This window comes from Rhinolophus sinicus, chromosome 1 (assembly GCF_057876585.1).
Source record: "Rhinolophus sinicus isolate RSI-liver-muscle chromosome 1, RSI-T2T, whole genome shotgun sequence".
Lineage (NCBI taxonomy): Eukaryota > Metazoa > Chordata > Mammalia > Chiroptera > Rhinolophidae > Rhinolophus > Rhinolophus sinicus.
In genome coordinates this window covers 51,908,886-52,048,879 of record NC_142501.1, presented here as the reverse complement: position 1 = coordinate 52,048,879, position 139,994 = coordinate 51,908,886, and the positions used below count along the sequence as shown (strand labels likewise).

Here is a 139,994-nt window from a genome sequence, read left to right as displayed (position 1 = left end):
AATAAATATGTTGTCCTGCTCCTCCAAAGAGCTGTTGTTCCCATGATCCAATTTTGAGGTCTGAAAAGATTAGGGGTAGGGAATGGGTAAATAGAAAAATGACTTCCCCTAGCTCTACCTTCCCCAAACAAAGCAAAACAAAAATTGCCGGACCCGCTATGCTTTCCTCTGCTGCAGTTCTGGGGGTTGGGAGGCAGGGTTCTGGGTTCCCGGTCTGTGCTGTGCTGGCTGGATCCGACTGGAATGCACTTGGCTTCAGGATGTATGGCTTGGCATCTGCTGTACCTTGCCCACCTTTCAGTCTTCCCAGAATCTTACTGCAGCTCATCTCTTCTCACAACCTCCGCCCCAAAGTGCCACTCCCCCCCACCCTCTTCCCGCTGCTTCTACCCTCCTCCCATAGTCAGAACGCAGCCTTTCAATCCCAATCCAGATAATGGAAAATCAGCAAGGTGGTCTCTGTTTCTTGTGTTGCATTCCCACCCTCCAGTTTCCAAAAGGATGCAGGCTATCAGTCATCCTCAAACTCCCTCTTTCAAATGAGGTGCCCATAAGGAAGGAGGAAGTGGCAGCCCAATGGGGACGGGGCTTCCCAACACGGGCCAGGGTTGAACCTGCTCCTGTTATTTACTCGCTGGTTTTGCTTAGATCCAGAATGGAGGCCTCCTCCCCTCCCCCTTCCCAGTGCTGCAGTGCTTCCTTTGCTCAGTGCTGCGGTGATAAGACCCCACCTCAGAGAGGGGATGGGGTGGATTGCTGAAGGAGCAGGCAGCTATCCCAACTCCCCTTTACTCTCTTTTAAACAACCAACCCCCTCCCCACTTGGATTCCCCCCAGTTTCCATGGCGATTGTGGTGCAGGGAGAGGGGCTGCTTGCTATTCTGAGCACGGATTGTCTGGGTTCCAAATCTGCTACTGTTCCTTCCCCAGGGTGGAGGGGGGCAGGCTCAGCCCCTAGCATTCTCCCTTATTGGACACCTGGGTCTGCATTGCCTCCTGCCTTCCCAGTGAAGGACCCTTACTTGAGCCTCTACCTCCCTAGCTATTGCTGCTGCTGGCTTTGAGACTGCCTCCCTGAGATTTGGAAGGATAGGGGCTGCAGCTTTCTTTTTCCCCGTTTCAGTGTAAACTGATTTGCGTAGAGGAGGAGCAGGACCCTGAATCCCTGCCAGCCTCCTAGAGTTCTGACCCCATGGCAAAGAAGCAGGGCAGCCAGTTATATAACACGCAAGTTTGTTTCTTCATTGGGGAGGCCCTGGAGCAGAAGAAGGGAGCAGAGGTTGGGTAGCAGGCAGGCTCTAGAAAAGAGGAGACACTAAACTAGCCCTGGTCCCACAGGAGTTGGGAGAACTGTCCTCTGGGACTCTGAGAACGGGCAGGCCTGAAATTAAGCCCTTTGTAGGAGACCCAGACAGGGTCAAATTATGTTCCACTCCTCTTTTATTTTGCCCCCTTCCCGTTTTTCAGTGCTAAGGAAGATGATATTCTTGCATTGCCTTCTGGCAGGTAGTCAGGTCCCAAGTTTCCAGGCTGTAGCAGGTTCCCATGGGAGATGGGTGGGGCCAACTAATAAGGGACAAAGAATGGTATTCCCAGGGCTCTTTGGGCTGAGGTCTGTAGGGGAGGGAAAATGCCGTGACTCACCATCAGCTCTTTCTCCTCTCCACCAGGATCGCCCTACTATGATAATGTCCGTCCACTCTGCTACAGTGACTCGGACGCAGTATTACTATGCTTTGATATCAGCCGTCCAGAGACGGTGGATAGTGCCCTCAAGAAGGTAAGTTTGGATAAACTTTACAATCTCTAGTTCAGCTTGAGAACAAAAAGGAATCTTGGGGACCTTGTCGTCGAATCCCCTCTTATGTAACGTGAAAAAACTGAGGCCAGGGAAGGAAGAGATTTGCCCAAGGCCACACCATTAGCTAAGCTCTGGGATTAGAACCCAGATCTCCTGCCCCTGCCACTGCTCTATACAGCTCTGCCAGAGGCCCTGCAAGAGAGGGCGGTGTTAAGGACTCAGGAAGTGAAGGATTGGAAGTCGGAGAACCTTTTGTGCTATGGTTTGAGGGTCAAGGAAGGGGTCTTTTGGAGGCAGCTTCTATAAACTTTGATCCCAGACTCACTGGGACTGGGCAAGCCAGGCAGGCCTGAGCAGAACTGCTCGTAGGGAATACCTAGGTCTGGATGGCAAGATTTGTCCATCCTGAGGAGTCCCAGGACACCTTGTAGAACTAGCCTAGTTTCTGAGAAGAATCTAGGACTGCCTCCTTCCCTTGGGAAGAGACTGGTTGGTCTCTTCATGGCTTTCTGGACTTGGGGAGCCCTTTGACTGGTTTGAGGGGGCAGATCCAGGCCCGTATGCTTGGCAGAAGGTGGGGAAAGATTTGCCTCTGTGCTCTCTGTGGGCTGGGCTGTGGAATGAAGGGACAGGCTCTTGGGTCAGCACTCCTGTGGCCCCAAACGCCTCATGGGCTAGAAGATGATGTAATTAGTGCAGTGGCAATGCTGTGACTCGGAGGGCAGGACTGGTGATAAGCTGCGTGGTGTATGTGGTGTTGCCAACTGGGCTTCTCCGGTGGTCTGTCAGGCACTGACTCTCCTTCCTTTCTGTTTCTCTCAACTTTCTTGCCTGGCTCATCAGTGGAGGACGGAAATCCTAGATTATTGTCCCAGCACCCGTGTTTTGCTTATTGGCTGCAAGACAGACCTGCGAACAGACCTGAGTACTTTGATGGAGCTGTCCCACCAGAAGCAGGCACCCATCTCCTATGAGCAGGTGTGTGTGTGTGTGTGTGTGTGTGTGTGTTGGGGGAGTGATGGGGAAGGCGACAGGCTGAGGACTTGAAATGTCCCCGTTGCACAAACTCTCTCACTATGGCAAGAGAGAATTGGTATTTTTGGGGGGTCATCTATAATTAGCAATCTAGTCACCTGGATAGAGGTGGTAAGTACCTGTTTTCCCAGATTTATGCTACAGGTTGGCAGGTGAGCCATTCCTGCGCGTGCCAGTGTTTCTCAGATTGCTTTTGTGGATCACCTGCATTAGACTAACCAGAATTTCTTATGCCTATTGAAGTGTAAGGTTCATTTCTCTTAAACCAATATTTCACGTTAGACGCATCTGGGGAGCTCTTACAAATATCAATGCCTAGGCCCTACCCCCAGAAATTCTGATTTACTTGCTCTGGTATCAGTATGGTTTTAAAAGTGTCCCAGGTGATTCTAACGTGCTGTCAAGATCACCTTCAGAAAATAATTAGCAGAGGGTGGTGGTGGTGGGAGACTGGCAGTTGGGTCCCATCTGGAGTAGCGCTGGGGAGTACCACTCAGCATAGGAGGCAGTGTTTCAGAACCATTTTGGAACACTGCATCGGTGACCTCACTCCTCCCTCCCCCTGCAGGGCTGTGCCATAGCCAAGCAGCTGGGTGCGGAAATCTACCTGGAAGGCTCGGCTTTCACCTCAGAGAAGAGCATTCACAGCATCTTCCGGACAGCATCCATGGTGTGTCTGAACAAGCCCAGCCCGACACCCCCGAAGAGCCCTGTCCGAAGCCTCTCCAAGCGACTGCTCCACCTCCCCAGTCGTTCCGAACTCATCTCTTCTACCTTCAAGAAGGAAAAGGCCAAAAGCTGTTCCATTATGTGAAGTGGGGGTTGGAGAGGGGAGACAACCTCCCACTTCCTCCCTTGGGTTGCAGAGGCACAGGGAGAGGGAGGATGAGACAATTTAGGACACTGGACACGAGTTTTTCAGACGGCCACGGTGAGGGCTTGGAAGGAGACAGGGATGGGACCAGGAAAGAGCCAGGCCCGGCTTGAGGACCTGAAGCTGAGAAAGAACCATCACACCCCAAGCCAGGCACTAGGTGGTGGAGGGGGTGGCTGCCGCAGTACCCCCCACTCCAGACGAAGGAAAGGTGGGGGTGTGGGGGGCATGCTGGCCTCATGGGCTCAGGGGCCTAAAGGAGCCTCACCTTCAGCATCATGCCTCTTCCACCCAGCGTTTTCATGCAGGCCAGGGGATGGGAGGGATCCCTGAGCCCTTCCTTTCCCCTCTGAGGAGGTCGCAGAAGAGTGGAGACTGGGGAAGCCATGAGGCAGCGCTCTTGGGAGCTGAGCCCAGGTGCTTCCTAACAGAAATCAGAAGGGCAGGAGCTGGTCAGAGCCAATGAGAAGGAAACCTCATCTTTGCATAGCCCATGCCTCATGGAGAGGTGACGTCATACATTCACATGCTTCTCACCTAAGTCCCCAGGGTCCAAGGGAGAAGCCCCAGACCCCCTTCTCTTGCAGTGTGGGGGTGGTGGTGCTGCAGGGGGCAGGGCGGGGTGGGGGTCACCAGACTTTTTCTGCCCTTAGGGCAGTACAGCTGGCATTTGTTTTATAGACTCTTGTCTTTGGAATTGGGGGGAGGGGGGAGTGTTTCAATCCGTTATATGTCTGTTTAAAGAAGAAAACCTATTTATTAATGAAAATATATAACATGTACAAAGAAGTTGGCTCCATTTTCGTAGTTTTTTTCTGTTTCCTCTGGTCATTGATAATGAGAAAAAAGCTGTCCTGGGACCCTTTCTGTGGGTTGCAGAGTAGCTGCCTCCACTGCTCCCTGGCACCTCCAACAAGGATCTCCTTCCTCTCCCCCCCATCCCGTCCCCAAGCCCATCCAATCCTTCTAAGCCAATGAAGATCTCCTTAGCCCCAGAGCAGGGTTTTTCAACCTTGGAACAAATGACATTTTGGACTAGATGGTGCTTTGTTGTGGGGGCTGTCCTGTGCATTGGAGGTTTAGCATCATCTCTGGCTTCTACTCACTAGATGTCAACAGCACCCCCCCTCCAGTTGTCACAACCAAATATGTTTCCAGATACTGCTAAATGTCCCCTGGGATAAAATTCCTCCTGGTTGAGAACCATTGACCTAGAGTCTAGAGGAAAGAGACAAGGTTTGGGGAAATCAGAGGACCCAAGCTGCTGAGATCCCAACTGCTGCAGAAGGTGGACAGACTGAAGCCAAGGATGGGAGTTTCCTGGGGTTCTGGTCTCCTCTGAGTTCAGAGAGGTGACGTCTTCTGCTTTCTTGATCTTTCAATCCCATTGCCTGTTGATGGCAGCTCAAAGGCCTTAACTTTCCTTCTCTTCAGTGACTTTCAAGTTTCGTAGTGTGCTGGAAATAAAGAGTACTTACTAGGTATTGAGTACTTACTATGTACCCAGCACTGTGCAAATAGCTTTACCTACATTAACACATCCAACTGCACAAATAATATAGTTAAATGCTTACTATGGGTGAGAGATGCTTATGAGTTCTTTATGTGTTATTTATTTCTGTGATAACCCTATGGAGTGCTATCTGCCTCATTTTACAGACAAGGAAACAGGTTCAGAGAGATCAGTTAATGTGCCCAAGGTCACACAGCCAGAAAGTGGTAGAACCTGGATGCAAATCCAGGCAACCTGGCTCCATAACATGCACTTTTCACTGCTCTGCTCTCCTACCCTGTGAGACAAGTTGTATTATTATCCCTATTTTATAAATGAGAAATAGAAAATCCAGAGTTGCCATATAATTTGCAAGAGATCATACTGTTTGTACGTAATGGAGTCATGATTCAAACCGGGGATTAATGTTAATTATAATCCCTGGACCCCTTACTGCTAGCCATGTTGTACCTAAATAGGAGACTATCTGTGGTCCTTACTAGAACACAGTCCCCCTGTCTTCATCTCCAAAGATGTATGTTTGTAAAAGACCTAGCAGGGTAAGAAACAAACAACGAGTACCCTTTAAGCTCAATGTCTTACATGTGTCATTCCTAAGAGTGTGCACAAGTACGAGGGGAACTCTGCCACTGTGAACTTGCACACGCTTCATCACCTGTCCGGGTCTCAATTTACTCATCTTTCAGGATGCCGACAAATGGTAATCTGGAAATTGGGAAAGAGCATGGACTCTCAAGTTGACGCCTGGTTCCATGCTTTTAACTATGTGGCCCTTGAAGGCATAATTAAGTTTTCTGAGCCACAGTCTCCTTGTCAGTAAAATGGAAATAATACCCACCTCATACAGTTATGAGGCCGAAGTAAAAAATAAGTAAGGTAAGCTAAGTGTCGAGCACTTAGAAGATTCTCAGTAAATACTAACTGCAGCTCTTCAAGATTCCAGTCTACAGCTTTGATCTAATTGTTAGCTGGGGTTGCATTCTGTGAGTGTAGAGCCCTCCAGTGTTCACCGGGTGGATTACACTTAATAGATCTCATTACGTTCCCTGCAGTTCTGTCTCTGGTGGAGGTGGCAGGTAAAAAGGCTGCAGAGCTCGAAGAGCAGAAGTGTAACTCGAGGGTTACTTTGGGCCATTGTGTGTGATGCTGAGGGCTTTCGGGTTATTTGGGTCTATCCTGAGACTGCTTGAAGAGAATTGAACATACAGAGAGAAAAGCCAGACCTGCAGCCATGTGGGATTGAAACCAACTGATGATGGCAAAATGGGAAGGAAGGAGGCATTAGGTACTTCCTAGTATCTATTTGAACCCATCCTGGAAGTTGCAAGGTTTTTGTTTTGGCGGGGGATTATGAATGATAAGACCAAAGAGAAACAAAGTGAACAATAAAATTTGGGGTAAAAAAGCTCAGTGGAGGACTGAAAAGGGCGAAATATAAGGCAGAAAGAAGCAAAAATACAAAGATAGCCCAACATTGGCCATATTCCAAACAGCAAGAAAATGGGGAAGCCAGGGTCCTGTCTGGAATGTTGAGAAAACAGATGCCACAGCCCAGGCCAGGTGATACCGTCCTTCCCAGAGGCCTTTGGAATCCGTTGCGTGGGCTCATTTTGAGTCGTCACAATAACTGGGTATTGTTATCGTGGGTTGCTAAAATATCCTGCTAAATCTGGGATAGTCCCGCATAATGAATTGTCCCACTTACATTGTGAAATACTCGCTACTCCTGCAACCTAAACTTTAGTTTGTCCACCTATAAAATTGGGCTAATAATTTGTCTCACAGATTTTTGTAAAATTGCTTTTCCACGAAAGGTTGTATGCCACGAGCCATGATAGTTTTTAAACGCAGTTTCTAGGAAGACCAGCATATTCCAGGAAGACTGCACAGGGAGAGAACCTTTTGCGCAAAACCTACCCACGGAAAACTCTTCCTCTAGCCAACTCAAATGTTTGGCGAACCACATTGCCCAGCAGACCCCGCGGCCCAGGGCGGGCGCTCGCGCCGTGCATTCTGGGATTGGTAGTTCTCGCTCCCTCGTTGTCGGCCACCACCGCCCAATATCAGGAACTCGTCTTCCCAGCTTGCCGCGCGGCCGGAGGGGGCGGGGATGCTTCTTGGAGACCAGGAAACGGGAAAGATGGCGACTGCTCTGCGACGTTGAGGCCGCGTTGGGCGGTTCAGATTCTGAGTGGTGAGTCCCGGGCGATGGAGGCACTTTCTAATGAGCTTACAGAGAGGGCGAGAGTGGGTCACGGCAGTGGCCCCTGCCTCCGGGACCAGGCGGGAAAGAACGCCTCAGGGAAGGGGCACGAGCCCAGAAAGCTCTGGCCGGCCGGAGCGAAGGGGCGCGGGCCCCGGGAGGTAGTGTTGTCTCCTGGGTGCACAGGCCAGGTACCTGGATGATGTTACAGGCCAGACCTTTGTCCACTGGTACAGCAATCTGTGATACCCCCAATCTGACCTTATTCCTTCATGTGTTGAGTAGTCTTTGCTTCAGCCAAATTGGAACTGTGGCTTTTCTCCCAGAACCAGTCATGCTTTCCCGCCTCTGCGCCCCTTGTATTATTTCTTTTGCCGGGAATGACTTCCCTTTCCGCACCCTCAATTACACATCTTTAAATTCTACCTGTACTTAAATACTCAAGAGTCACTTCCTCTACAGATCATTCCAGATCTTTTACAAATTTAAGGAAACTTCTTTGAACTCCTTTCACACTTTATCTGAGCCTTCCTTCTGGTATGTGTCTCATAGCTTTTGTACAGGAGCTTCCTAATTGCCTTTTGTAAGTTTCACAGCACCTACCACGGTGCCTTCCATTTAGTGGGTGTTTCACAAACATTTCACTGAATGAAACAGAATCTGCCCCTGCCCTACAACAACTGAGAAACTCAAATCTGGAGATTTGCAAGGAAGGCTGCTGAGAAGCAATGGCTAGGGTTGGCCTGTGATAGGTAGAACTTATAATAAAAGTTGCCTATGTTTACTGTCTTCTCTCACTTCTCATTCTCCTAAACTCACTCCACTTAGGCTTCTACCCCACCCCCGACCCCCACCCGGTGCCATCGGAAACAGCTCTGGTCAAAGTCACTAACAGTCTCTGTTTTTCCAAATGCAAGTCACTGCTTTTATCTTCTAGTCTTACTCCACTTGACACAATTCACCCTTCCCTCCTTGAAATGTGTTTTGGCTTCTGTGGTTTCCAGGTCATGGAAATCACTTTTTTCACCTCCTTTCTCACTGGCTGTAGCTACTTTCCAGGTTTTCGTCTGGCTCCTCCTGTGCTTGCCCTCTAAATGTTACAGTGGTCCAGAGCTCAGTCATGGGTCCTCTTTTATTTTCTTCTTTATTCAGACTGTCTACTTAAGTAATATCACTTAGTGTCCCATGGCTTTAAAAGCCATCTGTATATTGATGACTCAAATTTTTATCTCCTGGGTCTCTCTCCTGAGTTCCAGAATTGCATTAACTGCCTTCCTGCAATCTCCACTTGGTTTTCTTACTGACATCTTACACTCAACATGGCCAAAGGACACTTGATTTCCTCCTAAATCTGTTTTTCCCCCAGTCTTCCCCGGTCATTAAATGCACCGTGAGCCATTACCATAAATTCAGGAGCTATTTTTGTGTCCTCTCTTCCTTTCTCTCTTCATTAGTAAGTCCCATCAGCTCTGCCTCTAAAATATACCCTGAAGCTGTCTACTTTCCATTTCCACTGCCGTTTTCCTAGAACAAGCCACTGTCATCTCTTGCCTACTGTAATTGCATTCTCAGTGGTTCTGTTTCCACTCTTGCCTCCCTACTATATAGTTTTCTTGCAAGTCACCAAAGTAATTCTTTAAAAATGTAAAATTAGATCACATCACTTCCAGTTTAACACTCTTCTAAGGTTCCCATTGCAGTTGGATTAAAACCCAAGTTCCTTTATTTACCTCGGCATAGAACATATTTCTATGATCTGACTCCTGCCTACCTCCCTGAACTCCCTGAGTCTGCTACTCAGCCACACAAGTCTTTTTTCTTTTTCTTTTTTTAAAGATTTTATTGGGGAAGGGGAACAGGACTTTATTGGGGAACAGTGTGTACTTCCAGGACTTTTTTCCAAGTCAAGTTGTCCTTTCAATCTTAGTTGAGGGCGCAGCTCAGCTCCAGGTCCAGTTGCTGTTTTCTAGTTGCAGGGGGCGCGCAGCCCACTATTCCTTGCAGGAGTCGAAACTGGCAACCTTGTGGTTGAGAGGATGCGCTCCAACCAACTGAGCCATCCGGGAGCTCAGCGGCAGCTCAGTGGCAGCTCAGTGGCAGCTCAGCTCAAGGTGCTGTGTTCAATCTTAGTTGCAGGGGCCACTGCCCACCATCCCTTGCGGGACTCGAGGAATTGAACTGGCAACCTTGTGGTTGAGAGCCCACCACTGGCCCATGTGGGAATCGAACCGGCAGCCTTCGGAGTTAGGAGCATGGAGCTCTAACCGCCTGAGCCACCGGGCTGGCCCTACACAAGTCTGTTTTAAATCAGCAAATGTGCTAAGCTAGTTCCTTCCCTACTGCCTTAATACTTGCTTCTAACCAGTAAGTTCCTTTCCCTGATCCTTGCAGGCTCTCTCTCATCAGTCAAGGCTCAGTGTATATGTCCAAAAAATTCTTTTGTGAGCCCTCTATCTCTTGTTCATATCCCTCCCCATCATATAACCCTGGTTTATTTTCTTCATTAGTGCTCATTACTATTTGAAATTTTCTTGTCTTTCTGCTTTACTGTTGTCTGCTTCGCCGGAATTTAAATGTTAGAGAGCTGAGACTTTGTTTTGTTTACAGGTATATCTCCAGGACACAGAACAGTTTCTGGTACCTATCACGTGCTGAATGAGTATTTGTTGAAAGAATGATGTCCGGGATGCTTTATAGAGAAAATAGCATTCTGTGGTGTTTTGTTAGGGCTATAAATGGAAGAAAAAAGTATAATTTCCTTGTGATAATGCACGATGCACTGATATAGAACATTCGATTGTTTCTCATACAATTGTGAGATAAAATGGGTTTCCATCTTTTGAAAATGCTATTTGTTTATTTCTCTTTACACATTCTCCCTTCTTAAAGATATATGGCAGGAAGTGACATGGGAAAGGGGGATTGTAAGCTAAAACTTAGGGAACTGATATTCTAGTTGAACTATTTGGCAATAAAATAAGTTCTGAGAAATGTATCCCAAGTGTCAGGAATGGTGGTGGTGGCAGCGGTGATGATGACGATAGGCTAGAGGCAGATTCAGACTTGCTGTCGTTTTAGCAAATGACGTTGAAGGAGATTTTGTAGTCTGAAAGACAGTTGACAGTGTGGCATGGTGTTCAGTGTTTTCCAGGCAACAGGTAACAGGACAAATTCTTGCTCAAACCTTTCATGGGACTGGGCAACGATCGAGGCTGTGAAAATCTGAGTAGGCAATATCAGTCAGAATGTCTGTGACCTGTAGTTTTTCCCTCCCTCCCTCCCTCCCTCCCTCCCTCCCTCCCTCCCTCCCTCCCTCCCTTCCTTTCTTCCTTCCTTTTTTTCTTTCCTCTCCCTTCCCCTTCTCTGCCCTCCCTCCCCTCCCCTTCTCCCTTCCTTTCCCTTCCCTTCCCTTTCTTTCATTCATAGGAAGTGGCAAAAGTGCGTGGAGGTTAGTGTACCCTTCACCAAATTTTTCCCATTGCATAACTAGAAGTACATTTCTATTTCTCCATTTAAATTTAGTTTTTCTTTGGAGTGCTGAGTATAATTACAAATCTCAAAATTAAACTTTATTTTCCCTCTTTTGAGCTTTCTTTATATAGCTCAAGGGAACTTATCTCCCTTAGATGTTTATGTGTTAACTGATCTGATGGGCTGACAGACCTAAGACTCCTAAGGTACACAATACAGGATGTCCCTAGAGACGGCTAGTACACTATTCATTTATTAAAATTTCTTTCAATGCTCTTGTCTAATTTTTCATGTGGTACATTCATTATATACCTTTAGAAATGAATATATACAATGACTCACAGAGAGACAGTATAATGTAACGAATAAAAGTGGGCCTCTGGAGCCAGACTGCCTGGAACTCTGCCACTTACCACCTGTGTGTCCTTGGGGAGGTTACTTTATATACCTGAGCTGCAGTTTCCTCATCTATAAAGTAGGCATACTAATATATCTACCTCATAGGGTTGTTTTGAGATTAAGTACATTATATATAAACAATTTAGAGCCGTACCTAGTACATACGAAGTACTCCTCGTACCCGTGACAGATGGCAGGAGAGCTGGCTGACAAGAAGGACCGTGATGCCTCACCTTCCAAAGAGGAAAGGAAGCGATCCCGGACTCCTGACAGAGAGCGGGACAGGGACCGGGACCGGAAGGCTTCCCCATCTAAAGACAGGAAGCGGCATCGTTCAAGGGATAGGCGTCGAGGAGGCAGCCGTTCTCGCTCCCGTTCCCGATCCAAGTCTACAGAAAGGTAGAGTAACTGTATGTCTGCGTGTGAAAAGGGAGAGTACTTTCAGACTTCTTCATTCTTGGTTCCTCCGATGCCTCCAGGATTAGGACAGTAGTGTTTCACACATTTCTCTACACCTAGTGACCCATTAGCTCATAAAGGTTAAGAGGGAACTTGTAAGATGAAGGTCCAGATGACCAAGGGAGATAGTTCATCTGTTCACATAGTCCGTGATCTATCATTGCCTTTAATACTTAGTAGTATAGCTCTGAGCTATAAGACCTCTTTAGAATGCCCTCATAACTTCCCTGGGAAACACATTCCCCAATTTATAAAATTCTGCTTTGGGGAGACAAGATCATGGGAACTTTTAAGGCTGCAGTGGAGAAGGATACTCTGGAAATATCAAGTGATTTCTTAAATTTGCTTTTCTTCAGAGAACGACGGCACAAAGAACGAGAACGAGATAAGGAGCGGGATCGGAATAAGAAAGACCGAGATCGGGATAAGGATGGGCACAGAAGGGACAAAGACCGGAAACGATCCAGGTACGTGAGGGAGTGGGAGGGAGCTTCAGGGGAATGCCCCTCCATCTCTTCCTTCCTGTGTCTGAGCTCGCTCAGCTTCATGGGAAAGTCTGTTTTTCTTAGTGGATCCTATTGGTACTTACTGCAGAGCAGTTTGTTTTTTTAAAAGGCATGTTTCTTTAGAAAGAATAACTAGTTAGTGAAGTCACAACCCTTTGAGGGTCAACTTGTTCTTAGAAATTAGTTTGAAAAGGTTACCAGCCTACAAAACATTCCTTTAGCTCTATCGGACCGTTCAGTTTTCTACCCAGAATATATAACATATACAGAGGGTGCCCCAAAAAATGTATACACATTTTAAGAAAGGAAAAAACTGTATTAAAATTATGCTGATGGTAACCACTTTGAGCACCTCTTGTAATTGCAGAAGTCAAACGTGACTTGTATTCATCTTTTGTTATTGGTATATATTGAGTGTTACAATTTTAATATGGTTTTTTTCTTTCTTAAAATGTGTATACATCTTTTTGGCACCCCCGGTATTTGATGGGATAATTGAGTGCCCCAGTTTCTTTATCTCTTTCTTCAGGAAACTTTCTGTGCAAAGTTTTTATTTGGCTCTGAGTGAGTGGTTAGAATTCAAGGGAAGGTACAGAATTCTCATAACACAGTCGAGTTGTTTGAGATGTCTTGTAGATTAAGCTTATAGCAGGTGTAGGGAAAGGATTGCTGCAACTGGTAGGAAGGAAAAATGCAGATGGGACATATATAGCAGTATCTAGAAAGGGTGTATGTGGGTGGCCGTGTAGGCTAAATTTATTTTGTATTATAAAACAGAACTTTTTCCTTCAACGTGCAACTGCTGCTGTTTGGAGGAAATATTTTTGATGTCAGTAGTGAAGTCCCACTTTCCAGAAGAAATGAGTCTCAGAAAAGGAGATTCGGGGAGATTGGGGCCAAGACAGGGCCATTACTAGGTTTTAGAATAGGCAGAGTGACCAGGCCTGCCAAGGGAGCTTCCAGACCGATAGGTGACCATGGGCCAGTCTTGCTGAGTTATGGAGAAACTTCCATCCTCTTTTTGGGGTTCAGCCTGAATCATCCAGGGGCTGGGGTAAGGCAGCAATATGGACCTTTCCTGTTCCTTTTCCTTAAAGTTTATCTCCTGGCCGAGGAAAAGATTTTAAATCTCGCAAAGACAGAGACTCGAAGAAGGACGAAGAGGATGAGCATGGTGACAAGAAGCCTAAGGTAAAGGAGAGGAAGCGTTTTCCCATCTTCGTCTTCAATTCCAGCCAACTTTGTGATCTTCAAAGGGAGAGAACCTTTATGGACTGAAGTCCTGTGTTTTATTTTCAGGCCCAGCCATTATCCCTGGAGGAGCTTCTGGCCAAGAAAAAGGCTGAGGAAGAAGCTGAGGCTAAGGCAAGAATCTGAAGGTCTCTATTAGTTGGCTCGGGCCACCATAACGAAACACCACAGATGGGGTGACTTAAACCACAGACATTTATTTTTTCACCATTCTGGAGGCTGGAAAGTCTGAGATCAAGGTGTTAGTAGGGTTGTTTCTTCTGAGGTCTTTCTCCTTGGTTTATAGGTGGATGACTTCTCCGTCTTCACGTGGTCTTCCCTTTGTGATTGCATATTCCTGGTATATCTTGCGTGTCCTAATTTTCTCTTCTTATAAGGACACTGGTCAGACTGGATTAGGGTAGGAGCCTCATTTTACTTTAAAGATCTCTTTAAAGGCCCTATCTCCAAAAATAGTCACATTCTGAGGTACTGGGGTTTAGGGCTTCAGCATAATGCATCGTGAGGAGGCACAAGTCAGCCCATAACAGGATCCTAGACCTGTTTGTATTTACCTTAACAGGTTTAATACCTGAGCAAATATTTTTGGGCTCCTTGCCATCTCCCATCAGTGATATGATTATACTTTGCTCCTAGATCCTTTGTTTACAGTTCCAATCTATTTTGTAGCCCAAGTTCCTCTCCAAAGCAGAACGAGAGGCTGAAGCCCTAAAGCGACGGCAGCAGGAGGTGGAAGAGCGGCAGAGGATGCTTGAAGAAGAAAGGAAGAAAAGGAAACAGTTTCAGGACTTGGGCAGGAAAATGTTGGGTTCGTTTTCCCACCCCCTGTAGCCCCCAGATGGGATAGGGAAGGGTCGGATGTGATGATGGTGTCATTCAGGAGCTAGGAACCTGTTTGCTCTGGAGTTTGGAAGAGGAAAGGATGGGGGATGTTCATGAGAAAAGTTTCTGTGACGTCTCCATTTCCTTTGTATCATAAATCTCTCACCTTTTTTCTCATTTGGTGCCCTTGGCTTGGCTCCCCCATGCCCTCTTTTCCTCCACTGAGCTCTTCTGCAGCTTTGCTTTCTTTGGTCTGCAGAAGACCCTCAGGAACGGGAACGTCGGGAACGCAGGGAGAGGATGGAGCGGGAGACCAATGGAAATGAGGACGAGGAAGGGCGGCAGAAGATCCGGGAGGAGAAGGACAAGAGCAAGGAGCTGCATGCCATCAAGGTGCAGCCTTGGGCTTTGCCACCCCCCCCCACACACACACACACACGAATGAAGTGTAGTTATTTGGCCATTCTGATCTCTGTGTGCAAGGTTTGGGCCTTGAGCTTGATGGACTCTGTTCTGTCACTGGGCAGGAGCGTTACCTGGGTGGCATTAAGAAGCGGCGCCGAACGAGGCACCTCAATGATCGCAAATTTGTCTTTGAGTGGGATGCATCTGAGGACACATCCATAGACTACAACCCACTGTGAGTAGCTTTAGGCCTGAACTAGGTCTTGTTTTTTTTTGTTTTTTTTTTTCAATTACAGTTGACATTCAATATTACATTCATTTCAGGTGTACAGCATAGTGGTTAGACATTTATATAACTTACAAAGTGATCCCCCTGATAAGTGTAGTACCCACCTGACACCACACCTGGTTATTACAATATTATTGATTATATCCCCTATGCTGTACTTTACATCCCGTGACTGTTTTGTAACTGCCAATTTGTATTTCATCCAGCCCCCTAACCGCTCTCCCACCTGGCAATCATCAGTTTGTTCTCTGTATCTGTGAGTCTGTTTCTGTTATGTTTGTTCATTTATTTTGTTTTTTAGACTCCACGTGTAAGTGAAATCGTACGGTATTTGTCTTTCTTTGTCTGACTTATTTCACTTAGCATAGGTACCCTCTAGGGCCATTCATGTTGTTGCAAATGGTAAGATTTCATTCTTTTTTATGGCCCAGTAATATTCCATCGTATATCTATACCACATCTTCTTTATCCAGTCATCTATCGATAGGCAATTAGGTTGCTTCCATATCTTGGCTATTGTAAATAATGCTGCAATGAACATAGGGGTTCATATATCTTGAATTAGTGTTCTGGATGTTTTTGGGTAAATACCCAGAAGTGGGATTGCTGGGTCATATTTTTAATTTTTTGAGGAAACTCCTATGGTTTTCCATGTGGCTGCACTCATTTGTAATCCTACCAACAATACACGTGGGTTCCTTTTCTCCACATCCTTGCCAACGCTTGTTTGTGCAGGTATGAGGTGATATCTCATTGTGGTTTTAATTTGCATTTCTCTCATGATTAGTGACATTGAGCATCTTTTCATATGTCTATTGGCCATCTGTATGTCCTCTTTGGGGAAATGTCTATCCAGGTCTTCTGCCCATTTTTTTTACTCGATTGTCTTTTTGGTATTAAGTGGCATGAGTTCTTTATATTTTTTGTTTATTAACTCCTTATAGGATATATCGTTGGTGAATATCTTTAGAAAACCCAGAAACAGACTCACAGATACAGATCTCAGTAGGTTTTCTAAACTAGGTCTTTTAAACCAGGCAGTTCCTAGAGAGAACTAGGGACTACAGAGATAGCTAAGCTGGATGGGGATGTTGGTAAACTAGTAGTAGTCAGCCAGCCAGCCCTCTGGGTGAAGAAAGACCCTGGCTGGGAAGGGGAAGTGGTACTTATTGGTAGCCTGCCCTTCCCTCTGCTGCTGTATCAGCTCCTTCTCTTTTTTCTTCCTCTCTCAATCCCAGGTACAAAGAACGGCACCAGGTGCAGTTGTTGGGGCGAGGCTTCATTGCAGGCATTGACCTAAAGCAGCAGAAACGAGAGCAGTCCCGTTTCTATGGAGACCTAATGGAGAAGAGGCGGACCCTGGAAGAAAAGGAACAGGAGGAGTGAGTGGTCCGGGCTGGGGTGGTTGGGCAGAGCCCCGAGTCTACAGAAAAGAGATGGGGGATACTGATCCCACTTTTTCCTCATGATTCGGCTCCAGGGCAAGACTCCGCAAACTTCGTAAGAAGGAAGCCAAGCAGCGCTGGGATGATCGGCATTGGTCCCAGAAGAAGTTGGACGAGATGACGGACAGGGACTGGCGGATCTTCCGTGAGGACTACAGCATCACCACTAAAGGTGGCAAGATCCCCAATCCCATCCGATCCTGGAAAGACTCTTCTCTGCCCCCACACATCTTGGAGGTCATCGATAAGTGTGGCTACAAGGTAAGAAGGGGCAGAGCGGTCCAGAAGTCCTGACATGTTCCTATATTCTAGTGCATATAAACTTTGTCCTTGGCTATTTGGTGCCTTCTCTGCCAGTGGGCACCAAGGTGACAGTGTCTGTAACTTTCTGGTGGAAGTATTGGCCTTCTGTGATTGTGTTTCTTTTCTGGTCCCTATTCCTGTACTTGGTGTCCTTCCATATGTGCTAGCATATGTGCCCATTCTTTCAACAGTAGCCCAGGTAATATAATTCTGCCTGTGCCCATTACTCTGTCTGGGTCACTGCAGGAACCAACACCTATCCAGCGACAGGCGATTCCCATTGGGCTACAGAATCGTGACATCATTGGTGTGGCTGAGACTGGCAGTGGCAAGACAGCAGCCTTCCTCATTCCATTGCTGGTCTGGATCACCACTCTTCCCAAAATTGACAGGTGGGGTCAGCTGATACCAGTTGGAGTGCATGTGACTGGGTAGGAATGGTGAAAGTGACAAATGGGTGTTTTGTTTTCTTTTAAGTCTATAATCAGAAGCCCCTTCTTTAGTCTGTGTCGGACATTAGAGAATAACTGGCTCGTGATATCAAAGAAGTGTCTGATTTTATTGCTGGCAAGGACCACTCCCTGGAGAACTTGGCTATCCTGGAGTCTGGTTTTTTAGGGAGATCATTGCATCCTCTTCCCACCACCTTCCGTATTCCCGTAGCTTCCCTTAAGTGTGACTTTCTCTTGTTCCTGTTTGTGGTTGGATGAGAACGAAAGCTCATGAAACTGTGGGATGCCCCTTTTACCACAGGATCGAAGAGTCAGACCAGGGCCCTTATGCCATCATCCTGGCCCCCACCCGTGAGCTGGCTCAGCAGATTGAGGAAGAGACCATCAAGTTTGGGAAGCCACTAGGCATCCGCACTGTGGCTGTCATTGGCGGCATCTCCAGAGAAGACCAGGGCTTCAGGCTGCGCATGGGTTGTGAGGTTTGTTCACCTGGCCAGCAGCCAGCCTGCTGTTTGGGCTGTGCGGTTTTGGGGCTCTCGTTCTAGTTTCTGCCATAGATGATAAGTCCAGTGAAGGAAAGAGCTGGTTTCTATAGACGTGCATTATTATTGAGAGCGTACGCGCCAGGGATTGTACTGTGCACAGCATTAGTTCTCACAGCCATATCAGAGTAGGTAGGGGTATCTCCATTTTACAGGGGAAGCTGAGGCTCAAGTTAGTAACTTGTCCAGAGTCACACACAGCTGCCAGTGTGCAGAGCTGAGATTCATCTCCAAAGCCCGTGCTCTTAATCGCTGCCAGGCCAAGTCATTGACTCTGAGTTGCCTTCCTCTCAGGATAGGAGAGGAAAGCTTTTTATAAGAAATCTGCTGTAGGAATTGAGTTTTCTATAGACTTCTTATCGTAATCCCTTTATATAATCTCCACAGTATCCTTTAGTCTCTCTTCCATCTAAGCAAGTTCCTTCTGATTTTGCCTCCTCTGTCTATCCCCTGGATTTTATTCAGAGACCCGATTCATTCCTGAAAAAACTCCAAGATAGCAGTAAGTGATTTTATGCCAGTTCTCAAGAAACTTCAGTGCCAAACATAACTGGAGGTTAGGGTCCAAGTTCCTTAGCACTGGGGGTCTGTTGTCCAAGTGGGTGGATAGTTCACAGGAAGGAGAAGAAAGGGGTACCTGCTGGGGCTGCATATGATTCCACTGTACCCCCTAGATTGTGATCGCTACCCCAGGACGTCTGATTGATGTGCTGGAGAACCGCTACTTGGTGCTGAGCCGTTGTACCTACGTGGTTCTGGATGAGGCAGACAGAATGATCGACATGGGCTTTGAGCCAGACGTCCAGAAGATCCTGGAACACATGCCTGTCACCAACCAGAAGCCTGACACGGATGAGGCTGAGGACCCCGAGAAAATGTTGGCCAATTTTGAGTCAGGAAAACATAAATACCGCCAAGTAAGTCTGCTTCCCTGGGCTGGGAAAAGGGTGGCAAGTTGCCAAACCTGCTCTAGAGCCTTTCTTGCCTTAGGTGGGCCCAGAGAACATGTTTCCAAAATATACAGTCCTCTGACAGTTGTAGCAGTGTAGCCATTTAGCTTCACCCTGGAAAAATGATTCCAGAGAGTCATTCTGCTGCCCACCGTAGGTGCTAGCAAATGCTCTCAGCCCTTCCTGTCATAAGATGTTAATTAAGTACAGGTACTGAAGAAAGAAGTAAGAAGGCAAAAGACACTATTTCCGAAGGTGGTGGCTATCAGAGCATACACCGTGGCTCATTTTAGATTCTTCAGCCTGGGCTGAGCTGCCTGTGGTTGTGGTAGGATATGTGATTGTGTCTGCCTGGGCCCAAGGCTGAGCCTCTTGCTTTCCTAGACAGTCATGTTCACGGCCACCATGCCGCCAGCGGTGGAGCGTCTGGCCCGGAGCTATCTCCGGCGACCTGCTGTGGTGTACATTGGCTCTGCAGGCAAGCCCCACGAACGTGTGGAACAGAAGGTCTTCCTCATGTCAGAATCAGAAAAGAGGTACGGGGGCAGCTGAACCGGAGGAAACGGGATGGAGAAAGGACTTTTTTCAGTGCGGGTGGTGGCTGGACGGAGGACGATTGTTCTGCCGTGCTGAAGTGCTTCTGTTTTCTTACTCAGCATGCCACAGGCACTGAAGAGCCTGGAATTGGTGTCATAGATCAGGGTTGAGCGTTTCACTTGGAGTGGAGGCTAGTATGCATCTCATTTTTCTCTTCCTCTTCTCCCCAGGAAAAAGCTGCTGGCAATCTTGGAGCAAGGCTTTGATCCACCCATCATCATTTTTGTCAACCAGAAGAAGGGCTGTGATGTTTTGGCCAAATCCCTGGAGAAGATGGGGGTGTGTCTGGCAGGGGAGGGCAAAGTCCGGTTTCTTTGGTGCTGTTTTCTGAACCTCTCCGGGACTCAACAAGTCAGGGCCAGAAGGAAAAGGGAGCTTGGATAGGGATAAGGCGGTCTGGGGCAATTGCTCTGACCCTTGTCCATCCCAGCGGTGCCATCTGGAGCTCCCTTCGGGCTTCCTCTAAGTGGGCCGGGGCCAGTGGGAGGTTTGAGACATGTATCCTGGCAGGATCTGAGGATGTGGACTAGCCTGGGTCAGAGTTGGTTGTGTTTATGTTTGGGAGAGGGGACGGGGTCACCAGGAGGGAGATGTGGATCAGTGTTTTTTCCTCCTGATACTGCTGTTTGAGGGGAAGGGTGTGTCCTCTCCCGTCCGTGCTTAAACTGCCTTCAATTTCTTGGTGCCTGCTTTCCACCCTCATTTCCCACCCTCATTCTCTCTTTGATTACTCATCTGTCTGGCTCTACATCTCACCCAATTTGACCTTTGACCTTGCCCTGGCTCTCCCTGCCGTGGCACCCCTGGTCTCTCCCATCCTTTCTTCAGTTCACTTGTTCTCTCCTTAACTTGCAATTGCACTCTTTTTTTCCCTCCTGTTTCCTTCCCCTTCCCCTCCTCCTGTGCTGCTCTCTGCAACCCTCCCCCTCTGTCCCCACTCTCTTATTGTCTGTGTCTTTCCATGTTCCCATTGCTCTTTCTTTACCTCCCCGTTCTCCCAACAGTACAATGCTTGTACGCTACATGGTGGAAAAGGCCAGGAACAGCGAGAGTTTGCACTGTCCAACCTCAAGGCTGGGGCCAAGGATATTTTGGTGGCCACAGATGTGGCAGGTCGTGGTATTGACATCCAAGATGTGTCTATGGTGGTCAACTATGATATGGCCAAAAATATTGAAGGTAAGTGCAGGGAAAGCAGCTTCCGTCTGGGTAAAGGGAGATCCTTGTCTCTTTCCACTCCAAGTCGGGGCGCTGCGCTGAGGAGGCTGCTGCCACCGTCTCTCATAGCTCCAAGTCTAGGATTGCTGGTCCCAGGGAGAAGAGCTACTCTCTATCTCATGTGGGTGTGTTCTCACAGCACCTGGGACAGCATTCTGTTTTGGGGGAAGAGTGGAGCTGGGCCCCTCCGTCTTAGTGCGGTAGGATGACCCCATCAATAGCGGTCTTGGGGAGAGCACTGTGGGCACTGAAGGGGTAGGGTAGGCAGCACAAACTGTTTACTGCCTGTGGAGGTGCGGGGAGGGTGATGCATTGAAAAGTGAAAGCTTCAGACACTGCTCACCAGGGCATGTGGCCTGGCGTCCTAAGTGACATTAACCCCCCAATCCCTCCCCAGATTACATCCACCGAATTGGCCGTACGGGTCGAGCAGGCAAGAGTGGTGTGGCCATCACCTTCCTCACCAAAGAGGACTCTGCTGTGTTCTATGAGCTGAAGCAGGCCATCCTGGAGAGCCCGGTGTCCTCCTGCCCCCCTGAGCTAGCCAACCACCCAGATGCCCAGCACAAGCCTGGCACCATCCTCACCAAGAAGCGCAGGGAAGAGACCATCTTTGCCTGACACAGCACTCTTCCACGGGTTTAAGGGCAGGCTCTGAAGCCTGTTCTTCAGGACTCTTCCATCTCCTCACTCTATGGGGCCTTAGGAAACAATCAGACTCCGTGACCTAGACCCTCAGGTTTGAGGGCCTGAGTGGGCGGCTCCAAAAGGAGGAAGCTGCTGCCGGAGGCAGGGAGAACCAATTACCACAGATTTTGGCCCAGCTCTGCCCCCTGGTGGGCTCTGGAATTGCACTGGGCCATCAGCTCTTGCCAGTTCAGGGAGTAGCCAGTTGGCGTTGCCTTCCAGGCTGAACAGAAACCCAGCTGCGGGGAGGGGACTTCTTAGGCCGAGACTTACCTGCGTGAGCTGCAGCACATCACGGCCCTGGGTGACCCAGGGGATCGCGCTGTGAGGACTGGACCTTGGACTCTTAATGTCATTTTGATAGTGTTTGCCCTTTTGGATTATAAAACAAGTGAAAGCCTTGTTTAGAGCTGTGAACGGCCCCTGTACCAAGGGGTGCGGTGCGCTCGAGGCATCCCTCATCTGGGCAATTTTTTTAGTTGATGTGGGACAGGGTGAGCTGGCTGTGTCCATCTTGAAGTTCCTGAGTGAAATTTCTATTCTCTGAAAAGATGAGTTTGTATGTTCTAAGAATAAACACATGAACATGAAGGCTGTGTGTAGTTCTAGCTAAACCCATCTCCCAGGTTCTTCTGGTGCCACAAAAATCAGACTTGGGAGGTGAAGGAAAGTCACATCCGGAGCAGAGCCTGGGATCTCAGTTGATAATCTAAGTACAGCAGGCACTTGAGGAGAGCAGGACCATGGCCTGTCTTCCCTCCCTGCTCCAGCCTCACGTGACATGTCGCTCTGACCTGGACACCCTCTAGGGAGCTTTGCAAAGGGTGAGGAAGGAAAGCACTTGTGAAACTGCCAAGTGATGCACGGTCGGGACCTCGCACCCTGATGCTATGTGCCTGACACTGTCTTCGTCCCTTTGCTCCTGGCTCCCCAGCCGCTGAGGTCACTGCTCAGGGGAGAGGATGGAGATGGGCACAGAAGCATTACGGAGTGATGAGCTGGGCCGGCTGAGTTAGGTTTGGGGAGAGGGCTGCAGGGCCTGGGTCCTCCCCAGGCCTGCTATGCATCGTGTGTTCTCCGTGCTCCTCAAGTTCCTGGGCTAGTACATGGAGTTCGCGTTGCAGCTACTTCTAGGGCCTTTGGCCTGAGGCAGGGACAGTTGAAGGCTGTGACAAAGCCTCTTCCGTCTCCTTCCCCAGGAAGTCCTTTCTGAGCTGCTGAACATTTCCCTCCAGGCACCTCGGCATGAGGGGGTGGGTTTGGGGTTCCTGGGAATATGGTTCCTCCCCCAGCTCGGTCCTTTTGCCCTTTCCGCTCAGTGGGTCCTTTGTGAGAAAGGAGGTCAGGATACTTCTTGGCCTCCTCCAGACCTGGGCCTCACAGTGAGGAACCAGCCACCTGAGCAGACAGAACAGGAGCCTGAGGGACTGTGCATGGTGTTTATTAGTGATGACAGAGGTGGGACAGGGTCTTGTGGAGCATGCTCTGTAGGTCACACACTAGAGCCATAAGGCAAGGGCAGACGGGGCCTCTGGGGGCTGTCCACTGGGTCCTGTCTCTCCATCTAACCCTAACTTAACAAGCAGCAGCTATGAATCAGGGAGTCAAGTTGGGGGCCCATATTTCCCAGGAGGCATGAGGCCCAAGAACAGGAATGACAGATGCAAGAGCAAAAGGATGAGGGGAGCAAAGAGGCCCCCAAAGCTGTTCCGTACGTTCTCTGCTATACAATGCCCGCCCTTCCCAAACCCCCAATCCAGGTTGGCTCCCATCCAGTTTGGCTTGGCCGTACTCCTGGTCGCTGGTCCTGTCAGGTATGAGGAAGCGTCCCGGCAGGGTGAGGAGAGCCCTTTCTAGAGCATCAGCTGTGAGGCTTCTGGCCCTAGCCTAGTTGGCCTGCTGCTCCAGTCTTGTATGTGGATGCCCCACCCAGCTGAAGGATGGCAATGCCACCCACCCTCGGGCTTTGATTGTCTCATTCCTAGTGTGGCAGTGAGGTGAGTGGCAGCTCTCGGACCCCAGTGCACAACCTGAGTCCCTTAATTATTAGGACTTTGTCTGCTCAGGGACCTTGTTTCTTCCTCATACCATGTTGCTCACACCCCACCCTCATCACTTTGAGGGGGCATCCCTTCCCTGAGTGGTGGGAAGGCCCCTGCTGAGGGGGTCCTGGCCTGAGGGCACTGCCCAGTGGGGCAGCTTCTTGTGCAGGAGGGGAAGGTGCCAGGGGTGCAGCACATAGCTAGTACCTGGAATGGGAGCCTAGGGGAGGGTCACTGCCCAGGAGGTGAGGGGGCCCCCTGCTTCTCCCAGAACTTTGGGACCATAGGCAGCCCTGGAGCTGGGGCTGGGCAGGGAGTTGCGGGGGCTGAGCCTAGTGCCAGCCTAATGCCAGTCTAACGCCAACCTGCCTGGAGTGGGTGCCCCAGCCAGCTGTGCCGGTGCCTGCCAGGGCAGGGCAGCAGGAGACGTTCAGTAGCTCTCTTTAGGCCACGGCCGGTTGCGCTGCCAGTTCCGCTCATTGTGGTTGTGCTCCGAGTCCTGGGCAAGGAGTCGGTCTTGGGGGTCGTGCCCATTGGCACTAGGCAGCCCCGAGGTGTGTTGGCGGTGAGGCTGGTACAGGTCCTGGTAGGCATCTGTATAGTCCTGCTCCAGGTGGTGGGAGCTGCGCTGCGAGGATCCGGTCCAGGCTTGGCGGGAGCTCTCGCTGGCTTCGTCTGAGGGCATCAAGCTGTCCCGCTCGAGGGGTGAGTGCTCCTCACCACGCTCCCCCAGTAGCTGCTGGTTCTGGGGGCAACACACAGCTCTAAGTGAGGCAGTGCAGACGCCCCCTTGGCCTCCTCCCACCTCTAGCAGGAAGCGGGATTCTTCCCCCTCAACAATCAGTTCCTGGGTAGAGGAAATCGTGCAAGGAAGGGAAGCATACTGGAGCATCTTTTCTTTTCAGATATGGAAAACTGGAGCGTTTGACTCTTGCAACATTCAGGCTCTGCCTTCAAGACAGACCCGAGAAAGCTTTGAGAGTGTGTTTCTAGAAAAGTAACCTCTGGTTAACCAGTTCATTGATTTATTCCCTCTCGCATCAGGAAGTTCCTTCGTCCATCTGCCCTAGCACAGCTGAGTTCTCTGATCCTTTGGCCTTCAAACTGTAGGCCAAGGACGATCCTCTGGGTGGGCAGGGGGCACTGCTTTGGCTGCCTTAGCCTGCACATCAGTGCCCGTTGGAAATGGTTACCTGAAGTCCGGGGATGGCGCTGGGAGGGCCCAGAAGTCCAGGGCCGGGGGCGGGGTGGTGTGTGGCCCGCCAGTACACCTCCAGGTACTCAGCCAGGTGCTCACAGGCATCCTCCAGCTGGTTCTCATCCAGAATCACATCAAATGACTCCTGGGCGGGAAAGGAAAGGGGGCATACTGGTTTCCTTTCAGCAGCAGCCCCCACCATCTCCATCACTCCTCCAACCCCAAGGAAAACAACTGGAGAAGGCACAGGAGTAGCTTTCCCAAGCACTCACCGGTGGGCACTGAACCAGTTTATCATATGCCATCATCTGTACAGTTAGGTGCTTCATCTGTGACTTCCCGCGGGAGCGGATGAGCCGCTGCAGTACCTGAGGGGAAAGAGCAGCGCGAGGCCTGGGGATCCTGGGCAGAGCTGGGCCTAGAGAGAACTGGGCATGTCCCCCACTTGCGATCTGGCATCAGGAAAAGGGAATTCAGGAGCCCTGGGGCAGGGACCAAGCTGAGTTACAGCCCATTCTCGGAGGACAACCCTGGGGGCCTCCTGCATCTCCACTGCTCACCTTCGGTGAGGAGACTTTGACAAAGACGATGATGGGGGCCAGTGAGGTCTTGGCCAGCTGTGCTGGGTGGTTGATGGTGTCGGCATCCAACACTACCAGCTGCAGGGATTTGGCCAGCTCGAATATGCGCTCAATCTCACTCTGCACTTCAGCTAAAGAGGGAGGAGCCACAACGTTCACTGGCTGCTCCACCCACTTCCTCCAATGAGGCTTGGGGTTCTCCCCAATGGTGAAAGGGAAGGAATTGCAGGGAGAAGGTGTTCGTCAAGGCCTGGGCAGGCAGAGCCCAGGCAATTGAAGACACCAGGGGCGTTCTTGTCAATCCTGGGGCAGGTGGAGAAAGAGCTTTGGAAGAGAGGTAGGAAGAGGGTTCTCGGTGAGGCCTGCGTGGGCCGCAAAGCGGGCGCCTGGGACTCCTCACCGATGCTGGAGCGGGCGGAGGAGCGCTCAATGATGGTCCTCTTGCCGGGATTGTTGAGCACGGACCGCTTTGCCAGGGAGAGGTCAGCTGTGACTCGGGTGATGGAAATCCTGGGGCAGGGGTGGAGAATTCCAGCTCACTTCTAAATGTCACGCCCTGGGCCCGACTTACCCGGGACCTCTTTACTCCTAACTGTCCCTCGAGAGCAGACCTTGCTGCAGACACCTGGAAGGAGGCAGTGACAGTCTGCCTGGTTCTCACACCACTCCGGCCCAGGGCAGCTTACCTGCCATCAAACCTATGTTTGAGGAAGTCGAAGAGAGCCTTCTGCATCATGTCTGTGACCTGGTGGGCGAGGTTGGGAGGGGGGAAGGCATGGAATGGACTGAGGGTCCTCTTGGAGAGGGGCAGCATCCCCAAGCATGGCCCTGGAGCCCACCCCTTCCACCCAGACCTGGGGGATGGCGGGTGGGGAGAAACAACACACCCTCCCACTGTCCCTCGGAGCCTTCGCATGGCAGGGTTGGTACAGGTAACTCTTTGGGGTCTCACCTCATAACCTTTCAGAGAGGGTCCCACCAACACCACAGGCCGCATGGAGGGCACCACATCATAAGGGGGAACATGTTCTGCCTGCAGAAGTGACCTGAGGTCAGGCAAAGCCACGGCCCTGTGGTCTGCCCTCTGCCTGACTGGAGTGGGGAGATTCAGAAGTGCTGGGCTCCCTCCCCTGTCTGTCCTGCTGCCCCTCAATGACTGCCCAGAAGCCTGTCCCCACAGCCACAAGCCATGAGCCCCCCAGCCCAGGTCCCTTCCTTGACTCACCTGCTTTTGCTTCTGCTTGGCTTTTTGGAAAAGGGAAATAAAAGATTTAAGTTGGTGAAGGGGGGAAAGGCCCTGGGGGCATGTATTCCCTTCCCCAGGGGAGACACTGGGCTTCTCCCAGCTATTTTGACCCCTCCACCAACCCTTTCTCACACAGTTCACCTGGGGAGAATCTCCTTGTCCCCCTGTGTCCTAACAACCCACCTACCCAAGACAGGTGAGTTGGGGGGAGGCTACCTAGAGACGGAGGAGGGGAGCGCCGGTTGCCAATGTCACTCAGGCTGGAGGGGTTCCCAGATCTCCTGAGAGCAGCAAGAGAGGTCAGTAAGCATCTTGGTATGTATATGCTCTACACATTATTTAACAGTTGTAAATATTTCCTTATATTTTAGCTAGGGAGGAAGGTGTGTGTGACGTGCATCTGTGTGTATGTATGTATATTTGTGTGGTGTAAATGTGTATAGCTGGGTCTGAGTGTATGGGGGGATATGCATGCATGTACAGTGAAGCAGGCTTCAAGTAAAGTGCACACGTGTGGGGGGTGTTATGAGTCACAGCCCTGTTCTCACCTGGCCTTCTGCTCCTGCTTGAGCCGGATGCTCTCCAGGCGCTGGGGGCTGGGGATGAAGGCAATGTCCCCGCCCTCTTTCACTAGCCGCCCGATCCACCAGTCATTGCTGTACTTCTGGGGGCAGGGTGCAGCGGGAAGAGGCAGTGAGAAGAGGTGGCCCAGGCCACAGCCCTAGCTGTGGAGGAGCCAGGGAGGCATTCACAGGGCTGGTTTGATACAGCAGCACAAGGAGAAGGGGCAGCCAGGTTTGAGCCTCCCAAAATTTCCACATGAGGCATCACAGCTGTCATAGAGGACCTAAGAACAGCTAATCTAACTGCTCACTTTCCACTTATGGAGACTGAGGTCCAAGCCAGGTCTCAGATGGAGACCATGGGGATTGCATCTTGGATATGAGAGGTGTACGGGTGTGTGTTAAGGGCAAGAGTTGAGTTCAGGGACTTGTTTATAGGACTAAAAAGTAAGAGGCATGGAGACTGAGGCAAGAGCAGGGAAATTATGTGACTACTATCTGGAAGGAAGGGGGTTGGTTACCTCTTTAATGTGCAGAAAATCTTTGGCCTCAAAGTTGACTCCAGAGCCCTGGACTGGGCACTCCTCGTCCAGTACGCCACAGTAGCTGACATTGGTCCTCACAGCAAATGCCACGGGTTTGTGCTAGAGAATTTGGTCATCAGTGCCAATGAGGGGAGCCTCAGAGCACCCCTTCTAGTTTCAGTGTCCCATCAGCAGAGGGTGGGGAGGGGAAGGCATCATCTGCCCATCACACACACGCACAATCTTTCACACTCACATACATCCTGCCCAGTGACCCTTTGGCTCTTAGGACAGAGCACAGATTCTATCCAGCCTGGCTTGTTTTGCCTCCAGTCCACAAGCAAGAGGATACCTTGGCCCTCTCAAGCTGCTGCTGAGCCTGGCTTTCCACTTCACGCCGGGCGCTCTCCCGGTCCTCCTCTAGGGAGACGTCTGAGTCCAGAGATGGGCGGCTGGTATAGGAGTCGGCTGAACCCTGCCACGGGGAAGAGGCTGTGACCCCTGGGCTCAGGTGGGAAGGGAATATAGAAGCACTCTCTGACCCCTATAGTAGTGCCTCCATGAACCCCAGCCACTCCATGTCCATAGGGGTGGCCACACCCCAATGGTCCCTCCAATTTCCCTGAGAAGGACCATAGTTCCTCTAGCGCTGTAGGAAAGCCCCCCAATCCACGTGATAAGATCTGGGCCCCTCCCCCCAAGACTATTAATACTGCAGCTTTGAATAGAGCCTTCACTTCCCTCCTTCCTCCCTTTTCTTCCCTCTACCACATCCTCCCAGGCGGAGGGAAGGGAGATGTACTGAAGATGATATATTGAAGATGATTCCGAATCCAGGCGACCCAGTGAGCTCTTTTTTTCACATCAGCCTGAAAAGCAGCCTAGACTTTATCCCTTTAAAATGCCTGGCAGGAATACAGCCAGCTGGGAACAGTCAAGAGATGCTGGTTGGCATGGCCCTGGTCCTGAGTGTCAGGATACAGCCATCCACCTCTTAGGTCTCATCTTCCCCAGTCCCTACCTTTCCAGGTTGAAGGGGACACAGAGCTACCAACTCCTGGAAGTTACTTCCTCTATACTCGTCCGCCCCATCCCCACCCCCCACCTTCTTTCCTCTCACACCTGCTGGGGCAACTGGCCAGGTGTGGGCAGCAAAGGACACCGACTAAGAGGGCAACACAAAGCTATCTCCCTGGGTGTGTGAGGCTGGGCCACACCCACCACCTGGCCCATATTTCCCCACCCCTCCCCCAAGAGGCCTATCCTGGAGGAAGGCCATGTTGGTGCCGGGCAACCCAGCCAGAGGAGCAGTACCCTGAGGACGTAGGGGCGGGGGTCTTTGGTAACCTTAGCCAGGAAGAGTGTCTGAGTCCTGCCCATTGGCAGGGTCTTTGGGCAACGAGGGTGCATTTGGAGGGTTGCAGAGCTCACCTTCAAGGCTGTGAGAAAGACGTACAATTGAGTAAAGGAAGCTGGATCTTAGGACAGGAGGGTAGAAGTCAGGATGTCTGGGTGTCCCTCTCAGTCTAGGGAAAAGGGAAGCTTTTGTTTTCTGCCTCAGTTTCCCCTCTTTATGATCAGAGGCCTGAAGTGGTACTTCCATCAATTCTGAGGTCCAAGTGGCAGAGATAAATAGGAGCCTAGTTCGGGTCCATGCGGGAATGTGTGTGTATTAACAGAAGCGGTTTTAGGATATTCTCAACCTGAAGAACATTCCTTCAAGCCCGCGGTGCATGAGCACCTACAGAAGGCAGCAGAGGCCAGACTCTCAGTGGGGAAGACAGACTCAAACACCTGCTGTCTCCACGCCCTCTGCCCCAGTCCCACCACAGGCAAGAGGGCAGGTCAGCTCGATATCTGCCCAGGCTCTAGAATGTAAGCTAAAGTCAATGTCTGGGGTAGACGGAAGACATGAAGACAGCACAGGTGGGAAAGTCTCATTTTACAGAGGAGTAGATTCTGCCTGCTGTTCCTCATCTCTCTTGAGAACAAAATAAGGCTGGCTTAGCAGTAGGATAAAAGGTGCTGAGCCCCAGAAAGAACCTTTGCACTGTTAGTAGAGTGTGGGATCTCCTTCTAGGGGTCTTAGATGTACGAGGGGTCTTAGATGTGGGAGACAGCTGAATGAAGGGGATACGGGCCAACAGGCCAGGAGGCAGGAGGTAAGGCAGGATGGTCATTCACTTGGTAAATATCCATCAGATGCCTCTTAGATGCCCTGACCTGTGCTGGAAGAGGAGTCTGGCCTTTATCTCTGCTCTCCAGGCTCTCAGCCTAATTTAGTCATCTTAATGTCCCTACCTGGGGTATCTGTGTTACCTGGCCTCTCATTCTAGGATGGGAATGATAGAATCTCTCCCTAAATGTTTAATGAGTCGGGCTCAGAATGGAACCCCCTCTCTATTATTCCCAAGTCCTCAGAGTTCACCCATCTTTCATACTCTGGTATCACTTGGGGAAGCCAGGGCTGCCCTTCCAGGCCTACTCTGGGGTCTTGCCTTCCCTACCCCATTATGCCACAGCGGCCAGAGGCTCAGTACTTTGGAGCTGCCAGGAGTTGGCACAGTGCCCTAGTGGTGCCCCCCTTGCTTGGTGAGTGTGTGGGCAGGCTGCAGCTCCACTCTTGCCTGGCACGGGGGAAGGAGAGGAGGGAGATGAGCCAGTGGATTTATTTAGAGCCTGATCTCCCTCCTACTGCTTCAGAGGGGGCCTCAGGGAGAGCAAGGAGCCAGGCAAGAGAAAGGGAAGTGGGGGAGGGTGATCCAGGGCCCAGAGAGGGGTGGGGAGTGAGCAATGGGTTAGCAGGCTGCCCCCAACGCCATCCACATGTCAATTTTTCCCTTGCAACAGCTCTTGCCTTAAAACCAGCGATGGGAAGAATCTTCTAGGGCCCTCCAGCCAAGCAGGAAGGTTTGTTCTTAAGCTCACCTTGGCACCCTGGGCCATACCAGCTGTCTCTTCAACTGTCACAAAGAGGTGTCCACCAGAGCCTTGAAAATTATCTGCTCTAGCTGCCATGTAATTAGGCCCAGAGGCCCAATGGGGAATTGGCCCAGCAGGAGCCCAAGAAAGGACTGATAGCTGCCTATTCTGAGCCCTAGAACTCATCTATCCTGGTCTGGGCAGCAAGAGCTGGGAGAAGACTCAAACACTCCACTTTCAATCCTGGAGTGCTCTACCCTCCACACCTATCAAGGACCCCTTCCAAGCCATCTAGTGGTCCTCTTCTAAGGAGGCCTTCTTGCAGGATGTTTGAGAGAAGGCACTGAGAAGCTGCTCCCCATCTGTGCTCCATCCTTCCAGGCACTCTCCATGCTTCCTGAGCTCCGGGAATCACTGCCTAATGAGCTGATTTGTCTCAGTGGGTCAGGAGATAAAAGCAAAAAGGAGAATTAAATATTTATCGGTTGCCTGGTTCTCTGAGCAAAGAGCTTCCTCTCCATCCCCAGGCCCTCAGCTCCTCTGGCTTCAGCTCCAGGTCCTCCATGCTGAGAGGAGCTCAGGGTGCCTGCTGTTCTGAGGATGCCTCAGCAGGAGGCACGGACTGGATGGGGCTCAGTCAGCTGGCCCACCCATGTGCTGGGTGCCCACTTTCCAGCCTGGGAGAGAAGCTGGGCTAGAGGTAGGGTGAAGAGATGAGGCAAGCTCAGGATGGACGGGGGAAGGAATAATGCAGGTCTTCAAGTTTTGTGATCTTTCAGGCTCCCTAAATTTGTCCTGTATTTGAGTCATAGGAGGTCTGGATTGTCCCCCTCCCCAAGAAATTCAGCTTCTCCTCTGAACGCGGTTGTGTTCAGACCCGATCAATCCACCTGTGGGAACTTGAGACATGTCATGTGCCCTTTCTAAAGCCCCTGTTCCCTCAGTCTCTAGCCCTTCCTCCCCCTACCCTTCTGTTCTGGGCTTTGGAGCCACTTGCTCGAGCCTTCCCCTCACACTACTCCCTCCCTGCACACACCCCGTGCTCCTTGGTCTAGGTTTGGGGTACCGCGGAGCCCGCGGCACGGAAATCCATCGCCCCACTTTCCTGGAGCGCCCCCAGCCCCCCGCAACGCTCTTCCCCGCCACGTTTTTTCAAAGTCCTGGACTGGGAGAAGGGTCCAAGGGAGAGGAAGTGTCACCCCAACTTCCCCACCCCCACCCTCATCGTGGGCACTCACCGCCTCCGAGTCCTCAAACCCGGGCACGTAGGAGTCGTCATACATGGGGGAGTCCGGGTGGGGGGAAGCGAGCGGCGCCGGGGGCGGGAGCGGCCTGGAGGCAGGGGCGAGGACAGCGGGCCGCGCCCGATAGATGCCACCGAGCCCCGCAGCCCTGCGGGCGGCGGCGCAGAACGAGAGAGCGCGAAGGAGGGAGCGAGCCGCGAAGACCAGCTGCTCGGAGCTCAAATCACCGCTTACCCCCACCCCACCCCCCAAACCCAGCCAGTCCCACCCCGAGCGCGGCTGAGGAATCTGGCGCTGGCTCCTACAACAATAGTGCCCGCCCACCTGACCCCCCTCCCCGGGAGCAGGCGGGGGCGGCGACTGGGGCGCCCGCCACCCGGGGAGCCCGAGACCCGGCTGGGAGAGGGTAGCGGACGGGAGCTGGGTAGAAGGTGGGTCCCCCAGCACCTACGGACCCGAGGGGCGGCGGGGAGGAAGGGGAGGAGAGACTGAGGGCGGGCGGATCCAGGCTGGGAGAAGGCGGGGCGAGGAGAGATGCAGAGACTGAGACGCTCGGCAACCCAGGAAATACTCCGCCGGGAAACAAAGGGCTGGAGCGGTGGAGGGGAGGGGGAGCGGAGAGGCGGAGGGAAAGGAGACCCGGGCCGAGAAAGAAGCGGGCGCAGGTTATTGGGAGGCAGGAGAGGGAGAAAGGAGAGATAGAGGCAGGAGGAAGGCGGGGGAGACAGGAAAATGGGGAGACAGAAGAGGCGGGGCTGGGGCAGGCGCAGACGGGGGAGGGGCCCCAGGTGAGCGGGAGGCGTGTCTGGGCCCTGGCGGTCCCTGAGACTCCAAAAGCGAACCCCGTAATGGCACTGGGGAGGAATGGGTTTGGCGACTCCACGTCAATACCATGAAAGCAGCTCCTGCCACACCAGGTGCTCGGCCCTCTCATTGCGCCCTGCAGCACGGGGCCGTGTCGCCCAACCCGTGCAAAAGGGCAGGTTTTAGGTCCGGCCGCCCTATACCTGGTGCGCAGGCAGATTTCATCCTAGTCTGGCCAGGATGGGGGGGTTCCCTTACTCACTTCCTCGCCGAGGACTGTGCCAGGCATTGCCAAGGCACCCGTGGGAATTGGGACAGGGAGGGGCTGTTTTAGGTGAGCCTAAGGGACCGGGAAAGAAACCAGAAGGTGGAGGTGGGGGGATTGTGGCTGTGACAGAAGATGGGGTCCTGGACAGACTGGGGTAGGGAGGGGGAAGGGCAAATCTGGCCAGAGTCATTAGCTTAAGGCCAGATTTCCTCCTTAGCAAAAGGATGGGGTTGGAGTGGCCGGTATCCCCGTTGGAGCCACATGTACCACTCTGCACCAGTCAGTCTCCTTAAAGGAGCACTGAGACTTGAGGTTAGAGACAGAGCAGCAGCAGTCCTTATTTCGAGCCAACTTCCCCAAAGATCCACCTGTTTGAGCTCCCTCCTTTTTTTTTCCATCTCCTGAGCAAAAGTATTCCTTTGAATTTTGACTGCCTATCAGCCCCCGTCGCACCCACCACCTAGAGGGGGATGTGAGATGACAGGTTACCACCTGGAGGGCTTTGGAGCTCAGTCCTTCTCCATTCCCAGTTTTTCACCCCGAGGAAGGTGAATCAAGAATCTACTCATCCCTTTACATTCCTGAGCTACAGTGGAATTAGAAAACCAAAACTGACAGGGTTTGATGAGACCTATGGGAGAAAGCACTGTTTATGGAAGAGAAAGACCACCCAAACCAACTGGCTTCCTACTTATGTCACTTGTTCTGTTGGCAAGAAAAAGAGAGAAGGGGCCTACTCTTAAGACCGCCTTTAGTCTGCCTTCAGTCTGTCTAACCCTGTGAGTGGTGTAGTCCAGCCCTGCACAGCCTCTTCCTGCTGGATCTGGAAAACAATTTTGTTGGAGCCCCAGTGGCTGAGGGGACCAATCACTACTGGAGAGGCAGTCCGCTTTCCCAGTTCCCTCTCCTGAGTCCGGCATCATTTGGAGGTTGGTCATATATTGGACTCTTCTGTCTTGGAAGTTCCCAGACACTCTGTCTTCTCACTTTTGTGCCCTTTCCCAGTTCCTCAGAATCCCTATATGCTCCTCTTTTATTCTCTGCCTCTTCAATTCCTTCTGTTCTTCCAGAGGGGCAAAAAGAAGGCATGAGGTGTAAGAGAATGTGACCCTCAAGGTGCTCTCTCCTGGGAGATAACTCTAATGAAGAAGACAGCTGCTGAGGCATCTGCTTCTCTCCCCATCTTTGAATCTACTCTCCTGGCCTCTCCTTTTGGGAATCCCCACCACCAGGGGGTCCCAGGGACTGTAGGTAACAGTGGATCTGCCATGAGCTTCATTCCTTCCTCACACAACTTGTTGTAAAGACAACATCCCTATACAGGACAATGGTGTCTAAGTCTCCTTTGGTCTCCCTCCTGAAGCATCTGAAGCATGAGTTGCTATGCCAACCACCCCCAGGAGATAGCTTCAAGTTCCTCTTACCTGGGCCCATCCCCTGGGTCTTGCAGGGCTTCAGAGACTCTCTCTCTCTTTCCTTTATCTCTGAGTTGCTACTCAATACCCCCTTCCACTTCTCACCTCACCCACACCTGCCTACTCCAGTTTTCATGCCAACCTAGTGACTTTCTGTCCTGTAACAAGACATGTGCCTGTCAGTGTCTTGTGGCCCCTAACCCCTTTTCTTTCCCATGACTGAACATAATGGAAGAGAGCTGAGGACAAAACAAACAAACAAACAAACAAACAAAGGATTTCAGGAGAAGATTCCTCCTTCCCTCTTATTAGGAGAGAGCTGTTAGACTGGCAGCTAGCAGGTACCCAAGGCAAGGAAGCAGGACATAGGAGGAAAGCCTGAATAACCAGGTTTGGGAGTTGGAGTTCTTGGGAACCTCTAGCATACTTTCTAGCTTCTATAAGTGTACCAGGAAGCGGAGCAGATCCCAGTCCCTGATCATTAAATGGGGAAACTGAGGCAGGAGCTAGGACCTCTGGGAAGTCCTCCACAGCAGTCTTTAAGATCTGGACCAAACCAAATATCCCAGTGTTCTAGCTGCTAGGCTGCCCCCAGGGAACCTGGGGAGGGTTGGGTGGGGGGAGTTTGGCAGAGCCCTCCTCTCTCTGTCCTCTTTTCTAGCTCCCATTCAGTCCTCTCCTTCTATCCCAGTCCCAGTGCTTGGAGGCTGCCAGCTCTGTCAACTCCTTTTTTTCTTACCCCCTCATTCACCCTTAGCCTTACCTTTGGTTTCCCTCCCTCTCCATCACTGCAGTCTCCCCCGAACACGGCCCTTTTCCTAGCTTGGAGTGGGGCTTTCCTCCCACCCCTGGGGAGGGCCCCCCGCCCCCCGTTTACCTCATTCAGCAGGAAGGTTGCACTGGAGTCAGAAAAAGACATAGACCGGACTAGCGGCCTCTCCCCCTCCCCGGGGCCAGGGGCTCCGAGGCGGGAGCAGGACCCGGCCGCAGCTCTGCACAAGGGCTGCTGCCTGCACGCCTGGCCTCGCCCCACGCCTGCCTGGCTCCGCCGCCTGCTCCCTTCCCTCTCTCCAGGTTCCCTCCCCCTTTCCTCTTCCCTCCCTTCCTCCCTCTCTCCCTTTCTCGCCTTCTCTGTCACTCTCGCCCTCTCCCGTCGCCTTTCAGTCCTGCTCTCTCCATTTCCGTCTCATCTTCTTCCTCTCTACTGTTCCTGTTCAATGTTTATCGGGTTGCCTCCCACTGTCCTTCCATCCATGAAGCTCTCATCCCTTTTCTGCCTGCCCACCCTCACTTCTTCCTCTATCCCCTCCCCAGAAAAGGGACTCTGGAATTCCCATCGCCGCAGGCAGAAGGGCGGGAGTAGCTCAAGGGCTGCCCGACTCTGGAGCTTCGGGCAGAAGGTTCTGATCCCTTAACCCCAGCTCGGTGCTCCCCCGCCCAGCCTCCAGCGCCCGAGAAAGGAAAGCACCGTGGTCCCCGTGGCGGCTCCGACCGACCTCAGCAGAGGAACGGATCGAAAAAGAACGCTCATGTACTGCTAGCTAGCCCCAACGTCAAGGCGCCCCCTCTGGATTTCGGGGAAGCCACGTCCATCCGCCGTCCCAGGCCCAAACCCGGTGGCTCCTGCGGGATCGAATTGGAGACAGTCTAACCGGGACGCGCCCGGCGCCTGGGAAATCTCTACCGTCACTGTTCTCTCCTAGGTGCAACCGCCGCGGGGCTCAGCCTGTGAAGGCGAAGAGTGAGGCGTGGCGGCTCCTCCCCCACCGGCTGCAGCGCCCCCTGGACTCACTAGCGGGGTGGCGGCACAAGCCCTCCAGGTGGCGGCACCGGCCTGGGGGTCCCTTCTGTCCGCAGGCAGGAGTTCGGCCCTCCCAGTAGGAGGCGCTGCCCTGGCCGGAGCAGAGGGGGCGCAGCTCCAAGCCCGACCCCCACCGAAGCCCAGGATAAACCTCTCTCCCTCCCATCTTTCCAGGAGCTGCGGTCCCATCTCCAGACCCCTAGTATGGAGACTCCAGGCTGCACTCTATTCCCACCCCTGTGGGGCTCTTTTTAGATACTTGGTCCCCCTGGAGCTCTAGAGCCCTCCTACCTCCATCCTGGTCTCCAGAGGCGACCACGCTGAGCCTGGCAGCGACCCGGTAGGGACTGGGTGGCAGGGAGTAGAGTCCTGGGACCGCTCCTCGGGTCGGTACCCCTCCCGCCCCCTTCGGCGGGCACGTCAAACAGGACAAGCCCAAGTTCTGGCGGGGGAAGGGGGGAGCAGGGGTGTATCCCCAGCCAGCTCTCTCCCTGCACCCTCTGAACGGATCAGCCTCTCATTGGTTCCTCCACACCCCCAGCACCCCGTTGCTGGACGCTTCTCCATACCAAAGAGGACGGCTAGGGGGCCGGGAGGGTGTCGTAGGTCCCCTTGTGGAAACGGACACACCCTGAAGCTGAATGACCCGAGTCCCCAACTTCTCCTTGGCACCAGCTAGAACTCTTTCCTTTCAGGTCCAGGGCGCTTCACTGCCCTCCTAGCCCTTTTTTAAACTCCCTTGCCCGGGTGGTTCCTGGTATCCCTCCCCTCAACCCTCCTATCCCCTGGGGATCTTGGAAGACATCCCTCCCTCTGTGTTTAGCTGATCCTCCAATTGCCCTCATTCCAGAGGGAGCTAAATTGGGGGAGAATTAATTCTCCTCTCCACCCCCAGCTCCTCCTCAAGCTGAACTTAACCGGGGAAAGCGCTTTGGGAAGTCACTTCCCTCCCTCTGTGGTGAAGTCCAGTGAGTCGGAGGATTCCCCTATCAGCTACCTCCCCCCAAGACACTCAGCTTCAACTATTCAGACGAGATATAGAGGTTGTGTATGTTTTTTTAAAAATGTGCATAGAGGTTTTTATGTTTGTTTTTTGTTGTTTGCTTTTTTGGGTGGGGGGGCTCTAATAGAGGGAGCAGAAGCGTTGCCTTTCATTTGGCGTTAAGTCCTGAAAGGAGAGAGCCCCCCCTCCCCCATACTCCCCCGCTGACCACAGCTAATGGACTAGCTCTTCTGGGCCTTGGGGCAGCTTTAGTTTCCATAGGAGAAAGGGGGTGGGGTGTGGGGGGGTGCTGGCCAAGTCAAGCAATTGTCCCTGGCTTCTCCCTCCCTCCCTCCTTCCTTCCCTCCACTCTTCGAGAACCTACAGCTTAGAACACCATCTCTCTCCACTCCTTTCTTTAAAATAGAAATATCAATGACTTCTCTCTGAACCTATCAGAGGGAATCTGAGGTGAATAGAGGCAGCTCTGCAACCTTCACTTTTTCTCATTTTCACTCCAGCTGCTGGATCACACACCCCTCTCCCTTCTGCCAGGAAGAGAAGGTAGGAACCTCAGAGCTAGAGCTGGGAGCCCTGCCCCCAGGTCCCCAGAACTGTCCTCTCTTAGCTGCCCCCCCCAAAAACCCCCCCCCCCAGATGATTGGCAAAACCAACCCTCCTTGGGCCCTGTCTGGGACCCACACCCTCTTCCTCCCTGCGTTTTCTCACTCAGGTCTCCATCTCCCGCTGACCTCACAGTATCTGTCACCCGGCTAAGAGGGGCCTCTAGCCTGCACACACTCCTGGGAGCCATACATTAGTGTGGCCCCTTCAGGTCCTTAAGCCAGCTATAGCCCCCAGAGCTTCCCAGGAAGCCTTCATCCCTTCTCTCTGGGGTCAGCTCACCCTATTCTCTGACCTCCCAGACCCCAGGTTGTCAGGACCTCAGGATATTTGGCAGGGCCTCTGCTCACGCTTTTGGCGAGTCTTTGTGTAGACCCAGCTCTGCACCAGCTCTACAGTTAGGTTTCAATCCCCGCTTAACCTCCTCAGCAAGGCATAACCTGCACGATTGTACTTAGTGGCTTAGCATTTGAAAATCTGTATACCACAAGGACAGAGAAAAAAAATTACCATGTCCATTCTTTGTATCTATTCCACTGAGACCACATAAGTTCTCCCCGGCTCTTCTGAGCAAGCTTGGGAATAGCTTCCACAGGGAATCCCCATTGCCAACTCCAGATATTATTCTGGGGAAGTTCCTCCAACATCAAACCTCAATCTCTCCTGCTGCGATCTCTCTCTCTCTCTCTCTCTCTCTCTCTCTCTCTCTCTCTCTCTCTCTCTCTCTCTCTCTCTCTCTTTTGGGCTCTGCCTCTGGGCCCATGGTGATATTTGATCCTTCTAGGCACTTTCAGGCTCTATCCCCTGACGCAGCATTTGCTATAAATATGCCTGAAGAGTTTCTTGCTGACAATGCCCCACAAGATTGTACCTTCCTTCCCACACCAGGCCTCTCTGGAGGCACTGGGCTCTCAGTTATGGTTTCAAGACCCATCTCTTGCCCACTCTGGGGCAGGCAGTGTCACTGCTCTGTGGATTGGGGGTTCTCTGGTACCTGGGAAAGAGGGAAGGTGAGAAGGCTGAGATGCTTGGCTCTCATTCTCTTGCTGCCCAGAGTTTGGCTCAGCCTGGCACTTAGTAGGTGCTTGATACATGTTTACTTCAGTCTTAGATCTCGGTTTCCCCTCCTGGTCCATTACATGGGATCAGTGATTTCAATTGCACAGGATGGATTGGAGTGAGGAATGAGGCTGGAACTGGACCAGAACTCTAGGGCTGCCCCAGGTGGAGGGAGGGGTATTAGCAGCAGGATCCCGAGAAGGGCCTGGGGGAGGGGAGCTGGCCTAGACTTGACTGCCTTTTCTCCTTCACTCTTGCCAAATTCTTAACACTTTTGGACTCAGAATCACAGAATTGCCCAAGGGGTCAGTCAGTTCCAGTCCTTCCTGCACCCCCACATGTTTACAAGCCAGGGAAGCTGGGTTTGAAAAGAGGTGGGGAATGGGGCAAATGCAGGGGGTGGGGGTGGGTGAGGGAAGATTCTGAGATGTTTGACTCAGATTACAGGCCTATGGGTGGTGAGTGGCTCTCTTTGGGGAAATCAGTCCCTTAGCAGGGGCAGTTAAAGCATCCAGGGCTTCTAGAAGTCTGGGACAGAAGGGACTTGGGTTTCCTTTAGGAAACTAACAAGAAGCTGAGGGTGGCCTGAGAAAGCTCATCTGACCTTGGATGTACAGCTGGAGTGAGTGGGGGTGAGGCTCTGTGTTTTCTGTTTGAGGTCCTTCCTCATGCTCACTGCAGTGCCTGGGCTCCCTCATCTCTCACCGGATCCCGGATTTCTGCCCAAATCAAAGCCCTTAGAAAAGAGTAGGGCGAATGATGCTGCGAGGGTGTTAGAGGCTGGGTACCCTTCTGCTTGCTCTAACTAGCCCCCTGGCCCACTCGGACTCCCACCACTCTCAATTTAAGGATCTGAGCTGTGGGAGTGTCTCCAGCTCAGAATGAGGGCATAGTGCCTAGAGCCTCCCTGGCAATGAATTATTGAAGAGAACGTAGTGCGAACTGCGCACAGCTGCTGCCCCTTGGGTCCACCATTGCCTCTAGCTCTGCTTCTCATTGTTCCTTCACCAGCTGTGAGCGCCTGTCAGGGAGAGGCAGGACCTGGATAGGAAGTGAGGACCTGGGCCTTGGGGAGAAACCTCCTGGGGAGGAGAGAAGAGGGTTGGTGAAGTATGTGGCTTCTTGTCATGGGTCAGGAGGGCAGACGGAGCTGGCAGTCACCTGGAGCCAGGTTGGGAAGTGAGACTGAAAGACCCTTGACCCGAGTGACTGCCCAGCATTGGACATCTGGATTCCTCTATGCCTCTGGGGTTACACAGAGCCAGATGGAGTCTGGGTCCTGGAGTCAGCACCGTAAGGCACCAGGGATGCTCTGTGCAGAGCCCTCGCCTCCCAGGAGACGGCGTCCTGCGGTGAATGGAGAACGGCAGAGCTGCTGGGAGCAGGTGCAGGCTGAGGAGGGCTCAGTTAAGTGTTCTGGATAGGCTGCCTGGCCTGGTGGAAAGAGTGCAGCATTTGGAGTCTGAAAACCAGAAGGCAAGTCCTATTTCTGTCACTTACTAGTGGGCAAGTCATTTATTTCAGCAACTGAGTGTTATTACTTTTAACAAAGGGGAAGAACAGAGTTTGCTTAACAAGAGGTTCTGTGAGAATCCAACAGGAACATCTGCGTTTCAGAAAATGGAAATGGCTGTGTAATAGTTGTTTTTATTGGGGGTAGGAACCTCATAAACAGGGAAGCAGCACGTGGTAGACAGAACCCGTGCAGTGTTATGACCTTGGTTTTAACCCACGCAGTGTGACTAACCCTTAGTCCTTCCACTTCTGAGGTTAAATAACTTTTCAAAGGCCATAGTCAGTCCACGGTGGGATCTGGATTCAGACCCAGATCTCTGGATTCTCCTTCCTGGGTTCTTTCCATTACACGAGGTGGGCTGGATACTGTGGTCTACTCTGACCTTCCACGTGGTCTACTCTGACCTTCCACGTGCTCAGCACTGAGAACTTTAAGTCCCCACACCCGGATGCCGGATTCCGTAGCAGATACCATAGCGATTAGTATTTCATTCCTGCCTATTATGCGTGGCCACACCCCTTTCTCCTTCAAAAATAATGCAGCAAGTACATTTTGTGACTCTCCTCCAAGGCAGCAGGGATAATATTATCGAGTCTTGGAATGCAGTTTAAGAAATAATCTTTTATTATAGAAGCTGTACTTATGGATTGTAGAAAATTAGAAAACACAGATAAGCAACAAGATAAAACAAATTAAACGTAGTATTCCCACCACCCAGAAATTACCACCATTAACACTTGGGGTATAATTTTTCTGGATGTTTTTTCTTAAAATTAAAAAAAAATTTGAGATATAACTCAATCATATGAAGTACACAAATATTAAATGTACAGCTTGATGATTTTTTTGCATATACATCTATATAACCACATCCAAATCAAGGTCTATGACATTACCGTCACCCCAGAAATTTTCCTTATGCTCCTTCATGGTCAATATCCAGCCTCCTTTGGTAATTTAATGGTTCTTTAAGCTCTTATCACCATAGATTAGATTTTTCTGTTCTTGAACTTCATATAAAAAGGATCGTACAGTGTGTACTCTTTTGTATCTGGCTTCTTCCCCACAGCAGCGTATTTTTGATGTTCATCCTTGTTGCATTTATCAGCAGTTTGCTCTTTTTTGTTGCTGTGTAGTATTCCATTGTTAGAATATACCGTACTTTATCTGTTCTGTTGATGAACATTTAGGATAATTCCAATTTTGTCCATAATGAATAAAATTGCTATGGATTTTTTTGAACATGTGGCTTTTGGTAGACAAGGAACTCATTTCTCTTGGATATATATATACCTAGAAATGAAATTGCTGGATTATAGGGTAGGGTGTGTCTTTTTTTATGCATACACACACACACACACTTTTCTTTTTTAGCAGAATGAGGTCATAATGAACATGCTATTTTGAACCTATTTTTTTTCAGTCAACGGTCTCCACCTTTCCATTTCATTAATTTTCCATTTTCTCTAATCCCAGTCAATATTCAAATCTCCCCCAATGGCCCCCAAATGTCTTTTAGAGCTGATATGCCCTAATGAGGACCACACATTGCATCTGCTGGAGGCATCCTGCAATACCTCACCTTAGGTCCTTGCTGGATCTCTACATAGGGCTACACACAACAGGGCAGCTTACTTCTGAGAGAGAGAGAGAGAGAGAGAGAGAGAGAGAGAGAGAGAGAGAGAGAGAGAGGAAGAAGCCAGTCTTTTTGTGAGTTTAGAAGTGACTTTTCATTACTCTTGCTGCATTTTACTCCTCAGAAGCAAGTCACTAGATGCAGCGCACACTCAGAAGGCGGGGATTACAGCAGGACTTGAAAACCAGAAGGCAGGATCACTGGGGGCCATTTCAGAGCTTCCTACCCACATATTATAGGTGTCGTTCCAAACTTTATCGCTTGGGAAGACACATAGCAATTTACAGGATACTTTCATATATATATGTACATGAAGGCAAATACTCCTACTTTCATTTTATCGCTGAGAAAACTGAGCCTTAGAGAAGGCTTCCTTTTCCACCCTATCTACAGTACGTCTCTCCAGTTACCTTTTATCACCATGTTAATTTCCCGCAACACACTTTTAGAAATAGATTTTATTTTTTAGAGCAGTTTTAAGTTCACAGCAAAATTGAGCCTAAAGTGGAGAGTTCCCATATGCCTCCTGCCCCTCAGCCTCCCCCACAACTGACTTCCCCCACCAGAGAGGTACTTTTGTTACAATCCACGAACCTGTATTGACACATCGTATCACCCAAAGTCCATAGTTTACATTAGAGTTCACTCTTGGTGTTGCATATTCTATGGGTTTTGATGAATGTATAATGAATGACATGTATCCACCATTACAGCAGCCTACAGAATAGTTTTACTGCCCTCAAAATCCTCTGTGCTCTGCCTATTCAGCCCTCTCTTCCCCCAACCCCTGGCAACCACTGATCTTTGTACTGTCTCCACAGTCTTGCCTTTTCCTACATGCCATATAGCTGAATTCATACAATATGTAGCTAGATTCTACAATACACTTTTCATGGTATGTAACTTTTTTTATTTATTTGTCTGCTTATTTATTATCTGCCTCTTTGGACTAGAAGGCAAGTTGCATGAGGGCAGGGACCTCATCTGTCCTCTTCACTTACCAGTGGATCCCCTGTACCTAGAATTTTGCCTGCCAGCATGTTGGCATTAATGAATATATTTTTTTCTTTCCCTTCTTATTTTTCAGTGCCGCTGCTTTGCTGGCACCTACCACTCAGTGTGCCTATGGCATAAATATTCACCGTTTCATTTCCCCCACCACCTCTGGGGCAAATTTAAGGGACCCACAGTACCCTGTCACTTTCCTCATTCAGAGTATTTCCCTGATGGCATTGAAACTCTGAAGGCTTGGCATTTTCCCAACTGTTTATCTCGAAAATTTTAAAGGTTTCTGTAGGGCTTAAGTTGCTAGAACAATACAATAAATGCATTTGCCTTTCACCTAGATTCACTGGTTGTTAACATTTCTTCACATTTGGTTTATCTCTCTGTGGTTTTACTGATTCACTTGAGAGTTCACGGCAGACATCAGTTTCATTCCTCAATACTTCATCATGTATTTACCAAGAAGAGAGGCATTTCTACATAATCACAAAACACTCAGGGAATTTAACATTCATACAATAAATATTACCTAACATATAGTCTGTTTCAAATTTTCACAACTGTCCAAACATTGTCCTTATGACTTAAAAAAAAAATTGGTTCCAATCAAGCATCATGCATTACATTTAGTTATATCTCTCTAGTTTCCTTAAAATGAGATCAATTTCTCAGCTGGGTTTTTTCTTCCATAATATTGATATTTTTAAAGAGTGTGGGCCAATTATTTTAGAAATGCACCTCAATTTGTTTTCTTGTGATTAGATTTAGTTTAAACATTTTTTTTGGTAATACCATTACATAGGTGACATTGTGTCCTTCTCAGTGCATCGCTTTGGGGGGGCATATTATTGTCAGTTTGTCCCATTTTTGGTGACATTAAATCTAATCACTTGGTTAAGGTGGCATTCACGACAGATTTCTTAGTCGGGGAGGATGTTACATTAGAGAGGAGGAAAGAAATGAAGAGAATTGGAAGGAAGAGTGTGGAGATAAAAAAGAAGAGGCTCAGAAAGGAAAGCTGTGGTTCATCATTTTTCCAAGACTGTGTGAAGCGACTAGGTGCGTGCTTCCTACTCTTGACGCAAGCAGAGGAGGCTTGGATCTGACCTGAGCCAAACCCAGCAGCGATTGAAGCATCTTCCTCCCTCTCCCCGCCCCCTAAACCCAAGTCCTGCACTACGGGCTGAGATCTACCTGGGTCAAAACCAATCAAAAGAGGATTCTTGTCCTGAGTGTCCACCTACCACATCTGTATGAGGGGACAGCAATGATCAAGGCGATCACTGATTTTGGGGAGTTGGTTCTCCACCTTGGGCTTTCTCCAGAATCCGTTTTCTTCCTGATCTGAAGGACCAAATACAATACAGAAGGGGAAATGCCATATGCTGACCACCACTTTTTTATTGATGACCGTATCTATAAGTCAATGACAACCATCCCCACTCCACATTCTTTTGTTCAGGGTTGATGGAAGAATTTTAGTGAATTTATATATATCTATGACTACAACCCTAAAATGGGAGCCCTCTGAAGCTTATCAGATGAGAAAGCATGACATTTGTTAAATATTATTCCTTTTAGCCCTTCTTACCTCTTATACACATATCTAAAGCTGGCTTCCTGAACCGTTTACGGCAAGAGCAAAAGCAACTTTTTCCATGGCAACCACTTAGTCAGGGAGACTAGGAAACAAAGGGAGACTGATGTCATGACTCTCCCCTTATTACTCTAAAACATTTGAAAGAGAAGTGTGAGCATCGTATGTTCTATCACTCAATGCTTCAGTAGTGTCTCTTGAAAAGACCATCTTACAGCATCAAAATAACATCATCCCTTCTAACACAATTAAAAATAATCCTATCTAAGACCCAGTACATCTTCAAGTTTCCCCATTTGTAAGAGGAGTTAATTTTGATGGGTGTGGGTTGAAGAGGGACTTGAAAAGCTCACAAGAAGGAAGTGGGATTTTGAACAAGGCCTTGAATGAGGACTCGCAGCTCCTGCATTGTGGCCGGCTGACTCCAAGGTAGCCCCAAGCCATCCCTGTCTCCTGGTAGTCATGCCCTTCGGTAATCCCCTCCTCTTGCCTAGTGGGCTGGCCTAGTGACTTGCTTCTAGTTCAGAGAACACAGCATAAGTGAGGGGATGACACTTCTGTGATTAGGCCACCAGAGTGGCTGTGACTTCCATTTTGCGAGCAGACTCCCTTGCTGGCTTTGGTGAAGCAAGCTGCTGTGCTGGAGCAAGGAGCTGAGGTCCTCATTCCCACAGCCCGCAGGACCTGAGTCCCGTCCACAGCCACCTGAGCATGGACTTGACTCTTCCTCATTCGAGGCTCAGATGACACTGCGATCCTGGCTGACAGCATCATGGCAGTTTTGTGAGATCCTGAAGCAGAGCAGCCAGCTAAGCCATGCCCAGACTCCGCATCAACAGAAAACATGAAATAATGAATGTGTGTAGTTTTAAGCTGCTAAACATACGGTAATTCGTTAGGCAGCAGCAGATAATTAATACACTCACTTAATAAAACAGCCTTGCATATGGAAGTCCTTGTTATCATCCCTTTTTACTGAGGAGGAAACTAAAGCTCAGAGAGGTTTGACCAATTGTCCCACGTACCAGTCGTTTTCTTGGTTGCGAAAACAAAACCAGACTCCAATTAATGTGAGCAGAAAAGACATTGATTGCAAGGGTAGTGAATAACTTGCTTATAGAATTGATGGAAAGGCCAGAGTACCAGGCTTAAAAACCAGGCAGGAACGAAGGGAAATTAAAGCAGCAGGAATCACAGAGGAGTCTGATTCCGGGCTTCTGCCACAGTCACTGGATGCGTGCCCCTGACAGCAGAATGAATTCCACACTGCTCTAGCTTCTTTACTTTACCGGCTCCAGACTCAAAGCGCTTGGTGTGTGAGTGCCTCACCATCTGAGCCTGGGTCAGCTTTGCACACGCTGGTGCCCGGGATCCGCTCACAGTAGGTGCTCAAAAGCAGTTTAGCTCATAAACGAATCTGGCAATAGATGGTAGGGCTAGCTCATCCCTCTAAGGCTCAGAAGCTGATGTGGCCCTCTGCCTTAATGCAATGACATTACTAGCCCCTCCCAGGATTTCCGGAATTTCCCATATCGCCCTTGAGAGCATGTAGATTGGGAGAAGTTTGTAGACAGAATAGTGAAAAGCTATTAACTGTGGGCTGCAGTTTTAGGAATGTGCCACCAGAGGGCACACGATACTCAGAAATCTACTAAGGGAGCTTGGCATTGCACTGCTGAATGGCGTGGTGGAGAAGGCTGAGGAAGTCGGGCTTGACTGAGGCTCTTGCCGGCTGGCCTCCAATGACCCCATAGAAGGACTACCAGTGGTGTGGCCACCAACAGGTTTCTCTCGTCCTCATGGCTCTAGCTGCACCCTCTTCCATTGTCGAAGCTTTGGGCTCCCCGGTCTTTGCTCTGAAATCTTGGGAGAACTTTGGACTCTTTTTTTATGGCATCAATTCTCTGAGTGTAAACACACCCCTAACCCCATCAACTTCAGCTTAGCATTAGAGTGCAGGGGTGGAATGAGGGGTGTGCCTCTGGCCCTGAAAATGGGGCAGGGTTGGGACTGGCAGTAACTTCCCCAACCTAGAGCTTCCTATGGCAGTAGAATAGGAGGGGTGTGCCTTCTCTATACTGTAACTTCCACTGCTCAGCACAGTATCTGGCATAGAGTAGGTACTCGATAAATATTTGTCAGTTTTCAATGATTACTTGATATGGATAAACCATTCAGAAGGAACCAAGACAGGTCATTAGGGCACTCCAACTTCAAATCATTTCCTGAGTCTTTCCACTTCTCAGCACCCTACAATCACCATCCTTGTTCAAGCCACTGCTCTTTCTACCTGGACCCCTATAATAGCTTCCTAAATGTTTTCCCTTGCATCTCTTAATCCCTCGTTTTATTCTCCACCCAGCAGCCAATATGATCTTTTAAAACCATAAATCAGGTCATGCCACTTCCAAGCTTAACATCTTCCAAAGGCTTCTCATTACACTTTGAATGCAATCCAAACTCCTTACCCTGGCCTATAAGCTGTACACTAGCTAGGGCATGCCTCCCTCTCTGACCTCATCTTGTACTTTCTTCCTCTACCACACTAGGCTTCAGCCGCAGGACTTTCTGTTTCTTGAACACAGGGAGCTGGCTGCTGTCTTAGGATTTTTGCATGAGTTATCCCCTCTGCCTGGAATGCTCTTTACCCAGATTCTTTGCCTGGTTGAGTGGCTGTCATTTAGGTCTTTATGCAAATGTCACTTCCTCAAAGAGGTTTCTCACCTAGGTTTCTGCCTCAATCACTTCCTATCCATCCCCATTTCTGTCATCATTGTACTTAACCATCCACTATCTTTCATCTATTCATTTGTTTCATGTCTCCTCCTGCTAGAAGGTAAGCTCCGTGAGACTTGCAATTGATCCCTATATGGAACTTGCATTTACAGGAGTCAGCCTGCTGAGTTCAATTACTGTATCCTTAGTACCTATTAATAGAACAGTACCTAGTATATAGTAGGCACTCGATAAATATTTGTGGAAAGAATGGATGAATGAATGAATGATGAGGAGCTAAAGAAGAGGGAATGGAAGTATGGATACCTCTGGACTTTACAGTCAATCATTCCACTCCTATGGGTGGTAGTGGTTGTGGGCGTGGCAGTGGCCAACGCCTCTTCCACCCCTGAGACCTAGAGGAAGCCAAGTCTCTAGGGTGGTGGTGGGAGCAGCAGTCACGTTAGGGATGGTGAAATGGACAGGGTATATTTGCTGGACTGAGTGAGTGTGGGTTGTCTTTACACATCTTTCTTACTTTCAAAAAATGTAATCTGCATAAACTGATCTTTAAGGCGGAAAAGTTAGGGAATGGTTATTTGCACTGTAAAAGCAATCCTTGCTTTGTAAAAGGGAGTAGGCAGAGGCTTGCTTAACTGTTTCCCAAACAACCCAGAGAAGGCTCAGGGGACTCAAGCCCATTCATCTGTTACGTTACAGGATGTTTTCAACACTGGCTGTTTAGAGCGTGTTGTTCAGATACACTTATGGCTATATGGAACTTGCATTTACATCTAATATACTCTTTGTAGGAATTTCCTTTTCCTGAAATTGAGAGGTTGAGAATACATCACTCTGTGACTGTGCCCTGTATTAGAAAAACCAAGGTCATTGAGACCAAGCTAGGCTTGGAGAAATAGAAACAGTTCATGCTAGCTGCCTCTCTCTCTCTCTCTCTCTCTCTCTCTCTCTCTCTCTCTCTCTCTCTCTCTTTCTCTCTTTCTTCTTCTCTTTGGGCAGGTTGAAACCTTCCAACTGATCCTGGACTTGCTGTTTATTTTCCATTCTGGGGTAGGAGGTCCTTTCTGAACATTTTACTTACTGTAGTGGTTCTCAAACTAGGCTCAGCAGGGCTGGTGTTCCCCAAGCTGGACAGAGGTGTTCTGTCATGAAAATAAGAATAATAGCCATCTTGTCCCAGTTCAAAGAAAAAAAAAATAGAATCTTCTCAATTTGAAGGCTTTTACAATATTTTTCTTCCCTAAAATTTTGGTGCCTGTGATTCTAGACTCTATTAGATGTGGCATAGCACAAAATTATGTATTCAGTTATTTTAATATATTAATATTTCATAATGTTCTGCTGAGAAAACCCTTTCTGTTAGGGGCTTGGAGTAAGTCTGAGAACTACTGTCTTAGAGACTCCATGTTTCCTACCAAGCTACTCATCTGCAAGCTTTTTAGAAGACCTTGGTGCATGTCAGAGATAGAGGGCTTGACTGAAATATGTCTGGCACATGCAATCTTCTGTCACAGAGAGGGCTGGTGGAAGGCCCGGGCTCTAACCTGGCCTAATGAGGAGTCCCTGGCCCTTTGCATTTGGCCAGTGGCAGCAGTTCTCACACTTTATGGGTCATGAAGCTACAACTCAAAGGCCCACTGTCCCAAATCCTTTAATGTATGCACTCCCCACAGTGAAATGGGGACAAAGCCCACCCACCAGCAGAAGAATGTCTGTGATTCTGAAGAGATACCAGGGAAGACGTGGCACAATTCAAGGCTGTGATAGACACAGGCATAACCATAGTGAGGCAGATTGGAAAGGGCAATGAATTGGTGTCAGTGACTATGAGTTCTGGTGCTACTTCTGTCACCAAGCAGCTGTGTGATTGGGCAAGTCACTTCCCATCTCAGAGGCTTGGTAGCACCGTGGTGACAAACACAGATCCGAAAGGGAGATTGCAAACCTTCAGAATGTGGACCTACCATTTCCTCTCTGACCTTGGAGAAACTTTTAAACCTCTCTGTACCTCACTTTTCCCATCTGTAAGGTGAAGGTGATAATAATAGCACCATGAAGTTGTTATGAGAATTAGAAGGGCTTAGAAGAATACTGGGAGGGGGGCAGCTGGATGGCTCAGATGGTTAGAGCCAGAGCTCTCAACAACAAGGTTGCTGGTTCAATTCCCACATGGGATGGTGGGCTGCACCCCCGGTAACTAAAGATTGAAAACGGCAACTGGACTTTGAGCTGGGCTGCGCCCTCCACCACTAGATTGAAGGACAACGACTTGGAGCTGATGGGCCCTGGAGAAACACGCTGTCTCCCAATATTCCCCAATAAAATTTAAAAAAAAAAAAAGAATACTCGGCACACAGGAAATGCTATGTAAATGCTTGCTTACATAATATAATTATAATTACTGAAAGTATAGTAGCCGAATTAGATCATCTTTATGACCCCTTCTGCTCTAATATCCCATACATTTAAAATTTCAATAATCGAGTATTTCCCATGTGCCTACCACTAGCTCATGTTGCCTATCTATGAAATAAGAGACCAGAATAATTTTTAAGGCCCAAATAGTCTATAGTGCTAAAAATAGATCCTCTGTGTAAGGTGCTGATGGTGGCTGCCTTCCAGGAATCGGAAATTCAGGAGGCCAGATGAACACACCAGCTGTACATTAGGGTAGAGGAGGCCAGTGAGACTGAAAGCACCCAGAGATGGACCCCTAGCATATTTCTTCAGCTTACTTGGTTGCTGTCCATTTTTCATTTCATTCCAAAAGAAACCAAAGCCTTCCATTCCAAAATATAAAATTTCATGATGCACACATTTCTTTTTGTCTATTGTCTTTTGCATTTTCCCCATATGGCTCACAAACATTATACTAAGAGGTAAATGGCAGAAACTGGATTCAGGTTAGAGAGGAAATTTTGTTAGTGATGAGAACACTAGCTACTTGAAGGGAGAAGTCAGGCAAAGAGGCCCCAAAGGTCAAATTACAGGCCAGGCGTGTACAACTGAGACTCATTTATGACATAAGAAACTCTCCCTTTCTCATTTTCATTTCCTATTTTCAAACATTTTAACTAACATTTTTCTAGCTGATTCACAAAATCCTGTAAGAAAGACAAGGCAGTTAGTTTCATCCCCATTTTATAGATGAGGCTCCAAGAGAATAAGTGATGGTTTACCCAAGATACATAGTGTGCAATTGCATACACCTTGTAAGTGATAGAAACAGATTTTCCTAGTTCTTCCCCTCCCTTCCTTCCCTCAAGCTCTGTCTTGGGTTTAGGAACCCCAGTGAGGGCTGGGTCTGAGGAACGAGCAGTTCCTGACAGAGATCTAGGTTGTTGGAGTTGGACTTCGGGTGGGGAAGGGGCTGCCAAGAGAGGAGGAGCTACAGGTCTGGTCGAGGGACCCACGAGCTGGCCTCCACGGGATACCAAGGAAGCTGCCCTCTTCCCAGCTCTGGAGGAATGGCACTTTTGCTAACATCAGACTCACCTTTATCCTGGGAATTAACCCTCTCCCCTTTTCTGGCTACACCATCTTTGTAACCCTCAAAGTGTTAAAGCAGCTTCCACGTGATTTCCCCATCACCCTGGTAACTTTGGCTGCTGTTCCGCGCTTGAAAACGTGGAAATAAATAAAAGTCCCAGTTTCTCAGTTCGTGTGCCTAGCAATGCACCCTCCCCCCACCCCCCACCTCAGCAGGGAAGCACAACCCTTTAGGTAAAAGGTGCTGAGGGAGGGATTGTGCAGGTTGGCAGGTGCGGGGGAGGGGATCCCCGGAGAGAATGGGGCTGCGGGCAGCCTGAAGAGTGCCACTTTTTCAGTTCCCCTTCTGGGCTCTGGGTGCAGTAGGTTCGCTTAGAGGCCGGTGCCCCAGACAGTTGGGGGAGGAGGAAAAAAGTGGTGCGCGGGGAAGCAGGCCGCACACACCTGGCGCCTTGTGGAATGAAATCTTAATTAATTATTAAGCTGAGTTCCCGCGGGAGGGAGCAGGACAGTGGCAGGCAGGGCGGGGGTTGGGGGAGGGAGAAGGGTGGGGTGAGGAGTGGGCGCGGGGTTCTGCCCCAGGGGTCCCAGACAGGAAGGAAGCCGACCAACCGTGTGAGGGGCTGGGGGTAATCGCTGACGAGGGTGGGTTTGCGGGAGCGCTGCGAGACCCCAGGAGTGAGGGTGGGAGGAGAAGGCTGGAGGATGCGGCCCGGGGGTGGAGGGAACTGGGAGCCGGCTGGACGGCCCCCTCCCCCCGGGGTCTTGATCCCAGAACAGTGGCCGCTTGTTTTCCCAGGACTGGGGGAGGGAGCGGCCGGAGGAGAGCAGGGGGCGCGCGGAGGGAAGGGTCCCCTTCTTTAGTCTCCCCCACCCTTACCCTGTTCCTCCGAAGGGGAGTGGGCCGCCCTGCCCGGAGTCTGGGGAGGAGGAGGGGTGCCCAGACAAAAGGAGCTTGTGCCTTTAAGGCGGGGAGTCCGGGAGCTGGCGGGGAGGGGACTTCTGGATCCGGGGTAGAGGGCGGCTGCGCTGGACAGCAGGGAGGGAGCGCGGGCCGGGCAAGCGGCGGACGGCGGGAGGGACGGCCGGGACGCGCGGGCACGGAGCAGGACCGCGGGACTGCCGGCCGGCCGGCCGGAGCCCGCGGGGGCGGCGGGGCGGGGGCCTGGGGGAGGCGCCGACCCTGGCCGGCAGGTGAGACGCACCCGGGAGTGGGGGAGGGAAGCGGGCGCCTGGTGCTCTGTGCGGCTGGAGGTCTCCCGCCGGGTTCCGAGAGTTTCTCTGGGGGGCGAGGAAGCAGAGATGGGGAATCTCGAGAGTGTTTGGGGGAAGCCCTGGGGACTGGCCGAGGGCAGTCGGGGAGGTGATGGGGGTCCCAAGGCTCCCGGCCCTCATTCCCGGCCGCACGAGTCTCTTCCTCCTCCCGGAGCAAATTCCCCGCTGGCTTCGACCTGTGGGAAAGGCGTGCACTGGGGGAGGCGCTGTCCTGTCCTGAGGTTTTTGCTGCGGGGCCGTGGGGCGAGCCTCCAAGTCTGGGGTAGAGTGATTGTATTTCGGGGAGGGGGAAGCAGCCTAGGTGGAGGGAGGGATGCCTCTGACTGCAGGATTCCCCCTCCTTTCCCTCTAGACCTTGGGAATGAAAGGGGTGGTGTTAGGGCTGCTGCAGGGTGGGTCCGGGGAACAGACTTGATTCAGAACCGACTCGGGTCTGACTGCAAAGCTAGAGGTGGAAACAGGAGGTGGGACTCTTGCCCCATACCTTCTGCTTACTGGAGTCCCCTGCGAGGTGGAGCAGCCTGGTGGGGCTTGTTTGGTTGGGGGTGGAGGTGGGAGCCTTCTTTAGGGAGACCAAAGGCTGGGGAAGAGAGGACGTGCCTTTGGGCTTCCAGATACAGGCCCTGGGGAGGCTCCTCTACATCTGGAAAGGCCTGAAATTGAGGCCCACGTCCCAGCACGGTGGGAGGTGCTGGCACTGAAGGGCCTGCTTGGGCAGTGCCTTCTGCGTTGAACTTTCTGAAATCCATTTAAATCCCCTGGAGCCTCCTTTTGCCAAGGAGGGCAGGGGCAGAGGCGCCCTGGAGAAAGGATGGCCGGGAGGTGGCTAGGAAGAGGGTTGGGGCAAAGCAGCGGGCAGAGCCATTCTTGGGGCTGGGCCTTGGCCTGCTTCAGACTCTGGGTGTCAGGCTGGAGGATCAGGATTTGGGAGGTACTTGAGGTCTGGGAGACACTGGGCCTTGGTCTGCGAGGCTGAATGGACATGGCTCTTGCTGTTGGGAGCCTGTGGTACCTGGAGCAGCAGATCTGTAGAGAGCAAAGCAATTGGGAGCCCAGGGAGAAGGTCAGAGGCACAGGCTCAGGAGACCGTCTCTGGGAAAGAGGGAGTTGGTCTGTGGTTCATAGTGATGGGTTCCTGGACAAGGAGGGTTGGGGGACCATATAGGGAAGTTTTGTGGCTTTGAACAGTGCCCTCCCCTGTTCCCTGCCTGGCATGGGATGAGTTCTCCAAGATGGGCAGTGCCTGGAGTGGAGCCCAGGGTGGGATGGTTGCAGTTGGTTGGACAATTATAGAGCTCTGAAACGATCCCCTTGTGGGAGTCAGAGCGTTCTGGGGAGGGTCATGCGTTCCCCTGTACAGTGTCTGCCCCTTCCTCTGTGACTATGAGCCAGATGATAGGATGTGCTTCCCGGGGGCTGGGAACATGGCCAGGCACAGGTCCTTTGGGAACAGAGGTCTGGGCCAGTGGTGCTGGTGATGGGGGAAGAACAGGTCAGGGGACTGATGAGTGGGAGGAGGCTGAGGCAAATGTCATGGGGTGGGGTGGGAAATCTCACTCTGGGCTCTGTCTCCAGCAGCTCTGGGGACTGACAGCCAAGGATGCAGGGACTGATAGAACCAGGCAGCTGACTAGCTGGGGTGATGCCTCTTGTTGTTCATGCCTTTCCTGTCTTTCCATCTCTTGGACACTGGCAGAGTTTTGGATTTAAAGTGGTGTAGAGTGGGGAGAAGAACTATTTTACTGTGTACTAATGTGACCGGTACTGTTAGATTCTTTCCTCACAATGGTTACTATTCCCATTTTACAGATGAAGAAACTGATACAGGGAGGTTAAATAACTTGTCCAAGGCCATGAGGCTAGAGAATAATCACAATATGGTTGGAAACCTGGTCTCTCTCCAAAGATCGTGCTTCTAATGAAGTATTTTGAAGAGCCAGGCTTTCTTTGGTGACCTTTTGCAAAATGCCGGTCTGACTAAAAGTCTTGGGTTTCTGATCTGTCCCTCCAGATGGTGCTGTTGGTGATGTTAAGGGGCTGAAGAGCGCGCTGCTCTGTGGAATATAGGAGAAGGGATGCCAAGAGAACGTGGGAGAGGGTGAACCGGGGTGGGGGGTGTCTGCTGTGCAGAGCGATCACAATCTACCTTCTGCTTCGTGGGCATCTGGGGATCGGCTGGGAGTACTGCTTGTCTGGCTGGAGCAGCTGGTCCTGTGGCCACCTGCGGCAAGCGCTGGGTACTGTCCTCTTGTCCCCTGGTGAGTACAAATGTGAGTGCTGTTAGCTCTGCGGTTTAAGTACAAGGAGCCCCTCAGGGTGCCCTGTGAGCATGGAGGAGTGTGGCCCTGGTGTAGACACAGGCATCCAGGGATGACAGTGCTCTCATCCTCACCTTCTCTGGAGCTGAGCTCAGCTAGGAGACACGTTGAGGGTATTATCATGGAGTCCACCCACCCAGTTCAAGATACATTCCCTCCAGGAGACCTGAGCTCTGGGGCTGATTCGCTTACTCTTAATTTCTATAACGTGGGAGAGCTATATAAACCTGTAGTGAACCTCTGTTCTTTTTTTTTCTTTCTTTCTGTCAAATCTGTCCTGTGCCCCAGATGGCCATAGGAGCAGCTTCACAGGGTTTTGGTAAAGATCAGATGGAATTAGGCATGTGAAAGGACCTTGAAAAGTGTAAAGCACAGAGAACGTGCATAGGAGTATTATCCATCCATCTGTCCACTCAGTAAACATTTATTTAGACTCTAGGGGTGTTGCAGATACAACAATGAGCAATACAGGCCCAAATCCTTGCCCTCGTGAAGTTGACATTCCAGTTAGGAGAGACAGACAATGAACAAATAAGAAAAATATATAGAATGGCAGTTGCTGATAAGAGCTGTGGAGAAAAAGAAAGCATAAAGCTGGAGAGAGAGATAGGAGCGCCAGGAAAGGGGGTTGCTATTTTAATAGAGTGGTCAGGGAAAACTCACGATAAGGGGACATTTGAGCTTTTTGACTTGGAGGACCTCTTGTTCCAGGCAAAGGGAACAGCAAGCAGCAAGGTTTTAGGCTGGCCTGGACACAGCATCCTGGGGGCCAGCAAAGAGGCTAAGAGGACCAAGTGCAGTGAGAAAGGTGAAGAATCATAAGATCAGCATTATGTTATTCTCTCATGTTAGCTGCTCTATACCAAAGTCCTTGAGCTTTCTACCTTTTCAACATAAATTTATTGAGTCCCTACTATGAACCAAGTTCAGTACTTGGTGCTGAGGATAAAAGTGCAGAGCAAAATACAGAGGATGCCAGAAAAAATGTATACACATTTTAAGAAAGGAAAAGACTGTATAAAAATTGTAATAATATACACTGATAACAAAAGATGAATACAAGTCGTGTGTATACATTTTTTGGCATCCCCAGTAGATATAATCCCCACCCTCACAAAATGTATAGTTAGAGGAGCAGAGGCACACATTAAACAAGGAACGATTTAATTATAATTGTGGTAAGTACCACGGAGGACATGTATAGAGGGTACATGGGCCCAAACTTAGCTGGGACATCTTTCCTGAGGAAGTTCCATGTAAGCTGTGACCTGAGGGAGAGGTTGAATTTAACTTGGTGAAGTGTGCATAGTGTGTGACTGTGATGGGGAACGATGTGGAAAGATTTCCCTTTTGTACAGAGGTCACCGACTGGCAGCTTGCAGGCTGAATCCATTCCGTAGACTTGATTTATTTGGCTTACAGTATTGAAAAATGTGAATTACTTGCCAACACTTAAAAATCGGGAGATGTTTCATTAAAATCTACATTTTGTTTTTCTAGTTTCTGTTGAAAAATCAGATCAGGCTCCACTGGGACTCCCGGGGCAACAATCTACTGGTGTGGGGTGGTGCTGCCCCTGTGTGCAGGGTGTGCACTCTCCTGAATTAGGGGTGATTTTGCTCATTGACACAGGCACTCGAATTTGTAACCATCCGGAAATCAGTGCCTTTTAGGGGAGAGGTGAATGTTTCAGTGTACTGCTTTGGAGTCAGATTGGACGTGGGTTAGAATCTCGGTTCTCACACTTATGTGGCTGCTTGATCTTGGGCAAGTTACCTCACCTCCCGCTGTCTCAGTTTCCATACTGGTGAATGGGGATACCATCATCTTCTCAGCCTCGTTTTATGAGGATGATGTGTCTGGAGCTTGGCAATGGGGAGTGCTCAGTTAAGGATAGCTACTGGAGGTGGCAGGCCGTGAGGAGGTATTAATACCATCTCATTCCTTTCCTCCTGGCAGCATGTCATGGTTTAGTGGCCTCCTGGTCCCGAAAGTGGATGAACGGAAAACAGCCTGGGGTGAATGTAATGGGCAGAAACGCCTGCGTCACGGGACTCGGACCAGTGGTTTCTGTGCACCGCACTATATGAGCTGCCTCCAGGATGCACAGCCACCCAGCCCCACCCCTGCAGCCTCACCTCGATGCCCCTGGCAGGATGAGGCCTTCGTCCGGAGGGGTGGCCCAGGCAAGGGCGCAGAGCTGGGGCTGCGGGCCGTGGCACTGGGCTTCGAGGATGCTGAGACGACGACGGCAGTTGGGGCGGCTGAGGTGGCACCCGGTGTGGCACCCAGGAGCGGGCGATCCTGCTGGCGCCGTCTGCTGCAGGTGTTCCAGTCGAAGCAGTTCCGCTCAGCCAAGCTGGAGCGCCTGTACCAGCGATACTTCTTCCAGATGAACCAGAGCAGCCTGACGCTGCTGATGGCCGTGCTCGTGCTGCTCACTGCTGTGCTGCTGGCCTTCCACGCCGCGCCTGCGCACCCTCAGCCTGCCTACGTGGCTCTGCTGGCCTGTGCCGCCATCCTCTTCGTGGTGCTCATGGTGGTGTGTAACCGACACAGCTTCCGCCAGGACTCCATGTGGGTGGTGAGCTACGTGGTGCTGGGCATCCTGGCGGCTGTGCAGGTCGGGGGCGCCCTGGCAGCCACTCCCCACAGCCCCTCTGTAGGCCTCTGGTGCCCTGTGTTCTTTGTCTACATCACCTACACGCTTCTACCCATCCGCATGCGGGCAGCTGTCTTAAGCGGCCTGGGCCTCTCCACTCTGCATTTGATCTTGGCTTGGCAGCTCAACCGTGGCGATGCCTTCCTCTGGAAGCAGGTGGGTGGTCAGGGAGGTAGGCATGGGGCCACCAGGCCGAGAATGAAGAGGGGTCTGGTAATCAAGGGTGGGTGACTCATGGGGGAATACTGGGTACAGGGATGTCTGGCTATATCTGGGAGGAGGGGCAAGTAATGGGAGGCCCAGTGTCAGGAGTTGGCCTCCATTTGGGATCTGGGGTAGAGGGCACTGTTGAGGGGAGGGAGGGCTCCAGGATTTAAGCCTGTGCTCTGTCACCGTGGGCCACAGTGTACAGCTCTTTGGCCTGAGGCCCTTGACATTGTAGTGTAGCCTGTAGAGACATAATACATGCCCGGAAGGCAGTGTAGGCTAGTGCAGGCCTTGGCATGTCTGCCCCAGGGTGACAACTGAGACCCAGGCCCTCACGCCATCTTTGAAAAGTTATCTGTAGTGATCTGGAGGAATCAAGCGGGTTTAAATGGAGTTAGCAAGGGAGGAGTTGCCGCTCTCCTGGGTCAAGGCCTGGAAGCTGATGGATAACGGGTCAGGTCTCTCCTGGGCTGGGAGTGGTTCGAATGAGGTCGGACTGGAGCAGAGGGGTGTTAGGGTCTGATCTCATCCCGCTCTCTCCCACTGGGCACCAGGGGTCAGGCAGCCCTGCTTTCAGTTTTTCTGCCCCGGCTGGCTGCTGCCTTGAGTTCTGAGTGGGCGTCAGGTGGGGCTTGACAGCATGGTGTTGAGTGAGAGAAATAAAGGCTTGGCTGAAGGAGGACCGGGTCATTCAATGGGCTGCGTTCTTCTCTGAGATCCTAGACAACGAACCTTGCCTCTCCTAGCCTTAGTTTCCCAGTCTATAAAACTGAGATAAAAGTAATATGTACCTCCTGATGTTGCTGTTAGGGCCCAGCCCTCTCCCAGCGTGAGGAGAACCGATAGGGCAGCTTCTCACCTGGGGCAGGGAAGTGCAGGTGGGGGTGGTACCCAGTGAAGGGGCATCTGAGAAGGCCCTTTCAGAGAGACACGAGCCTGTAGAGCCTGCCGTCTCACGTCACCCCCTGATCAGGGAGCAGAGACCAGGTGTCTTGACTACCTGATCCTTCAGGGGCGGCTGCAAGCACAGCCCCCCAACCAGCATACCTCATGATCCTGCAGTGGGCACCCTGGTTTAGAGGGTGCTGTCCTCTGTCTTGCTCAAGGTTTGAGGGAGCCAGCCTCTTCCTTGCCTAGGGCTTGTAGCCTATAGCCCCCCTGGCCCCACCCACGAAGAGGAAGTTGCCTGGGGTGTCCAGGGTGAGAAGCCAGGGGAGAAGCCGGGTGCCTCTGGCCTGATGCCCTTCCCCACCTAGCTGTGCTCCCTGTGCTCCCGGAACAGAAAGTACCTTTTAAAAAGTAACTTTATAGCTCTTTTGTGTGTGGAGCACGTGCCTGCAGGGCACTTCCCAAGTTCTTCAAAGACCAGGGTCCTTCTGTTCCTGCTAGCCCCCTACTTCCCTTCAGGGTAGCTATCCTGATGGGCTTTGAACTTGGACTGCCCTCCTGGGGAAGGAGGAGCTTGGAGGTGGTGTCTCCCGTTCCCCTCCTCCTCTCTGGCTGGCTAGGGGTGGGTGAGTGACTCTTCCCTGCACTCAGCTGGCATGATTCCCAGAGCCAGGCCCAGAGCCTGACTGGGGAGGCACAGCCCTATAGAGGCCAGGACTATGCCAGCCTCCCGCCTCCCCAGGGGCACATGGCTGCAGCCTCACCCAGTGGGTCCCGGCAGGTACATTCTTGGGGCCAGTGGAGAACGTTGCCCCTGCCCCTGTGCCAGTCCCATACCCCTCCTCTGAGCTGAGGATCATTCCCTGTGCCCAGCTGCCCTATGGGTTCTGAACGGGGTAGGGCTGTGGCGTCCTTTGTAGGCTCCCTGGGCAGCCCCTTCCCAGATCCGGCCCTGCTCACGCTCATGGGAAGGAGCCTTCAGTCTCCTCTGACCCGTTCATTCAGACACACTGGGAGTTTCACCCAGTCTCCTACAGGGACCCTGGCACCATTTTCTCATAGTCTGATGGGGGTCTGTGTGCAGATCTATTTCAGTCTCTCGTCCCCCTTCCCCTTCCCTTTACCATGACTCACATTTTCCTCTTGGGCTCCTGGGGCCAGGAAGGGAAGTTGCCTGGTTTACCCCTCCTTTCCTTCTCCCCCACTGGGGGCTATTCTTAGAAATCCCTGAGGGAGATAGTATGCCCCCCTCTTCACCCCTGCTGCTGGGACGGGGGCCTTGTAAGCTGGACTGGGAAGGGAGACTGGGAGGCCAATTCTAGAGTCTCCGAGCTGGAAATGGCGTAGGGATTAGCTGGACACACCCCTCCATCTTACCCCAAAAAAGTAAAACTGAGGTCCCAGAGATTAAGTGACCTGCCCAAGTTTGCAAGACTACTTCTGGTTCCAGGCAGAGCCCAGAACTCCTGACTTCCAGTTGGTGTTCTTTCCCTCCCTTCTCCTAAAACCAGAGCCCTGCCCTAGCCAAGTCTGGGGTGGAGCCACAAGTGCCAGGTTAACCCCTGAATTTCCAGAAACATGGAGGCCGGCTTTCCATCGATGACGATAGAGGGCTGAACATCCTGGGACCAGGATTCTAGGCTGTGGGGCATGGCTGGGCCAAGAGTTGGGGGTTGCCAGTCGTGGTAGCACTCTCCCAGTTAGGAAAGGTTCTTTGTGTCCATAGAACTGATGAATTCCCAAGCTTGGGCTCTGAGGAGGGGCCTCCAGAGCCGGGGTGAGTGGAGTGAGTAGGACCCTTTGACACCTGGAATGTGCTGTGCAGTAGGGTTAGGACACAGGCTTTGAAAACAGACTGTCCTGGACTCAAGTACCACACCAGTCCCTACCAGCGGTGTGGTCTTGAGCAAGTTACTTAGCTTCTCTGGGCCTGAGTCCCTCACCTTTAAAATGAGACAGTGTTACGTATTTCACAGAGTTGTAAGAAATACACTTGTACTGTGGAGAAGACACCTAGGTAGCAAACAAATTATCTCCAGTAATAATAACAGTAATTATTATTATATCAGGGTGGGGAGGGACCTTAGCGATCTTATTCTCCCTTTTCAGGTTCTAGATGAGCAAACAGGCCCAGGGAAATGAGGTGACTTGTCCTGGGCCCTCACAGGAGGATGTAAAGCTCAGGTCTCGTGGGCATTGTCCTATAAGGAGAACCACCTGCAGAAGCAGCAGCATTTGTCTTCTGTTTGGGGTGTTTGTTGGCAGGAAATCACAGTGCACTGGGCTCAGGCCCATGACTTAACTGACCCTGGTTAGTGCTGCTCCCAGGAGCTGTGAAAAGATCTCATTTCTAGCCATGCCGTGATCCAGGAAGGGAGCTGGGGTCCTGTGGGGAATTGGGGAGATGCATTGTAGGGGTGGGGACAGCGTGGAGACAGACAGGGCGCAGGAGCCTAGCTCGTCGCCTGTGTGTGGCTGAGGTGGTCACCCCTCTGCCCTCTCCTGCAGCTCGGTGCCAACGTGCTGCTCTTCCTCTGCACCAACGTCATTGGCATCTGCACGCACTACCCAGCTGAGGTGTCTCAGCGCCAGGCCTTTCAGGAGACTCGCGGTTACATCCAGGCCCGGCTGCATCTACAGCATGAGAATCGGCAGCAGGTGGGGCTGCACTCGCTGACTGAGGCCTTCCCCCTCCTACCCCCAAATAACTTGAAGGTTGGATCTGCTGTTTCGTAGGACCCCATGCATTAAGTGTGAATGGTTCCCTGATTGTATATCAGACGCCCTGTGACACTGGGGTTCCTGACCTGTCCGAGGGTGGGAGGGAGTGGATGAGAGCACATCTGAGGGGTGATTGAATGGGATGTGGTCAGAGCGGGCTGGGATGGCCATCTGCTGAGGGCTATGATGGGGGAGGCTCAGGCCATGGTCCAGAAGGGAAGCTCAGGTCTCTAGAGAAGACTGAGAGGGCCCTGGGGATGTGGAGGGAACAGGAGGGTTTAAAATGTGAGGTCAAGAAGGTAGCGGTGCCCTGTTGAAACCAGAAACCACACTGGTCTAGGAGCGGCTGCTGCTGTCCGTGTTGCCCCAGCATGTTGCCATGGAGATGAAAGAAGACATCAACACAAAGAAAGAAGACATGATGTTCCACAAGATCTACATCCAGAAGCATGACAATGTCAGGTAGGGTGGGTGGGAGGATGCCAGGAAGGGGGGGAGATACCTGGGAGTCTGGGAGGGCCATGTGGTCGTTCCATCTTCTTCCGTCATCCACAGCATCTTGTTTGCGGACATTGAAGGTTTCACCAGCCTGGCATCCCAGTGCACTGCGCAGGAGCTGGTTATGACCCTGAACGAGCTCTTTGCCCGGTTTGACAAGCTGGCAGCGGTGAGGGTTCTGGGGCTTGGGGGTAGGACCCACTGTGGTGAGAGCACAGCCTCACTGGTGGCAGGCTGGGGGTGTGGGGGCAGATGGTGTGTGCAGTGAGGGTGGTGGGGCAGCAGACGGGGTGGGCAGGAGAGTAAGGGTGACTCTCCCCCAACTCTTTCCCCTTTAGGAGAATCACTGCCTGAGGATCAAGATCTTAGGGGACTGTTACTACTGTGTGTCGGGGTTGCCGGAGGCCAGGGCAGACCACGCGCATTGCTGTGTGGAGATGGGGGTGGACATGATCGAGGCCATCTCGTAAGCAGAGCCCACTCCCAGCCTTCCTGGAACTGAGGGGGCCTCAGACTGCTGCTACCCTTTGATATGTCCCTTAGCGTGTTTTCCTCAGTCTCTATCTTTGAGATCCATCACTGAGGAGAGGGATGGCTCTTTCTTTAGCCTGTATAAAGACCCCTGTGCACCTTAGACTCCAGCCAGTGGGGTAGGGTAGGGAGAGCCAGGGTGAGGGGGATAAGGGCTAGAGAGAATACCAGCTGAGCAGGCCCGCAATGAAGAGGACAGTGATTCTTCCTCTCGCAGCTCAGTTCCACAGTTCTCAAACATTTGTCCTTGAGCCCCATGCGGTCTTCCGCCCGTGTCCAGCCAGTGTGCTGCTGCCTCTGGGTCTGCCCTTGCCCGTGTGGCTCTGAGGGGAGCAGAAGGCCTGGGCTCTGGGCTGGAAGTGGGGCAGATCCTGCCAGGAGCTGAGCCAGAGCTGCCTCCTCCCAGGCTGGTGCGTGAGGTGACGGGAGTGAACGTGAACATGCGTGTAGGCATCCACAGCGGGCGCGTGCACTGCGGTGTCCTTGGCCTGCGGAAATGGCAGTTCGATGTATGGTCCAATGACGTGACTCTGGCCAACCACATGGAGGCAGGGGGCCGGGCCGGGTGAGTGTGTGGTCCCCGTGGTGAGGATGTGGTGAGGATGGGAGCAAGGTGGGAAGGCCCAGGACTCACGCTCCTGTCCTGGCACAGCCGCATACACATCACCCGAGCCACGCTGCAGTACCTGAATGGCGACTACGAGGTGGAGCCTGGCCGTGGCGGGGAGCGCAACGCCTACCTCAAGGAGCAGCACATTGAGACCTTCCTCATCCTGGGCGCCAGCCAGAAACGGGTCAGGCCAGGGCGGGTCCAGGGACGGACAGGTGGGGGGAAGGACACATGGGGGCGCAGGCAGAGGCCTTCTCTGGGCCCCTTTCCTGAGCCTGGACCTGTGCTGCCTGCGTAGAAAGAGGAGAAGGCCATGCTGGCCAAGCTGCAGCGGACACGGGCCAACTCCCTGGAAGGTCTGATGCCACGCTGGGTGCCCGACCGTGCCTTCTCCCGGACCAAGGACTCCAAGGCTTTCCGCCAGATGGTGAGGGCCCGTAGCCCCAGGACCTGGGCCTCACATTCTCGTCTCCCTCAACACTCTGTCTCCCTGCCCTCTTCCGCCTACCTGTTGTGGCTGCCATCTCGATGTATGATCTCTCTTATTGGGAGTAGGAGGGATGATTTCATCCCAGGGGCCCCAAGTCCCCCAACGTGGATGGGGGAACACTCAGCACAGTGTTGGGGACAGGGAAGCAGGGCAGATGATGTTCACCTCACTTGCATACTCTGTCCCTTTCTCCAGGGCATTGATGATTCCAGCAAAGACAAGTAAGTCAGGCTACTGAGGGGGGAGGAGGAGGAGGAGGGGAAGGCACTGCACCTGGGACAGGGATGGGGGAGTGGAGGTCCCCCTCTCTCCTGGATCTTTGTGTCGTGTGGGAGCAGGTGCCGCAGCCCCGCTCACATCCCCTGCTCTCGCTGCTGCCCGTGCCCTTCCCTTCTCATTGCCTCTCACATGGCTATGCTCGTGCACCTGGTGAGGCCATGTCCCCTGCCCTCAGCCGGGGTGCACAAGATGCCCTGAACCCCGAGGATGAGGTGGACGAGTTCCTGGGCCGTGCCATCGACGCGCGCAGCATCGATCAGCTGCGCAAGGACCACGTGCGCCGGTTCCTGCTCACCTTCCAGAGAGAGGATCTTGAAAAGAAGGTTTGGGGGACACTGGGGCAGATGAACGCGGGCTGGGGGAGGAGGGGGGATCCAGGCAAGGAAGTCTGAGCACCGGTGAGGGAACAGGAGAGGCTTTTGGGGATTGGGGGGGGTGACCACAGGGCACAGTGGGGATTCCTATCAATTGGGCCGACTGCTTCTCCCCCTCGAGGCCCTTGGTAGTGCGCTGCTGCCCCAGGGCAGAGCCGGCGCCAACTCAGCCTCCTCTCCCTCAGTACTCACGGAAGGTGGACCCCCGCTTCGGAGCCTACGTGGCCTGTGCCCTGTTGGTCTTCTGCTTCATCTGCTTCATCCAGCTCCTCATCTTCCCACAGTGAGAGCCCTGCCCCTCCTCACGTGGACTTGCTTCCCTCCAGCACTTCCCAGAACTTCCTAAACACCCACTCGAGCCCACGGTCCCTGGAGCCTGCGCCCCGCCCGCCCGCCCGCCCTGGGGAGTGGGGCAAGGACACCCATGTCTTCCAGAGTAATGTTTTCCTGGGCCCTCTTCTGCCCCAGCTCCACGCCGATGCTTGCCATCTATGCTGTGATCTTCCTGCTGCTGCTCATCACCGTGCTGACCTGCACCGTGTACTCCTGTGGCTCTGTGCGTAGGGGCCTTCCTGGGCTGGTGCTGGAGGGCAAGCTGGGCCAGGGCGGGCACACAGGGAGGTGGAGGAGAAGGCTGTGCCTCTCCCATCGGGCCCCATCCTCGCGTGGCCCGACTCCCTGGCTGACATGGCCTCCAACGCGCATCCCCTGCCTGTCTGCAGCTGTTCCCGAAGGCCCTGCAACGTCTGTCACGCAGCATCGTCCGCTCCCGGGCACACAGCACCGCGGTGGGCATCTTTTCGGTCCTGCTTGTGTTTACGTCTGCCATCGCCAACATGGTAAAGGTTCACCCCTCCTGTGTGCCAAGCACTGCTGTGGGTGCTGGGGTACAGTGATGAATGAGACACATTTCCTGCCCTCAGGGAGCCCATTCTCCCAAAGGAGAGGGTGAGATCAACTCGGTCCTCTCTCTTCCTTGCTCTCCCCACCTCTGGTCATCCCTCAGTGAGAATTTGGGCCCCTGGGATATAAGGCACCTGGGCAGGGCCCTTGTAACCCCTGCCCTCCTTGTTTACGCTGATAGACTTCCCCCCATTTTTGCAGTTCACCTGTAACCACACCCCCATACGGACCTGTGCAGCCCAGATGCTGAATTTAACACCTGCTGACATCACCGCATGCCACCTGCAGCAGCTCAATTACTCTCTGGGCCTGGATTCTCCCCTGTGTGAGGGCACCGCACCCACCTGCAGCTTCCCTGAGGTGTTCAAGCAGTGCTTAGGTGGGGCGGGGCAGGGGTCCTGAGCAACACCAGTTACTGACCCCTCTGTGCCAGGCCTGGTGATGGGCACTGGGGACCCAGGATCTCACCAGAGTCGCCAACGCTAGGAGCAGCCAGGGGCCCTGGTGCGCTGTGGGGCTGGCTGTTGAGGGTGTAGAAGGTTCAGGTGTGAGGTGGTGTAGGGGAGCTTAGGGGAGGCAGGGGCGTGCAGGGCTCTCTCTGCATGGGGGTGCCTTGGCCTCTGCCTTCCCCCAACACCGCCTCTGCCATTGCCCCCAGTACTTTGTCGGGAACGCGCTGCTGAGTCTGTTGGCCAGCTCTGTCTTCCTGCACATCAACAGCATCGGGAAGTTGGCCATGATCTTGGTCCTGGGGCTCATCTATTTGGTGCTGCTTTTGCTGGGTCCCCCAGCCACCATCTTTGACAACTATGACCTGCTGCTTGGCGTCCATGGCTTGTGAGTTTATCCTTGGTTCCTGTTACCCCCAGAATCCTCCCCGGCCCTGCTGGGACACTGTGCGCCTCTCTGGTGCCCAGGCCCCTTGGACCCTTGGAATATCACCACTCATCCGTCACTTGTGGGGTGGGGGAGAAGGAGGCAGTGGAGGAACTCCCAGCATCTGACCCCAAATGGTCACCCCAGGGAAACCCCAGTCCTGGGAAATTCCTGTGTCCTTTAGGCTAGACAGTAAAAACAAAAATTCCCTCTCAAATTTGCATGATGTTTTCATATCTACTCTTGTAGTTTCACACAGCTGCTTGGTGGCAGAGCCCTGGCTAGGAACCAAAACTTCTGACTCCTGCTTGAGGGCTTTGCCTGGGAAACCACACTGGCTTTTCCTCTGTAAATCCCACCCCTTGGGATGTGGCCATAGCTTGGTGTAGTTGAAAAGAACCTCTGGAGTCTACTAGGTTTGAATCCCTACTCTGCCATTTGTTAGCTATGTGACCTTGGACAGGGGAGTTAACGTCTCTGAGCCTCAATTCCCTCACCTGTAAAATGACAATGCCACCGACAGCACAGGGTAGTTGTGAAGATACTAGTAGCTTGCCACGTGCCAGGCGCTGTGCTGTGCCTTTGCATGCAGTGTTTAGATCCGATCCCTTTTGTATTAATGAGGAAACTGAGGCTTGGAGAGTTAAACAACTTGTTCTAGGTCACATAGCTGGTAAGTAGAGGAGTCAGGAGTAACATTTCTGCTTTTAATGCGTTAATATCAGCAAAAGCGCTGGCCCAATGTCTGATGTGTGGTATGTGCTCAGTAAGTGCCGTTTCTGTCTCCCCTTCCATGCCCCCACTCAGCAACCCAGGAGAACTTGACTTTGTCTCTTGTGTCTTCCTGCCAGGGCTTCTTCCAATACAACCTACGATGGGCTGGACTGGTGAGTGAGGGATCTGAGGCAGTGAAGGGTCGGGCTGCCAGATGGCTCCTTCAGACACTGAGCGTGCCTCTGCTTACCCTCAGCTCAGCTCCGGGGAGGGTGGCACTCAAATATATGACCCCCGTGATTCTGCTGGTGTTTGCACTGGCGCTGTATCTGCACGCTCAGCAGGTGGAATCGACTGCCCGCTTGGACTTCCTCTGGAAACTGCAGGTGACGGGGGACAGGGGAAGGGGAGGATTTTGGGGGCAGAGCCCGGGCCAAGCCAGAAATCCATTCTGGTTAGCTAGCCAGTCTTCAGGCCTGCCCTGGTTCCATGCCTTCTCTGTGTCCATCCCGTCCCTGCCCCCTTTACCCCTCTGCCTGTTCTTTAGGCCTCATCTGTCCATGCCTTGCTTCTTCCACGTGGTTCCCTCTGATGCCCATCTCCAGGTGTTGGCCGTGGCACCCACCCCTGTGAATGTTGGGCAATGGGTGATGGGTGTGGTGTCCACAGGCAACAGGGGAGAAGGAGGAGATGGAGGAGCTGCAGGCCTACAACCGGCGGCTGCTGCATAACATTCTGCCCAAGGACGTGGCCGCCCACTTCCTGGCCCGGGAGCGCCGGAACGATGAGCTCTACTACCAGTCGTGCGAGTGTGTGGCTGTCATGTTCGCCTCCATCGCCAATTTCTCTGAGTTCTATGTGGAGCTGGAGGCAAACAATGAGGGTGTCGAGTGCCTGCGGCTGCTCAATGAGATCATTGCGGACTTTGACGAGGTACTGGTCCACTCGGCTGGTGCTGGCAGAGAGTAGGGAGAACAGAGAGTGGCTGAGAAGACCAGGATTGGAGGGGGTGGGAGGTACTGGGAGAAGGGAGGGAGGTTTAATGGGACCCAGAGAGGTCAGGGGCAGGGGTAAGGGTAGGTCCAGTGGAGGCAGAATAGGGACCCATGAAGGTGTTAGAGGCAGCAAGAAGGTGAGCCCAGTGGGGCAGGGTCATCACTGTCGGGGAGCAGAGGACGACGAGAGGATCGGGAGGAACAGGATCGGTACCAGGTGGATGTCACAGAAGAAGAAAGCAGTGGTCTGTGGACAGAGCCCCATGAGGCCAAGTCCGCAAGATGGTCCCCTGAATAGAGGAAATGGAAGCGAAGTGTGAGGAAGTGTCCTGAAGACCCAGGACAGGAATAGGGTGTTCACTGTTCTGGGGCAGAGGCACTTCCTCACTCTGGGACTTTCCCAAAAGGTGAGGGTTGGAATAATTGGTGCCCGATATTCTTTCTGCGGTTCTGGGTTCTGGGTTCTGCCACTGAGCTATTGCATTGACCAGAAGCTCTGCTCAAGCCCTGGCCTGGGTTTTGACCGCTGCCTGGTGAGGGAGACCTGTTTTCCTGGCTCTTCGGTCTTGCATTGAGAGCAGCAGCTGGAAGCGGGGGCTCTCTCACTAAAAGGGGGGGAACTGTTGCAACAGGGCAAGGGGGGGCAGGGGGCCAAGGCACGGCAAGGAATGAGCACTGGGGCAAGGCTGGGTTTGGCCTCTTTGCCTTGACAGCTGGGTCTCCGGGTCTCCCTGTGTTTCCAGATCATCAGTGAGGAGCGGTTCCGGCAGCTGGAGAAGATCAAGACGATTGGTAGCACCTACATGGCTGCCTCCGGGCTGAACGCCAGCACCTATGATCAGGTGGGCCGCTCCCACATCACCGCCCTCGCGGACTACGCCATGCGGCTCATGGAGCAGATGAAGCACATCAACGAGCACTCCTTCAACAACTTCCAGATGAAGATCGGTGAGAGGGCCTGGCTGCCTGGCGGGTTTTCCCAGGGCTGTCTGTCTCTGGCGGAAGTTGAGGGAGCAGGATGGCATCACACGTTCCCCATCAGGACTCATGTGGGGTTTCCTTTTCTCTCTCCTCCTATGTTGTCTTATACGAAAGCCAGGTCGTTTATTGAGGGCCAGCTATGCTAGGCACTGTCTCAGACCTTTGTGAGCACCTTTCAATCCTCACATTATTATCCCCTCTCACAGGTAAAGAGACTGACTCTCAGAGAGATTAAATGACTCGTCCAGGGTCAAATAACTAGTAAGTAAGTGGCTGAGCTGGGATTCAAAACCAGGTTGATGTAAACTCCAGTGCCTGTGCCCTTGTCTGTGGCCAGTCTGATAAAAGGCACTTCCTCTCAGATGGACTGAGGATGGGAGTGGTTAATAACATGGGTTCTGGAGTCAGACTGGTTTGAATTCTGGATGTTCCACTTACTTAGTTAGCGAGTCCCCTAACTTCATAAGCTTCACTTGCCTTATCTGTAAAATGGGGATAATGATACCTACCTTTTCGGGCTGTTGAGAGGATGAAATAACTAATGGAAATGCATATTGGCCTGCTCGGCACAGTGTACGTTCTCTTACAGTATAGCTGTCTTGAGTCAGGGGAGCTTCTCTGCTGACAGGCCCAGATCTTCCATTCTTTACACCCAGGACACTTGTCCGTTTGCCAGTTTCTTCTGTGGGTCCTTCTAAAGGCGGGATGCCTCCCTGGGCTGACCTTGGAACAGCCGCTTGTCTCAGTGCCTTGCTGCTCCCCCCCCCCCCCCAGGACTCAACATGGGCCCAGTCGTGGCAGGCGTCATTGGGGCTCGGAAGCCACAGTATGACATCTGGGGGAACACAGTGAATGTCTCTAGCCGTATGGACAGCACAGGGGTCCCTGACCGAATCCAGGTAAGGGGAATGTGAGCAGAGCCTGGGAGGTCCCTCTCTGCACTCGCTAGGACAGGGGGAGGGTGGCAGTGTGCTGTGGTTGATGGGGTGGGGATTGGGGGAGGGCAGCTAGAGTGATGAGGGGACCCCTGGGCCTCTGCAAATGTAACTGGAAGGATCCCAGGCTAAGCAGTCTCCCCTCCCACTCCCCAGGTGACCACGGACCTGTACCAGGTTCTAGCTGCCAAGGGCTACCAGCTGGAGTGTCGAGGGGTGGTCAAGGTGAAGGGCAAGGGGGAGATGACCACCTACTTCCTCAATGGGGGCCCTAGCAGTTAGCAGGGCCCAGCTACAAATTCAGCTGAAGGGACCAAGGTGGGCCTTTGAGTGGACTCTGCACTCCCTGGATGGAGCTGCGGCACAGGGCCCTGAGCCTCCAGACCCTGCTGACCACAAAAAGGAACATCCCAGCAGGCTGGGCTTGGACCATGCTCGTCTGCCCTCAGGCTGGAGAACGAGGGGATACCAAGAGGATTTTGCAAGTGACTCTCTTTTTAAATTGGACAGACCTGTTCCCTCTCCTTTCTTCCAGCTTTTGGGAGCAGGGGAGGGGGCAGCGGCAGAGGCAGTGGGAGCCCTCCTGCCTGAGAGATGAAAACGGCAGCTTGCCATGCCTACCCTTTCCCTGTCTGGGCAACAGGCTCAGGGCTGGGCCCTTCTTCCCTTTTTTCTGGGAATATTTTGTACAAAGACTGGGCAGGCATGAGGAGTGCCTATTCCATGCTTGCCTTTCCTATGCCTGCAGCCCAGCATGGTCCTGGGGACCCCTCTTCCTGAGCCAGGTCTCCTTCGTAGGCACTGGGTAGAGGAGGGAGACGCTCTGGGACCTGGCTCTGTCCACATTTCAGGGGAATGTTTCCATTTGCCAAATCCTAGTCCCAAGATCTGTCCCCAAAGGGGAACAAAGGGACTTTTGTCAGCTCAGATTTAGCCCCAGTTCCTGCAAAGCTCCAGGGAAAGAGGTGTGTGGCCTCACTGGTACTGTGAAAATGCCCAGCCGGAGAGCAAGCATTTGTGTGGGGTTGTCCGATCAGGAGCTGGAAATTCACCTGCACATGCCAAAGAAAGTCGGCTGGCCCGGGAGTGGGGTGGGGCCAGACTGATCCGAGAGCCCCCACAGTCAGGACCAGGGCACTCTGCCCCAGGGCTCTCTTGCTGTCAGCTGGCGAGGGGGCATACAGCATCTCCACCCCTTCTGTTGCCAAATTGGAAAAGGGACAGGGCATGAAGGAAGATATCCCTGATCCAAACCTGTCCTCCCAGGCCTTGGGCCCTGGGGAGGGCCTGTGTGTCTGTGTAATGTGCATGCGTGTCTGTCTTTGTGTGCGTGTCTGTTTTCCAGAGCTGTGTGTGTCCGTGGGCTCCTGCTGCTCAGCTCTCCACCCCGGGCTGCCTCTCTCCTGTGCGCCTCCGTCTTCTGGGAATAAGGCAGGCTTTACAGTTCCAAGGGATGGAGACAGATACCCAGGTTGCACAGGAGTGAGGTGGGGTGTGGTAGCAGGAGAAGGGGGCGTTCTGGGGAGAGGAGTCCTTTTTGTGCCAAATCCCTAAGTGCCATTTGGGGGCCATGTGTGCAGCATGACTGTCCTTGCCTGGGGCAGGGACCAAGCCTGAACTGTCTGGGGTTTGGTGGGCAGAGGCTCAGGAATTTCCTGGGTTCCCCAGCTGGTGTCCTGGGACATGGTATGCTTTGGGTCTGGGGTAGCATGGGATCCCTCTGAGGACCCAGATACTGGTACTAGGGGATGGGGCAGGGGAACCCGAAACTTGGCTTTCCCCAGCCTTAAGCCTGAGTCTAGCATGTTCCTGGCTACCCAATCCCTGTGAAGCCTGCAAGGGCTTGCAGGAGGGTTAGGAGGCTGGACTCTACATTCCCTTCCTAACGCTGCCTTCCTTTTATCCTTTTCCCTGCAACCTCCTTGCCTCTGGCTTGTATTAGTTGGTGCCTTGGTTTCTCCATCTGTACCTAATTAAATCAGAGGCATTAGCTTGAATTTTGCTTGAAGATTGCTTTGTCTTGGAGGTGATTACAGAGGCAAAGGAGAGAGGGTCCCGGAATTGCTGGGTTTGGGAGTAGAAGGGGCAAGTGGCACTCTTGGTCTTCCTCGTGCCCTGTCTGACTCCAGCTCCTGGCTCGAACTGCCTGCCTTGCAGGATCTTCAGGCATCAACCAAATAGGCCATTAGGCACTTCATTAGCCAAGGCAGGAGGAGGGGAAAAGACTAATTGGTCCAGACAGAAAATCAGCTTCCCTTCCCCCAGCCATATCCCTGGATAGGAAGGGACTGCTTGGAGCCATGGGGTTGGGGGTGAGGGTATAAGGAAACCAGAGTGAGAAGACCTCATTCTTGGGTGACCTGTCTCTGCTTTTTGCCAGGTGGGAAGGGCCTGTCCAGACCTTGGCTCCCCGTACCACAGTGCCAGCCATACCCTTCCCCTGGGCTACCATTGCCCCCTTCCTCACCAGTTGGTGGGGGAGTCAGTGGATGGGAGGGCCATGGACTTCGGTTTTATAATGTAACCACTGTGGGAGGGGGGCAGGGTGATGTACCATGTATTTCAGTGAAATATTTAATATATTTAAATATCAATAAAAATCAAACTCTTTGTAAAATTCCGTTCTCTGCAGCTGTTCTGGGACCCGGGTTGGTGTAGGAGGCAGACTCCTGCCCACGCCGCGGGCTCTGTGGACCTCTCGTCTGTGGGCAGAAGGCTTCCTCTGGTTTTCTCCCTGTCAAGGGGAAGCTGCACTGTTCAGACAGCATGACTACTCTGGGCCGTTTAGCATCATGAGGACCAGTGTGTCTTTCCAGATGTGTCACTCAAACCCCTTCCTCAGATGAAGGCAGGACCTGCTGTGATGGTCATTCCAGTGTCCTGGCCCCTCCCAAACCAAACACCAAGTTCTGGCTTTTTCGAGACTCGCTCACCTACCTGATCTCCTAGGAATCTAGGCATTGGGACGATTTCCCTCCCCCTCCTTGCAATGCATACAAGTGACTTCTAGTCCAATCTGTTTACTTTGCTTTCTTGATGCCCTCCTCCCATTGGTCAGCCGTCAGAACCAGGACACCTCCTTCGTCTTCCCCTCCTTTGCCCTCCTGCCATGGCCCCTCTTGTCATTCTGCAAACACATCCTGTTCAATAGAGACTGAAGTTTCTGTCATTGAGAATAGAGTGATCCATAAACCTGGAAAAGAGGGTCTCAGATTCAGCCAGGCCAGGCTGGAATGTGTGTGTGTGGGGGGGTGGGGGTAGGGGGTAGTGGTCGGGGGGCCCTTAAACATAGCTCCCAAGACTGCCGCAGGGAAGAATGGGCAGGGGTAGTGATGGGAAGTAGGCCTGCTGCCAATGGATGGTGGCTGGAGGGGCGGGGAGGCAGCGATGGAGGGAGCACAGGACTCCCACAGGAATGCTGGCAACTCTTGTGCTGCTCAGAAGTCACGTCCATAAGGCGAAACACAAACACACACAAATCTTTAACTCCTTTGATGCCACCACTGCCCAGATTCTGGGGCCAGCTTTCCCTGGTAAGACCAAAACCACCTCTTCCATTCCCTAACTCTGAGTAGAGTGAAATAGTCTCTAAGGGTTTAAGTGAAGGGGGTGGAGTAGTACTTCCCTTGGTCTCCCCACCTCACTCCTCCCAGCCTAACCTGGTCATTGGGCTTTTAATGAGGCAGTGGCGAGGGCTGCGGATCCACGGCATGGTGTCCTCTGGGCGCACACCTGGGATGTGGGACCTCCAGAAGCTGACGTTCTGAGCATCAGTCAAGGGGACTCTGAAGACCTGATTGGGGACTGAATGGTTTGGGGAAGGGCAGGTTAGCCAGTTTCTTTGAGTTCTCTGCTCCCTTTTGTGCCTCAGGGCAGCACAAGCCCAACATACCGGGTTTCCCTGAAAATAAGACCTAACTGGAAAATAAGCCCTAGCATGACTTTTTCAGGATGACATCCCGTGAACATAAGCCCTAATGCGTCTTTTGGAGCGAAAATTAATATAAGTCCTGGTTTTATTTTTGGGGAAACACGGTAGCAACTGGGCCTGACCAGGTGCTGGGGATTCCTAGGAATTCGGTCACCACACCCAGCTTTACTTCCGGATTCCAGGATTTCACACCCTTCATGGTCAGTTGAATCAGTCTTGGTTCTTCCTGCTGCTACTAAGCCCATCTCTAAGAGAACTTTCCCCAAGTGCTAGAACAGTGGAAAAACAAGTGGTCAACCCACTTGGGAAATATAGAAGATGGGTCCACAGGTTCATTTCCTCCCTCACCCCCCCACCCCTGGGGCTCAAGCATCCTCATTCCCTTCCCTCCTTTCTGAAGTAATTCCTTCCTTTGTTCATACCAGGTAAATCTCTGAAACTTAGCAATGCTATCAGCTCAAGTTTACATACTGCTAATAGATATCATTTATCAAATGCCAATCATGTTCTAAATGTTGTACTAGGTGTTCTTAAAATTTTGAAATAATGTCAGACCTGTGTAGATTTTTTTTTTTTTTTGTATTTTCACTCTTTATTTGGATAAACCTATTTGGATAAATCTAATTACACCAGTGTATAAAACTTGTATATTTTGAAAACTTAGAATTATATCCTAATAGTCTGCTTATATAGTCTTTGTAATCATTATTTTTTAAAAAATCCATAATATACCATTGAGTAGACGTTACATTTTGACTTAGTTATTTTCCTATTAATTGACAATCTTTTAAAAGGTTTGTTATTAGAAATAACTCTTAGATATTCCTTCATGCATATGTCTTTAATTTCTGAAAGCATCTTAGTTTTTTTAATTAAACTTTAATTTTGTGATAATTATAGATTCACGTACAGTCGTAAGAAATGATACACAGAGGTTCTGTGTACCCTTCACCCATGTCTCCCCAATGGTAACATCTTACAAAACTGCAGTCCCGTGTTACAACCATTATAGCCATGATATTAACAGATTGTTATAGAACAGTTCCATCACTACAGGATCCTGAAGTTGCCCTTTTATAGCCATACCCTGAGCCCCTAGGCCGCCCTTGGTGATCAATCTGTTCTGTATAATTTTGTCATTTTAAGAATGTTATATAAATGGCATCATACAGTATGTGATCTTTTTGGGATTGGCTTTCTTTATATAGCATAATTCCCTGGACATTCCTACAAGTTATGGCATGTATTCGTAGTTTGTCCTAGATGCTTTTTAAAGTTTCTCTAACTTTCACACAATGCTAGAGTATTATTTCCATTTTCAGATGGTCCAGAGAAGTTAAGTGGTTAAAAGAACTTGCCCAAGGTCACACAACTTGTTTGGAGTTTAACCTCAGTTCAAATTCCAAAGCGAGTGCTCAGTCTTACTGTAACTCCTCAAACGCATAGCACAGAATAATACACAAGTATTTTCCTAAATTGTCTCATTTTTGGTTTGATCCTCACAGCAATTCTGTAAGATTGGTAAAGCAGGCATTTTCTGTTTCTTGTTTTGTTTTTTAATGAATGAGAAAGCATGTTAATAAAGGTAAGTGACCACTCTATGTGAGACATTTAAAAGAGGCAAAACTAGGACTCAAACCTAATCTTCCGCTTCCATGTCTGATTCAATTTTTATTTTACCTTGCTCACTCCACCATCCAGGTCCACTTTGTCCCTCATCTTCTCAGTCCCTTCTTGGCTTTTATTTCCTGCCCTATAACCCTGCCCCACCTCATCCCAGCCGTTCTTTAGGAACTCAGACATACCTACTTTGCCCCTAGCAAGGTGCCCACTCCAAGATACTTACATGTCTTTAACAACACCTTCCGTACAGCTTCATGGTACCTCTTGTGGCTATTCTGGTGCACGGAATAATTCCCATCTTCTGAGGTTATCGGGGGAAGCCTAGTGGGCACCAGTTCCTTCTGGTCTGAAACGAGAGCAGAATTTCGGTAAGTACTTGGCAAATGGGGCTGTTTGATTCTCTGAGTCTCTATTCTCCGTGCTAACCAAGAACGTGACAGGGATCTCTCTTAGCCACTCACATCTGATTCTCGATTCTTGGGATCCCAGGGGTCAGATCACAATGCCCGGCACAGAGGGGAGGGAGGGAGAACCCAGTGAGGATGAGATGTCCTTCACCACTCTTGCTCCTCCCTGACTGCTGGATTTTGTGTGGCCTGCTGGAATCAAGATATTGACAGATACTCAGGATGAGTGCAGGTGGAAAAGGCCCCTTATATGGATGGACACTCCTTTCCTGGGACTGGCATATTTGCAGAGCCTTAATTGGTCTAATAGGGGAAGTTATGTTTGAGCTAAGTCTTGGAGGATAAGGAGGAGTTTGTGGGACATGGTAGTACCAGGGAGAGTGTTTCAGGCAGCAAGATAGCAAGTGTTAGAAGCATTAGAGAGGGCTCAGAGCTTGCTATTGATTTGGAGCCTGATTATGCTAGGTAAAGTGCAGAGAGACGGGATGGGGCTAATGTAGAGTAAGGGAGGGTAGGGTGGGGTAGAGCTAAGCAGTATAGTGTAGACCTAGTATTCTTATGAGCGTTTGGGAAGCCCCTCTGAGGCAAAACCTATATATCACTAGGCTGAGACAGATCTTCCTTACCCAGTGCTATGGTCTGAATGTTTGTGTCCTCCCCAAAATTCATGCTGAAAACTTAATGACCAAGGTGATGGTGTTTGGAGGTGGGGACTTTGGGAGGTGATTAGGTCATGAGGGCAAAGCCCTCATGAATGGGATCAGTGCCCGTATAAAAGAAGCCTGAGAGAGCGCTCCCTTGCGCCTTCTGCCATAAAGAGAAATCTGTGACCTGGTGGAGGGCCCTCACCTAACCATGCCGGCATCCTGAGCTTGGATTTCAGCCTCCAGAACTGTGAGAAATACATCTCTGTTGTTCATAAGCCTCCCAGTCTATAGTATTTGTTCTGGCAGCCCGAACAGACTAAGGTACTCAGCCTCTCTTGCAGCCAGGGCGTGGGCAAAGAGTTTGGGGTATGTCAGTCAACACATCGGTTCCAGATTTTGAGTCAAAGATGAGGTTGCAAAGAAGCAGGGACGTGTAAAGCTTTTTTCTGCTGATGGGAAGTTGCGGCAGTGAAGATGCACTTGTTTCTGGTAGCAGCACCCAGGGCCCAGCGTCCTTTGTGCGAGCAGTGCCCACCACCGCAGTGCATGCTGCATGCCGGCCAGGTCTGTGGCATGGTTCTGAACGTTGTTTCTGGTAACTGTCCACCAAGCTTGGTTCTCTGTTCTCTCTACAGCTTTTATGTGCTTCCCAATATTTTTTAAAACTATTGTATAACTGACATATAAAAAGTTGTACATATTTAACATACTATACAACTTAATGAGTTTGGAGATAAGTACACACCTGTGAAACCATCACCATAATCTATGCCATAAACATATCCATCCCTTCCAAAGATTTCACCCCACCCTCTTTTTGTTATTATTTTGTGATAAGAACATTTAACATAAGATTTAACCTCTTAGCAAATCTTTAAGTATATAATACAGTATTAACTATAGGCTCTACGCTGTACAGTAGATCTCCAGGACTTATTCATCTGAAACTTGTATCTTTTGACTAATACCCCCCCCCCCCCCCCCCCGTTATCCCCTCCCGCCAAGCCTCTGGCCACCGGCATTCTATTCTCTGCCTCTATGAGTTTGGTTATATTTGGTTCCTCATATAAGTGGTATCATGTAGTATTTGGTATTTGTCTTTCTGTGTCTGGCTTATTTCACTTAGCATAATGTCTTCAGGTTCATGTTGCAAATGGTAGGATTTCCTTTTTTTTTTTAAGCTGAATAATGTTCCACTGTATACATATACCACATTTTCTTTATCCAGTCATGTGTTATGGATGTTTATGTTGCTTCCATATCTTGGTTATTGAGAATGATGCTGCAATGCACATGAAAGTACAGATATCAGTTTGAGATACTGATTTCAATTCCTTTGAGTATATACACAGAAATGGAATTGCTGGATCATAAGGAAGTTCTATTTTTAATTTTTGGAGAAACTTCCATACCGTTTTCCATAGTGGCTGCACCAATTTACATTCCCACCGACAGTATACACGAGTTCCCTTTTCTCCACATCTTCAACAACCACCCCTTGTTATCTTTTGCTTTGTTTTGTTTTTGATAATAGCCACTTTAACATGTGTGAGGCGATATCTTATTGTGGTTTTAATTTGCATTTCCCTGATGATTAGTGATGTTGAGCATCTTTTCATACGTCTGTTGGCCATTTGTGTGTTTTCTTTGGAGAAATGTCTTCCAGTTCCTTTGCCTACTTTTTAATAAAAAAAAATTTTTTTTTTGCTATTGAGTTATAAGAGGTCTTGTTATACATTTGAACATTAACCCTTTATCAAACACATGGTTTGCAAATATTTTGTCCCATCTGTAGGTTGTCTTTTCATTTTGTTGTTCATTTGCTATGCAGAGGCTTTTTTGTTTGGTGTAATCCCACCAATATTCTTTAAATAAATTCATGTTCTGCTTAAATAGGATTTGGCTTGTATCTCCAAATCCTGAGCTGTCAGGAACTAGATGAAAGTTGGTTGTTCTCTCTGGAAATGGTTGTGATCACTGCCTCACCTCTGATGGAGAATGAAGATGCCATTTCTTTTCTGGAGTTTCTTCCTCAGCTCCAGCTTTTCCCCTTCTTCCTGGCTTGGTCCCACTCATTCACCAGCTCTGTCCCTCCTCCCTCCATTTTGCACTCCAACGGAAATCTTCTTTAATATTCTGAGATAATGACCCTGCCAGAGTGAGAAGGCACTATTTGAATCCTTTCCCTCTCCAGACAGTTGAGGCCTTGGAGAGGCAACAGAGTATAGAGTTCTGGAAGCCTGGCTGGAACAAGGGGGCTGATCTGTCCTTCAGCACAGGTTGCAGCAATGAGATCGGCTAGTTCCTGGAGGCAGTGTCATTTGAGTTCAGTTGTTTGACTTCAGGCAGAGTGTTCGTGGTCAAGTAGATGTAGACTGAGGAGAAAGCAGGCACATATTCCTAGTGGGCAGTGGGATCTGGACTGTGCAGATTTATTGGTCTGAATGCATGTGACAGTGGGAGCTCGTTTTCTGGTCGTGAGGCTCAGACTGATTGTCCTTAAGGGTACAGCCAGACGATCTTCTCTATTATCACAGTTTCTAAGTAGCAGGTTCCTGGCTTCCCATATGGATGGTCGCTATGTGCTTGGAGGTGGCTAGACAGTATCACCCACTAGGATGGCTTCCTCCTGAATCAAGCACCGGTTAGCATACTCCTTACATCAGTGTTTGGCAAGCTGGAAGATATTTTTGGTAACCATAGCTTTCCCAAGCTTTCTGGTTTGAAAGTACCTGAGGTGATGGGTAGTGAGGAGGTAGGTAAGAATCATGCCACAGCCTCTGTGAAAGGGCATGTTTTGGGTAGAGGGATGCAAGGAGCTGTGGCAAAGGAGTAGAATCCATCATTTTGTTGCTGGATGGTACAACAGAGGTTCTTCATTTGCCCAGTTAATACCATGTTCCATATGGTTTTGGGGGGTAAATAGATATGAAGTGCCCTGGACAGCTTCTTTTAGAATTGGGCCATAAATTGGGAGTTGCCATAGTTCCATTTAATGCTTTGAATGGACTGTGAAGAACATCTGGGATGGTGCAAAAGAACTTAGGTGGATCTTACACTTACTCAAATTAACGTTGCAGATTTCTCGATATTATAGTCTTCCCAGGGCCACTAGGTCATCCCAAATCTGCCCATTGTGTCTTAGTTGAAACTGGGGCTGATAGGCCACAATATTTTCAGGTTGAAGAATTTTCAGACTGCATCTGCTTCAGCGGCTCCCAGAATTCTGACTGCCAGGTTAGGGCACTTGCCTGCCTGTTCCAGATGCTTAGTACATAGCGGTGATGATACCTAACACAAGTTATTTGCAGTTGTCTTGAACTTGGTGTCACCGCTAGCAGAGTAATACCACCCTGACTAGAAAATCATACAAGATCAGCTTAGAGAAATGTTGTGGTATCATACATAAAAAATGACTCCTGTCCAGGAGGTCATACCCAATGCTGGGCATTGATCCCTTTCGATTGGCTGGGGCATTAAGATGGATTGAAATTGGCTGACGTGTGTTTGGAAGGCTATCTTGCACTTATTGTCTTTCTTGACACAAAGAAATTGCCAGCGCTTTGGGAGGAAGTGGACAGGTGCATGAGCCCAATCCTCAGGGCATATTTCACATGTGGGGGAGTTTCTTCACCTCCATGTCCAAACATTTCTTCCTCAAAGTGGTGCACTTGTTCAGGACCCTGAACACAGGGGAAGCAGATGGGGCATGAGATAACAGAGGACGTAAAATGGACTTCATGGATCTTCTGGAGATAACTACAGCGAAAAGAGCTAATACTTAGTGGATGAGCTCGGCACAACTATGAAAGGTAGGTACTATGATTATCTTATTTTAAATACGGGGAAACAGAGGCCCAGAGAAGTTTAGTAATTTTCCCAATGTCACATAACTAGCATATGGCAGACATGAGTTTAACCCAATCAGTTTGGCTCCAGAGCCTACACTGTTAACCACCACACCAGACTGGCTCTTGAAATAATCTAATCAGAACATCCAGGAGAGACCAAAGACTAAGGGAAAACATGGACTAGCCTCTTTTTTTCTTTTTTTTTTTTAAAGATTTTATTGGGGAAGGAGAACAGGACTTTATTGCGGAACAGTGTGTACTTCCAGGATTTTATTCCAAGTCAAGTTTTTATCCTTTCAATCTTAGTTGTGGAGGGCGCAGCTCAGCTCCAGGTCCAGTTGCCGTTGCTAGTTGCAGGGAGCTCAGCCCACCATCCCTTGCGGGAGTCGAACTGGCAACCTTGTGATTGAGAGCCCACTGGCCCATGTGGGAATCAAATCGGCAGCCTTCGGAATTAGGAGCACGGAGCTCTAACCGCCTGAGCCACCGGGCCGGCCCTGGACTAGCCTCTTGATGGGCTTCCTTGTTACAGCTCAGTGGGGGTTCTGTCAAGTGTGTCTGCTCACTCTAGATCAGACTTGAGTTGGGTGGGGGACATGATATCTTTACCGTGATCCACAGGCAGAAGAATCCTGGCTCCCTGAGTTCCCATGAAATGTGGGATGTCATTTTCTAGGCCAGCATCGGGGGAGCAGAGCGGACTGGAACTTGGTGGACACTGTGCAATTGATTGGACCAGTCCCAGTGCGGAAGACCAATGGGGAGAGGCTGAGCCCTGTGGGAAAAATGGCCTGTCTGCTGCAGTACAGTCACCCCACTTTGAATGTGCCCACTCCCTAGGCTTTGGCGGATTGTAGCTATGAGTAGCTTTAGTAACTTCTCCCCTCTAGTTTTAGGTGGCTAGGGGATGGTGGTCTTTAGTACCTATACAACATATGGGTTTCTAAGATACATTTTTATAACTACAGTAGTTCTATCCATTTGGAAAGGCATAGAATCTCAGAGGCTTTGGCCAATTCATGCTTGGCTGAATTCTTGCTCCTGTTTGAAAAGCCAGGACTACAGTGCCCTCTGCTGGAGACTAAGGATGGCATTCCTGGCTGTCTTCTAACAGGTGAGTGAGTCACCGTCAACAGGCAGCTCAGAGAGAGGTTGGGACACCTAGTGATCAGGCAGAGGACATTCCAGCCAGGGTGGGGAAAACCATCTATTACATCCTCTGACAGGATGCAGAAAACGGTAATGCACGTCAGATGTGCTCACTTTTTACAAAGACTCTAGACTTTTTCTTTGAAGAGATTCATTTGCAGCATGGAAGTGAGAACAACTCTGAGGACTAGTTAGTGAATTCCTCTGGGAAGAGGAATAATAAAGGCAGCAGTGGAGGGAGATGGCATGAGCCCCTTTGGATGTGCAGAGCTTGGAGGTCATTGTGTCTGTGGCTAGAGGGCAGTTGCTGGAGAATCTGGCAGTCATTTGTCTTAAGACAAGAACAAGCACAATCTTTCCTGTCCCCTCCCCTCCAAATTGATTTGCCTCTGAAACTCCTGTCAGTGAGCAAGGTCCTGAGTGTTATGATGCGGTCTGGTTTGACCTGAGGTTTTCATATAACCAGGTGAGGGAGTTGTCTCAGAAAAGGGCCAGATAAGCAGGAATTTGTCTGAAATCAGCACCAAAACACTCCTGGACCAAGGGAAGTGTCCAGGTAAGAAGCTGAGAGTAGATGGGAAAGCAGCGTTTAAAGCAGGTGGTGAGAGATTCAGCAAAAGAAAGGACAGATAGAGGGCCATGCTCCCCTGGGCAGGATAGAGAAGGGAAAGCTTAGGTACTCAAGAGACCAGGGCATAAGGTGAACTAACTCTGGAAGCTGGGCTGAACCTGCAGGGGCCACCCATGTTAGGATCGGGAAGGGTGAATCTGGGATGGGCAGGAATCTACTCATCGGTGGACATGAGAGTTCTGGGCACTGGTCAGGGGTGCTCTTCTGTGGGCAGCTGTAGTGACCAGGCTCTTCAGGGCCTGGATGAAATATCCTTTGAAGCCAGCCAGCATAGTTTGCTTCTCAAGGAATCTTATGGTTAAAAATATTGCTTTCCAGGTTTATCCTGGCAAGTTGTCTGGAGAATTAGACAAAGATATTCCAGTCATAGGATAGGTATATATTCCACATGTGAATAGTAACTTATATATTATGGTTTATAACTTTTCTTCCAATCATCTGTTGTACAGTTTTATGTGCTAGGTCATAGGTGTATTACATACATTACTTTATTTAATCTCCACAACACATCTATAAGAAAGGCATTATTATCTCCATTTACAGGTGAGAAAACGGAGGCATTCTGAATTCGCTTAGTGTGATTTAGCCCCTGAATCTGAACAACTTTGGGTCCCTGATAAAACTGAGTTTCTGAAGCCGAGGATAGACCAGAGAGAGTACGCTCCCCACACCCCAGTTCTCCTATTTTGGTTTTTCTATTTTGGTTCTTGATCAGGGGAAAAAGAAAGGAAGGAGGCGGGAATGGCAGAATATTTGGTTACATGTGCTGACTCACCTCTGTGAGTTTTCATTATGACTATAATAAGGAAAGCTTGAGTGGGCTTTTTTGAGTCAAATGTTAATACACTCACACCTACTAGAAGAAAAAAAATGCTTATCTTCTTTCAAAGAAAAATTGTAAATGACTTAAAAATATCATTATAGTAAGAGTGTTAATAATGAAAAGTGTTAATATTAACAGGTTCATTTTATGGTTGCTGGTAAAGCTTTTGCTGAGGGGCCAGGTAAGAATGTGCTTGATCTTAGCATGGAGAACAGGTGGAAGTGCCAGTGCTGTAGACAGAAAAGGGTCAAATCACTTGAGTGAATGTGTTAACAAGGTGAAACCAGCCAGAAAGAGAACGGGACCAAGCATCATTCTGAAGACAAGCATGGATGACAAATAAGAGTTTTGCAAGATCATTTGGGCTGTGGAACTAAGGTTGAATATAGAGTCAGGAACTGTGGGTTCCTTGTTAATAAATATAGAAATTGGGATTAGGAAGGCCGGGGTAAGCAAGGTGGATGTGGCTTGCTAGGAGCCAAAGAGAATGCTGTCTTTTTTCCATAATCTTCCCACCCTCCTTGTGAATTTCCCAAACCAGTTCCAAAGTAATAAAAAGGTAGGAGACAAGGTCCCCATTATGTTCCTCATTCCTGTTGAATGGAATTTTCAGGTGGAAGTCTGAATGACGTGGTTGAAGACAAACTTGGCAGAGGGTAACCAAGTTGCCTGAATGTCTTTGTGGAAAGCGTAGGATCAGAAATATTGTTCTAAGGTTCTTTTTGTTATGAGGTCACAGATGATGGGCAGAGTACACAGATATTTCAGGTGTGCACAATTAAATGGCTTGTCCAAGTGGGAATGAATTATAGGCTTCTGGTTGGGATGCAGTGGAAGCAGTCTGGGATCAAAAGGGGAGGTAGAGGTGATTCACTATAGTTTTGGCCTTGAACTGCTTCTAGATTTTGAAATGTGCTCTTATGAAGGTGAAGCTCTTGCCTCAGTGCGACACATGGCTGGCTTGTTCTCATTCTTCAGGGTGTTGCTCAAATATTACCTCCTTGATCACTCTGTCTAAAGTGGGCCTTCCCAAGTTGCTCTCCATCATGGTGATCGGCAAACTCAATTGCCAATAAGAGCCAGGAAGATGATAATGAGTAAAGCAAACTGAGTAAGAAAGCTGTCCCACCTAAAGAGGCAACTGCTACTTTGCTCTGGCTGTTTGTGGTCCTCTGGGTATTTAGGGCCAGTGTGGTCAGTTCTAATTTTTAAAGAGAAGTCAAAAGTGTGGGTGTTACATAAAAAATATTCTGATTTTTAAATATTGGCCCAAAATTTAAAAAAAGCACTCTGCAGGCTGTATCTAGCCCTCTGGCCAGCAATTTGTAACTTCTGATTTATTGTCTTGCCCCCTCATTTCCTTCCCAGCACTTGTTACAATACAATCTGTGAAGATCTTGTTTATTTACTTATTTATTTCTGTTAATCACTGTTGTATTTCCAGTGCCTAACTCGGTGCCTGTCACAATCGGTTCCCAATAAATAAACATCTGATGTTGGATGAGGAGGGGAGTCTGGATTGGTGTCTTATTTAGGAGCTTTTTATATATTCTGATTATATATATATGAATTATACATATGAATATATACAGAGGGTGCAAAAAATGTACACATTTTAAGAGATGTTATCTACATATTACTTTTAGAAGTTCAATGGAATTTTTAGAAGTTCAATGGTAGCAATGTGTTGTATGACATTTGCTCAAAAGATGGCGTTAATCAAATGAATGCTAGTGTCATTCATTGTAGTACAATTTTAATACAGTTTTTTTCTTTCTTAAAATGTGTATACTTTTTTTGGCACCCTCTGTATATGTGTGTGTTTAAACACATACACACATCTATATATGGCAAATATTTTCTCTCAGTATCTTGCCTTTTAACTTTATGATGTCTTCTGATATACAATTTATAATTTTTCACTTAGTAAACATTGTCAATCTTTTCTATTAGGCTTCTGGGCTTTATGTTCTATAGGGAAAGTTATCCAAAGCCACCCTGATTCTAAAAATATTCTATATTTTCCTCTAATATTTCTGTAGTTTTGTTTTATATGTTTAGCTTTTTAATCCATCTGGAATTTATTTTTGTGTATGATATAAGGTGGGAGGTCTTTATTATGGTAAGGAATATCCTTTTATTTTACAAAGTATTTTTAAAAATATCAAATGCCTTTTTAATTTCTAGTGAGAGCGCTGTATGTATCTTTTTGTTTTTTTCTTATTGGGGAATATTGGAGAACAGTGTGTTTTTCCAGGACCCATCAGCTCCATGTCAAGTCATTGTTTTTAATCCAGCTGTGGAGGGCACAGGTCACTGGCCCATGTGGGAATTGAACCGGTGACCCTGGTGTTATGAGCGCTGCGCTCTAACCACTGAGCAAACTGGCTGCCCATGTATGTATCTTTTTAATTTGACATATAGATGTGATATATTTTATTAATGTATTCCCTAATATTGTCATCATTGTATTCCTGGAATAAACATACTTGATGGTAGATGATTGTCTTTAATATATTCTTAAACCTGCTGGTAGGATTTGTCCATTTATATTTACATTGGTCTGTAGGTTCCTCTTTTGTACTATATTCTGTATTGTTTTGTCATTTTATCAGTTTTGTGTAAGTTTTATAAAATTAATCAATTATTTACATTGTTTTCTGTGGTTTTAAGAGTGGAATTATCTGTGTCTGAAATTTTTGAAAAAATTTCCTATCAAAATTATCTGGGCCCACAGCCTTGTTTCATGCAACTGTTTAACAACTTTAATTTCTCTTATGATTATTGATTTAATAAGAGTTTATACATATTTATTTTAAATTTGTTTTATAATCCAAACATTAAAAAACTTTTTAAATTTTGATGAAATCCAATTCATCTAGCTTTCAGTCTGTTGCTTATGTTTTTTGTGTCATATGTTAGAAACCATTGCCTAATCCAAAGTTATTAAAATTTTTCTTCTAAGAGTTTTAAAGTTTTAGCTCTTACATTTATGTCTATGATTTTGAGTTAATTTTTGTATATGGTATAAGGTGAGGTCCGGTTTCATTCTTTTGCATGTCAATATTCAGTTTATGTAGTACTATTTGTTGAAAAGGCTGTTCTTTCCCATTGAATTGTCTTGAAACTCTTGTTGAAAATTAATTCACCATAGATGTAAGCATTTATTTTTGGATTCTCAATTCTATTCCATTGATCTATAACCAGTAGCATACTATCTTGATTACTGTACTTTGTAGAAGATTTGAAATTGGGAAGTGTGTCTTTCAACAATGTTATTCTTCAAGATTGCTTTGGTTATTCTGGGTCCTGTGCATTTCCATATGAATTTTAGGATATCTTTTCAATTTCTGCCAGGTACCATTATCCTTGGGTGATATTTCAGCACAAGGAATTATGAGAGTCTAAATTGCGTCTAGAAAGTGATCTCACATTTATCCCTCTCCTACATCCCAATTCACATAGTAAATTTGGCAAACATTCAGGAATCTCCAGCGTGGTCAAGGACAAGTATATCTAAGTTTTTATTAATAATTCTTTAAGATGCTGTAGTTTCTTGATGTATTTTAGAACATTAAATATGAATAGCTCAATATTATTTACAGTAGAAACCTCCTGCAGAAGCTCCATTTAATAGGTTTGCTGGATTGATTAATGTTCTCCATTTGCTGTGAAATATTAACAGATGCCTGCAATACTCCAGTTGCAGCGGAGAGCTACTCTGTAGCTACCTGCATACTTCTGCTTGAGCAAGTTGAATCGTATGCTTATCAAGAGCCAGTTGTTTTTCTTCTCCAAATAATTTATGCTGGTTTTACTTTTTGATTGCAATTTTGTACTTTAATGAAATAATATTTAAACTAATGGAATATGTGTTAAAGAAACAAAAAGAACAGTGGTTTTTATAAAAACTCAGTTAAATATTTTGGAAAACTTCAATAAATCTTTAAAAACTACTGTAAACTTTAAGTTAAAATGGATGTTAGAAAGTCACCATTTTGCAACTATTATAGAAATAACTGATTCATGCAGACCCATCAATAGATGCTAAAACTAGTGGGTATAAGAAGAATAGCGTATTTACATTTTTTCAAAGTGTTTTCCTGGAAATTATTACTAATTACAAAACAAAAACAGGAACTTGACAGTGGAGAAGACTGGCAAACACCACCTTCATCAAATGGTCAAAGTTAGTATCACCAATAATTGGATAAAATGTCATCATGAGCCTCCTGATGTGATGTACTGAAGACATAATATTGCTTATTTCTTACAAAAATATTTAAACCTAATCTAAACATGAGAAACCTCAGATAAATCCAAATTAAGGAAAATTCTACAAAATGTCTTGCCCATACTATTAAGATGTCAATGTCATAAAACACAAAGGAAGGCAGAGGAATTTTTCCAGATTAAAAGTGACTAAAGAGGCATGCTAAGTAAGTGCAATGCTTGATCTTTAATTGCATCCTGGAAGGAAAATTTTTGCTGTAAAGGACATTAATGGGACAATTAACAAAACTGGAATATAGACTATAGCTAATTAGATAACAGTATTGTATTGGTGTTAAAATGTGCTAAGTTTGATACCTATATTGTGGGTTGTTATCTAAGGAAATGTTCTTATTCTTAGGAAATACAAACTAAAATATAATCGGATATAATAAGAAGCAATTTATTCTCAGGTAGTTGAGAAAAAATATATATAGAGAGAGACAGAGATAGAGACACAGAGAGAGAGAGAGAGAGACAGACAGACAGACAGAGGGAAAGCAAATGTGGCCAAATATCAATAAGTGACTAATTTGGGTAGAGAGTATAGGGAATTTCTTTGTACTAGTCTTAAAACTTTTCTATAATTTTACAATTATATTACCAAAAAAGTTTTTAAAATAATTAATTGATCATATAAACTTATTTCCTAAACAAATTCCGTAAATTTGCTAAATGACATCAAAATAACAATGGTGGAATAGTGGCATTAACCAAGGGCAAAAAGAGCAAGATATATTTCAGTGGAAATATCGTTTGGAAAGTGGAAAGTGGATAGAGGGGTGGTAACTAACCTATCAAGATGGAAAAGTTCTAATTTAAGTTTCTGAAGTGGAGGATACATCTAGAATTGAGCTAATTCACCTGAGAGGCTTAGAATGTCACGGGTACCACAAAAGGTGGGAGTAAAGAATAGGTCTGAGAATAGGAAGGTGGTCACTGAAAACTGTCTACAGAGCATGTGGCACAACCAGGCAAACCACCCTGTCCCAACAAGGAGATGAAAGATTTCTCTGTCCAGCAGTCCCACTTCTGGGTATCCATCCAAAGAAAATGAAAACAGGATCTCAAAGAGATATCTTCACTCGCATGTTCATTGCAGCATTATTCACAATCACTAAGATATGGAAACCTAAGTGTCTGTCATGGACGAATTGACAAAGAAGATGTGGTATATATACACACACACACACATACACAGTGGAATATTATTCAGCCATGATAAAAGAAGGAAATCTTGCCATTTGCAACAACATGGATGGACCTTGAGGGCATTATGCTAAGTGAGAAAAATTAAGGCAGAGTAAGACAAATCTGTATGATCCCACTTATATGTGGAATCTAAAAAAGCTAAACTCATAGAAACAAGACGTAGAATGGTGCTGGGAGTTGGGGAGAATGGGAAGATGTTGGTCAAAGGGTATAAACATCCAGCTATAAGATGAATAATTGCTGGAGATCTAATTATTATAATCAATAATACCGTATAATATACTTGAAAGGTGCTAAGAGAATGGATCTTAAATGGTCTGACCACAAAAAAGAAATGGTAATTATGTGATGTGATGGAGCTATTAGCTAAGGTTATGGTTGTAATCAGTTCGCAGTATAGTATAATTGTATGAAATCAACATGCTGTACACCTTAAACTTACACAATGTTATATGTCCACTATATCATAATAAAACTGGAGAAGAGAGTCTTCTTTGGAGGAACTGAATCTAAAAGGCACCGCATTCCTGGACAGGATTCACTGAGAGGGCTGGCATATGGTGCAGGACTAAAAGTCTGATGGTTATCAAGATCCTCAAAGGTGAGACTCTTGATACCCCCTTTCTCCTGTCCTGGTCCCAGTATGCTAGTAGACAAGCATATAGCCAACTCCCAGAGAAGTAATTATACAATTCTTCCCTGGAGAAATTGTAGAGATCCAGAGAAAAGCTCCCAGTGCAGCCTACAGTGGGTAACTCCCCCAACAGGCTTCTAGTCAGCGTTTTCGTTGCTCCCTCTTAAGTTATAACAGAGACCCAACGATCACCAGTTATTTAACGCTAGTCATCAATGAGAAAAATAGAGACCAAAATAAACTCAGAGGAAAAAGGACCCTGAGGAGACAGAGCTAATGTAGGGAACAGAACGGAACTTAAAGTATAATATCCACGAAGAAAAGAGAGAAAATATGGAAAAGGAAAGCAGAGGACCAAAAATGGCATTGGAAATTAAAAATACAGTAACCAAAATAAAATGTTCTGATATAAAGGTGGGGCGGTTTTCACATATGTCCATGACTTCTTTGATATTCCTTCCAAGAAGTAGAGCTTATTTCCCCTCCCCTTGTGTGTGGGCTGGATTTAGTAACTCTTTTCTAACAAATAGAATAAAGTGGAAGTGACAGTCACTTTTGAGACTAGGTCATAAAAAGGCATTGTGGCTTCCTTCTCTCTTTCTCAGATCACTTGCTTTGAGGAAAGTCAGCGCCGGGTGAGAACACTCTGGCAGCTTATGGGAAGGCCCATGTGGTAAAAAACTGAAGTGTTGTGTCAACAGCAGGAGGGGAACCGAGGTCTTCAGCCACCGGATGACTGCAGCCCTTGCTGGCAGGCCGCCTGCAACCACAGGAGAAGTCCTGAGCCAGAACCACCTCGTGAAACTGCTCCTGGATTCCGATTCACAGAAACTGTGAGGTAGTAAATGCTTGTCGTTTTAAGTCTCTGTGTTTTAGGGTAATTTGTTACACAGCAATAGATAATCAACACAGAAGGTTGGAAGATAAAATTGAAGAATCTCCCAAAAAGTAAAAATTTAAAAACTCAAAGAAAATATAGAGAAAGATGAATAAGTTAGAGGATCAAGTCAGGAGGTTTTATAGCTGACAAATGGAAGTTCAAAAAAAAGAGAGAAGAGAGAAAATAGAGAATAAATTAAATTAATAAAGAACTAATAAAATTAATTTTCTCAGAAATGAAGGGTACAAATTTCCAGATTGAAAAAGCTCCTGGATTGTCTACCACAATGAATGAAAAAAGACCTATAGCAAGTTCCATCATTATGAAATATCAGAACACTAGGGAACAAAAAAAAATTAAAAGCTTCCAGAGTGAAATAAATCTCACACAAAGGAATCCAACTGGAAGCCAGAAGCCAATAAAGACATACGTTCAAAATTCTCAGAAAATGATTTTCAACCTAGAATTCCATATCCAGAAAACTGACAAACAAGTGTGAGGGTAAAATAAAACCATTCTGGACTCAAAAAATATACTTCCTACATATTCTTAGAAAGCTATTTGAGGATATATTCCAGGAAAGCGAGGGAGTAAACCAAGAAAGAAAACATGCGTTCCAGGAAACAGGGAATAAAACCTTGGAGAGGGGCAAAAGCAAGTTCCAGGACAAGAGCTAGTACCAGGCTTAGAGAGTGAACAGTCCAGACTAGAGTGGGTTTGGAAAAAATAGAATTGATAGATTATCTGTTGTGTTTTGAGTGATTGGAAAAACATTATCACTCGGCATTTGACAGAATTGTTGAAGTATTTTTTGGGGAAAAAATAACAACAGTTACATGGAGAACCAGGTAAATGAAAAAATGGTGGTGATTCTTAACTCTAGGGATAAAGAAAAAGTTGAACAAGAAAGGAAAAGTTATCACAGTGAAATTATTTGGCTTAGTAGTGAACAATTTTTGCATATCTGTAAGACTGCAAGACTATTGATTTAAACTTGTATTAGTGTTCTATTGCTGCATCACAAATGACCACAAATTTGGTGGCTTATAACAATATCCATTTATTATCTTATAATTCTGTAAGTCAGCAGTCTGGGCAGGCTTGACTGGGTTCTCTGCTTAGTCTCACAAAGCTGAAATCAGGATGTTGGCTGGGCTGTGGTCTTACATGGAGGTTCTACAGAAGAGTGCATTTTCAGGCTCATTCAGTTTGTTGGCAGAATTCAGTTTCTTGTGGTTATAGGACTGAAGCCTTGCTGGCTGTCAGCCAGGCTACTCCCAGCTCCTACATGCCACCCACATTCCTTGGCAAGTGGCCCCCTTGTTCTTCAAAGCCAGCAATGATGCATCAAATCCCACTCATGCTTCTCATCTCTGAGTTCCTCTTTTGCCACTAGTTGGAGAAAACACTCTGCTTTTAAAGGGCTTGTGTGGTTAAATTAGGCCCACTTAGATAATCTCCCTTTCTCTAAATAAGGTAACAATCACTAGAGTGTTATGCATCATATTCAGAGGTTCCACCCACACTCAGAGGGGAGGGGATTATAAGAGGGCAAGGTTCATTGAGGGCCATTCTTAGAATTTTGCCTACCACAAACCTAAAACTGACAGAACTATACCTGAAAAACTAGGCTGGGAGAGGGGAAGTGCAGGGTATGGCATAAGAAAGCTATATTCTCAACTGTCATAAAAGGAAGGCAATCTATAACAACTAAAAATGGATAAATTGATACATGTATATAAACATTTTCTTTAGAAGTATGAAGGTGAGTACCAAGAGAAACAACTAAAATAGTTGAAAATGATTGTCTCTGGAGAGTGGAGGTGAGAGGGCTGGAGCAGGACACTTATTTATTTTTTTTAAATGTGTTTTTTTTTAATTTTTTTTTTTTTTAATTGGGGAAGGGGAACAGGACTTTATTGAGGAACAGTGTGTACTTCCAGGACTTTTTTTTCCCCCATGTCAAGTTGTTGTCCTTTCAATCTTAGTTGTGGAGGGTGCCATTCAGCTTCAAGTTGTCCTTTCAGTCTTAGTTGTGGAGGGCGCAGCTCAGCTCCAGGTCCAGTTGCCGTTGCTAGTTGCAGGGGGCGCAGCCCACCATCCCTTGCGGGAGTTGAACCTGCAACCTTGTGGTTGAGAGGACGGGCTCCAACCAACTGAGCCATCAGGGAGCTCAGCGGCAGCTCAGCTCAAGGTGCTGTGTTCAATCTTAGTTGCAGGGGGTGCTGCCCACCATCCCTTGTGGGAGTCGAGGCATTGAACTGGCAACCTTGTGGTTGAGAGCCTACTGGCCCATGTGGGAATCGAACCGGCAGCCTTCGGAGTTAAGAGCATGGAGCTCTAACGCCTGAGCCACCGGGCCGGCCCCGGGACACTTATTTTTCATTATATACCTTTTGGACACGATCCTTTACATTTAATATTAGTTTGAAAAAGAAGTAAAAAGATAACTTTTAAATATTCCTATTGATTAGACGTGAGGGAGATAACTAAAAAGATTTGAGAAAAATCATACGAAATTTTGCTTATTTGATGCATCGAGGGGAAAAAATCATCAGTAGACACATTTTCAAAGAAATGGAATCGGCACACTGGTATATCAAAAAAAATGGTGACTATACAATTATGCAGGTACATGTTTAGTGAAACTAAAATATATAAGGTATGTATCTTTTCTTGATTCCCCAATTTCAATTTAATCTTCCTTTAAATTAACTAACCAACTATTTGTCTGATAAGAGAGATTCTACTGTGATTACATTCAACTTTCATTATATAACAGTTACTAATTGATCCAAGCTTGCTAGCCTGATGTCTAGTGGAGGTTTATACTGGGGATCCCCAGTTGGTGGTTAGGAGTTTATGGGTATTGATTAGGTGAGCCACACTCCAGGTCCAATGGCCAAATTTTTTACTTCAAAATGCCTCCCAGAAAGATGGGATCAGTGGCAACTAATTGCCTAAACTCTTGTCCCAGAAATGAAACTTCCTAGTTTTATTCGAAGAAATAAGATATGGTTGAACTCCTGGCATTGAGTTTTAACCAATAACTCCAGCAAAGTTTGAGTTTTAAGGAGAGAAGATAAATCCTATTGTTTTGGTATCTGCATATAATAGTTGGCCCACACAGTGATGATTCTGTACGGCACATGCCTGTGTGTGTATGAGAGAGGAAGAAAAGATCACAAGGCACCTACCCAGTTACTCTTTTCTGTGCTTGCAGAACACTGCTGTGAAGTTGTACAACGTTGTAACTCTCTTGGGAAGTTGCCCAGGGATTATGGAGAAGGTTACAAGGTGTCAACTTCATAAAGGAGTCCCCAAGTCAACAATTCTAGCCATTAGCTGAGCAAAAAGTTACCATTCAGCACCAATGAATGGTGGGTGCCTGGCCATCTTGAAAACCACCTATCGGGGAACAGTGAATTGAATAACTCTGTGTAAAGCCCACCCGACATTCGAACTTCAGGGTTTAGAGGTTAATAGGTTTTCCTAGAAAGGCAATCATTTGTATAGTGGCCTGCTCACAGCAGATCTGTGTCATTTGTCCCCATAAGTAACTGCTTAAAAATGAGCAGAGGCATAGGTGTTTGACGATTTGGAATCAAATTCTGGCTCTATCACTGTGACTTTGGGTAAATAAGTTCACCTCTTTGAGCCTATCTCCTGATTAGTAAAAAGGGACTAGTAATACCCACCTCACAGGAATGTTGAGAGGATTAAGTGGAATCATGCATGTAAAGTGGAATCATGCATGTAAAGTGGAATCATGCATGTAAAGTGCTCAGCACAATGCCTTGAATATAGTACATACTAAATAAATAGTTGCTATTAAGTGCTTGAGCCAACAGAATTAGGGATTAATTAGAATTTAGTAAGTGGACCTGCTCTGTCCAAATCCTGAGAGGTAACCAGAGTGTAAAATGGAAAGGGGTAGGGGAAGCAAGCAGGGTGTTAGGGGTGGCAAATTTGATGTTCAGTCTTTCCTCTAACCTTATTATTTTAGGCCAACAGTTTGGCCAAGCCTCCTGCCTCTGATAGTCTGCCACTGGAATGAAAGCAACTTGGGTAAGCAGATGATATCAGGATACTTCCCTGTCATCCCACAGGGGACTCCAGTTTTTATAAAGTGAAGTCTTTCCTTTTACCTAGCCTACAAAGTAATCAGAAATGAGACCCAAGCCTCTTTGGACTGGTACCAAATCTTGTCCATAAGTGACTAACTGGGCAGGAAAATACCAGGTTTGATGCTTAGTTCTCTTATGGGGAGAAGTCCCATTTAGTAGGGGCAGGCAGGGTTGGAGCAGCCAGGAGAGGTCTGGCCTGGATAGAACAAGGGAAATTTGTGGGTTAGGCCAAGTGTGTTTCTCTGAAAGAGGGTGAAGAGTTCGTTATTTGGAGACAATAGCGGCCCCATGGCATAATGCTGGAACCCAGATGAGGGCAAGTGGGAAGGGCTGGTGTAGGCTATTAAGGGATTCCTAGGGTCCATGAGTCGGACCCTTTGTACAGGTCTTACTTGGAAGCTGGATATGTAAAACAGAGTTTCTTTGATGGAATTAGAAAGAGGACAGAGAGTGCCAATGGAGGCGTACACAGTCTTTCAGTCTTAACTTTGTGCTGTATACTTTCTCTCTCACCCCATCACTCACCCCTATCTCTCACCCCAATATAACTTTTGCTATAGTACCTGTCTATACTTAATTTCCTTCACATGTATTCTTCATTCAGCCCAGAATACCCTTTCTCCTCCATGTCTGTGCTTTTAAACAATTCATCTTTTAAAGACTTTAATCAATTGTCACATATCCTACAACGCCTCCCCTAAGTTCTTGTTTTGGTTAGTCATTCAATATCATTTACTTATTCATTCACCCCCCAAATATTTATGAAACCTGTATTATGTGTGAGGTACTGCTAGGCATTGTGGATGTAATACAGACCTGATAATTACACACTGCCAACTAAAAATCCTTCAATGGCTCCCTATAGTTAAAATGCTTAGCATAGCTAACAGCATTCTTCAATTTCTTGGCCCCTGCCTAGCACGAGTATTCAAGGACTGCTTTCCAGCACCTATCTACTTGACCATTTATTTGTACTCAAGGACTTGGGAGTTCACTTAATATGGCTCTCAAGTTTCTATTCCTTTGTCTGTGCTATATTACCTTCTTATCTACTTGGCGAACTCCGATCATCCTTTAACACTCAGCTCTGGGAGCATTTCATGTGTGAGGTCTTCTCTAAAGGATCCTCCTATTCTCATTTCAAATCTGACAGTATCAGGTATTTCCTTTTTGGTTGCGTAGCATTCCATATTTAAGTTAACCATACACTATATTGCAAATTTTTTGTTTGCATACTTCAGCTGGTAGTTAGCCACTTTATGGCAGAGGCCTTATCCTATCTATCTTTGTAACCCAAGTCAACAACAGAAAGTCTGGCACATCATTGGTACTTAACAAATGCTGGTTAGGTGAGCAAATGAATACATTTATTTGATTGAACAAACTGGGTATCTTAATAAGGATATTAAATGATAAGACAGGGAACCTGAATGGATACTCTGCCTATTCCATACTTTTAACTAGTGTAATTGTTAATCTTGGGGGATAAATCTCTAACCCAAAGTAGAAAAGAAATGGCTAAGAAGTGGCCCTTCTAACCCTTGACTCTATATTACTCTTACTTGTTTCTTCAGTTGTGTCCCTTTTCTTGTGCCGAAAGGAATTTTGATATCCCAATAGATACAGGTTGAAGAAGGCCATCTCAGCTCCTTCCCTGTCCTCTCCTGGAATGTCCAGGCTGGAGCGCTGGACTGTGGCGTCTGGTAACCATGGTGATGTTCTGAAGAATTACTATGACTGACACTTCCTTTGTCTAAGGAGGCACAGCATTTATGGGTTCATGGCAGAGATGGAGTGGGAGTGGGCTAAATAACGTCAGGAAAATGGAGGAATCAAGTGCCAGTTACTCTTTTTCTTGCCCTAGTCTTTTATACTCTAAATTTCAGAAGACAGTGAGTAGAAAGGGCACTGACCTGGGCTCAAATCTCAGTGTTGCCATAGTCTGGGTGCCTGACTGGGTAGAGTAAGCCTGTTTTTTTATTTAAAAAAGTGGCGATGGTATCTATTTCATAGTTATGAGAATTAATGAGGTATGTGTGTAAATCTCTTCAGCAGTGTTCAGCATATAATGGAACCTTAGCAAACAGTATTTAAATCTTAATATGGTACTTTCAACGAGTCTTTTAAGTTATTTCAAGCAGTTGTGGGCTGAGCCAGTTCTTACTTTCAAGAGCCACTTGCTAAATTTTCAGCAGTTTTGTGAGCTGGATGTTAAACAAGCCATTATTAAAAATTAAATTATGTAAAATTACAATTGAATACATTATATTAAAAATAAAGGTAATAAATACTAAAAACTTTTCTCTTCCTAATTATTTTATTACACTTTACTATTATCTATGCTCATGAGGTTCTTTACATCTTTTGTGTCTGGATATTGTCTGTTTTTCTCTTTGCTTTTCATTTTGGGACATTTTTATTGGCCCATTTTTAAATTCACTGATTCTTGCCTTGGTTGTGTCCAGTTTACTGGTAAGCCCATCAAAGGCATTCTTCATTTCTGTTAGTTTTTTGTTTCTAGCATTTTGTTTTGATTCTTAGTTGTCATTTCTCTGCTTACATTACTCATCTGTTCTTGCATGTTGTGTACTTTTTCCATTAGAGTCCTTAGCATATTAATCATAGTTATTTAAAATTCCCAGTTTGATAATTCTAAAACTTCTGCCATATGTGAGTTTGGTTCTGATGTTTGCTTTGTCTCTTTAGACTGTATATTTTGCCTTTTAGCATGCTTTGTAAATTTTTTTTAGAAAGTCAGACATGATATACTGGGTAAAAGCAACTGAGGTTTATCTTTATCTGGCTGGGAGTTAGGCTGTTTCTAGTTTGCTATAGCTGTAGGTGTCAGAGACTAAAATTTCCTCTGATGTCCTTATCTTTGGGCTTCCCTAGAAATTCCTTCTTAAATACTCTGAGCTTGTAGTTCTTCCAGATGTAATCCCATTGTTACATAAAAGCCCTACTGATGTGTTGGTAAAATGGGGGAAAGTGTTCTGGAATCCTATTAGGTCTCAGTCTTTCAGTTAGCTTGTTTCCCTGGAGTGTGTGACCTTCACAAATATTTGTCTTTTTTCTCCCCTTAGGTGAAACAAAGTTAGCAGCTGGAGTTGGCTGTTTTTTTTCTCACACTGGTTACGCTTTTAAATAGTTTCCCTTGAGGGCAGGCCTTTGTTGAGAACTGAATGCTCTGGGTGTATTTTACAATGGCTACCTTTCCCCTTTACCTGCCAGAAGGTTGAGATTTTTCTTTAATCTTTATAGTAAGACCTGTGGGGCTCCTGGAGGTAAAACTCACAAAAATGTGGGGGACCTCTTAAGTCTAGGTCCCCAGAACTGTTTTTAATCTCTCAGTCTAGTCTAATTTCAGTTTCTAGCAATTAGTTAATTGCCCTTTAAGTATCCCTATCAAGGGCTGGTTCCAGTATTTTCTGCTCCCCAGAAATACTGTTCAGAAATCCCCATGATTCTGTTCTGCCTGTCTCTCTGGTTTTTGTGGTAGCAGTCTGCCCTGTCACCTCAATTCTCTGATGCATCTAGGAAGGGTAGTTGATTTTCAGTTTGTTCAGCTTTTTTTTTTCTTGGTTGTGAGAATAGGAGTGATGACTTCCAAGCTCTTTCCATGTCAAACTGGAAACCAGAAGTCCCTGTCAATTGTATCTGTGTGGAGGAAACACTATGTGACTGTGTGTTCATCTCTTCCCAATTTCATGATCAGTGACAGTCACATTGGTAGCTTGAAATTGGCTTGGGAGATAGTACTATAGAAACTGGCAAATGCTATAGACAAAGGCTTGACTTAATCTGTTTTATTGATCATCTAGAATTAAGAAAGTGATAGAGGAAAAGTTAATTATGTAGATTAAGCTTAAAAGTGTATCGTGTGTAGCCATTACATTCTCAATAGCACAGATTGAAATAGTCTTCCAGTATTCAAAACCTATTATCCAATTCAGCAAAGATGTTGCTCAAATCACTGACAAATAAGTTCCAACATAAGTCTCATTGTTTTACTTTCATCTTATTAATGCAAAACAAAATGTCAACCAACAGTCAAAGCTATACTCGTTTGTCAAATGCAATCATAGGTTGGTTCTTGATTCGAGTTTGGCAAAAACACACACACCATGGTCAATTTCAAGATATCAATATGACATCACTGAATGTGGAGTTGGGGATAGTTAGGAATAGCACACCATCTTTTTTCATATTTTAATTTGGAGACTATAGGAATGTAGGGAGAAATTGTTTTAACAGTAGTAAATGGTAATGTTTGACATGACTGAAATATGACACTCATAAGCACAATGCAAAATAAGATGAAACCATGAAATATAGTATAATCCTGTATTAGATTAGTCTAGGGAATAGGAAGAATAGCTTTCTAGGTGTGATTTACAGAAAATGGAGTCCTATATAAACTATCAACAAAAAAATTCCTCTGGTTTAAGGTTTTGTCAACTGTTCCTTAAGGCAATGTGCCAGAAGGTTAGCATTGACAATAAACATGTACTGAACACCTACTATGTGCCAGATGGGTGTTCTGTCAGGATGCAGACATGACATTTAAGGTCACACAGCTAGTTAAAAGAATATCTGGGAATTTTGAGGATATTATACTAAGTGAAATAAGCTGGTCAAAGAAAGACAAATACTGCATGATTCCACTTATATGAAGTATCTAAAGTAGTCTAACTTGTGGGAATAGAAAGTGGAATGGGGTTGTCAGGGCTGGGGGAGGGGGAAATGTCAGGGCTGTTCAGTGGGTATAGTTTGTTTTGTAAAACGAAAAAGTTGTAAAGACCTGTTGCATAATGTGAATATAAGTTGATACTACTGAATTGTACACTTATAAATGGTTACGATGGTTAAAGAAAAATAGATGGGATTTGAATCCAGCCCTGACTCAAAAACTCATGTTTAGCAATTATTTTATCACTGCTGTTATCGCTACTTTTAAATAATTTCATCTTCAATCAAAGAACCTTTCCTTTCTCTGATTTACACAGTTCCTCCTCTTCTGTATGGCAGGGTAACAAGCCAATGGTTTGCAGATGCATTGCCTGAAGCCTTACAGATACAACAACTTTTTCTTGGAAGACTGGCATACTGAGCTACGATAGCTAATTCAAAATGGAGTTATCAATCCATGAGATTAAGTGGAGAACCAAACACAGGTCAGGGAGACAGGCAAGAGGGGATCTAGGAGAAATAATTTTGGCTTTTAAAAGATAACACACATGACTACATAACTGAAAAAAATGATTATTAAAAGAAAAAAATCTGTGATGGAAGAAGTTTGAAATCATACTTTTAAAAAAAAATGTTGTAACTTGATGTGAGTAACTTATATCTTCCTGAATCTCAATTTTTCTAGACTAACATGGAGCTTAGGCTATCTGTAGGCAGTATATGGCAGAGGAGGGCCTGAAATGGAAGGAAATGCTTCTGAGAATGAATTATAATCAAACTTACTGTGTGGAGACACCCATATCTAGAAATGATGACACTCAACGTATTATAAAAAACAAATGATTCTATGACCCAAATTTAATCAAGGTAAATTTAGTGTTCCAGAAAAGAATATAGTTTGCTGGAATAGAAAGAATAAAATCAGACTTTTAAAAAAAAATCTACATTTATAAGCCATGCATGTAGGGCAAACTACTTAATTTCTCTGAGCCTCAGTTTCTTTATTGTAGGGTATTTTGAGCATTTCACATTTATTAATTAGTAGGGCCAGGACTGTACTAGGTAGGTGCTAAGGATACAAAAATGAAGGAGGCACTGTCCTCGCTCTCAATATTAATATAATGTAGTAACTACTATAACATCTGCTAAATGTTTTCTATGTGCAAGTTACTATGATATACTTGTAACTCGTTAAATCATTTAGAATCCTTCCCACAACCTAAAAGATAGGTACTGTTATCATTTACATTGTACAAGAGGCACAGAGAAGTCTTGCCCAGGATCACACAGCCATCAAGCGTTGGGACTGGGCTACATCGTGACAGAGGACGGGAACTTACAAAATTGTGCATGTGCACGATGGTGCAGGGTGGTGTGCAAGCTTTCCACACTGAAGGAGCGGTTTTAGCTCTCCCGTTCGCAAACAGGGATTAAAACATTACTACCTCTTGAGGTTGCGCCGATTAAATGAAATCGTATGTTTAAGGGCCAGTATTGTGCCTGGAACACGGTAAGCACTAAGTTAATACTATTCATTTCATTTTATTCCTTCACTGGACCACTGTGGCGAAGCCAAGAATGCTTTCAAGGCTTTAGCTACGTACCGGCTTTTCATATGCGTAATTTACCTGACTCCCTACCAACAATGTGAGAGCCTTCTAGTTGCTTTACATTACGCTACACGATAGGACCCCTCTCTTTGATTACTTTTTTCAGTTTTTGAGTCTCACCTATTTTCTCTGTCAAGCTCTCCGCTGCCCCATTTTAGATCGCCCCCTCCGCCAAAAACGAAATTCTCGGAGGAGCCGCGGCGCGGCGCGTGGGCGGGCGCCGCCAGCCGCCACCAACATTGCCTCACCCACTAACCCAAGGCGGGAATGCTCAGCCCAGTTCACGCGGGAGGAGACGTGGTTTTGAACGAGAACTTCCAACCTGACCCTGCCTCCCAAGGGTCACATGACTGGCGCCTGCGTCCTCGACCCAAGGTCTTTCCTGGTCGCTTACTGGCTGTTTACTCGACTACAAGCTGTCGCGAGGTTCCTTCCGGAAGTAGACCCTTCAACTATACGCCTCGGCGGAAGCATGTCACAACCTAGCCGTCCACCTTTAGCGGAAGTTCGTCACGGCGCAGTTGCCGCCGCACAGCGGATGTGTGTCGCCGCTGAAGTGACGCTGGAAAGTGCTTGCAGCCTCCGCCGCTGCCTTCTGGTTGAAGCACTATGGAGGAAGAGAGGAAGAACAAACGGTGGTATTTTACTCGAGAACAGCTGGAAAATAGCCCATCCCGTCGTTTTGGTCTAGACGCAGATAAAGAGCTTTCTTATCGTCAGCAGGCGGCCAATCTGCTTCAGGACATGGGGCAACGTCTTTACGTGTATCCTTGCGGCCTAGGCCTTTGGCTTTGGAGTCAGTCCCGCTTTGCTGTCGCGTCCAGGCCTCAGGTTCTGTTAGGGATGGTAGGGGGAAGAGGGTGGGCAGGGGCTAGATGTCTAGGTGAGGGAGCCTACGATGGGGCGGGCTGAAGTTCAGTGTCCGCGGGAGGGTGGCGAGGCGGAGTTAATTTCCCGCTCGCTCACCGGGGCCACCAACCTTTCCGGGAATTCGTATCCTTCCAGGCTTTGTGTTTTAACTGGCCCTTCTTCGACCGTTTTCAGTGTACTCTGATCTCCTGTGCTGGTGACTTTGAAATTCTGCTTTCCTCTGATGTCCTAGGTGTCTGGTGGAGGTTTCATCGTTGATGGTTGCCTCTTGAACTTAGCGTGCAAAGAGACTTTTGAGAAATTCAGTATCTGAAGGTCTTACGAAGGGTGGCCTAGAATTAATGCCCAGCTTTGGTTCAAAATCTGTTCTTCCCACTTACTGTTTAAGAAATCTGTCGAATTCTTGGTTTTCTCATCTTTAAGTGGGGTGATACCTCTTGAGTTTAATTTCTATGCCCAACACACTGCTTGGCACTCAAGTTCAAGTAGTAGCTACTGTTAGAGTTTTACAGACTTTCAGAGGAAGGAGGAATGTCAGTTTAGATTTTAGGGATGTAGATCTACAGATCTACTGGTTTAAAAAACTGTTGCAAAATACTGGGTTTTTAAAATACTCAGAATGCTAATGTGTTCGTTTTTCTCATTTCAAAGGTGAGGTAGGAGGTGTGATAAAAAAATATGGTGAATGTTTAAAAAAGTGTATTACAGTAAAAGACACATTGCCATTAATCCCCCTCAAAATACTCTCCCTCGCTTCGGACACACTTATCCCATCGTTCTTGCCATTTACAGTTCTGAAAGTCCTCTTTCCTGAGTGTCTGTAGTTGCACTGTCGTGGCTGCCTCGATGTCCTGCCTTGATTTAAAATGTTTTTTTTTTTCATGGTCATTTTGACTTTGGGGAAGAGCCAGAAGTCACACGGTGCCAGATTCGGTGAATAAGATGGATGAAGACACACCATAATGTTTTTATTTGACAGAAATTGCCATACCACAAGTGATGTGTGACATGGAGCATTGTCATAATGGAGGATGAAATAAAGACACCTGAACTGCTTCAGAAAGTGGCAAGGACAATGGGATAAGTGTGTTCAAAGTGAGGGGGAGTGTTTTGAGGGGGATTAATGGCAATGTGTCTTTTACTGTAATACATTTTTTAAATTTAAACATTCACTATCTTTTGATCACACCTCATAATTTGGCGATTCCTCCCCCACCGAGCGTTTTTTGTTTTTGTTCTTCATTTCATGTTTATTATCAGTGCTGGAATATAGAATCAGCATAATTCACCCAAATTACAATAATAGCAATATTTAAAATCATGCACATTATTTCACCATTTCATAAACATTTTTAAACTTCAACAAACTTTCCTAGTATAAAAAGACTCCTCAAAAACTTAATGATAACATTAAACTACAGACTACACTCTGGAAACGTAGGAAGTTGTTTTTCAAATTTTGACTTTAAGATTCTTTTTTTAGTGATAAAAAATATGGTGAGTGTTTAGAGCGGTGGAAAAAAAGAAGCAAGAAGTTCATGAATTCAACATGTCTGAAAATACTTCAGTTATGTACAGGAAAAACTTCAAGAGCAAGAACATTATAAATGAAAGTCTTTCACCAAGGTGAACAGATGAGCAGCTCTTGCATCAGTTGCACCCCTAGAAGAGAGGTCTTGAAGACCTGTTTACAGAATCTTCTGTAAGTTAGAGTTGGCCACCTCCAGTGATGCATCTTTTACTAGAATAATGTCGTGACTCCATATACTTTTCTAAAAGCTCATCCGCTCTGCCATTTAAATATCCAATTTTCAGAATGTGTTCAATTTGCCATTCTTAAGTTTCCTTGGGAGTCTCCCAAGGAGGATTATGGTACTGTTGTCTTTTAGTTGACTGGAATATTCTGTGTTCTTCAAGGTACCTTCATGTGTGCTAAATACATGAATTAGTTCTGTAAATCCTTTGGGCAACCCACTGTCATCAAAATCCATGAAGTTGGATGCTACTTTGACATTTGGATAGTAAACATCAGCCTGACAGATAACCTAGTGCATCACTGATACCAGCCAAAAGTAATGAACACAGGGATACTGTGTTGGAGCTTATCAGAGAAATTCTCATATTCTTGAGCATAACATCAGATTGTGCCACAACTTCTTCAGGGTTCGGTAAAACCTGTTTGACAAGCAAACCATGTGATTTAATGTACCGTTCTACCATATAAGGGTCCTGTTCTATGGTAAGAACAAAATCAATTTCAATAGCGTAATATTTTTCTTTTAATTGCAGTAACTTTTTTCGACATTCATCTGAAACCAGCTTACAGTTGTCAATGACATGACATGTTAGATATCTTTTCCCTTTGTAGGAAATTCTTGGTGTCAAGTCAAAGTCTGTTATTTGAAGTTTGACAGCTCCTCCTTTGGTAAGACCACAGATAATTTCTTACACTCCTGTAGGGTTCTTGATGCGAACTGTATGAGTGCTTTTCTGGAATTCTGGCACCATTTTCACATGTACAGCAGAGTCTTAGTCATTTCTTGGTTATCCAGTCTTCCTTAAGACATTCTTGAGTTCTTCTGTCCACGAATTTGTCCTAGAACAACAGCCATATCTCATGCGGGTTTGGATATGGGCGTTTCGATGCTCTTGGTCTTCCGCCTTGTCTTGAAGGTGAATATGTACTGGGCCAGCACCACCACTGCCACCTGGGCGCACACACTGGCACTAGCTACCATGGTCATCAGTACGTGAACGGGGCCTCATGCGCGACCCAGGCTGAAAAAGCAGGTCAATTCAAGCATTTTTGTCAGAGAAAGCTACATAGTTTCAAGGCTCTTTTCACTCTGGAAATGAAAAATTATCCTTGGGTGCAGCTTCTATTTAAATGTGTTGCTGGCTGTAACATTTGTGTCTTAAAGTATTCACTTCAAAAGAGGTGTTCTCTTTATTGCCAGTATTCAGTTTGTTTTGTAAGCATCCGGTCAGTACTGAATTAAACTTTTTGTTTGAAATTCTGTTTCAGCACATCTTAGCCCTTTCCTTTTTATATGTGTGTTGTCATTATGGTTGTTGCCATCATGGGACTGCCTCATCTCTGTATGCCCCACGTTGTCCTCTGGTCGTTAGAAGTAAGGCATTTAAACGTTTTTCTTCTCAGTGAATGGATATCAATCATTCCAGAGTGTTTCTGGTCCCAGGGATCCCAATATGAGGAGGCTCGGTGGCTGGAGCTTAGAAGGTGAGGAGATAGTGGAGACATCGTGGCCAGGTCAGGGAGAGTGTTGTAAGTGAAGAGTTATCCTGAGCATTAATAATGGATCACTGTTGCGGGATTTTCAGTAGGCAAGTGACAGGTTTAGGTCCTATATAGTTTTGTTTATATTCCTTCTTGATCCACACATGCTGATAAGCTTGCTTGTTTATTCAGCAAATGTATAGTGAATACCTGTTACATTTAAGGCATGCTAATAAGTGCCATTGGTAGTTAATTCGGTGGAGAGGTAAGAATGATTTTCATTCAGCAGCATCTACTCTGCCCAGCTGCACGGTTGTTTTGGGAGGATATAGAGGTTGTATTTTTGGGGAATTGTATTTTCTGTCTGTTTTGGGGCCTTAACTTGAGCATTGTAGCTCACAATTGACTATCAACACCGCTATAGTATACATGCATCGATTCTACATGATTCAGTCCTTTACACAGTTCCATCGAAATGTAAGTATAATTTTTTTATATGGTATAATTCTTTTGTGATTGATTCCAACTTCATATTGCTTGTGGTTGATCTTTGCTGCTGAACTGGAATTTGAAGTTTAGAATTTAAGGTTGATCACTTTCGTTATGTGTCACACTGCTGTTCTGAATCCAGCCTTCCAATTTTCCTAGGAAGGGTCTAGTTAAGTTTAGTCATCCTTAGAGTAGGTGGATTCTTTAATAAAGGAATAGATGATTGAACATGTAAACTTAACCTTTTGGGATGGGAGAGTTGCATTAAAGGGGACACTATGAGTAATTTAAGTGTAATATTTGAAGTGGTAAATAATATGATCAGAGGAAAACAAGTGGATGTAATTAGATTTATCTAAAACCCTTTGATACAATACCCATCAATGACAGGTTGGAGGGGGAAGGTACATTATGTGATAACTGGGTATGACTTTTAAGACAGGAAAATAAAATAATAGTAATAAAGGGATTTTCTGTTTCTGGACAGAATTGTTAATAGTGCTATTTTAAGTTTTGCTCCCTGAAATGGTCCTATTTAACATTATTGTAAATGACTTGGAAGAGCGTGCATAGTGATATCCCAGTTGCAGGTAAGACTATATTTGTTTAATACACTCACAAGGTAATAGGACTAAACTTGATGAACACTTCATATGGATTTGTGAGTTAAATATTTTTTTTTTTTTTTTTTTTTTTAAGGTTATGTTTTGAGGAAAAGTGGTTCAGACTTAGGATGATGGATTTTGAGCTTTTTTTTTTTTTTTAATGCCATAGGAAGAGAATCTGTTAAGCTAGATATTGCTCTTGTAATGTAAGATATTGGTGGACTCAGTATTGGGAGTAATTGCACAGGAAACCTTTTGAATTTGTGGATTAAGTATTCCCAATTTTTGCTGATTATCCAGCCAGCTTGGCTTTCTTCTACGCTTAGCCTCCCCGCCTTCAGCCATGCTCTACCTCTGATGGCAAGGAGCACTTGCCATCAGAGGGAGAGAGAAGCATTTAATGAGGCTGTCTTATAGCTCTAGAATAGAAGGTAGTGGATAAAAAGATTTGAAGAGGAAGTCTAGAGCTGTTTTGCCAATTCTGAAAGTTTTCTACATTTCTTCCCTTTTATTTATGATAAATATTTGAAATCCAGGGTGAAACACATCTCACATCAATTTGTGCATGCTATTCTCACTCTCTCTCTCTTTTCCCCTACTTTGCTTTTTGAATTATAACTCCTTATTTCCCATGCATTAAGCTTATTAGCAAGGACAGAGATTCACTTTCCTGTGTATTCTCCAAAGCATCTTTAGTAAACTTGTTGAATGAATGATCTGGTAATTATCCAATATAAAGAGATTCTTGGGGATGTCGTGACCTTTTCAAATCCAGTGACTTTTAATTTGGGTTATTGATCCTCTAGAGAATTGATTTTAGGCACATTCTGGAATTAACAGATCAAAAATATCACCCCTTTTGTATATTAATTTTGTGTTTAGCTGTGATGAATCCAAATTCAAATCAAGAGGACTTAACACATTGTCGTGGCATTGTAAGTCCTGTCAAGCTCTCATGCATTTTCCATGTTTTCTTTGATTACAAAAGTAATACATGCTCATGGTAAAAATTAAAACAATGTAGAGATGCATAAGGTAGAGTGTAATCCCACCCTCCAGAGGTAACCATTAATAAATGTTTTGGCATGTAGTGTCTCAGACGTTTTTCTATGTATGTACTAGTATTTGTGTATTTCTATAAAAATCACTTCTTACTATACTACTCTTACACAATTTGCCTTTATCACTTAACAATATATACTGGACATCTTTTCATATTGGTTTCTCATTATTTTAAATGACCACATAGTATTTCTTTGTGTTGTTAACATTATTTATTTCACTGGCTCACTAACTGGCGGATATTTGGGTTGCTTCTAGTTTATTATAAACAATGTTACATAAGATAGTCTGGTACATATGTAGTGCATTTACATGACTATTTCAGTATCAATTCCTGTAGGTGGAATTGCTGTGTCCAAGGGCATGCATTTAAAAGTTTTTTGTTGTGTCAGTTTGCTCTATTGAAAGATTACATCAGTATGCATTGTTTCCAGCACTGTAGGAGACGGTCCTTTCCTCTGCATCCTTGCTAACAACAAGTATTTGTTACTTCAGGAAATACTAAGTTCTATTATAACTACCTGTGAAGCACTATGGATACAGTGGTGAGCAAGATAGAGGGAGTCCTAAATTATTTTTATAACTTACATTTCTTTAATTAGTGGAGTTGAGGTGCTTATGCCTATTGGTCACTGTTCTGATGAAACTGAAGAATTAACCTAAAGATTCACTGTTGATTCACTTTGCCTGTTTCATTGTTCCGATTTTCTGATTTATATGAGTACTTTTTATATTAGAGCTATATGCATTGTGTTGTGAATACTTCCCTCATTTTGTTGTATCTCTTCATTGATAGTGTTTTGGAGCCCAGAACTCTTGCCTTTTTTGTTTTTTGTTTTTAATTTTTTTTTTATTGAGGTGTAGCATACAGTCAGTAAAGCACAAAATCTGAAGAGTGCAACTTGCTTACTTTTTTTGCGTTATTATATATGTAACCACCACTCAGATCAAGATATAGTAGTATATTTCCAAGACCCTGGAAGGTAGATAACTTGTCTTTTTTATTTTTTTTAAGATTTTATTAGGGAAAGGGAACAGGACTTTATTGGGGAACAGTGTGTACTTCCAGGATTTTTTCCAAGTCAAGTTGTTGTCCTTTCAGTCTTAGTTGTGGAGGGCGCAGCTTAGCTCCAGGTCCAGTTGCCGTTGCTAGTTGCAGGGGGCGCAGCCCACCATCCCTTGCGGGAGTCGAACTGGCAACCTTGTGGTTGAGAGGACGCGCTCCAACCAACTGAGCCATCTGGGAGCTCAGCGGCAGCTCAGCTCAAGGTGCTGTGTTCAATCTTAGTTGCAGGGGGTGCTGCCCACCATCCCTTGCGGGACTCGAGGAATCGAACTGGCAACCTTGTGGTGGAGAGCCTGTGCTCCAACCAACTGAGCCATCTGGGAGGCAGCTCAGCTCAAGGTGCCATGTTCAATCTTAGTTGCAGGGGGCGCTGCCCACCATCCCTTGGAGGAGTTGAACTGGCAGCCTTGTGGTTGAGAGCCCTCTGGCCCATGTGGGAATCCAACTGGCGTTAGGAGCATGGAGCTCCAACCGCCCGAGCCACTGGGCCGGCCCCGATAACTTGTCTTTTGATTGAAATAAATTTTGTTTCTTTAGTGGACATGATTAAATCACTGGTTTATTCACTTAAATTCTGGCATTGTGGTTACTCTTTTTGAGAAGAAATTCAACCTTAAATCCTGATTTTTCTCTATGTACTGTTTTTAAAAATGTTTTCAAGTGGGGGAGTATAAAAGTAGTGGTGAGCAACTTCATTTATGTGTGTTTATGCTATATTTAAATATTTTTAAATACAGGTGTGGTATTTTAATAACTAACAAATTTGGGTGTATTTTACTCTCATTAGTTGACTCTTAAGAGGTCAAGCTTATTGGTTAAAAGGATGGGCTCTGGAGTCAGACATGTCTAGATTTGGATCCTTTGTGCGCTGCTCACTAGCTGTATGGCTTTGGGCAAGTTACCATAGACCTCACTTTTCTCATCTCGTTGGAGTCAGTAATGGTGTCTACATCATAGACTAGTTAATGGGATTTAAATGAACTAATTACAAAGTGTCTGCACATAGCAAACAATAAATATTAGCTGGCATTATTATTGTTCTTTTGAAATGGAGAAAATCTTATACTCATACCTGGTATAAGAATTCCTCTGAGAAACTGCCTTTGATGGGAGAATGCTTTGATAAGCCAGCTTGGTAAGTGATTCCACAAGGAACAATGAGTATTTGTATATGGTTGATTTGCACAAAAATTGGCTTGTCATTTATCCTTTTAAAGTCTTTTACTGAGATATTATGTTGCCTGGTTAGCCATTGTTTGTATTCCATGTATTAGTTAGCTCTTTTCAAATATATTTTTAGCCCCTCGAAGGCAAATTTGGAGGCTTAAGAAATCTTAGTGTTGTCTTTGAATTGTCCTTTTCTCCTTTCTCCAATCAGTTATAAAGTTCTGTTAATTTTATGTTACTGTTTTTTTCTCTCTCTCTCTAAATATTGTCATAAAATTAAAAGAAGACAGAATAAAAGAGAAAATGATGATTTCCCTCTAACCCAGTGTTCAGAGATAATCCTGTTAACATTTTGGAGTATATCCCATTAGAATTTTTTTCTCTGTGTGCAAATACATATACATATATTTGGTGAAGCTCTCTATTAGTTTTTCAAGTGATACCTATGTTTCTTTTTTTCTTTATTTCTACTGCTAGTGCCTACTCTAAACCTATTTCCAATGCCCGGATCGTTTTTTAAAACATAACTTTAAGTATATCCTACCCTTTCCTCCTTTCAGTCCTACCTACCACCTGATTAATCTGTCTAAATGTTTCTTAAACTCTACATATTTTTTTGAAAATCTTTAGTGTCACTCGTTAAAAATCTTGTGTGTGGTTGGCCGGTTAGCTCAATTGGTTAGAACACGGTGCTCTTAACAAGAAGTTTTCTGGTTCGATCCCCACATGGGCCACTGTGAGCTGTGTCCTCCACAACTAGATTGAAACAACTACTTGACTTGGAGCTGATGGGTCCTGGAAAAACACACTTAAAATAAATAAAAGTTAAAAAAAAAAATCTTTTGTGCTCCACATCCCATTATCTCTATCACTTGACCAACTCAGTTTAGTGTTCAAAATGTGCTTCGTGCCCTGATTCTTCCACACCTTTGTTCATGCCCATTTTCCTCTGGTTCTTTCCTTATCTTAAGCTCTAGGAATGTATATATACCATAGTAAGCTCCACATACATCTGCAACAAATATGAAGGATGAGAATTGTTCCTATGAATTGAATTGTGGAGAAAAATCTGTTGCAGCAAAGTATAACAGAACAGCAAGGATACAAATAAGTATAGTAGTTCCTGCTTATCTGCTCTTTTGCTTTCAGTGGTTTCAGTTGCCTGTGGTCAACTGCCTGTGGTCAACCGTGGTCCTAAATGTTAAATGGAAAATTCCTGAAGTAAACAATGCATAAGTTTTAAATTGCACAGTGTTCTGAGTAACATGCTGAAATTTTTTGCAGTCCTGCTCCATCCAGCTCGGAATGTGAATCATCCCTTTGTCCAGCGTCTCCGTGCTGTCTGTATATGCTACCCGCCTGTAAATCACTTAGTAGTCATCTCGGTTATCAGATCAGTTATTAGGGAGAGACACACACACATACACACACCACATTCACATAACTTTTATTACGGTACATTATAATTCTATTTTATTATTAGTTACTGTTAATCTCTTACTGTGCCTAATTTAGGTAGGCACAGATACCTACCATAGGTATCTGTATGTATGTATAGGAAAAAGACAATCTATATAGGATTCAATACCATTTGAAGTTTCAGGCATCCCCTGGGGATCTTGGAACATATCCCCCGAAGATAACAATGTATTAGAATGCGTTCCTCAGTAAAGTGAAATAGAAATTTAAATTCGGTAAAATGATTTATTGCATTTCTTTGACTCCTGGTGAATTCTAGCTCTTGCCATTGCCATCTTTGATCATTGAAATGTCAAGAGAAGTTCTACTTCCTGAGGTTCCCCAGATCACCAGGCTACATTTATGTCATATTGCTCTAATCTGTTATATTGTTTAATGTCTGAGTTTGATGTCTACTTGTGTATTGGCTTGAATTTTTCCCCCTCTAAGTGCTTTCCACGTACAACCTCTTGAAGGTACTACTATACTTTGCATTCCTTTTTTTTTAAGGATTTATGCCTCCCATATGTAATTGAGATAATTTTTACACAATAAAATTCCTCCTTTTAAAATCTACAGTTTACTGGTTTTTAGTATATTCACTGATTTGTGCCACCATCTTCACGATCTAATTCGAGAACATTTATATCACCCCAGAAAGAAACTCCTCACACTTGAGCAGTCACTCCCATTCTCCTTTCCTCCTAGTCCCTGGCAGCCACGAATCTACTTTCTTTTGTCTCTGTGGATTTGCCTTTTCTGGACATTTCAGTTTATTCCTTTAAAAAAAAATTATAGATTGTTTTGATACAAACTTAGTAAAGAATTTCATTTTAAATAGAAAGCTGTCTATTTACATCTAGTGGCTTTTTGAATAGGTAGCTTTTAATGAGAGTTTGTTAAATGATGGTTTTTGGAAGAGAGTGTGGATTAATGGATACGAGAGGACAGGACATTTTAAGTAGGGGAATATCGTAAACAAAAGGTGATGCAGAAGTTGAGGTAAGCAACGAACTTGGTTTGAGACTTAACCAAGTTAGATCTACCTTGATCTAGAAATACACAAATAATAAATACGATTTATTTTCTCTCCATCCAGTCTGTGGCTCCAGCGGCCTTATTTCTAGCAGCTAAAGTAGAGGAGCAGCCCAAAAAATTGGAACATGTCATCAAGGTAGCCCATGCTTGTCTCCATCCACAGGAATCACTTCCTGATACTAGGAGTGAGGTATGGGATTAGTTACACGTGTCTGTTTCTCTTCATTTATGTTGCTGATAACTTACTTTTGTAACTGATTTATTGAAATCCGAATGGGGGCGGTTAAAGAAACCTTTTCGTGTTTGTTTTTTCCCTTTACAAAAACATCATAGAAATTTTATGGCAAAAGTAAATTGTATTCATTGCAGTAAAATTGGGAAATGCAGAAAAACAAAGATAATTTGGACCACAGATATATAAGTGAACCATTATTATTTCCAGCTTCTTTTCTATGAATAGCTATACATGTATATATTTTGTAGTTTTCCACTTACTCTATCCCAAATATTTCCTAGTTTATTAATTCTCCACTTGCTTTAAATGTCGAGATAGTATTTCATCATGTACATGTATATTTATTTTAACCATTCTCTGTTTCAAGAGAACCTTCTAAGAAATCACAAAAGTTCTATATGTTCATTATAAAAGAATCCAAACACTTAAGAATCATTTAAAGTAAAAGTGAAATCATCTCCCCATCTCCTCCTAGGCAGATACTGCTGATAACAGTTCCAACATACTATATTCATCCAGACCTTTATTCTGTGCATATACATACAGCTTTTTTTTCTCTTCCATCCGTCCTTGACTTTCTTAGGCAGGAAACTCTGTCCTACTTTAGAAGTCAGTGACTGGGGATTGGTGAGTTGTGAGAAATAGAGAGGTCTGACATTTGTAATTGGAGAAAAATCAGGGATTTCTGTTACTAGATTATTTAAGTCTCTTACCTCGGATGCGTTAGTCATCCTTTATCAAGTAGATAAATGGAATTGTGTGTTCTGTTGATCATTTTGGAGAAAGTGGTTTTTTTTTTGGGGGTGTACTTTTTGTGTTGATAATAGGCCCTAATTATGTGAATTAAATGTTTTGTATAGCAGTGTCTTGACTTCCTTCATTTTCTCTGGACTACACAGTAGCTCTTACTGAAGAGTTATTACTCTTGACTTTTATTTAGGTTTGAGAGTGACTACTAAATGCCATTGGTCTATAGAATTGACCAAATAAAATAATTTTAACAAAATAAAACAAAAAAATAATCCCCACTTATTTTTTCTTCTCTAAAGTATATTTATGGAACTTCTCACTTGAGTTTCTGTTCCTTGTGAGGTGATTAGGGGAACATATTTCCTTCAGAATATGGAACAGAATTAGCGTAGTTTAAGTCCTTATTGGACTTAATAAAGATCATAAAGTTAAGTGGAAAGTTAACAGAAGTCTCTTAATTCCTGGCCAAAGTCTCATTCTCCTAGAGTTCTAGACCAGTGTGTCCAATGGCAGTATAAGGGGAGTTAGTGTAATTTAAAAATTTTTAACTTTCATTAAACTGTATTTAAAATATTTATTTTAAAAAGTAAAAATTTAACATATTTATTTTCTTTAATCATATTGTTATTTTTAGCATATAATCAATATTAAAATATTAATGAGGCAGTTTACATTAATATTGTTATATTAACTTCGTCTTCAAAATCCGGTGTGTATTCTACACTCATAGTGCGTTTCAGTGTAGACCAGCTACATTTCAAGTGTCCAATAGCTGTGTGTGGATAGTGGCTACAATATTAGCAGATACAAATCTGAGAGAACTTGTTCCCTTTTCGTTTGAACTCTTCTATGAATTTTTAGAAACCTAGCATTATGCCACAGGGGAAGGTTAACAGGAGTCAGAAGTTTGAGATTACCTACATTGCCTCTGCGTAGGGAGGCTCTGCAAATGTATTTTGATAATGTTGAAAAAGGCGTATTTTTATTTTCATGTGTCTACATCAAATGAACTTTAAAACTTAAAATGTCAGTCTGAAAATGAACCAACTATCTGGTGCTTTTTTCTGTAGCCATTTTTGAAGTGTTCTCTCTCAGTATACTACCATTTTTATTTTAAAAGCAGAATATATACTGAATAGTGATAAAGATTAATGTCAGTTCCTACTCCACCTCTGCCTTTTGTGGCTTTGGTTTCCCTGGGACTGGTTGTTAGAATTGTTTACACTTTACATATTGTGCCTTGTGTGTCTTCTCACCTACAGGCTTACCTGCAACAAGTTCAAGATCTGGTGATATTAGAAAGCATAATTCTGCAGACTTTAGGTAAGTTTATTTTCCTTTAAAACATTAAAGAAATATATGTAATGTGACATGATTTTAAAATTTGCAAAATAGTAAACAGGAGGAAAATCTCTTGGAAAGGTTTTGCAAATTCTAGAGGTTGTAGAGCTCAGTTTCACCCTGGCCTATAACAAAGAAAGAATAAAGGCACAGCTGACCTTTGAAATAGCAGTTGCTGTTTTTTTTTTTTCATTCTAGGAATCATGATTTGCTTTTTAAGGTTTGGCAGTTTTTAACTTTCTATTAACTAATGGCAGAAACTATTTTAAGAACTTTTTTTCTTCAGTGGATTTTTATAATCTGTCATTGTATTTAGATTACAGCACTTGTTTTTAAACTGGTAATCAGAGTTCAGAACAGCAGAGTGGAGGTGGAGGAATTCAAGCTACAGTAAGTCCTCACTTAACATCATCAGTGGGCCCTTGGACACTCTGGCTTTACGTGAAACAATATATAGCGAAACTAATTTTACCATGGGCTGATTGATACAAACAAGAGTTAAGTTCCTATGGTATATTTCTGGTCACAAAAACATCACCAAACTTGTAAATAAAGACCTAAAACACTTCTAATATTAAACATTGAAATGAATGTAAGCTATACAAACATTTAAGAAAGAATAATAAAAATAAGATAATTATTTTTCAACCCATGTATTTCAGCTTAGGGTTGCGGGTGGCAGGAAAGCTGTTCCAGCAGCTCAGAGTGCAAGGCCAGAATCCACCCTGACAGGATGCCCTTCCATCGCAGGGTACATCACACACACTCACACTGCTTAGACTGGGATAATTTAGACAAGCTGATTCACCTAATGTGCACATCTCTGGGACATGGGAGGAAACCTTAATACTTGGAGAAAACCCATGCAGACATGGGAAGAATGTGCAAACTCCACACTGACAGTGGCCCCACCTGAGAATCAGTTTTTTTTGTTTCATCGACGTTATAGTGAAATGATGTTGAATGAAGTTACTTGAGGACCTGCTATATAATGGTTCGTGGGCAACTTGGATGATCAGTTATTATCTATTATTTTTATCAGAGAGACTGTCTTTAAAAGCTTAGCAGATATGGAAAATTAAGATTTTTTTTTTTTTTGGCAATCATTTTTCTCTTTAGGTAGGGGAGGATTTCATGAGCTGTGTTGGAAAGTTACTGGTACAGCTGTATTTTATTGCATATATATATATGTATATACACATACACAATTAGTTTTTCAAAGTTTATCTCTGAAGTTAATTTCTGCTAATTAACTTTTTTACTTTAAATACATTATGTTTAATGTAACCATGTTTTAGTGGACAATGCTGTTTTTCTGGTGGAATAAATTTTTATTAATGTTTTAATGTGGAAACCAGTAAGATCTAATTTGCAAGAATCAGTTATCCTTTTAGAATTTACACTATGTCAATTTCTCAATTGAATTTCTTTATCTAGAAAATTTTATTTACATAGGCAAAAAGAGAAACTCAAAAAATTTTTATAGACACACTGATCCTCCTTAAGTAATTTTGGTAAAGGGCATTTGGGGTTGGATAAAATGATCAGTACCTATTGTAATTAAGATGATGAAAAGGAACAAAAGGTAAGACGACTAGGTTTTAAAATGTTTCCTTAAGGTTAAGCTTTGTAAGATAGTCATCACTTGAGTAACTGCTCCTTCCAACTATATATTCTATTGTCCACTAAAACATGTTTTGTGTTTTAGAGGGTATTGGTTCCTCAGGGGCCTTGAGATTGCATTAGCTTTATCATCTTAGTGGTATCTTATAGCTCAAAATATTGTAAATAGCTTTGAGATAATGTGTCTTAGAGAAAAGCATGCTGTATACTTTGTGTCATTCAGCCTCTGAACAACAGCTTCGGGACAGGAAAACAAGGGAGGCCTTTAATGATGACTCAGATAAAAGATGTATAAAATGTCTCAAGTACTTTAGCTTTTTAACCAGTTACTTTTTTTTTAGGCTTTGAGCTAACAATTGATCACCCACATACACATGTGGTAAAGTGCACTCAACTTGTTCGAGGTAAGGAATCGCAACTTGAGACTGCGCTCTTAAATTGTTTACCATTTCATTTAGAGGCTAAGATTGCTGTGGACAAACATGTAAGACAACTGCTTTGACCAACAGTTAAATTGAAAGGCCTAACTGGCTTAAATCAGCATGAATGATTCTGACTTGGGATTTTTCTGTCAAGTTCTTAAAAATAGATGATCTCTTTTTAAAGAGAATTAGCCTCTTGAGGATGTTTGTGAAAGCTGGCGGCAGATTTTGAAAAGTCACCAAATCGGGCCAGCCTGGTGGCTCAGGTGGTTGGAGCACCATGCTTCTAACACTGAGGTCGCCAGTTCGATTCCCATGTGGGCCAATGAGCTGCGCCCTCTACAGCTAAGATTGTGAACAACAGCTCTCCCTGGAGCTGGGCTGCCTTGAGCAGCTGGAGCTTGGCGTGAGCTGTTGTGGGCTGCTGAGTGCTGCCATGGGCTACTGTGTGCTTCTGTGAGTGGCCAGCAGCCAGCATGAGTGGCTGGCAGCCAGTGTGAGTGGCCGGCAGCCATCGTGAGCTGCTGTGAGCTGCTGTGTGCTGCCATGGGCTACCGTGTGCCGCCATGAGTGGCTGGCAGCTGGTGAGAGCTGGTGAGCTGTTGTGAGCGACGGATGGATGACTGGTGACTGACTGACTGCCTGGGGGGGTGGCGGGGGCAAGGCTTGTAACACCAGCATGGGCCAGGGAGCTGTGTCCTACACAACTAGACTGAGAAACAACGGCTTGAACCGGAGTTGGGAGGGGGGGAGGGGAGAGAGGCGGAAGAAGGGGAAAAAAGAAAAGTCTGAGGATTTTAAACACACACACACAAGTTAGAACGAATAAATGAATTTAAAAAAAAGTCACCAAATCATGAATAAGTAAAAGCAATTTTAAGGATGTCTTGGGAATTGGCAATCTTTGACTGTAGGGTTGATTGTCTTAGATATTCTTTTTTTTCCCCCTTCTTCCGCCTCCCCCTGCCCCCACTCCAGTTCAAGATGTTGTTTCTCAGTCCAGTTGTTTGTGTAGGACACAGCTCCCTGGCCCATGCTGGTGTTATGAGCCTTGAGCTCCCCCTGCCTAGGCAGTTGGTCGGCGGATGTTGGTCGGCTGCTCACAGCAGCCCATGGCAGCTCACGCCAACCTCCTGCTGCTCATGACTGCTCACGACAGCCCAGCTCCAGGGAGAGTTGTAGTTCACAATCTTAGCTGTAGAGGGCGTAACTCACTCGCCCATGTGGGAATCGAACTCTCGGTGTTAGGAGTACGTGCTCCAACCACCTGAGCCACCAGGCCAGCCCACCCTAGATATTCTTAAAGGCCACCCAGAGGATCATCTAGAATTTATTTGAACTTAGTATTTCCATGCTTGACAATCCCTTGGCAAAACTTCTTTTTTATTTTAAATTAACTTTAGTAGCTGTAATTGCATGAAACCTAGTTCCTCTCATTTAGTTTAAATAGTATCAAGAAGATCTACACACCATTATGCATTTCAGTGCCTTTTTAGACCACACTGATAATTGGCCTTGTTTCGTATTTCACTTACGTGTGTTTTACCTGAAAATTCTGAAAGTTTTGCCTGAGTTCTTTATATTTTGAAAGCATCAAAAGGTTTGTATTGAGCAAGGATAGGGTTAAATAGAGATGGATAGATGCTAATATTTAAGGAAGATTAAAATTTGCTTTGTCATCCAGAGCAGTTCTTTTTAAAGAAGGAATTTTTGTTTTTCTCGTAATTTATTAGTTTTGTTATTTGATGATTTTGAGATTAGATTACAGGTTACTTAATTTAAAACTTTTTTTTTTAAGCACAAATCACTTTTCCAAACATGTCAAGGTCTTCTGGATTCTGATCTTGCCTCCAAATTAGTTCATCCCCCAATTAAGTATTTTTCAGTGAACTCTTATATCAGAATCTCTGGGTTAGTGTTAAACATGCTAGTGTGCTTCTCCAAACATAGTGAGTCAAACTCTAGGGAGGATGCCCAGGAATTGAATTTTAAACAAGTGTCAGATTCCTGGTGTACAGAGTAAAGCTTGAGTCCTAGGTCTGGAAGCAGCATAATTACTAATAGTATGATTAAAAATTGCTAATCTGTTTTTGGTAGAATGTAAACTTCTGTTGGTTAGGGACCATGTCTGCTTCATTCACCACGATATTCTCTACCTTGCAAATATTAAATGCTTACTAAATAATTGTTGAGAATAAATGGAACTGATAACTTTTTCCCTCTCCCCTCACCATATTTTTTTTTTTTTTTTTTTTTTTTTTAGCAAGCAAGGACTTAGCACAGACTTCTTACTTCATGGCAACCAACAGGTTTATATTTTAATATTTTTCCCTTTCTATTTTTGGGGTAGGACTTTACTTGGGCTGGGATTGTCACATTTTGAGGGGCATATGGAAAGATGTCAGGTAGTAACTAGAACTCAACGGCCCAGGCATGGATCTTTGATACAGTGTGTTATATAGACAATTCTCCAGTAAATGTTGATTTTTATGCACAATTTTCATTTGTGTCTTAAATTTCCATGGTGCTTTTTTAATTTGCTAAGGTGATATAATTATTTATGACTGATTGATAGCCTACTTAATTCTGCATGTGTTAGTTAGGTTTTAGTTCTGAAAGTTCGTAATCTTGGAATTCGTTGACAGTGACAAAATCTGATTGGTGGACTCTGCAATAATTAGGGTATTTTAAAAGTCTTGTTTTCTTTCCCCACTCCCAGATAGATAGTCACATATATGTGTAAAGAGTTGTAATATTTTTTTCTTTCTTCCCTTTTTAAAGAAAAAATTATTAATACATAACTTGTATTACCAAATGACTTGCTCATTCTTATCTCCAAGCTTGTTGTTCATAGAAACCAAAGATACTTCCTAATGACTGTCAGGGCTAAGAAGTTCATTTTATAGCCTGATAGGAGGAATTTTAAAATAAACCGTCAATCAAGTACATTCACATGTGAGAGAGTGATTGTCTCTTCTTTATTTTAAATAGGCCAGACTTAAGATTTGCAAGAGACAGGATATTTTTAGGGTTTATCCTTAAGTATTTGATTTAGGGATTATCCATATCAAAAGTAATTTCCCTGAAGTTCTGAGCTTATTCTCGGAATAATTGATCCTTGCTTTAAACAAAACTGAGTACCCAGTTTTTTAAATTTATTTTTTTGTTCCTTTGTCAGTTATGTGGATTGAGTGATGTATAGTCAAAAATTTCTAAATGGTATTATCTGAGCAGGTGGGTTAACGGAAAATCATGTTGAGTGCTGGATCAGAGCGCTGGATATTTCTTGCCCTTCTTGCTCTCCAGTGTTTATTTTTTTTTAAATAATGGAGAGTTTTAACTTTGGGTTCAGAATTGAGAGCTCATGACACTCTCTTGTTTCCTTCCCTCTGGTGTCAGCCTGCATTTGACCACATTTAGCCTGCAGTACACACCTCCTGTGGTGGCCTGTGTCTGCATTCATCTGGCTTGCAAGTGGTCCAACTGGGAGATCCCAGTCTCAACTGATGGGAAGCACTGGTGGGAGTATGTTGACGCCACTGTGACCCTGGAACTTTTAGATGGTAAGTTTTAGAGTAAGGGTCCTTGAAAAGCACTTGATCTTGATCTGTCACATATCTGGCCAAAGGTGACTTGATTCAGATGAAAATAGTTAGTTGAGGTTATTTTTGTTTCATTCCTTCTGCCTCTCTGAGTTTTTCTTAAATGTTCTATTTCATTTGCAGAACTGACACATGAATTTCTACAGATCCTGGAGAAAACCCCCAACAGGCTTAAACGAATTCGGAATTGGAGGGTAAGAATTACTGCTTTTAAAAGTGGCTGCCACCAGACTAAATCTGCCACTATCGTGATCTTGGACTTCCCAAGCACTAGAACTCTGAATAATAAATGCATGTTGTTTATAAAAATAAAAATAAAATTATTGCTGTTAGCATGTGGAACAAACCATTTTCTTCTTTTGACTGCACCAGTGAATATACCAGAACTGGTTATGTACCTTAGGTTTGGAATTTCCCTTCCAGTTGTGTGGTTATGCAATAATCATGACGTCAACATCTTAGCTTGGGTACTGGCCTCGAGACAGTGGCTGTGGGTGATAGCAGGATTTTTGTGTTTTGCAACTCTTGTGATATAGTCATTTGGTTAGCAACATTGGTTGAGTGTTTTCTGTGTGGACACTGTGAGGGAAAAAAATGTGGCTTCTTTGAATCACAGAGTGTTGGCTTCTTGTAGAGGAAAGATACAGAGTTATTAAGTTAGAGCTGATACCATGATTTTTATCTTTGACATTACCTGCTTTTGAAATGGATTTTAGAATTTTGTTTTTATACAGATTGAGGTCTAAAGTTGTATTTCAGATATTTTTCAAAGTCTTACGTATGAATAATGGAATTCTTCATATTTTTTCCCAGTGTCTGTCATATGGAAAGTTTATTTAAAACATTCCCGCATTTCTCAGAAATCCAGAAAATAAGCTTGATTTTATTTTCCTGAGTTGAGTGAGCTGCAGAAAATGAGTTTGTGTAGGGTTCAAAGGAGACTTGAGAGCACATAGGTCATCATTTAATTTCATTTAAAACCATCAAAATTTCTACAATTTACTTTTGGACTAACTGGAATCATAAGCAGTCATAAGGCATAGATGTTCAGGAGTGAATTTTAGGTATGCACAGCCTCATTTTTTTATTGCCTTAATAGCATTGGTATAGATTGCTGTGACTTTTTTTTTTTTTGGTGCGAGAACACTTAGGCAAATTTTTAAGTATACAGTACTACACTTAATCTTAACCAAAAGGCCAAGAAGCGATTAAGTATACAATACTGTATTGTATAGGCGCTGTGCTGTACCCAGAGAGGACTTACTCATCTTATATAACCGAAACTTTGTACCCTTTGACTAATACGTCCTCGTTTCCCCTCTCCCCATTCCCTGGCAACCACTATTCTACTCTCTGCCTCTGCACGTTTGACTCTTTTAGATTACTCAATAAGTGAGATCATGCAGTATTTGTCATTTCTGTGTCTGGCTTATCCCACTTAGCCAAAGGTCCTTTAGGTTCATCTGAGTTGTTGCAAATGGCAGGATTTCCTTCTTTTTTTCCTAATGTGGTAAAACACAAATAAGATAAAATTTACCACCTTAACCATTTTTTGAGTATACAGTTCAGTAGTATCAAATACTCGTACATTCATATTGTGCAACCATCATTTACCATCTATCCCCATAACTCTTCATTTTGTAAAACTGAAACTATACCCATTAAACAATAACCCTCCATTTCCTCTGACCCCAGCCCCTGGTAACAACATTATACTTTCTGTCTTTATGATTTTGACTCTTCTACAAACCTCACATAAGTGGAATCATACAGTATTTGTGTTTTAGTGACTGGCTTATTTCAATTAGCATAATGCCCTTTCATCCATCTTGTAACATATTGTAGAATTTTGTTCCAATTAAAGGTTGAATAATATTCCATTGTATGTATGTACCACATTTTGTTTGTTCTCCCATCAACGGACACTTGGGTTGCTTTCAAGTTTTAGCTATTATGAATAATACTGCTATCAACATGGGTGTACAAATACCTCACCTCTTCAAGACCCTGTTTTTGATTCTTTTGGGTATATATCCAGAAGTGGAATTACATCATATGGTAGCTCTATTTTTAATTTATTGAGGAACCGTACACTGTTTTCCATAGTGGCTATACCATTTTTCATTCCCACCAACGGTGCACAAGAGTTGCAATTTCTTTACATCCTTGTCAACACTTTTGGGTTTTTTGATAGTAGCCGTCCTAGTTGCTATGAGGTAGTATCCCATTGTAGTTTTGATTTGCATTTCCCTAGTGATGTTGAGCGTCTTTTCATGTGGTTATTGGCCATTTGTGTATCTTCTTTGGAGAAATGCCTACTCAAGTTCTTTGCCCATTTTTAAATCGGGTTGTTTTTGTTGTTGAGTTCGCTATATATTCTGGATATTAATCTCTTAATCAGTTATATGATTTGTAAATATTTTCTCCTATGTGGGTTGCCTTTTTTACTCTGGATAGTATCTTTGGATGCACAAAATTTAAAAATTTTCATGAAGTCCAAATTATCTTTTTGTTGTTGTTAACTGTGCCTTTGGTGTCATATCCAAGAGATCACTGCCAAATTCAGTGTTGTGAAGCTGTTGTCCTATGTTTTCTTTTAAGAGTTACATTGTTTTAGGTCTTTCATTTAGGTCCCTTACTCACTTAGAGTTAATTTTTGTATGTGGTAGGTGAGGGTCCAACTTCATTCTTTTGTGTGTGGCTATCCAATTTTTCCAACACTGTTTGTTGGAAAAGACTGTGCTTTCCCCACTGAATGGTCTTGGCACCCTTGTCAAAAATCATTTGACCGTATATGTGAGGGTTTATTTCTGGGCTCTCTGTTCCATTCATCTATATGTCTATCTTTAGGCCAATACCACACTCTTTTGATTACTGTAGATTTGTAGTAAGTTTTAAAATCAGGAAGTGTGAGCCCAGTTTTGTTCATTTTCAAGATTGTTTTGGCTATTTGGGATCCGTTGAAATTCCATATGAATTTTAGGATGGGTTTTTCTAGTTTTGCAAAAAATATCATTGGGATTTTAATCAGGATTGCATTGAATCTATAGATTGCTTTGGGTAGTATTCACATTTTAACAATAGTAAGTCTTTGAGTCCAGAACATAGAATAAGTTTCCATTTACGAGACTGTCTTATTTAATTTCTTTTGGTAGTGTTTTGCAGTTTTCATTGTACATGTCTTTCACATCCTTGATTAATTCCTAATTTTATTGTTTTTCATGCTACTGTAAATGGAATTGTTTTCATAATTTGCTTTTCAGATTATTCATTGTTTGTGTATAGAAATGCCACTGAATTTGTCTGTTGACTTTGTGTCCTGCTACCATGTTTCTCCGAAAATAAGACCTCACTGAACAATCAGCTCTAATGTGTCTTTTGGAGCAAAAATTAATATAAGACCCGGTATTATATTATATTATATTACACTATACTATGTTATATTACATTACATTATATTATATTATATTATATATTAAAGACCCGGTCTTACAGTAAAATAAGACCGGGTCTTATGTTAATTTTTGCTCCAGAAGATGCATTAGAGCTGATTGTCCGGCTAGTTCTTATTTTTGGGGGAACGCGGTAGTATGCAGAATTCATTTATTAATTCTAACTTTTTTGGTGGAATCTTGTGAGTTTTCTATTATCAGAGCATATCATCTGCAAATAGATGATTTTACTTCTTTTCAAATTTGTATGCTTTTTACTTCTTTTTCTTGTCTAATTGCTTTGACGAGAACTTCTAGTACTATGTTGAATAGAAATAGTGAGAGCGGGCATCTTTACCCTGTTCCTGGTCACAGAGAAAGCTTTTAGTCTTTCATCGAGTATGATGTTCCCTGTGGGTTTTCATAATAGCTTTTATTATGTTGAGGTAGTTTGCTTATGTTTGTAGTCTACTGATTATTTTTATCATGGAAATGAGTTGAAATTTGTCAGATACTTTTTCTATTATCAATTGAGATGATCATGTTTTTTCTTCATCCTGTTTATGTGGCATATTATATGGGTTGATTTTCATATATTGAACCATCCTTGCATTCCACCAGGATTAAATCCCACTTGCTCGTGGTGTATAATCTTTTTAACATGCTGTTGAATTCAGTTTGTTTTTTTGTTGAGGATTTTTACATCAGTGGTCATAAGGGATATTTGTCTATAGTTTTATTTTCTTACAGTGTCTCTGTCTGGCTTTGGTAATCAAGGTAATGCTGGCCTCAGCGAATAAGTTGGGATGTTTTCTCTTCAAAATTTTGGCAAGTTTGAAAAGGTTTGGTAGTCTTTAAATGTTTTATAGAATTAATCAGTGAAGGGTTTTGGGGGAGATTTTTTGATCGTTGATTCAATCTCCTGACTAGTTATAGGTATTTATATTTGTATTTCTCTATGATTTAGTTTTGGTATGTTTTGTGTTTCTAGGAATTTGTCCATTTCATCTAGGTTATCCAATTTGTTGGCATACAGTTGTTCATAGTACTCTTATAATCCTTCTTATTTCTGTCGAATCGGTAGCAATAGCTCTACTTTTATTTCTGATTTTAGTAGTTTGAGCCTTTTTTCTTTTTTCTTAGTCCATCTAGCTAAAAGTTAGTCATTTTTGTTGATCTTCTTTTTCTATTTCAAAGAACCAACTTTTGGTTTCATTGATTTTTCTATTCTTTATTTTTCTCTGCTCAAATCTTCATTATTTCCTTCTTCTGCTAGCTTTGGGTTTAGTTTGTTCTTCTAGTTCCTTGAGTTGTAAAGTTAGTTATTTTAAGGTCTTTCTTGTTGTTTTTTTCTTTTTTAAAAAACTTTTTTTTATAGATAAATATAGTTGACATAATATTATGTTAGTTTCAGGTGTGCAACATAGTGATTTGTTATTTATATACCTTACAATATCACAGTAAGTGTGGTCACTATACAAATTTATTATATTATTGACTATTTTCCCTATGCTGTACATTATACCCCTGTGACTTATTTATTTTATAACTAGAAGTGTGTACCTCATATTCCCCTTCACATTTTTCATCCTTTCCCCATGCGCCTCCCCTCTGGCAACCATAAGTTTGTTCTCTGTGTCTATGAGTGTTTCCGTTTTGTTTTTTCTAGATTCCACATATAAGTGAAATCATATAGTATTTGTCTTTCTCTTATTTTACTTAGTATAATACTCTCTAGGTCTGTCTATGTTGTTGCAATTGGCAAGATTTCATTTTTTCTTTTTCTTTTTTATGGCTGAGGAATATTCTGTACATACATTTTCTTTATTCATGCATCTATCGGGATACCTGGGCTGCTTCCATATCTTGGCTATTGTAAATAATGCTGCAATGAACATAGGGGTGCATTTGTTTTTTCCAATTAGTGTTTTGATTTTCTTTGTCTAAATGCCCAGAAGTGGAATTGATGAGTTGTATGGTAGTTCTATTTTTAATTTTTTGAGCAACCTCCATATTGCTTTTCATATTGGCTGCATCAGTTTACATTCCCACCAACAGTGCAGGAGAAAATTCCTTTTTTCCACATCCTCACCAACACTTGTTATTTGTTGCCTTTTTGATAATAATCATTCTGACAGATGTGAGGTGATACCTCATTGTGGCTTTGATTTGCATTTCCCGGTGCTTAGTGATGTTGAGCATCTTTTCATGTTTTTGCCCATGTGTGTATCTTTTTTGGAGAAGTGTCTATTCAGGTCCTCTGTACATTCTTTAATTGGATTGTTTGTGGGTTTTTTTTGGATGTTCATTTGTATGATTTCTTCATATATTTTGGATATTAACCCCTTATCAGATATATCATTTGTAAATATCTTTTCACATTCAGTAGGTTGTCATTTCACTTTGTTAATGGTTTCCTTGGTATGTAAAAGCTTTTTACATCGGTCCCGTTTGTTGTAGTCCCATTTGTTTATGTTTGCTTTTGTTGCCCTTACCTGAGGAGACCTATCAAAAAAAATGTTTCTAAGGCCGATGTCAAGAGTTTAGTGCCTATGTTTTCTTCTGGGAGTTCTGTGGTTTCAGGTCTTACATTTAAATCTTTAGTCCATTTTGAGTTATTTTTGTATGTGGTGTAAGAAAGTGGTCTAGTTTCATTTTTTATTGCATGTATCTGTCCCGTTTTCCCAACACCATTTATTGAAGAGACTATCTTTTCCCCAGTATATATATTTCTGCCTCATTTGTCATAGATTAATTAAGCATATGAGTGTGGGTTAATTTCCGGGCTTTCTACCGTGTTTCCCCCGAAAATAAGACCTAGCTGGACAATCACCTTAATTCGTCTTTTGGAGCAAAAATTAATGTAAGACTTGATCTTATTTTACTATAACATAAGACCTGGTCTCAAATAATATAATGTGATTATAATATAATATAATATAATATAATGTAATAGACTGGTTCTTATATTAATTTTTGCTCCAAAAGATGCATTAGAGCTGAGTGTCTAGTTAGGTCCTATTTTCAGGGAAACAGGGTATTTCATTCCATTGAACTGTGTCTGTTTTGTGCTGGTACCATACTGTTTTGATTATGTAACTTTGTAGTATACTTTGAAATCGGATCGTGATACCTCCAGTTTTGTTCTTCTCTTTCAAGATTGTTTTGGCTAATTCAGGGTCTTTTGTGGTTCCACATAAATTTTAGGATTACTTTTCCTAGTTCTGTGAAAAATGCCATTGGTATTTTGATAGGGATTGCACTGAATTTGTAGATTGTTTTGGGTAATATGGACATTTAAAAACATTAATTCTTTCAATCTGTGAGCATAGTATATCTTTTCATTTATTTTAGTCATCTTCAGTTCTTTTCATCAGTGTTTCACAGTTTTCAGAGTACAGCAGGTCTTTCGCCTTCTTGGTTAAATTTATTCCTAGGTATTTTTATTTTATTTTATGCAGTTGTAAATGGGATTGTTTTCTTAATTTCTCTTTTGATAATTTGTTAGTGTATAGACATGCCACTGAATTTAATAAACTATAAATTTTTTATTCAGTAACTTTACTGAATTCATTAGTTCTAATAGTTTTTTAGTAGATGAGTAGGTTTTTTAATTATATAGTAGCATCTATAAATAGTGACAATTTTGCTTCTTCCTTTCCAATTTGGATGCGTTGCCTTTTTTCTTTTCTGATTGCTGTAGCAAGGACTTTCAGTACTATGTTGAATAAAAGTTGTAAGAGTGGGCATCCTTGTCTTGTTCCTGATCTTAGGGGAAAAGCTTGTAGCTTTTCACTGTTGAGTATGATGTTAGCTGTAGGTTTGTCATATGTGGCCTTTATTATATTGAAGTAAGTTCCCTCTATTCCCACTTTGTTGAGACTCTTTGTCATAAATGATTGTTGTATTTTGTCAAATACTTTTCTGCTTTTATTGAGATGATTACGTAATTTTTATTCTTTGTTTTGGTAATATGTATTATGTTGATTGATTTGCAGATATTGATCATCCTTGCAATCCTGGAATCAATCCCACTTGATCATAATGTATGATCTTTTAAATGTATTGTTGAATTTGGTTTGCTAATATTTTGTTGAGAAATTTTGCATCTATGTTCATCAGTGACATTAGTCTGTAATTTTCTTTTTTTTGTAGTGTCTTTGTCTGATTTTGGTGTCGTTTTTTTTTTTTTTAATGTAAGTATTTATAGCTATAAATTTCTCCCTCAGCACTGCTTTTGCTGCATTCCATGAGTTTTGATATATTATGTTGTCATTTTCATTCATTTCTAAGTATTTTCTAATTTCCCTTTTGATTTCTCCTTTGATCCATTGGTTGTTTAAAAGTGTTGATTTCTACAATGTTGTCAATTTTCCTTCTGTTATTGATTTCTAACTTTATGGTCAGAAAAGATGTTTTGTATATCTATGTTTTAAAATCTATTAGGACTTAGTTTGTGGCCAATATTATGGTCTATCCTGGGAAATCTTCCAAGTACACTTGAGAAGAATGTGTATGCTGCTGTTTTGGATAGAGTCTTCAGTATATGTCTGTTAGATTTAGGTGATTTCTTTGTGAAGTCCTTTATTTCCTGTCTTGTCTGATTATTTATCCATTATTGTGAGTGGGGTATTGAAGTCCCCAACTATTACTGTAAAACTGTCTATTTCTCCCTTAAATTTTGTTAGGTTTTGCTTCACATATTTTGAAGACTTGTCATTAGGTGTGTAAATGTTTTTCTTTTCTTTTCCTTAGGTGTGTAAATGTTTATAGTTGTTATATCTTATTGCTGCATTAAGCCTTTTAAAAACTATATAGAATGTTCTTTGTCTCTTGAAACCTTTTTTTATTTAAAGTCTCTTTTGTCTGATAGAGTATAGCTACCCTGCTATCTTTTGGTTACTCTTTGCCTGGTATATCTGTTTCCATTCTATCACTTTTCAACCTGTTTGGGTCTTTGGATCGTAGTGCTTGTAGACAGCATATAGTTGGATCAGGTGTTTTTATCTATTCTACCAATCTCTATCTTTTCATTAAGAATTTAATCCAGTTACACACAAAGTAATTACAGATAAGGAGAGACTTCTGTTATTAAGCTGTTTGTTTTTTATATGCCTTAGAGCTTTTCTTGTCCTTCATTTTCTGCATGACTGTCTTGTGTTTGGTTAATTTTTTATTTTATAGTGAAATTTAAAAAATTCCTTTCTCATTTCCTTTTTTTTTTGGTGTATTCTGTATAGCTATGTTCTTTGTGGTTGCCATGGGGATTGCATTTAACATGCTAAAGTTATAACTCTAATTTGAATTTATACCAGTTTAGCTTCAATTACACACAAACTCCTTTACAGCTGCTCCCCTACCCCTTTTGGTTATTGATATGACAAAATTATATCTTTATAAATTGTATGCCCCAAAACATAAACTAATAATCTCTTAAATCCACTAGGCTCTTAAACTTACAGAAAATCAGATTTGGAGTTATAAATCAAAGTTAACAGTAATACTAGATTTTACACTAATGATTGTTTTTTTCTCCTTCAAATTTGTTAGTCTCTTAAATCATGTAGAAAACAAAAAGTGCAGTTACAAAACCATTGTTATGATAATACTAGCTTTTATAATTGCTCATGTTTTTACCTTTATTGAGATCTTTTTTTCTCCATATGGCTTCAAGTTACTGTCTAGTCTCCTTTCTTTTCACTTAGGAGGACTCCCTTGAGAATTTCGTGTATGGCCGATCTAGTGGTCACGAGCTACCTCAGCTTTGTTTAATCTGGAAATGTCTCAATTTCTCCCTCACTTTTTTGAAGGATATTTTTGCTGAATATAGGCTTCTTGGTTGACAATTTTTTTCTTTTAGCACTTGGAATGTATCAGCCCCCTCCCTCTCTTCTGGCCTCTGAAGTATATGATGAGAAATCTTGTGATCTTGTATGTGATGATTTGCTTCTCTCTTTGTTGCTTTCAGAATTTTCTGTCTTTGGCTTCTGAAAGTTTGATTGTAATGTGTCTCAGTGTGAGTCTGAGTTCTTAATTGAAGTTTGTTGAGCTTGGATGTTTATCTTCATGTCTTTAATAAATTTGGAAAGTTTTCAACCACTGTTTCTTCAAAAATTCTCTGTGCCCTTTTTCTTTTCTCCTTCTGAAACTTCCACGATTGCATATGTTGGTCCACCTGATGGTGTATCACAGGTCCTTTAGTCTCTGTTCACTTGTTTAAATCTTATTTCTTTCTATTCCTTAGACTTGATAATTTGCATTGTTCTATCTTCAGGTTTGCTGATTTAAAACTGCCTTTGAATACCTCTAGTGTATTTTTCATTATCAGTTATTGTACTTTTCAGCTCTAGGATTTCTTTTTGGTTTCTTTTTAGGTTTTGTACCTCTTTATTAATATTTCCATTTTGTTCACACTGTTTTTCTTGACTTTCTCCACGTCTTCCTTTAATTCTTTGAGTATCTTTACGGGAGTTATCTTAAAGTCTTTGTCTGGTAGATCTGCCATCAGGTCTTTTTCAGGGGCAGTTGCTGTTGATTTAGTTTTTTTCTTTTGAATGGGCCATACTTTCCTGTTTTTTTCTATATCTTTTGATTTTTTTGTTGAACATTGGACATTTGAATCTAATGTGATAACGCTGGAAATCAGATTTTCTCCCTCCCCCATGGTTTGCTTTTTTTTTTTTGCTTCTTATTGTTTCAGTTAATTTTGGGAGGAGGTTTGATTTTGTAGGGCATTGTTGTGCTGAGGATCAGCTTGAGGTGTAAACTTAAGGTCTTTTCTGAGCCTTTCCCTGGACGTGCATGGTCACTTACAGGTCAACTTTCCCTGTACTGTATATGGCATTGTTTTTAAATGTCCTACTCTTTAATATCTGGATTCCAAAAGGGGAAAAAGCAAAAAAATAATGGGGGAAAGAGGAGTGTTGGCCTTTTAAATCTCCTGGAAGTTGTTTTGGCCAGAGGGGGAGGGATTTGCAACAATGGAGGGAGGTACAACAATAGTGCCTGCCTGCCATTTGGTATATACCTCTGTAATCAGAAGAAACAATCAGTGATCATAGCACAGATCCCCAATATTTGGAGGATAGAGTCCTTTTTGCCCACCCTGGCTTCCTTAAAGTTCTGTGCAAGCCACTCCAGATATAGGTGCACAGCTACCTGCTACATGGCTGAGGTGGGCGATGGATAGTTTCTACTGTGCTGAGAACTGAAATTGATGAAAATTAACCCCAATTTACTGTCCAAGCCTTTCCCTGGAAGTTGTAAGCCTTCAAGAGACACCAGATTTCCCAAATAGTTACATCAGGCAGATTCTGCCAGTGTAGTTGTCGTTTAGGTAGGGAGACAGTTTCCTGGTGCTTCCTACTCTGCAATCATCCAGGAACCCTTCTCTTTTTTTTTTTAAGGCTAAATAATATTTCATTGTATGTGTATACCACATTTTCTTTATTCATTCATTGATAGATGGACACTTGCATTGCTTTCATATCTTGGTTATGTGAATAGCTGCAGTGAACATGGAAGTGCAGATACCTTGAGATCCTGTTTGCGTGACTCTTGGTTGAAGGTTTTAGAATCTTATGGGAATCTGATGGTAATAATTATCAATCTCATATTAAAGTAGCCTCCTGCTTATGGGCTATGCAGTGTCACAGGAAGCACAGTGTACTCATTTCATTGTTTTTTCCATTTGATAAATTACCTGAAGTGAAGAGATACTATTTGCTTCATTCTAGGCATGCCAAGCTGCCCAGAAAACAAAAGGAGGTGACCGGGGAGCAGATGCAAATACTTCGGAGCAGACAATCCTCAATATGATTTCCCAGAGCTCTTCAGACACAACTATTGCAGGTTTAATGAGCATGTCAACTTCTTCTACCACAAGTGCAGTGCATTCCCTTCCAGCTACTGAAGAGTCATCCAGCAACTTGAGCAGTGTGGAGATGTTACAGGGCGAGCGTTGGCTGTCCTCCCAACCTTTTAAAAGAGAACCTTCTCAGGGTCATCGGACTAGTGAGAATATAGCACTTACAGGAGTTGATCATTTCTTGCAACAGGATGGTTCAAATGCAGTTATTTCCCAGAAGCAGACTAGTAAGAGTGTGCCATCAGCTAAAGTATCGCTTAAAGAGTACCGTGCAAAGCATGCAGAAGAGTTGGCTGCCCAGAAGAGACAACTAGAAAACATGGAGGCCAATGTGAAGTCACAGTATGCATATGCTGCCCAGAATCTCCTGTCTCAACATGATAGCCATTCTTCCGTCATTCTGAAAATGCCCATAGAGGGTTCAGAAAACCCAGAGCGGCCTTTTCTGGAAAAGCCTGACAAAACAGCTCTCAAAATGAGAATCCCAGTGGCAAGTGGAGATAAAGCTGCCTCTTCAAAACCAGACGAGATAAAAATGCGCATTAAAGTCCATGCTGCACCTGACAAGCACAATTCTATAGATGACAGTGTCTCAAAAAGTCGAGAGCACAAAGAAAAGCACAAGACTCACCCATCTAATCATCATCATCATCATAATCACCACTCACACAAGCATTCTCACTCGCAGCTTCCAGCTGGTACTGGGAACAAACGTCCAGGTGATATAAAACAGAGTAGCCAGACAAGCGCTTTAGCACACAAAGCTTTTAGCTTGACTAGTTCGTTCTCCTCTTCCAGTTCTACTCGTAAAAGGGGTCCCCCTGAAGATACTGGAGGGGCAATGTTTGATCATCCAGCCAAGATTGCCAAGAGTACTAAATCCTCTTCCATAAATTTCTCCTTCCCTCCTCTTCCTTCAATGGCCCAGTTGCCTGGGCATAGCTCAGACACAAGTAGCCTTCATTTTTCACAGCCCAGCTGTAAATCTCGAGTTCCTCATATGAAACTGGATAAAGGCCCCGCTGGGGCCAATGGTCACAATACAACCCAGACAATAGACTATCAAGATACTGTGAATATGCTTCACTCCCTTCTCAATGCCCAGGGTGTTCAACCCACTCAGCCTCCTGCATTTGAATTTGTTCATTCTTATGGTGAATATCTAAATCCACGGGCTGGTGGAATGTCCTCCAGATCTGGCAATACAGACAAACCCCGGCTACCACCTCTACCTTCAGAACCTCCTCCACCACTTCCGCCCCTTCCTAAGTAAAAAAAAGAGAAGAAGAGGAGAAAAATCTTCTCTAAAAACACGTTTTGGTTTTTTTTTTTTTTTTTAAAACTACTGATTGATTCTGGACTAAGAAAATTACTTCCCTAATGAAATATGTCTCCCTTCTTGGACTAGGGAATAAATTAATATTGAGACATAGGTGGGAGGATGGTAGACGGCCTTGGTTATTATATCTGCTGCCTCAGAAATTTAACTATTTTATTATAGTTTTTACTGGTATTAGAGAGGTGAGAATGTGATGAAGCTGTGAAAGATGAAGAATACTTTCTTTATTCTTGGCCTCTCCACCTCCTCATTAGGTTGATTAGAGTTGATATCTTCCCTCTTCTTGCCAGGACTGAAATATGGAGGGTTTGTTTTATCAAACAGTTGTGGATCCTTTCAATGTTTAATATATCAGAAGAGAGGAAGTATTTAAACGTCAAAATCTTTTAAGAGACTTAAAAAAATAATTTAAAGAAAGTAAGTTATCTGTTTAGTTTTTTTTTTTTTTATATATAATTGGGAAAGGGATAGGGATTTTGCTGTGTGTATGAGATACATAGCAATGAGTCCTGGGGGGTGGGATTGGAGGGTGGGAGGATGTATAGGGCGATGGGAGGGTAGGCTTTTGGCCATGAGATCTGAGATAGGCTTTGGCCACTTGAAGTGTTGAGACCTTTAAGTGTGTATGAAAGTGTGAGTATGTATGTTTTTAAGTGTGTGTGTTTAAAAATCATGTTGTATCTTTCCCTCCTTGTCCCTCACCGTTCACTTCCCAACAGTCTACTAGAGAGAACATGGTGTGGCCTTTAGAACATGAAGGAAGGAAGAGGTATGCACTTGACATGATATTTTCCCCTTTCTTTATGGCGTAATTGAGTGGTAGCCTTCTAAATTCTAGTTTGGGCAAGTGCAGCCAATAGCCTGACTCTGCACTCCATTATAAAAACTTCCTTTTCCCCCCCTTTGATGCAGAACAAAGGTGGGGTTGAGGAGAAGGGTTGGAGAGCAAGGCTAGCTTCTGCCCTACAGAATTGGATGTGTCTTTTTCAAGGTGGGCTTTGGGAAAGTGTTCAAGTGAGAGCAGTCTCAGGGTCTCTGATGGGAAAGGGGTATGTGCTATATATCCTGCCGATGAAAGCCCAGACCATGTGAGAATTGTTCTGGGAGAAGCCATGGAGCTAGAGGATCCTGAAAAAAATGAAATTGTGATTGGGCATTTTTAGGTCATTGTATTTTAAATTATATTATAAATGTGAGACTTGCTTTTTGTCTGTATGTCTGAAGTCAAACAGCTGCCTCCTCAGTTTTTGCAGCCCCTGTGGCTTGAGATTGGAGCTTGTGAGTATGACATCTATGAGGGTGAGCAAGCCTAGCCCACAGATAAGTTATGTTTAGATTGTCCATATTTGGTGGCTTTAGATACTAGACAGAGGTTTTTTACGGAGATTTCTTAAGAATCCTTTAAAAAAAATGGATCAGGTGTCCTGTTCTTAAGGGTACTCAATTATCCCAGATTTTAGGAGTGAAAGTTTTTGTCGAGGAAAAGAATCTTTTAAGGGGCTGGAAGAATTCAAGCCAAGTTGTGTCAATGAAAATGCTACCTCCCCACAGATCATTTGATGTAATATTATATTCTTTGGTCTTCATGGCATTTTTTGCTATGAAAAAAAATGATGCAATTTGAATTTGTCTTGTTTTTAATGCAGCTTCCTTCACACCAAATATTCTTTATGGACAAATTGAAATGTTTTTCATTGGAGGTCGTAGGGAATCGGGGGTTGTACACGTGCTGCTGCTTCCCAGGAACAGGTTGGGGAGAACACTGAAGCAGTTGGCACTGATGATGCACTGACTTAATACAGGAAGGAATTTGTACAGTAAACCCTAACTGAAGGTAAATATGCATCTTTGCTTATTTGAACTGTCTAGAGTACCTGCTGTGGCTATGCAAAAGGAGCTCGCTGCTGACCTATAAGCTAGCATTATTTTTGACTTGGAATGTCACCTCACTTTTATAGATGACATTTTCCTCTTTCTCCTTGATAGTTTCTGTATTGTGCTAGATAATTGGTAGGTGTGTGGTGTCTTTGGTAAATACAGGCTTTCTATTTGTTTAGATTTTGTTTGGTGGAGTCGGCTTTCCTTCCTGATCTTCCCAGAAGGTTAGTTAGCTTGCATCTGTATCTTTGTGGAATTGAGGATCACTGATTTTGATTATGAAAATATCTTTTCCAGCTTTTAAATTTTTCTCATCACGTCACATTTTCTAATTACATGCACTCTTTCAGCACACAGACATACATATCCACTGGCCTAATTAGCAGTTTTCTCCATAGCAGTCTAGTTAGTTCCTTAGAACTTGTCAGGAGTGAACTGGAAAAAATGTTTATAGAGCCTAAAGGCTGCTTTATACTGTGTATTCTGGCCTTTGCCCTAGTAGATCATTGCTGATATAGGTCAATTTAGAGAAATTTTTATATTAATGCCTCGTGCTACTGTTTTAAGGTATCTACAGTGTCTGCTTTTAGATCCGTGTATATGTCATGAACTCCTTATTTGCTCTGCATGAAGCTGCGCATTGTCTTTGGGTTAGCAGGTGTGCCCGTCAACTAGCATGCATGTTGTCCAGATTCCTGTAAACTTAGGCTTCAGAGGGTTGTGCGGTTTCTAAACGCTGTGTGTTCTCTACCCTCATACCTTCAAAGGGTGAGAAATGGGATTTATACATCCAAAGTTAGTCAGGTAAACATGGCTCTTTCTTCTCCTAACCTAGAGTATCAAGGATAAGTTGGTAAGCAGGCCTGGAGCCTCGAGTTCTGTAAATCTCATTCCTAAACTTTGCTTGAGTCTCTTGTTGGCAAAAACAAAACCTGTGGATTGTCCTTAGGGCTTTTAATCAGATACTTGTGTTGCTCTTAGCTGAACTCTAGTGAAGCATTAGTCTAAAGCTAAATTGGTCTTCTGAAGTATCAGTTATGCTTTTTGGGTTTAGAAAATATGTAGGAATTAGTTTAGTCTTCTCACTCATGAATCAGTGTGTTTCCATATGAGACCCTCAGCTTGCTTCTTTTTTCTCAGTGATTTTAGTGTTTTGCTTTAATGTATTCTTTTTCATAGTTCTGTATTATTGGCTTCACCAGTGTTGATACAAAATTTCTAAATCTCCAGTTGGAAACAACAGTGGCTTAGGATATAGAAATAAAATCATGGGGACATTAATGCTGGATTTCCTTAAGCCTCTGCTACCCAATTCCACATATTGAAGATGCACACCCCTCTACCTTGCTTCTGGACAAAGGCAGTTAGAAGGGTCTTATCCCAGTATGGTTGGGTTTTAAACGTCTGTGTTTCCCACAGAAACATAGGAACTGTGGGAACTTGGGAAATGATCACTTTTTTTTTTTAAAGGATTATTCTTTTGTTGATGAGTTATTTTGAAACTAATGCTAGGAAATTGGAGATTCTAGAACATCTCGAAGTTGGAATACAACTATTATTCTCTTGGGTTTGGGAGAATTTAAGCAGTCTATGCAACCCTTCACATGGTGAGAAATAAGCCCTCTGCAGTCCCAATAAGCTTTCAGTGACTTTGATACCTCCCCAGGTTTCTTGTATTGCTGCTTGTTAACACCCAGCTTTTAACTCAGTATTTGCTCCTGATGGTTTAAGAAATGTTCATCTGGTATCACACTGTCAAGTTTAATTTTATCTTTTTATCCCTCTGTGGATGTGAGTTTGAAACAAGCATGGTACTGTAATCCTGCCTGACAGAATGGTCTAGAATGAGAATTATTTTTTAGTGAGAGACCCATTTTAATGTTTCTAATGTTTTTAATATGAACTTGGCATTGGAAAAGGTAGGGAAAGAAAAATAATGTTTTTAAAAAGCAGTGTCTGCTCTTCCCCTTTATGAGTGTGTATTCATAGTTGAATGAAAAGAACAGAAAGACTCTTGGGTTTTCTGTTGCCATGTTAAGTGTGGAGAGGGATGCTTGACAGCATGCTAATTGTAGCCAGAGCAAGTATGTCTCCATCAGGTGTTCAGGAAGTCTTCAGTGGAAAGCTGAGGACCTAACCGATTAGTGGTTTATCACATTGGAATTGCTTACAAGATGGAGGTGCTGGCTGGGTTAAACACCCAAAGAAAAGCACGCAGCAGCCTAACTTCGTGAGTGTTAACCTAGGTTTCTGGATTTGAAACTGACCTTTCCCTCACCTTACTCCACACACCTAAAATTCTCCGTTTTTTTTATCAGACCAAAGAGCAAAGAACGAAAAAAAAAAAAGTAAAACACTTTACCAATCTATGTCACTCAGGTACAGTTTTGTGGTGATATTAATACTTTTGTCCGTTTTCTTTGTATTGCTCTTAAGAGTCCTTTCTCAGCATATTATTCTGCTGTTGCCTCTGTCCTCCTTGGGGCATCTTAGTTCTGGATGCCACCCCTGGTATCTCTACTGCTGTTATGTGAATGATAGGATATAAGTGACCATTACAGTAAGGGCTCTTTGTAAAAAATTCAAAAAATTTTTTAAAAAATTTAAAGGATGTTGTATACATTTTATAGTCTGGCTATCAGTTTGATATCTTGCTGTCAAGTATGTTTCTCAATCTGTATTTATCCATCCCATCAATAAATGTTAATTATAAAACATTCATCCGATTGTTGTTTATGTGTACTGAGACTTCAAATTAGTTTTTTTCTTTTTTAAATATATATATTTTTTTATTTGGGGAAGGGAACAGGACTTTATTGGGGAACAGTGTATACTTCCAGGACTTTTCCAAGTCAAGCTGTTGTCCTTTCAATCTTAGTTGTGGAGGGTGCAGCTCAGGTCCAGGTCCAATTGCTGTTGTTAGTTGTAGGGGGCGCAGCCCGCCATCCCTTGTGGGAGTTGAACTGGCAATCTTGTGGTTGAGAGCCCGCGCTCCAGCCAACTGAGCCATCTGGCCACCCGGGAGTTGAGTGGCAGCTCATTGATTTGTTCTAGTTGCGAAGGCGCAGCTCACTGGCCCATGTGGGAATCGAACTGGCAGCCCTGTTGCCCAGAGCTCCTGCTCTAATCAACTGAGCCACCTGTTTGCCCCCCCAAATTAGTTTTTAACTGTCATTTTATTGATATGATTATAGTTTTGTTTTAGTTTTGATAGTAGTATGTATTTTCTTACTGCACAAGATCCTGGGGGAATTGAGACCATTGGAAAGACCTAAGATTTGGTCATCACATTGAACCTGATAGAGTAAAGCATGATGTAGTTGGGGGGCGGGGAGGAACCCTCATTGAACATTGTTGCGTAGATATCTGGAAGAGTAACTGGTACACAAAAAATACATAGCTGAACAGATGATAGCAAAATGTACTGCTTATCTAGCAAGCACTGTTAACATGATTCATGATTGTATAGTTGGTTTCTTTGAAAAACCCAAAATGTTGGTATAGACTAGGAGTGCATTGGGAAGGAAAAAAGGAATAGCATTCTTGTTGGTGCCTGGAAAAATAGTGAATACTCACCCTTTTCCTCGGACATAATAAAATTATGCACACAAGCCAATCTTGTAAATTACACATTTAAAGGGAAAGAATTTTTATGCTCAAATACTCCATCAAATATATGGTGACGGAAGATTCGACTTTGGGTGGTGAACACACAGTGAAATACACAGAAGATGTATTATAGCATTGTACACTTGAAACTTAAATAACATCATCAGTAGGTTCTTGGAAACTGACTTTAAGCGAAATGACAGATAAGAAGACGAATTTTACCCTAGGCTAATTGAAGAGGTAAGTTCCTATGGCATATTTCTGATTTAAAAAAATTAAACTTACAATAAGGACCCCAAACACTTCTAGTATTAAACATTGAAATACTTGTGACCTCTGCATACATTTAAGAAAGATTAATTTTAAAATAAAACAATTTTCCAACCTGCTTTTCCAACCCACGGATGCCCTTCTCTATTGTAGGATGCATCTCATACACCCACACTCAACTCAGACTGGGACAATTTAGACAAGCCAATTCACCTAACTGCACATCTTTAGGATGTGGAAGGAAGCTGTATTCCAGGAGGAAACCCACGCAAACCTGGAGAGAACATGCAAACTACACAGTGGCCACAGCCAGGAAGCGATTCTGTTTTCTCAACATTATAGCAAAACGATGCTGAACAAAAGGAAATCAATAGAGAACATGCTGCACTAGATATACCTATTCTAAAAAGTAGTTTCAGGCACTGCCCTGCTTTTCATTTATTCCTGCACTAGAAAATAGTACCAAATACTATGTACTGATTACTGATGGGAATACGGCATAAACAAGCATCCTGCCCTCGTAGAACTTACATTTAGTTGCAGCGGAGACAAGTAAAACAGTATGTTAGATAATAAATACTTTGGAGAATGTAAAGCAGGGAAAGAGGGATAGGGATTTTGTATGTGTGTGCAGGTAAGTAGGATTGTTGAAATTGGAAATAAGACAGCTAAGGAGGAAGACCTCATGAAATTACAGTTCAGCAAAGGCCTGAAAAGGTGAGAGAGCAAGCCATGGGAATAGTTGGGGTAAGATCATTCCAGGATCATTCCGGGAAACAAGCGCAAAGGTTCTGAGGTAAGAACGTAGGAAAAAGGCCCGTGTAGCTAGTGAGGAGGGAGAGTAGTAGGATATGTGGTTAGCGGGGCAATAAAAGTCTAGATACACTAAGGCCTTGTAAACCATTATAAAGACAGTGAAATGGAGCACCATTGAAAACTTTTGAGCAGAAGAGTGACATAATCTAGCCTAGGTTTTAATATGTTTATTTGGGCTTCTGTGTTGAAAATGGATTGTAGGAGTCAAGGGTAAGGAGACTCACAATAATAAAGGTGAGAGATGAGTGGCTTGGAACAGGTTGGAGGCGCTGAAGGTAATGAAAAGTTACCTACCGTGTTTCCCCGAAAATAAGACCTAGCCGGACAATCAGCTCTAATGCGTCTTTTGGAGCAAAAATTAATATATAAAACCGGGTCTCAGTCTCATTTTCCTATAAGACCCGGTTTTATATAATATTAATTTTTGCTCCAAAAGACGCATTAGAGCTGATTGTCCGGCTAGGTCTTATTTCGGGGAAACACGGTATATCGAAGTTGGAGCCAGTAGGATCTGCTATAAGGTTGGAAGAAAAAGAAGTGAAGGATGACTCCCAGTGTTTGGCCTGACCAACTGGAAGGATGGAGTTATACTGAGATGAGGAGGACTGCAGAAGGAGCAGGAGTGTGGCATTATTCTCAGTCTCTCACCTTTCTCTAGGATTAGCCCCCAAAACTCAAAATTAAAAAAAATTCGTTTCTTTCAAGAATTCACCTTTCCCAACCTCTATTTGCAAACACCCTCTGGTCCACTTTAAACTGTCAGTAACTAGCAAAGTGTTCATTTAGTGGATTAAAAACAGCCATCTACTTTGTTAAACAGCACAAAGAATTTGCCAATATCTTGACTCTAGTAATATCTGCCTCCTCCCCAGTTTAGAAGGAAGTGGTTCTAAATAGCAATTTTTTGTCTCCTTTGGGCTTAGCAGGAGGATCTTGTTTTCAACTAAGATCTTCAGTAGACCCTCTAATTAAAAAAGTCTTGGGAAGTCTTTGTTGCATCCCTATCTAGTCCTTAATGCCTCTTTACATTATTTCCTATAGTAGTTTTAATATTCCTTTTTTTTTGAGGGTGGAAGGGGAACAGGACTTTATTGGGGAACAGTGTGTACTTCCAGGACTTTTTTTTTTCCCCAAGTCAAGTTGTTGTCCTTTCAATCTTAGTTGTGGAGGGTGCTGTTCAGCTTCAAGTTGTTGTCCTTTCAGTCTTAGTTGTGGAGGGCACAGCTCAGCTCCAGGTCCAGTTGCCATTGCTAGTTGCAGGGGGCGCAGCCCACCATCCCTTGTGGGAGTCGAACCAGCAACCTTGTGGTTGAGAGGATGCGCTCCAACCAACTGAGCCCCCCGGGAGGCAGCTCAGCTCAAGGTTCCTTGTTCAATCTTAGTTGCAGGGGGTGCTGCCCACCATCCCTTACGGGACTCAAGGAATTGAACTGGCAACCTTGTGGTTGAGAGCCCACTGGCCCATGTGGGAATCGTGCGAGAGCCCACTGGCCCATGTGGGAATCGTACCGGCAGCCTTCGGAGTTAGGAGCACGGAGTTTTGATATTACCATAATTGGTTGCAGATTCTGATTCCCAGATTTTCTGTAATGTGACTGCCTCATAAAACAGTTTTGAGTTATGGGGTATTTATAACAAATGCCTTCTTTGTATAAGGAGACCAATTTTACCCTAGGCTAATTGGGTAAATTATTAAATCCTTAAAAATCCTTAAAGGATAAAATTGGGATTGTGTCTGCCATTTGCTTATGTATGTAAATCATAGTTGCTATTAGGTTTGTATTGCATCCATAATCCCAAACTGTTCTAGAATGTTTACTCCAAAAGAGCAGGGTTATCTTTCTTGTTCTCTCTGTATCCCCAGTGTCTGGCACTTAACGTATGTGCTCAATAAATATTTGTTGAATGAATAAATTTTCGGAGAGGGCCTTCTAGGGCTACCCTAATTTCTGGGAACAGCATCTCACCTGTCTTCCCCCTCCTCCAGTTTTTGTTTTAATCATTCCTTGTGCCTAAACTGAGTGCTGTTCTTGAGTGTGTGTGGATTCTCTATGCTCACCTCCACTGTGAATCATGCTTACCTCATTGGTAGTGGAGAAATCTCTTATGTAAATGAAACTGACAGCAGATAAGCGTGCTTGGTAAGTTTGGGACACAAAAAAGATCCAGAGGGTTATGGGGAGAAAGTGTTTGTTCATTTCCACAGGAGAACTGGTGGAAATGAAAAAAAGAGATACTTTAAACTTTAAAAAAATCCTTAAAGGATAAAATTGGGATTGTGTCTGCCATTTTTATATACCTGCATTATTTAGCATGGAATTGTAGAGAATTTTAGAGAATCATAGCCTAAAACACAACTCGTATTTCCTTATTTCCAGTCCAATCCTCTTTTTACTATATGAGAGGCAAAAAGGGATACAAAATGAGGGCTGGGTTCAAGTTTGCCTGTCTCTCCATATACTAGATATGGGCCCATTCTGTTCCTCAGTTATCTTAACGTGGTTATAGAGATAATAGCCTCCACCTGTTAGGGTTGCTCTGAAAATTAAATGTTTATATATATAATTTCCCAGACTTAAATACTCAGAAAATATTTCAGTA

The 139,994-nt window shown here is 45.4% G+C and overlaps 6 protein-coding genes and 1 pseudogene across 11 annotated transcripts in view; 4 read left to right on the top strand and 3 right to left on the bottom strand.

The window, feature by feature from the left end:
- Window positions 1-4,499, top strand: part of RND1 (Rho family GTPase 1) — a 6,606-nt gene extending 2,107 nt beyond the window's left edge. Inside the window, exons 3-5 of the mRNA XM_019724681.3 lie at window positions 1,671-1,780; window positions 2,645-2,779; window positions 3,405-4,499. Of these exons, the coding sequence (XP_019580240.1) occupies window positions 1,671-1,780; window positions 2,645-2,779; window positions 3,405-3,650 (491 nt within the window). The 3' untranslated portion in view covers window positions 3,651-4,499. The remainder of the gene's footprint in view (window positions 1-1,670; window positions 1,781-2,644; window positions 2,780-3,404) is intronic.
- Window positions 4,500-7,313: 2,814 nt separating this feature from the next.
- On the top strand, window positions 7,314-21,813 carry DDX23 (DEAD-box helicase 23). Of its 2 annotated transcripts, XM_074325759.2 has the most exons (18): window positions 7,341-7,417; window positions 10,034-10,063; window positions 11,487-11,695; window positions 12,112-12,222; window positions 13,359-13,452; window positions 13,561-13,626; window positions 14,182-14,320; window positions 14,594-14,727; window positions 14,862-14,974; window positions 16,267-16,410; window positions 16,509-16,734; window positions 17,023-17,168; window positions 17,530-17,707; window positions 18,445-18,687; window positions 19,105-19,256; window positions 19,488-19,596; window positions 20,322-20,496; window positions 20,933-21,813. In XM_074325759.2, exons 3-18 carry the CDS (start codon window positions 11,487-11,489, stop codon window positions 21,154-21,156), a joined length of 2,463 nt encoding a protein of 820 aa, XP_074181860.1. In that variant the 5' UTR covers window positions 7,341-7,417; window positions 10,034-10,063; the 3' UTR covers window positions 21,157-21,813. The 2 variants fall into 2 exon arrangements, with proteins under 2 accessions (XP_019580241.1, XP_074181860.1); XM_019724682.3 differs by lacking the exon at window positions 10,034-10,063 and having other exon boundaries at window positions 7,314-7,417.
- An 834-nt stretch (window positions 21,814-22,647) lies between these two features.
- On the bottom strand, window positions 22,648-36,142 carry CACNB3 (calcium voltage-gated channel auxiliary subunit beta 3). Of its 3 annotated transcripts, none has more exons than XM_074325762.2 (13): window positions 36,122-36,142; window positions 27,729-27,851; window positions 27,374-27,496; window positions 26,838-26,953; window positions 26,506-26,570; window positions 26,269-26,288; window positions 25,996-26,076; window positions 25,730-25,788; window positions 25,444-25,553; window positions 25,023-25,174; window positions 24,735-24,830; window positions 24,458-24,607; window positions 22,648-24,009 (listed from the first exon to the last, which is right to left on the bottom strand). In XM_074325762.2, the coding sequence occupies exons 1-13, from the start codon at window positions 36,125-36,127 to the stop codon at window positions 23,695-23,697; spliced, it is 1,416 nt and encodes a 471-aa protein (XP_074181863.1). In that variant the 5' UTR covers window positions 36,128-36,142; the 3' UTR covers window positions 22,648-23,694. The 3 variants fall into 3 exon arrangements, with proteins under 3 accessions (XP_074181863.1, XP_074181862.1, XP_074181861.1); XM_074325761.2 differs by lacking the exon at window positions 36,122-36,142 and adding an exon at window positions 34,907-35,065; XM_074325760.2 differs by lacking the exon at window positions 36,122-36,142 and adding an exon at window positions 31,537-31,985.
- Window positions 36,143-51,525: 15,383 nt separating this feature from the next.
- ADCY6 (adenylate cyclase 6) lies at window positions 51,526-71,348 on the top strand. 3 transcript variants are annotated; one of them, XM_074325764.2, is made up of 22 exons: window positions 51,526-51,668; window positions 56,027-56,885; window positions 60,333-60,482; window positions 60,886-61,007; window positions 61,101-61,212; window positions 61,382-61,509; window positions 61,981-62,139; window positions 62,227-62,368; window positions 62,483-62,611; window positions 62,870-62,895; window positions 63,129-63,276; window positions 63,513-63,610; window positions 63,796-63,883; window positions 64,050-64,166; window positions 64,432-64,590; window positions 64,889-65,067; window positions 65,958-65,993; window positions 66,077-66,206; window positions 66,490-66,753; window positions 67,559-67,763; window positions 68,571-68,695; window positions 68,888-71,348. In XM_074325764.2, the coding sequence occupies exons 2-22, from the start codon at window positions 56,028-56,030 to the stop codon at window positions 69,011-69,013; spliced, it is 3,501 nt and encodes a 1,166-aa protein (XP_074181865.1). In that variant the 5' UTR covers window positions 51,526-51,668; window position 56,027; the 3' UTR covers window positions 69,014-71,348. The 3 variants fall into 3 exon arrangements, with proteins under 3 accessions (XP_074181865.1, XP_019580248.2, XP_074181864.1); XM_074325763.2 differs by lacking the exon at window positions 51,526-51,668 and adding an exon at window positions 51,744-54,007; XM_019724689.3 differs by lacking the exons at window positions 51,526-51,668; window positions 67,559-67,763; window positions 68,571-68,695; window positions 68,888-71,348 and adding an exon at window positions 51,735-54,007 and having other exon boundaries at window positions 66,368-66,502.
- Window positions 71,349-71,700: 352 nt separating this feature from the next.
- On the bottom strand, window positions 71,701-99,724 carry SPMIP11 (sperm microtubule inner protein 11). The gene is given in 5 exon segments (XM_088799082.1): window positions 71,701-71,924; window positions 72,391-72,535; window positions 74,509-74,631; window positions 99,338-99,361; window positions 99,364-99,724. Coding segments are annotated over 5 exon segments (435 nt in total). The 5' UTR covers window positions 99,458-99,724; the 3' UTR covers window positions 71,701-71,875.
- CCNT1 (cyclin T1) lies at window positions 99,725-135,419 on the top strand. Its single transcript, XM_019724690.3, has 9 exons — window positions 99,725-99,981; window positions 103,721-103,802; window positions 110,272-110,400; window positions 112,458-112,518; window positions 114,501-114,563; window positions 116,845-116,890; window positions 117,981-118,144; window positions 118,307-118,377; window positions 129,351-135,419. The coding sequence occupies exons 1-9, from the start codon at window positions 99,827-99,829 to the stop codon at window positions 130,752-130,754; spliced, it is 2,175 nt and encodes a 724-aa protein (XP_019580249.1). The 5' UTR covers window positions 99,725-99,826; the 3' UTR covers window positions 130,755-135,419.
- Window positions 101,194-102,597, bottom strand: LOC109443657 (cytosolic 5'-nucleotidase 3A pseudogene; annotated as a pseudogene).
- Window positions 135,420-139,994: the final 4,575 nt, after the last annotated feature.

Bases quoted from the DNA above. Each gene is read 5' to 3' on its own strand.
- DDX23 (XM_019724682.3), top strand. From the start codon at position 11,487: ATGGCAGGAGAGCTGGCTGACAAGAAGGACCGTGATGCCTCACCTTCC. The intron at 17,169-17,529 runs GTGGGGTCAGCT...CTTTTACCACAG, and splicing joins ACTCTTCCCAAAATTGACAG to GATCGAAGAGTCAGACCAGG. The intron at 19,597-20,321 runs GTGTGTCTGGCA...TTCTCCCAACAG, and splicing joins AATCCCTGGAGAAGATGGGG to TACAATGCTTGTACGCTACA.
- CACNB3 (XM_074325760.2), bottom strand. From the start codon at position 31,581: ATGTATGACGACTCCTACGTGCCCGGGTTTGAGGACTCGGAGGCG. The intron at 25,789-25,995 runs GTGAGACCCCAA...CTCGCCCACCAG, and splicing joins CCTCTCTGAAAGGTTATGAG to GTCACAGACATGATGCAGAA. The intron at 25,175-25,443 runs GTGAGGAGTCCC...CTCCCTCTTTAG, and splicing joins CTCCGCCCGCTCCAGCATCG to CTGAAGTGCAGAGTGAGATT.
- ADCY6 (XM_074325764.2), top strand. From the start codon at position 56,028: ATGTCATGGTTTAGTGGCCTCCTGGTCCCGAAAGTGGATGAACGGAAA. The intron at 61,213-61,381 runs GTGAGGGTTCTG...TTTCCCCTTTAG, and splicing joins GGTTTGACAAGCTGGCAGCG to GAGAATCACTGCCTGAGGAT. The intron at 63,611-63,795 runs GTGAGAGCCCTG...CTTCTGCCCCAG, and splicing joins CAGCTCCTCATCTTCCCACA to CTCCACGCCGATGCTTGCCA.
- CCNT1 (XM_019724690.3), top strand. From the start codon at position 99,827: ATGGAGGAAGAGAGGAAGAACAAACGGTGGTATTTTACTCGAGAACAG. The intron at 110,401-112,457 runs GTATGGGATTAG...TCTCACCTACAG, and splicing joins TTCCTGATACTAGGAGTGAG to GCTTACCTGCAACAAGTTCA. The intron at 118,145-118,306 runs GTAAGTTTTAGA...TTTCATTTGCAG, and splicing joins GACCCTGGAACTTTTAGATG to AACTGACACATGAATTTCTA.